The 144,179-nt window shown below is 39.5% G+C and overlaps 3 protein-coding genes and 1 pseudogene across 3 annotated transcripts in view; all 4 read right to left on the bottom strand.

Moving 5' to 3' along the window:
• The window catches only part of OPN5 (opsin 5), a 27,012-nt gene extending 15,941 nt beyond the window's left edge, over positions 1 to 11,071 (bottom strand). The window contains exons 1-3 of the mRNA XM_019734618.2: positions 10,942 to 11,071; positions 6,904 to 7,023; positions 3,044 to 3,214 (exon numbers count right to left, since the gene is read on the bottom strand). Coding sequence (XP_019590177.1) covers positions 3,044 to 3,214; positions 6,904 to 7,023; positions 10,942 to 11,071 — 421 coding nt within the window. The remainder of the gene's footprint in view (positions 1 to 3,043; positions 3,215 to 6,903; positions 7,024 to 10,941) is intronic.
• Positions 11,072 to 26,197: 15,126 nt separating this feature from the next.
• LOC109448886 (malate dehydrogenase, cytoplasmic) lies at positions 26,198 to 27,251 on the bottom strand (annotated as a pseudogene).
• Positions 27,252 to 66,007: 38,756 nt separating this feature from the next.
• On the bottom strand, positions 66,008 to 90,360 carry LOC109448902 (adhesion G protein-coupled receptor F4). The gene is made up of 11 exons (XM_019734619.2): positions 90,176 to 90,360; positions 89,205 to 89,244; positions 81,984 to 82,092; positions 79,930 to 79,984; positions 77,335 to 77,486; positions 75,873 to 76,124; positions 73,401 to 74,780; positions 71,105 to 71,146; positions 70,663 to 70,722; positions 69,574 to 69,633; positions 66,008 to 66,707 (listed from the first exon to the last, which is right to left on the bottom strand). Exons 3-10 carry the CDS (start codon positions 82,068 to 82,070, stop codon positions 69,586 to 69,588), a joined length of 2,076 nt encoding a protein of 691 aa, XP_019590178.2. The 5' UTR covers positions 82,071 to 82,092; positions 89,205 to 89,244; positions 90,176 to 90,360; the 3' UTR covers positions 66,008 to 66,707; positions 69,574 to 69,585.
• Positions 90,361 to 91,203: 843 nt separating this feature from the next.
• Positions 91,204 to 143,834, bottom strand: LOC109448892 (adhesion G-protein coupled receptor F2). The gene is made up of 11 exons (XM_074333938.1): positions 143,731 to 143,834; positions 141,710 to 141,801; positions 139,336 to 139,592; positions 116,903 to 117,080; positions 110,927 to 111,078; positions 108,818 to 109,051; positions 106,495 to 107,856; positions 101,410 to 101,451; positions 98,143 to 98,202; positions 95,135 to 95,214; positions 91,204 to 93,896 (listed from the first exon to the last, which is right to left on the bottom strand). The coding sequence occupies exons 1-10, from the start codon at positions 143,832 to 143,834 to the stop codon at positions 95,164 to 95,166; spliced, it is 2,532 nt and encodes an 843-aa protein (XP_074190039.1). The 3' UTR covers positions 91,204 to 93,896; positions 95,135 to 95,163.
• Positions 143,835 to 144,179: the final 345 nt, after the last annotated feature.

Genomic DNA, 144,179 nt, shown 5'->3' with positions numbered 1-144,179 from the left:
ATGACCTCTGAAATCCAATCCAACAAAAGAGGCCAACTGTAGAATATTAAGACTGAGCCCCCAAAACCATGTATTAGTGGGTCAAAATCTTTGAGAGAAGTGGGAAATGATAAGATATTGCTTGTGTCTTTAGAATACCCTTCTCCCTAAAGCTTCTGTGTCTCTCATCTCATTTGTTTTCCTAAGCACTCGTCCAGTGGGGGTTGATGGGGCATGACCATGACCGTGCAGTGTGACATTTAAGTGGCTGACACTGCTTGGTGAGAGCAGATTTTGAATCTTCAAACGTTATTAACACAACAGTCACGCTCCCACGGCCACAGCAAGAGAGGTAGAGCATCGAGGTAGATTGTACCGTGTTATGCAAAAGTAATTCTGTGAAAATACTTTCAGGAAAACAAAACACGAGCGCTGTTCCTTAGCACTAGCTTCCATTAGCCAATGCAGAATTCCGCAAGGAAGAAATAGTGCAGTCATCTAAGGAAAGCTGTAAAGGATAGTGATCATTTTCCAAAGTTCACGCCCACCTGGTGCCACAGCCCGCACGGGAAATTATTTCCACACCCCACTATTGCCTCGAACCAAAAGGGCAGGAGAAGTGACTCCTCACTGCCTTGGTTTTGTAGTAGCAGAGAAGAAATATCAAGACATATTCAACAAAAGCCAAATGATTTCTTCAGCACAGATTCAAGGCCTATCTCTGCTTTGTGCCATGGGAAGTCTGGGGAGTCAGCAGGGCCTCCATCTCAGTTCTAGGGTTTGACCTTCATGTGACCTTTCTAGATGTCAGTGTTCTTAGCAGTTACATGGAGCAAGGAAGAATATATTGCTGACAGGTTTTCGTCAGGGTTACATGAAATAATGCAAGGCCTGTTCTGCAAGTTACAAAGAACTACATGAGCATAAATTTTGACTCCTGTGTTTGTCGCCTTTACTGCTAACAAGAAATATAACAGATGTGTATATACTCTATTGTCTCTATTTTTCAAATACCTGGCATTTTGTATTATAAAATGCAAATTTCTCGAGCCTAACCACATAAGGATAACAATTTTGTAAGCACAATACTCGTTTATGTCAGCTCTTGGTTATCCATTATAATGGATAAGACATTAATGCGAATAATTACATATATTTATGGGAATGTGCATAGGCAACCGTATAAGCATTTATGGTTAGGGTTACTTAGTGAGGTGTTTTATACTTACATTCGAGTATGGTGAAAAGCTGTCAAGTACAGGAGGGAGTAGATTAGTAGGTTGGTTCTGTGTTGCTCCAGAAGTCAGAACTAGGACCAATGGGTGGAGGTTACTGGGAGGCAGTTTTGTCTTAATATAAGGAATAACATTGTAACAATGAGAGCAGACCAATCAGAGAATGGGCTGCCTTGTGCAATAGTAAGCTCCCCATCACTGGTCACTGGAATTATTCAAGAAGAGGCCAAGTGGCTGACTGTCAGGGTACCTTACAAGCGTTTGTCACATTACATGGAAGAAAGGTCTCCATGTCCCCAAGTGATTTTCTCATTCCAATATTGTAAGACACTGTGTGGAGGGTTTAATAGCGCTTCAACTCAAATGATGAAATCATACTATTTAATCTTAGAAGAAGCTAGAAAATATGTACCGTCCCCACATGGAGTTATGCCCTGCAACGATTCTGGGGGTGGGCAACATCATCTCTTTAATTGACACAAAGCTTAAATTCAAGAAAATATTGAAAAAGCAGAGACATTAAGGTTTAGTATTCCTCAAATATTCCCAGGAAGTTGAACTTTTTACCTTCTCGACTAAAATCTATAGGTATATTTAAATTCTATTTGATGCGACCAAAAATAAGTTTATAAAAAGAATTTGACTCTGAAGTCATCCAGAATATGTATAATTATGTAGTTTTATCTTATGGGAAATTTTGATTCAAGCTATTTCTATTGGAAGTTTTGAACTGTTTAGAAAGGGAGATGCAAAATAATAATTGGGGGGAAAAAAATGAGTGCTGGATTGTGAAAATGGTGGATCATGACCCTCCTCTCCCATGTGTATGGTTTCCTTGGAGTTTGGGACAGTAAACATTTAGAATGTAAAGGAGAATTCCACCACAGTGACAATGTCCAGTCAACTTGATCTTTCCTATCTCAGGCTCCAAGCCATTCTCTGTCCCCATGGTCACCATCACTCTGATGGACAGATTGACAGACAAAGCAGGTTTATCCAGAGAGAGCCAATATTATTTGCTGGTTGCACCTTGTTCTCAATATTAAATATAAGAGCCCAATGCTTCTCTTTGGGGTTCAGTAAATACCCAGAACTCCAAGAAGCAAAAGTAATCAAAATTTATTTTAATATGTAGAACAGTCTAATAAAAAAAAAAACTCTAGCCCCTGACAACGTGTTTATTGCTGGTCATCCGTCATCAATTCTCTTAGTCTCTCATCTTTCTACATCCTACCAACACCACGGAAAGAATGTTGAGTGCTATTTCTGTATGCGTGTCCTTTCCTGCAGGCACAGCTGCACAGCTCCCTACCTTAGAAACAGACCGTGGGATTCCTCATCTCTGAAATCATAGCGAACCTGAGTGCTAAGGAAGAGTCAGGCACATCTTTTCATATAATTACACTTACTATGCAGGGAACCAGGTAAAGATCACGGACCTAACATCCTTCCAAAGCATTGTATTTCTTTTGTTTGCATAGAAAAACACGATAAATGCTTACGCATTTTATACAAGGAAATGAAACTTTTTGAAAAGCATTGTAGACAAACCCCAGACGTTCCTATAAAAGTAGTACCCAAAGAAACCTAGTTACAGAAACTAATAGAGCATTCTCTGAATTAAGAAAAAAAAAAACACCTACATTGACACAAGTTCAAATCTTTAAACATATGTTAGAGCCTAATAGATTACGAAAAGAAATACTCTTGTCGCCAAGAGTATTAACATAGTCATTAATAATCTTGGAGTATGACTGATAGGTAAAGGTGTACAGCTCTGACAAGCTACCTAGTTTCACCATCAGGAGATGCGAAACCTCCCTACTTACCATAAGATAAGTAGCAGATTTTCAGGTACCGGTCCAGGCTGACAGCAGTCATGGTGATAAGACTTCCACAGCCAAAGAAAAATCCAGCCCATCCGTACCAGCGGCAGCCAATCCAGCCAAACACCCAGCGGTGACAGAAGCAAGAGATGATCGTGAACGGTTTGCCTACAACTAGAGCACCAAGCAATCTGTCAAGGGATGCTCCCTCCGGTTAACATTGACCCACCTACCTCAACTCACTGTTAAGTTACATCCTACTCAAACAAGAGAAAAAGCTATTTCAGTAAATGTTAGGTCCTGTTTGTTTACAATCAGACCCAGATTTCTGGGATTTAAACTATTTATACTTTTGGCCTCCATTAGTTTGCTGTTGTTTTTACTTTCTAGAAAGCACTCTTCTACATTCTCATATGGTCCCTGACGTACAATGGTTCGACTTCTGATCTTTTGACTTTATGATGGTGTGAGAGTGGCATGCTTACCACGCATAAATTACATGAGATATTCAACACTTTTATTACAAAATAGACGTTGTGTTAGATGATGTTGCCCAACTGTAAGCTAATGTAAATGTTCTGAACATGTTTAAGGTAGGCTAGGCTAGTGATATTCGGTACGTTTGTGTATTAAGCACATTTTTGTCAGATAGTGTCAACTTGGGATGGGTTTATTGGGAGGTAACCCCTTGTACGTTGAAAAGCGTCTGTAATTTAATTCATACCCTGCACCTTCCCTATTCACCCCTTGTATTCAATCTTCACCCTCCCTGAAGGGAACGTGCTGAGGGAGGTCTTCAAAGCCTCCCTGATGTATCTATCAAAAGATGTATCTATCTGATGTATCTAGCTAAAGAAGTTTCCCTAACCTTCTTGCACTAGGAAAACCAAATATCCGAAATCACAGTCTGCAGGTGCCAGCCTGCCCCAGCCCTCCCAGGTGTGACCCTTCTTCGGTATACAAAGGTATATAGAAGTTCCTGTTAGTTCAGCCAGTTAACATATGTCTTGAGTGCCTTCTGTAAGCTAGACACACATCTCTAGTTGTCTAGGCAGCTAGACAACTCTCCATCTTGCCAGACTCTGCATCTTCATATTAGAGTTTCCTAATCCTCAGGAGCTCTAACCCCTTTGTCAGTGAAGAAACTGAGTGTAAACAATAATTGTTTTTATGCAACAAATAATTATTCAGTACCTCTTTAGTAACAGTCACAGAGCAAGGTGCTAGAGCACAAAGTGGAGACCAAGATTCACAAATTTGTGTTTTAATAGAGAAAGCAGACAAAAGAAACTGATAATTTGTAGCATAAGATGCAATATGATGGAATGATAAGTAGTGATTAGTGCTGTGAAGAAAAACAAAGCAGAGGAAAGACACAGACAGAAATTGTTTTATATAAGGTGACCTGGGAAGACCTCTCTGAGACTGTGACATTGAGACAGATGCCTAAATCACCTAAATTAGTGGGAGAGAACTAAAGCAAGTATCTAGAGGGAAAATATTCTAGGCAGAGGAGACAGCAAACTCAAAGCTTGAGTTAAGTGTCTGCTCCAAATGCTAAAGGCAGCAAAAGACAAGTGAAAGTGACTCAGATGGAGTGAAATTGGTGTCTGTTGTGCCTGGGACCCATTAGCAAAAGCTATTTTAAGCTTCCTTCTGGAGCAGAGCTTTTGATGAACCTTTGGAATGTCATCTACAATGCCTCCCCCTTCTCTGCTTAGTGGAATGGTTCTGAATCTGGCTGCACATTAGAATCACCAGAGGAGTTGTTTTGTTTTGCTTTGCTTTGTTTTGCTTTATTTTAAATATCAATGTCCAGGACTCCAACCCCCAGATAGTCTGATTTCATTTATCTGGAGTAAGCCCAGGCATGGATATATATACTTTTTTTTTTAGCTCCTCATATAATTTATATGTATATGTATAATTACAAGCCAATATATTTTTTAGCTCCTCATATATAATTTATATGTATATGTATAACTACAAGCCAATATTAGTTGTATAGATGTATAGATACCTGGTCTCTAGAATGTGCTTGTTCAAGGTGCTTATAATGGAATACAGTTGACCAAGAGAAAAAAAAAACCAGACACAAAATTTTTAAAGTTTTATTGGAAGTGAAATGTGTATTGGAGAGAATACTCAGAAGTTGAAAAACTGATTTGAGTTCCTCAGAGAAAGCTATCACATGGAAGAAAAGGCTTTCTGGTGAACTACTTGAAAGATATGCAGAGTAATGAGGTGGTTTGTGCAATTCTAGAGCCGACTTGCGTGGTTGAACGCATTTTCAAGGTATCCAATCAATTAAGAATATTGTTATTCGTGTCTAGTCTAATTTAGTCTTAAGCATGAGTCTCCTATGATTCAATGGTGAAGGATGTGGCTGGAAGGGCAGGTTTCATTCAAGCATTTTCCTTTCAGTACCAGACAGGGAACCAGCAGGGGTCAGCAGGATGAGCTGACCCAGGAAAGCGATCATACATGTTCCGACAGCGCCATCGCGTGGCAACATCTAAAACGGCAGCCATTTGGCCGCCTCAATAATTCCTTGGGGTTCATCTTAACTAATGTCACAGAAAGGGGCCTGACATGTCATACTCCTCTTAATGTGCATGTTGATTCCCCATAAGAGCTCATGATATTTAAGTCTGTCCACACTGAGTAAAACCTTTCTAACTAACCTAGCTATCCAAATTCTCAGTAAGAGGGCAACCCATCTACTGCTGTGTGACAAATAGTAACTCAATAGGTAGAAGCTTATTATTGAGCCTTGTTTTTAGAAATTGGCAGTGGCAGAAACATCCCCTTGTGAAGAGAGAAACAAATATCAGAAGATACTTTTAAAAGGGGAAGATTTAAGTGGGAAACTGTTAAAATGCTCCCAGCGTAAAGAGGAATTGATGTATGCTGTTCAACTCCATTTCCCCAACTCTCATAACTTAAGACTATATGCTAACTAGCACGAGGTTGTATCTAGGCAACCCTGGAATTTTACAGGTGAAAGCAAAGGGAAGTGACTTACCCCAAATCAATCATATTTGTAAAAATGAATTACAGTTAAAGAGAAATGTTATTCCATCTTCTACTTCATGGGTTATCAGAAGCCAAAGACATGGTTTTCCATTTTAGCTTCACATTAAACTTCTAATTTTAAATATCCTGATGTACAAGTAACATTCTCAACCAATTAAATAAAAAAAACCCAGCCATGAATATATATATATATATATATATATATATATATATATATATACACATATGTGTCTGTGTGTGTATATATATATATATATATTTAGTTTCCTATGTGACTTTTTTATGCAGCCAACTTTGAGAACCCATGAACTGGAAGCTTCCTACACTTGCAGTCAGTCCTTAAGTCACACTTAAGTGGGTCATTAGCAAGGCAGCTCTTCTCTCTTCCTATATTCACCTCTTAGACTGTCTTCACTTATCATTTACCCTTCAGAATTTACCCCCTTGATGTTCATTTTATCAGATTTCCATAAGGGTGGAAGGGGTGTAATGAAGCTCACAACACTGATCTACAGCCTACCTGTAAGTTTCTATTTTCTGCATCAGTTAGTGTCTACATTTTGAGGTGTCTAAGGTATCCTGTATTATTCCAAATAGTATCCTTAGCATCTAACATGCCTGGCACATGGAAAGAACTCAATAAATGTTAAATGAATGATCTCTTTAGCCAGACAACACTTGGTTGACTTGCTACAAACTCTGTAAAGATGACCTGTGGAGGGAGAAACAACAGGGGATGGCAGTAGGGGGTGATCTCTGAGCCAATGTGGACTTTCGAATGGGGCATAATTCAAACCCCCAAAGAAGAAACAGCATGGTTGTGTTACCTGAAATCCCCAGATCACAGATTGCTAAATTGATAGTCATTATTTCCGCAGGTCTCAGCTTCTTCCTTCGTCTAGAAGACATATAAAGGACATACCCGTTTCCAACTGTGGACAGAATCCCTACAAAGAAAAATATAAATTCCCATTGTTAAAACTAGGATTTAAAGTTCACTTGAATATGAAACACTTCTCAATTTCAAAAATGGACACCATAGGTTTAGAGGGTTGTGAGAGGACTCTAAATAAAAATCTAAATTGAAAAAGATGAAATAAAAAAAAGCGTGAGTTGTAAGTGACAGGCAAGGGATAGGTGGCCTCCAAAGGGATAGGAGTCAGGGATTATAAGACTGAACTTACCCAGAAAAGGGAACCACTAACTTCCCAGTGAAGCTAGGAGGGTGTGGGCATCCCGATTTTCAGTTCTTGTACTGGCCCCTGGGGTGGAGTCTTTCCTCAGCCATTTTTATGGAGTATTGGCTTTATAGAATGCCCTCCCTCTGATAAGGAGGGTCAACCCCTTGGCTCTTGCTAAATTCTGAAGATAAAGTGACCCAAACCAAATGAGTTGCTTTCACTATCACTGTGGACTCCTGAGGGATCCAGGAGAGGCAGAGGCCAGGGAAGGCTGGCATGACCCCCTGGAAGAAAAGGGTCATCTCCTGGAGACATATCCCAGGACTTTTGCCTCCTGGGGTCATGTGGACACTGGGTGTCTGCAGCTGCTACTGGATTAGGAATCAAGGGGAAGTGGGTGACAACTGATAACATGGGCTCTCCCCCTCCCACCAAAGGGAGAGAAAGTGACCCTCAACCCACCAACCTACAAACAACAGTATAAGTGTGTTCCCACTTTTTTATATTCTTTCATTAATAACTAATTAGCTTTGGAATTACAATGAAACTGTTTTTTAAAAAGTTCTTACAAACCCAGTTTAAATCCAAAAAGACCCAATCCCTACTGACTTTATTTAAGAAAAGAATACACCTACTTCCATAGCTTAACATGTAGAGTAGATTTCCTCAGGAATTCTTGCTTCATAGTGTAGCTGTGTATAAATGAGAATCTGGTACAGCTGCCTTTAGTAGTAAGGAATAAGGAGAGTATTAACAGGAGAAACCCAGATTTTTCTATTTTACTTTCTACTTCTCCACCACAATTCATTTGGGGGGCAAGGAAAGAAATGTGTGTTTCAGCTGATGGTATGAAACCACCAGGAACTAACTGCATTGTGCTCTTAGGAAGTTCTGAATCCCTGGAGTAGTGTTACCTAATGGTCCTTAAAATCCCTTTAGCTTTCTTAAGACAGAAGAGGAAAAAAATAGAAGAGCTGATGGAGTTCTAGAGCAAACCAACTAATGTGAAACCTGCATCTCATTAAAGGAGACCAGCTAGCAAGGCACACTGGGAAATTAAAATGCAAATACGTGGCTTGAAAAATTATAAACAGATGCCATTTGCTTTGTATGCAAGAAGACTAAAAACGATAAGTATGCATATGCATTTGGTACACAAAGCTCATTTAAACACCCTTTGTCTTTCTACATCTCTTTTGAGAACATTGATTTTTCCTTTCTTACATTTTCTTTACTAACGCTGCTTCATAAGGCTTTACCCAGTGTCCAAAGCATTGTCTATAAATAGTCAACTCTCTATGAGCTGCATATGGATTTATTCCCACAGGCAGTCTTACCCGTAGGAGGTATCCAGAGGATGCAAACTTATTTTTAAGAATAGTTAAAGGAAAATAAGATTTCTAAGAAGGTAAAGACTAAAGGGGGTACTTTTTAGGTTATCAAAATCCTGAATCTTTCTATTGATACAAAAATTTTAAATCTCATATGTAGACTTATTAAACTAAGTATTTATAGTAAAAGAGTAGAGGGTAGAATTGGTCTCTAATTTATTTCTCCTCCATTTCAAACTTGATTTATCTTTTCATCTTCCAGTTTTCCCTAAGACTTCTAGTATTTAACAAAGCTCACTGAGAATGTCATTCCACTCTGGTTCCTTAAAAGGAATCTGGGTACATCCCCCAAACCTATCCTAGGAGGGGGTGAAAAACAGACACAGGACCAAACCTAAGAGCTGGGTCTCAGATGAGTCCAAGCCCCTCCAGCTGACCCTGACATGTTCTGGAACATGTCATAAGCTCCACCCCCAGCTCCCTGAGTCACCTGATGTTCCTTTTGTTTTGGGGACTCTTTTTGGATCTCCTTTTCTAGCTCCATCTCAGCACACTCATTTGAAAATGACTGGATTTTCTGTCCAACCTCAGGTGCATCAAGTGAGAAATTCTCTGGGTCCCCCCTACCCCGTCTTGCCTCTCTTCCTGCCATCTCTCACGCCAGGGTGGAGAATGGACTGCTCTCCCTCCCTGTTTTGTGTCATCTGGGGAAATCCCTCAGGTTACAGATCTTACTTTTTTATTCATTCCTCTCAATTGATGGAGACAAATTCAATTTATGAGATGTCTATTTTTCTGTCATTTCTCGTCATTGAAAATACTTATGTTTAATAAAAATGCAATGTGGCTTTTACTGCCAGATAGTTCCCATGGGGACAGAGAATTTGCCCATTTTGTTCACTGTTGTTTTCCCAGTAACTTAAACAGTAGCAAAGAATGGGTTCTCAATATCTACTTGTGTTTGAAAGGACATGGAGGTCCATTTATAAAGATTTGAATTTAAATCAGTTTGATAATAACTAATAACAAAGCCAAGGACCCAGGGAATCCCTTTGCAGCAGGATTTCTGATTTCAATTTTATTCCTTTTGCCTCAAGCAATGACTACAAAGGGGTCTCCAGACTTTTCTAGTGAGTTTTGCTAATTTCAGGAGTTTAAGTAAAATTCTTAGCCAGGAGAAAATAGATTAGAGAGAGAGAGAGAGAAAGGGAGGGAGAGAGAGAGAGAGAGAGAGAGAGAGAGAGAGAGAGAGAGAGAGCTTGACCCAACATCTGAAAAGATTAAAGGCAGAAGACACACCTAAAGATGTAACCCACCTGGCAGGCTGGTTGCTCAAGTTTAAAACAACAATTTTAAATTTAAGGAAAGTATGGTGGTTGCATTCTAATTGCCTAGACTAGTGCTGTCCAATAGAAATAAAATGTAAACCAGAAATGTGAGCCACATTCATTATTTTATTTTTTTCTGGTAGCCACACTAAACAAAGTAAAAATATTATTACATTAAAATTAATAATATATTAATTTCACCTAATATGTCCAAAATGGTATGTGTGGGACATGTCGTCATTTTGTCTTTAATTATCAATGAGCTGTTTTACATTACTTTTTCTAAGTCTTCAGTACCTGGTATGTATTTATACTACAGCATGTCTCAATTTGGGAAAGTCACAGTTCAAGGAGTCACATGTGGCCATTGCATTGGATAGCATAGTCTGGAAGCACATATACCATGTCATGGATTATACACAAAATACCTTTGACCCTGGACTGACTTCCATTTATTACCTTTACATCTTTTCAGCTCTTCCCAAAATCACTTAATGATGCTCTCATGATGTAACTGTACTTTACGTGAAATAAACTCAGTGAATCCATCATCACTACAGCACTGGGCCAGAGTTTCATCAGCCATGAAAAGAGGATGCTGAACTAGATGACTGCTAAGGTCTATTCTAAGCATAGAATGTTTGGATTATATCACAGTATTGTTTCACAAGTGAAAGCACTCTATTTAAAGAAGAGCTCATTATCATTGATTTTGTTATTCAGAAGACAAACCAACTACGAAGGCAACAAAAATGAAAGGCAGTCTCAAGATAAATTATTTTGCTGTAAAACTTCTTTGGATTATCAAGGGAATATTTTTCCCTACAAATAAAGATAATAGACAGAGTCATTTCTATGAAATGTTTGTTGAACTCCAGAATGCCACCCCATCTTCTGTTTTCCTCCCACTTTTCACCGCCACACAAAATATCCACATGAGTGTTGGAATCTTTGAACAAAATCAATATGTCACCCCACAAATTTTCTACATGCAGCTTTTCCACAGAAAAATTAAGGAAGCTTACCAATTATTGTTAAGTAAAAGCCAGCCACCAAATCCGCTTCCCAGGAAAGTTTGGAAGCAAAGGGATCCCCATTCCGAAGGTAGTGTGGCCGGCCCTCGTCCTGGGGCAGGACCGTATGGTTGAGTGCCATGTGTCCTCAAGCGACCACGAGTCTGAAAAGCAAATTGGTGAGATCTCAACAAAGCTGAATAGGCCAGTGTGAACCATCTCACCACAGTGTTCCCTGTGGTAAAATGAAAATCAAGTTCCCAGAGTCATGCTTGATGCTCTAATTAATAACTGGTGAACATGTTAACATTTTTCTTCAATGGTCCAAAGATGTCAGTATTCAGTTATTCATTGTACAGAATATCCAAGCCAGCATTATCCTGTTTCTTCATCACGCTACCCTCCCTTGGGTGACTATGAAGGTAAAGGCCAAATCCCACCCATTTTATTGATTGTTACCAGTTTTTGTAAAGGTCTGAACTAAGAGAAGATATTGTATGAAATGTATGACAAATAGATGGATAGATGGATAGATAGATAGATGATACATCACTCCATCAATATTTTAAATATATTGTACATATATAAAATATCTTTAAATTTGCCAGTGCATAGTTGTTGTTTTTAATTATTCAAATTGCCCAGGAAAAAAATCTCTATCAATTATATGTTCAGTAAGGTTTAGAGATTTTCTAAGAGCAAAAATAGGGCTGGTTACTAGAGCTTTAAATACAAAGGAACATAGAAATGTCACTAAATGAAGTTAAGAGCTAGATTTTCAAGATACCTTTCAGGGGTCCATTTAGAAAAGTGTTTAATCTTGTTTGTAACTCATGAGGTTCATCCACAAGAAGATTTGGCTTCCAAGTTTCCTGAGCAGAAAGCAACTTCATTATTTCCCACCCCCATCCCTTAAAATCCATTCTCTAAATTTGTTCTTTCCTGCTCCAGGATGAAATCTTGATCCATGAGGAACTCCCAAGACATGTGGGGCCTTTCTAGCGTTTCTAATAAATTCTGATTTTCTAATGTTTACAGAAAGTCTTTGATGGACCCTGTGCAAACATGTCACACAATACTCAGATTCTGACAGTTGGAGTAGTGTGTTGTTCCTGAGGTCCAGCCACCTGCTGCTCTCATGACTTCTTTGGAATGATAGTTATTATTTGTTTGGAAAGGGGGAGAAATACTAATGTGGATGCCCCAACTGCTTTTGAACTTGCTTATTTCTAATGGAACCAATAGATGTCACTGCTCAGCCCTCTAGGAAGTGACTTGGGGCAGAGCTGGTCAGCCTGCAGGTAGAACTTCCAGCTGTGTGCCCCACAGTGGCTGACAGACTAACTGATCAGCAGATGTGACGTCTAAGGATGGCAATCAACATCTCCAAAAGACACATATTTAACCCCTTGCTAACTGCCAACTTACAGCTGAAATAGGACTTCTCAACCCACCCGTGACCCTCTTGGTGCCCAGTTGGCTGTAGCTACTGTCCACTTCCACACACAGCTGGAGGACAGTCACGTGGTTAGCATTCATTCAAAATCCTCCTTCCCAGGAGCTGAAGGAAGTGAAGCTTCTAGAAGGAGGAACCTCTGGCTGCCAACCCTGCCCCATCTAAGCCCTGACTCAAGTCCAAGTGTATCTTCTGAACTCCTAATTCCCATTGGATTGTCTCTTCTTCTGGTAGATTCTCTCCTCCCCACAGATTACCCCCGCCCACTGGCTGCCCAGTCCTCTTCTCCACTATAGATTCAGAATCATAAGATGAGGGTTTGAATCCAGCTCTGATACTCGCTGTCTGATCTGGAGCAGATTATTTCAACTCTCTGGACCACTCTCACTTCATCTATAAAATGGGGAATTATAGTTTTTACCTACTGCTTATGCTTGCTTTGGAAACAATAGGATATTGGATTTGAAAGCACATTGCCCATGAGAAGCCCTTTCTAATTATTATGTGCTGAGACACTTACTTTTTCCAAATTTTCTCATCCATGAAGACATAACTATTTATGACAGATTTTCTCAGGGTTTTGTGCTAAATAAATGTATGCTTGTGTAACAATTGGAGTGTTTATTCAACATCTACTATTAACCCAGTGCTGTGAGGTAAGATATAAGCTGTATATCATGTTACCTAAACTCAAGGATTATAACTATCATTTTGGATAGAAACAAAATGCAGCCATCAGAAAACAGTAATACAAGATCAGAAAACAGTAATACAAGAATGTAAAACAATAAAATGCTGCCTTATTTGGCATTAAACAAAAACTTTTTTAAAGCAAGGAAATAATTATGTTGTATACATAACAAATACTTATGATCTGAGACGTCCACTATATTGCATGTGTGTATATGTGTGTCTTAATATCAAAAATTGTTCTTTCTATTTCTGGAGGTCACCGAGGCCTTACCCAGTGTAAAACTCCATATGTTGGTATTGATAACTATGCTGCAAAACTCCAGCTGAGTTTTGAGGGGCTTTAATAGGCAGTGAGCCTTGTGGAGGGTATTTTCAGTGGGGGAAGGACATCAGCAAATATTTGGAGGCAAAAATGAAGATAAAGCCTGTAAAGGGTAGGAGACTGGCTTCACTGGCACGGAGTCTATGATGGCGAGAAGTGGCCTGGTGAAACGGGACTTGCTCTGTAGGGCCTAGCGTGCCTGGCAGGAGAGTTGCTCTTCACATCATCTATGGGCTTTCTTGTTTTTTGTTTTTTTCTGGATCCACTTATCAAACGTTACGCTACTATTCAATTTTGGCAATAAAATATTTGCGGGCAGGGGCTTCCAAATCTTTTCAAACACATGACTTAGCAATTTCCTGAGGCAATATTAGAGAAGGAAGTAGAGAACCCTGAATATATTGGCCATCTGGGGACTCTTTTTTCATACACTACAGGCTCATTTTCAACTCCACACTTTGCACGTGTTGTTCCCCCTACATATATATAGTGTTTGTTCCCTTTCTTTCTAGTCTATTCAGATTCCACTGGACCTTCAGGACCCTGTCCAAAGTCCACATCCTTCAGAAGATAGAAATGGCTCCTTCAATAGCGACTTGAGAAAGGAGCCCCTTTTCTTTCCACTCCCTAAGACACTGGGAGGGGTCTTTAATCATGCTTCATTCACTTAATCCTTCCTTTTATTTACCTTCGTATGCACGGAATAACTGTTAGTCTTAAAGGAAGAGGGGAAGGTACCGTGTTTCCCGAAAATAAGACCTAGCCAGACCATCAGCTCTAATGCATCTTTCGGAGCAAAAATTTCAATATATTTTAATATAATATAAGACTGGGTAATATAATATAATACCGGGTCTCATATCAATTTTTGCTCCAAAAGACACATTAGAGCACATGGTCTGGCTCGGTCTTATGTTCGGGGAAACACGGTACTAAGGCATAGAGAAAGAGCATAGGTGATGGGTCATTATCATTATCCTTCATCATCAGACAAGGATAAAAGCAGGAAGGAGCAATGTGACCAGAACAACGTTAACTGGTCTACGTACAATAATGAATGCAACAGGTAGTAGTCATGATTCTATTTGCTCAGAGATCAGTTTTAGAGCATTCCTTTTCCTGAATTGAATGGGCCTGAGTAACCTGTGTAAATAAAATCAGGTTGCTTGGTTATTTTCTTCCCTCCTGTGTTTGTCCCTCCTATGGCACATAGTGTCCCATTCTCTCTCCCCAGGCGCTCCCGAGGCTCATTACCACATCGCCCAGCAACCTGGGATAGCATCCTAAACCAAAACCAATTGTTCTCAGCCAGCGCCTCTGAATCACCTGGTCACTTAGTTTTGCCCTTTTGTATGTTGGTTATTGATTGTGTCCTAGTTGTTATTTAGATGCCATGGTTTGGGGGCAACTTCCAGAGACTGTGATAGCTGCAAAATGATCATTTCCGAGAGGGTCAGTGGGGAAATGCTGCTAGAGTAAAACTGCATTAAGGAATCAAGAATTGACATAACGCATTTGGAAATGGGAATTCTAAAAGTATATTGCACCTGAGGAACTTAACTTTAAATTGAAAATAAAGAATTTTGGGGTTGCTGGGGAAACACTGCATATAACTGGAAGTACTTCTTTGAAGAATCTAGTATTTCAGAGAAGGTTCAAGGGGGTTGCAAGAGAAGCATCCTGTCTAAAAGTGAAGAACAAAATTAATGACTTCTCAAGATCCCTCCTGAATTTATGAGTCTATGCAAAGACATAAAGTGAACCTCTTAGAGTAAATTATACATAATTATTCACAGTAGCATAATCCTTTAAGGAAGAAAATATACTCTACTGCCCTCACATGTGCTAATTAATGGTCCTTTTGACCATAAATAATACTTCTTAAGACTATTCTCATAACAGCTTATTACAGAAAAATCTGAAAACATCCCCACTCCTCCTCACATATAAAAGTTATAAATATTTTTGAGTTACTAGGATTAACCTGAAAAAAATTCTCTATGATTCCACAATAAAAATTGAGGGGTAACGAGGCATAACCAGACCTAAATCCTCACATGTTTAAACCTAGTGGACTTAGAAAATAGCTATTTAGCAGCTATGGAAAAGGGTCACATCCTAATAGGAAATAAGTATCATAAATTAGTATCAGGGATGACAGTCTAATGCTGTTCGACTTTATCCAGTCTTAGAATTAGCTGCCAAAAATGTGAGGCAACAAGTTTTCCCTTTGACCTGTTACACTTTCATTGGTTTAAGATCGGAGTCTCAAAAGCATGGGCACTTGAAATAGCTACTTATACAAAGTGTCTGAAAATGTTCTGCCCAAAATGAGCTTCCAGACTGGCCTGCTCTGGCCTCTGAAACTGTTACCATTTTTTCACCTTAAGGCATTGCCGCCTTAAAATTTATTTCTAGGTATATATCATCTGAGAACATAAGATGTGAATCTATCGACACCCATGAAAACTTTAACATAAAGGAGTTCATGAAATTAGTTACTTGGTACCAGGAAGCAGCCAGTGGAGTTGAAAATAGGTGTGATACAGTTTATGACTCAGAGGAGGGAGCTGGAAACAATGTAACACATGGGTAACCTTGAAAGAAAATGGAAGATCATGAAATGTCCAGAACATTCACCAAGAAGCATCTAAGAGCTAGGGAGAGGATGTGGAAGAAAGATGAGCAGCAAGAATTGGAATATTCAACTTTGGGGGTAAAATTTCTTAGTGTGAAGCCTGATAAAATGTAAGCAAGACAGTTTTTTTTTTTTAAATGTGTGAGTCCTAGGAATGGTTTATATAGGTCTTTGTCAAGGGGGTGTTTGCCCATTTTTACTACAGTCTTCAAGGATTACTCACAATAAGACTGCAGGAGAAACCGTCTGTGGTTAAGTTCATTTTGACATCAACTTCAGAAATTTGGGCCACTGGCTAAAGCTAGTGTTTTATGGTGAGGGGCCAAAAACTCAGGACAAAACTTCCTTGCACCTCAACCTTGCAGATGAGCAGGCTTGGGTCCACTTATTGTGTCCAGAATGGACTTTGTTAAACACCAGGAAGGGAGTTTTCTTTAGTTCCTTTGTTCTAGTCTCTCTCTCCTCTTTAGCTTCCTGCTCTGCCTTCCCCGTTTGAGCACCACAGTGTCTCGTCTCGTGCTATCCCTTCATTCCTTTCCTATCAATGTTTAGAGAACATTTTATCATGTTCTCTAAAAAAATGGAGTGGATACATTTTGTTGTCATAGTAGAATAGTCACAATATATCTGGTGAAGGAAAAAGGTTAATTATCAGACTTATGAAACATTTTTTAAGAGGAACAAAAGTATAGGGAACGATATATGTTGAAGGGTTAACATTTTTTAATTATGAATAGTGATAGCATAGATATGTATAGTGATGTTAGAAGTAATTATTTTTCTTTACTCTTTATGGAGAGGGCACTTGATATTTCCATTTTCTAATTGTGGAACATTGGTATGTTACTTTTATACTCTTTATTGTCTATATTTTTTAATAAAAGACTTGTTACAGATTATTTATAATATTAGTGAAATTTTTCACGCATTCATTCATGTAAATATTTTGTGACCACAGATGATGTGGCAGGGCCCTACTAACTCCCTGAATTTCTTCCCTTGGGGCTTTGCCATTAATGGGGTGCCTTGCAGAAGCTGAGACAGAAGATTTTTCTGCAAAGGACTCATGCCCCTGAACATCTCACCACACAGGTAGAAAGAAGCTCATTCCTGGGACTCAGATGTGTGTCAGCCACAGGTTGAAGGCCCAAGTGACCCTGGGTATTTTTTCCCCAGTAATTGAGTCTCTTCCTGCTCACTGAGTGTTCTGTAACTTCAAAAAGCATAAGCCTGCTCTTCGTAATGATTTTTTTCTTTCTGTGTCAACAATTACAGGCGCTTAATGCGAATCAGGCAGTAATAATCCCCATACTAATAGGTTGTAGGTCAAATCTGTATTCTAGTGAAAAGATTTGGATTATTTTGGAGTATATAAAGCTATAATACTAATATTTTTATATATACATTCAAAGGGAACCTGTAAGCACTTCAACAAAGTAGCGATCAAAAAATAAAACAAATCATTTGGGAGCTGAAACAGCCCCAATGCAAGTCGCCAGAGAACTGAGCTTTATCTATTAGTGCTAATGAGAGTCTTGCCTTCTCTACAGGGGGAATTTCACAGCCACAAAGAAAACTAGTAGTCAGCTGAGGTTGGCGGTCAAACAGAAATGCACATACACTCTTCATATTTTTCTGCCATAGTTCAATGTGATGCTAGAAAAGAAAATAATCATAGTCTCTTCAACCCACTAGAAATATGGCAGGAAGCATAGGAAGGAAGGGAGGGAGGAAAGGGAAGAAGACCATTTTTCTCTACAGAGCGAAGCCAGCAAAAGAGCAATCAATTCAACTCAATATCTTCTAAGCCATGTAAAAAAAGTGTCAGCGTTGTCTGTTGAGAATAATCACCTCTTTGTCAATTTATTCCCAAGCCGTTCAGCTTGAAGCAAATTGACCTATCTAAGGTAATGGGAGACTTGTGAGCAACAGAGGTCTGCTTTAATATTGTCTTAGATTGTTAACATTAATGTTTAAAAAGTGTCAACTGTCACATAAGTCCTACTTTAACCATCACTCCTCCTTTGAACTTCTGAATAATAGCTTTCGAATTAATTTATCCCACATTCTCTCCAACTCAGTTCCCCCAGGCAAAGGGTACAAATTCCATATGATAATTACAACTTTAATTGCCAGCCCTCAACGCAAGGCGTCTCTAACTCAACTACTAGACTATGTTGCCCAGCTCTGGCCTGGGGTTCATTCTTCTCTTCCCCTCCCAGGGGACCTCCCAGACACCCCAGAGCCCTTCCTAAGGAAGCACTCAAATAGCCCAAACCTCTGCGGGTAGTCAAGGTAGCACCTGGCCTAGAGATTGTCTCAAGAACATCCGGGAAACTGTAAACTCCAGAGATGAAACTGGAACCTCAGGATTTCCATCGACATCATTACAGAGCACCGGATCTGCAAACCCTTCACAAGTCAGAAACAGCTTTGATCGGGACCCTTCCTGTGGACGTTTTATTTCCTCCTCCAATCCTCAAATTCTACTGTACGAAGAAACTTAAGAAAACAAAATAACTGAAAAAGTGGTCAGAAATCCCCTATTTACTTCTCAAATTCAAAATACTCCAACTCTGAGCTCATACATCTCTACACATCATGCTAGCTGTGATTTATAGTCATGGAGCTGTCCTCAGTAATAATAATGGTCAACAGGAAAAATATGCAGGATTTTCAGCAATTGAGCCTATTCATTCTTTCTCCAAAAAGAAATGAACCATACCACACAAGGATTTTAAAAAAAATGGGAGGAACAACTAGACTAGAAACACAGTTACTTTGGCAAGAAACTCAGAGTACTTCAGGCAGATCAGAAACTGCAATTTTACAGACTCATTATTCTATTCCTGGGCTCCTTCCTTGCCTTACTCCTGACCTAAAATTCTGTTTCTGAGATGCCTTTCAAGCATAAGTTGATAAGCATTAGTTGATAGGTTTTGGCCTAAACTCAACAGGAGAAATAAATCCAATTCACATCATCAATTACACAGTGGTATTCAGAATGAAGATTCTAACAGACCAGCTCTAACTTACTTCTAGTTCTTACGACCACAAAAAAGAGGGAGAACCCCCTGAAAGTGAATTAAGAATCATTGTCTCTGCCCCATGCCTTGGCTATTGTCATAATTCCTTTTGACCATGCAATTCAAAGTCCTATTTTCCAGAAAGTAAATCTTAGAATTTGTTGTTTTTTATTTTTATCCCCTTGTTAAAACTCACCAATTTAAGGACGTGCCAAAAAGAAGTTTCTTTCCCAGGGCTTCTCAGGCTGGATTTGCTGAGATCTTGCAAAGCCTTCCTGTTGGTCCTTTCCAAAGCAACACTCTAGTTACTCTGTACTTCAGCTGATTTTAAACATTATCAAGTGAAAGGTATTCATTTTCTAGACTGTCCTGTTCTCTCCGCCCCTCTGTAGAAAGGACCAATCATATCGTTGGAAAAAATAATCTCATCTTATTGAATTATGAGGAGAGATGCAATTTTGGGAAGCTTAATTTATTGGTGATTAAAAACCCAGCAGCAGTTACTTGGCTCTTATAATTGATCAGGAACGAGAATAGTACTGTTTGCTGACTACACTTTACGACGCCATATACTTGCTTTTGACTTTTCAGATTCAAAGTCTCAGATTAATCTGTAAATAATCAAGAATTAAATCCTAAAGCTTTTACTAATTGTTTGCGCTCTTTTTTGCTTGGCTATTTTTTTTTTAAATCAAAACATGCTCTCTTCAATTACCCAGTATACATGTTTGAGAAAGACTACTAAAAGAGAAAAAGAAAAGCTTACAAATAATTTTTAAAACATAAAAATTAACACATCGCCTTGACCTGGTTTACAGCCCTAAAGATTTATCAAGGTTGAAAATGAGGTTTTTGTTCTTTGGCATGAAGCACCCACAGGATATAATATCCAGCATTGAACAGGTCCGCTTCCCGTAACTGGTGCTGTGCTAATTAGTGTCTTACGTGCATTGTTCCATTCCAACTCCACAACAGGCATTCTATGAGGTCCATTATTGTTATTATCATGGTGGTGTTGATAAGAATACTGAGATTCAGAGAAATTGAGTAGTTCGCACACGGTTATACTACTTAGCTCCTCAGAGAATCTTATTAAACGCTTATTGACTAATTCAATGAACAAACCCTTAATCCACAACTAACACTGCTTCAAATAAGTTTTCATGGGGAAAAGTGGAAAATTATATTTATTTTAGAGAAAAGAAATGTAGTGCATCAATAAACACAATCCTTTTAGGCAAGCCTCCTAATAGATAACAAGATTATTTCAGACCAGCTCCCACAAAAGAAATACTCTGAAGTTTTCTAATATAATTTCAGTTTTAAATATCTTTATAAAGCAGAATAATTGTGCTTTTCCAATCATATGATCCCATTTTTAAAATTTCAGCTTTATTGAAATATAACTGATATATGAAATTGTAAGACATTGAAAGTAAACATCGTGGTGATTTGATATACATATACATTGTGAAAGGATTCCCTTCCATTGGGTAATTAACACATCCATCACCTCCCATATTTATTTTGTGTGTGTGAGAACATTTAAGTTCTACTCTCTTGGCAAAATTCCATTAAACAGTACAGTGTTACCAACCATAATCACCATGTTATGCATTAGATCCTCAGAGCTTATTCATCTTGTAGCTGAAAACCTGTACCCTTTTACCAACCTCTCCCTATTTCTCCTAACCCCAAGCCCTGGCAACCGCTTTTGGACTCTCTGTTTCTATGATTTTGATATATATATATATATATATATATATATATATATATATATGTGTGTGTGTGTATATATATATATGTATATATATATGATATATGTTTATATATGTATATATATATGTATACATGATATATGTGTATATTTAAATTGCTATATTCCATATATAAGTGATAACATGAAGTATTTGTCTTTGTCTGGCTTATTTTACTTAGCATACTGCCCTCAAGGTCCACCTATGTTGTCACAAACAAAGGATGTTCTTCGTTCTCATGGCTGAACAATAATATATATATATATACATATATATAGTACTTCACATCTTCTTTATCCATTCATTCCCTGATGGGCACTTAGATTGTTTCCATAGCTTGCCTATCAATATGATCCCGTCTTTGAAAAGATCAATTATGCCTCAATTCATCTCTTATTCACCTATCTAACTTCTAGCTGAAGGAAAAATACCTTATTTTCAAAAGCTTGCATTTGGAGAACAAATTTGTCTTCCTTGGAGGTGTGTGATTTATTTTTTAAAACCTAGAAATCATTATATCTCTTCAAAGAAAGTGCTGGAATGAGAAAAGTAATGAAAAGATGATTGAATGGGGGAGGGAGGAAACAGTACCAAGAACACTGACTTCCTCAATTTGTATGGGATCTTCTACTCATGCCAAACCATCCTTGTGTATATATACTCGTGCTTGTCATAAAATGAAATCTCTGACCGTGGATTCAGAAGACCCAAGTTCCTGGATTAGTTGCACTTAGAATCTACATGAAAAGATAACGAAAGGCCACAGAAAGTAAGAGTTAATTGTCCAACAAGAGGCTCAAATGTTGGAATTCCAAGGGGAAAGACACCCGTAGTTTGAAAGATGTTGACATCTTCTATGCAATATAATAGTGCCCATTAAACAATAGGGGTAATATTAGCAATTTAAAAGAAAACAGTAAGTGTCAGTTTGTCCACTATGAGCTAGGAAACCCAGTATGAATTGGGAATACAGCAGGAAAAAGGCAAAGTTTATTCATGCTTTCATAGTTCCCATTTTAACAGAGAGGCACGGTCACTGCAAAAACTTCATTTAATTACAATTGGGATAAGTACCTATCCAATAACCATTAATAGGATTTAAATGTTTCCCAAATCTGTGTCAGTAAATCCCTGTTTTACAGATGGGCAAACAACTCAAACTCAAAAGCCAAGGGAAGTGAGAAGATGTGCGCGATAAGAATACTCAGGTTGGTAAAAGAACCAAGCCCAGGACAAGGGTCCTTTTACCAGATCCAGCACCTAATCTCCACTGTGTCCCCTGGTATCCAACCCAAGACGAGAACCTGTATACTGCTCCTCTCACACATCTTAGGGTCTCAGCCAAAAGGATCTCAATGATGCCACCACCAGGACAATAGTAGTTCCCAGCACCTGGTCCACTGAACTGTGTTCCCTTGTTACATAGTCCCAAACCACCTTGAACTTCTCCTTTGTAAAACTGGCAACTACCTTTTTACTTTGTGTCCTTCTGCCTGAGAGAAAAATTTATGAGAACAAAACCTATGTCTCTTGGTCACCAATGATGTATCCAGGACCAAGCAGAGTATCAGAAGTGTACTCAGCAGGCACTCAGTAAATATTTGTTAAATGAATTGATTAATGAGAAGGGGGAAGAAGCACAGTTCCATATTAGCATTAGAACCCGGAGGCAAGGAATCCGAATGAGGTTGCAGAGATCCTGTGCAGCGAGACTTGACAGAGTTGACTCGTTCCCTCATGAAAAAAAGAAAGAGTAAGAATTTGAATTTATTTTTACCTCACCGCTCTTGCCTCTAAATTCTTCAGATTATTAGTCACGGTGCTATTTTTCTGATCCTTCAATACAACTTTAACTTCTAAGCTATTTGTTAAGCCTTGGGCTCCAGATTTTGATGAATGAAGATTTCCTTCTCCATTTATTTTTCCTTAATCTCCTTTGTCATTTTGGCCTTCCACCAATAATACTCATGCAGATGGCTGGGAGTTAATGCTGCTCCCTGGGATTTCACATATAAACGTGGACATCAAGGAAGATGCAGAATTGTTTCTCCTTTTACAAAAGGAAAGCAATCATTGTAAAAATCTATCTCAATGAATGTTCCTTACATAAAGGAAGGAAAAAAAAACTATGCATCAACTAAACTGAAATCATCTAACTTGTCACTTAAGCTACAATGACTAATATATCTAATAGCATTTTTTCCAGAATATTAGCCAGTATTCAGCTCCATGGATCTGTGCTTTCAAAGGATTGCTTCCATCTTAGTTGGGAACAAAACTGAATTTATCTTAATCATTTTAAGGGATGTACAAAAATTATTTCGAATATCCCTACCCCGTAACAAATTATTTGATAAATAAATGAGTGCAACATTTAAGTTTTGTTATAGCTAATGATTTTTTAATTTTTCTTATTTCCTCTTTGGGGCCTTGCTCCTTTCTCTGGCTGGAAAGTTCATATTTCAGATATCTTCAAGGATTTCCCTCTCACATCCCTCATACTCTGCTCCAAAGATACCTTTACAGTGTGTCCCCTGTCCACCCTGTGCATAATTGCCCAGCTTTCTGCCTTGAGAGAGTTTCCAGGTGTGACTCAGATTCCCTGAGTTGAAGAGATGGAGTTGGGCCATAAAAAGGCAGGAAAATTCAACCTCTAATGATGAAATAAATCAACGATTCAAAACTGATCCAGAGCTTACACAGATATTAGAATCCACAGACTAGGACATAAAAACAATGATTATGACTGTATTGCATATATATGTTCAAAAGTTAACTAGAGACATGGAAAATATAAAATATAAAAGTGTCCCTAATCAAGCCTATAAAAATGAAAACTACAATGTCTGAGATAAAAAAAAATACTCTGGATGGAAGTAATAGCAGATTAGACAAACTAGATCAGAAAACTCATGAATTTGAAGGAAACAGCAATAGAAACTCAAAAAATACAACACAGAGAGAAAACAGAAATTTTAAAAATTAGAAGCGAATCTGGGTTATAGGATAACTTCAAATGCCCTAATATGTGTGTAATGGAGTTGCTTTAGCAGAAAAATATTCAAAGAAATAATAACTGAACTTTTTCCAAATTTGACTAAAACTTTAAATGCACGATCCAAAAAGTTGAACAAATTCCAAGTATAAGACACATGAAAAAAAACTATATCAAGGCACATCATGATTGATTTGCTTAAAACCAGAGATTAAGAGAAAAATTTTAAAGCAGCCAGAAAAAAAAGATACATCACACACAAAGGAACAAAGATAGGATGATAAGACATCTCTTACTAGAAACAATGCAAGAGAAAAAGTAGTGGAACAGAGTGTTCAAAGTAGTAAATGGGGCCAGGGGGTGTGGATATTTACCTAGAATTCTATAGCCAGAGAGTATGTATTTTAAAAGCAAAGACAAATACAGACATTTTAAAACATACAAAAGCTGAAAGAATTCACCATCAGCACACCCACATTGTAAGAAACGTTCAAGTAATTCTTTAAGGCAGAAGGAAAATGATGCCAGATTGAAATATGGATATACACAAAGAAATGAAAAGCAATAGAAATATAATTATGTGGGTAAATATGTAAGCTTTTCATCTCATTACTTAAATCTCTTGCAAATGTAATTGTTTACGCAAAAATAATAAAACTGTCTTATGAGATGTATAGCATATGTAAAAGAGAAGCAAATGAAAATACCACAAAAAACAGGAGTGAAAAAATAGAAGTATAATAGTGTAAAGTTTTTATGCTACATGTAAAGTACCACTTGAAGATAGACTGCAATCAGTTAAAGATACATATAGTAATTCCTAAAAGCAAGCACTAAAATAACCAAACAAAGCAGTGTAGCTAATAAGCCAATTAAGGAAATAAGATGGTATCATAAAAGTAAAAGAGAAAGGAGAAACAAAGATTAGATAGTGTATTAGTTAGTGTATTAGTCAGTTTTCCAGAGAAACAGAATCAAAACGGTGTGAGTGTGTGTGTGTGTGTGTCTGTGTGTGTGTGTGTGTGTGTGTGTGGAGAGAGAGAGAGATTTATTATAAGAAGTTGACTCACGTGATTGTGGATGCTAAGCAGTCCCAAGATCTGCAATAAGGCAAACTAGAGAAGCGGAGGAGTAGATGGTATAGTTCCAGTGTGAATCTGAAGGCCTAAGAATCAGGAGAACCAATGGTAAAAGTTTCAGTCCAAGTCCAAAGGCAGGAGAAGACTGAGTCCCAGCTTGAAGACAGGCAATCTTCCTCTACTGGAAGCCTGTCCACGTTAGGAGGAGTAATTGGCTTTACTCCGTCTACAGATTCAAATGTTAATCTCTTCCACAAACACCCTCAGACACACACCCAGAATAATGTTTAACAAAACACCTGGCACTCCATGGCCCAGTCAAGTTGACACATAAAGTTCACCATCACAGATGGGACAGGTAGAAAACAAATAGCAGGATTAAACTTAACCATATCAATAACCACATTAAATGTAAATGGTCTAAACATCAAAATTATAAGTCAGATATTGTCTCATTGGAGAATAAAGTAAGAGCTACCTATATGCTGCCTAGAAGAAATGTTCTTTTTTTTTTTCAGTTGAATATACGATGTACGCGAGGTTGGACAATTAAGTTTGCCAACTTGTTGCAACAATGTTGCTAACCTTTTCGATATCAGAGGGATTATTTATTATGAATTTGTACCAAATGGACAAACAGTTAGCCAAGTTTACTATTTGGAAGTGCTGAAAAGGCTGCATGATAAAGTTAGACAAAAACGACCTGAACTTTTTGCCAACAATTCCTGGCTCTTGCATCACGACAATGCACCAGCTCACATGGCACTGTCTGTGAGGGAGTTTTTAGCCAGTAAACAAATAACTGTATTGGAACACCCTCCCTACTCAGCTGATCTGGTCCCCAATGACTTCTTTCTTTACCCAAAGATAAAGGAAATATTGGAAGGAAGACATTTTGATGACATTCAGGGCATCAAGGGTAATACGATGACAGCTCTGATGGCCATTCCAGAAAAAGAGTTCCAAAATTGCTGTGAAGGGTGGACTAGGCACTGGCGTCGGTGCACAGCTTCCCAAGGGGAGTACTTCAAAGGTGACCATAGTGATATTCAGCAATGAGGTATGCAGCACTTTTTCTAGGATGAGTTCGCGAACTTAATTGTCCAAATTCACATTTTATTTAAAATGCAACACTAACAGCATGATGATAAACTGTCACAAATTTGTACCAAGGAGCGCACAATCTTTAAAATGTGCTGTTTTTCACAAGTGATTTAAGTATAGCATTGTTCTTATTTGGTACTAGAGTCAAAGAGGATATTTAGATTCTTCAGCTTTCAGGCATTTAGTAACAGTGTCTAGTCAGGCAGAGGAAAGAAATTCAAAAGCAGTTTCTTTCTCTTCTGTTAGGTCCTTTGCAGTAAGAACCACATTCTCCCGAGAGAAATCATTCATAGGGAGACCTTCAACAACCTGCCATGTCTTACGTTTGATGAGAACAGGGAAAGAGTAGAGCAGGTCATCGGGAATACCATAGGAATGGCCACCAGACGTAGTGTCCTCTGATGCTTGTCACCAGATATTAAGAGAAAACTTTTAAAGCAGCCAGAAAGAAAAGACACATCACACACAAAGGATATGTGTGGATACAAGCTCTCGCTCTTGGATTCCAAACCAGAGGTCTCTGACGTGGTCCCAGATGGCTTTCGCAGCAGATATGGCACTGGATAGTTTTCAAGCCTTGATGACAGCAGTGCCATGCTGCTGATGCTCCCGTGAGCCAGGTGTCATCTTTCAGGGCTTCGGAAACACCAACTTCCTTTCCTTGCTGTTTCCCCCTGCAATGGTTGCTACCTGGATACTGAGATGAGGAATAGTTTCCCCAGTAGTGGCATCCTTCACATCATCAGAAGTCACACCAAGCATAAGAGCAATCTGAGCTTTAGCTCGGTTGTGATCCAAATATGTCAAGCAACTGAAGTTCTCCTTGGGAACAGACAGTGCCGACTTGGAGGCAGCCAGGCCATCGGTGTTGGCTGGGTTTCCCTCCATGATAGCTTTAACTGATTTCTTGGCATATTTCACATTTGAAGATTTTCACATTTGCTCTGAGCAAATCTTTCCTCTCTGTGCCATCCCTTCTTGGCATGGAGCCCACAAGAATGGCCACCTGCAGGTCCTTGAAGGCAATCTCTTCTTTATTTGTTGTGATGACATCTTTCAGGAGGGACAGGATATAGTCTTGCAGTGCCATTAGGACACCAGCTGGGACACCCATCATGGAAGTGATATCCAACAGCACAAGAATGACAAGTTGGTCTTTACCAAAGACAGATCCATTTCCAATACTGTATAGCAGTGAATATGCAATTTGACCAGCTGCTTCAGTCACAAGGACTCTGATTGGTTCAGACATGATCCGAAACCGTACGGACAATTTTAACATCTGCAAAATGAGCCTCGGGCGAGTCAGGTCACTTCTACCATATAAGCAACTCTAAGAAATGCATGTTAAATATGGTGACATAAATAGGTTAAAAAATAAAAGGTGAAAAAGAGATATACCATGCTAACACTAATCAAAAGGAAACTGTTGTGGTTATATTAATATCCAAAAAACTAAATTTCAGAGCAAAGAAAATTATAAGGAATAATGTAGGTCATTTTATAATGATATAGGGATGAATTCATCAAAAGGACATAAACACATAATTTAAGAAGGTTTTCAAATCAATGACACAAGATTCCATCTTAAGAAACTAAAATATAAAAGAGCAAATGTAAACAGAAGAAAGTAAATAATAACAATAAAAATGAAAATCAATAAAACAAAAACAAAACAACACTCAATAGACCCATCAATGGCCATTAAAATATTTCCCAAAAGAAAGATCAGACCATGGAACTGTATATTCAATGGAATTTGCCTCAGTGGCTGATTGAACAGTGGGAGTATGTATATTTTTAATTCTGCTGCTTTAGATCAGTGATTTAAAATTTTAACTGGACCTTAGAATCACTTACCACGCTTGTGTTTGGCCCCCTCTGGGGATTCTAATTCTGGTCTTGTTATGATGTTTAAAACCCCTCTGGTAACTCTGATGAACACACAACCATGATTAAGAAACGACTGACTTCCGTAATATGAAACGATATTTGTCCTTGACTTATTTTCCATATTGATGTGAAGAGATAATGAAACAGAGTTCTCCCAAAGCAAAGAATTCCTCAGGAGTAAGTGTGTGTGAGCAATGACAAAACATCAGGAAAGCGAAAAATAGGAAGAGCATTAGACCCTTGCTTTCCACATCACAACGTGCCCCAACCATAATGTAAGATGCTGTCCATGACGACCCAACACGACAGCCTATGTCTTCCAGGTAAATGTGCCAAACACGGTAGAATATGAAACCAGCTAAACATGAAATTAGCTGCACACTTTATAAAATATAGTAAGGATCTACAGGCTCTAAAATAATGAGAACAAGACAAAATTCTCATCAAGAGGAACAAAGATTAAATAGTACCTCACAGAGAAATTTATCACTACTATCAAAAAGAAATTATTTTCACCCAATGACTAAGATAATAGTTAAAATATAATGCTAATGATGATAATAATAATTCCTGTTTATTGAGTGGTTACTATATGCCAAATCTGTGTGTATGTGTGTGTGTGTGTGTGTGTGTGTGTGTGTGTGTGTGTGTGTGTAGGAGAGAGGCTGTATTTGCCTAATAGTCCTGTCTATCTTGTAAGTATGAATAAGGAAACAGTTCTAAAAGATAAGTTCAAAAAATTTTTGATCCTTGATCAACAATTAAGCATGCTCACAGGTTAGGTTATTAAAAGCAGTTATTCCTTGCTTGAAGCCCATACAACTCTGTCAAGTACCCTGGCTTATCATTCAGAGACCCAATGCTTCCTTCCAAAATGACGCAGTAAGGAAGACGGAGAGTCAAAACCAGCTGCGGTATTACTGGGCGCATTTACGTATTCTAGTCTAGTTCCCCGCAAAGTGTGTAAACCCTGAATGTTGTGATTAAATGAAACATAAAGTATGTCAGATACAGAAACTTGCAAAAAAGCTGTGTCAGTGTGTATTTTGAAGGGAATTTATTTAAGTTCTCTTTAAACTGGCTCTCTGGAGATTTACAGGGAGCAAAGTGCAGAAATACTTCCCTTCACAGAGATTTTCAAAGAGGGGAAAAAAAGTGAGTGAGTGAAGTAAATGATATTTTAAGACACAGTTATTTTCGTACCAACTGAAATGTTCATTCAGACATAATTTGAGAGCCCCTAGATGACACTTTTATGCAATGAAAAAAATACTATAATAACACATGACAGAATTTTTAAAATCTATCAACCCTCAAAACTTATTTTAACAGCAAACTAAACTTTTGCAGGGACCTCTACATAATAATATCTGAACAACAGATTGCATTTACAAATTTTATATAAATTGTTACTGCTGTTCACTACATATTTTTAACTCTGTGCAGTTCATGCAAACATTTTTTTTGCTTATTCTTGTTTCCTAGTTATATTCTTTATACTGACTGTAATAATGTAACAATGTGTACTATAAATAATAAAAATAAAAGATAAGAATAATCAAGAAAAGTGTCTAAGTACATACACATAGATGTGGGTGTATGCCTCACACAATCTATTTGATCAGATCCATTCATCTATTTACTCTTATTTTATACACAATTCTAACAAGCTTACTTATCCCCCTTCCCTGACTGCAGGGTATTGGAAAAAAAGAGATAAAAAGAACAGATGTAGCATAATGTCCTCAAAGTTCATCCATGTTGTAGCATATGACAGAATTTTCTTCTATTTTTACGGTTGAATAATATTCCATTGTATATATGTACCACATTCTCTGTATCCATTCATTCATTGATGAACATTTAGATTGTTCCCAGCTCTTGGCTATTGAGAAAAATGCTACAATGAATACTGGAGTGCAAATATCTCTTTGAGATCCTGTTTTCAATTCTTTTGGATAAGTACTCAGAAGAGCAATTGCTGGATCATATGGTAGTTGAGGACAAAATACTGTGTGGTCACTTATATGAAGATTGTAAGTAATTCAAACTCATAAAAACAGAAAGTATAACTGTGGTTGCCAAAGGCTGGCAGGAGAGGAAAATGAGGAGTTGCTGTTCACTCGGTATAGATTTTCAGTCAAGTGGACAAAGTTCTAGAGATTTGCTCTACAACAATGAGCATATAGCTAAGGATACTGCACTGTACACTTAAAATTTTTTCAAGAGGTTACTCATGTTATGTGTTTTTTATCACAATAAAAATAAAAATAAAAAGTAGAGGAAAGCTAGAGGTGCCAGAGAAAGAAGAAAGAAGTGATTACAATAGACACTTTGGAAGACAGTTTGGCACATTCTTACCATATAATCTAGCAATCATGCTTCTTAGTATTTGCCCAAATGAGTTAACAGTTATGCCCACGCAAAAAAAAAAAAAAATTGCACACAGATATTTATAGCAGCTTTACTCATAATTGCCAAAACTTGGAAGCAGCCAAAATATCCCTCAGTAGATGAATAGATAAGTAAACTGTGATGCATCCAGACAGTAGAATATTATACAGTGCTAAAAATTAATGAGCTATCAAACCGTGAAAAGACATGGAGGAAATTCAAGTGCATATTACAAAGTGAAATAAGCCAATCCAAAACAATATATACGTACTGTACGATTCCAACTATATGTCATTCTGGAAAAGGCAAAACTATGGAGACAGTAAAAATATTAGTGGTCACCAGGGGTTAGGGGGCAGGAGGGGTGAATAGGCAGAGCACTGAGAATTTTTAGGGCAATGAAACTATTCTGTACAATATTAAAATGGTGTATACGTGTCATTATATATTTGTCAAAACCCATAGCATGTACAACACCATGAGTGAACCCTAATGTAAACCACAGACTTTAGATGATAATAATGTGTCAAGGCAGGTTCATCAATCATAACAAATGTACCCCCAGGTGAGGGATGTTGATAATAGGGAGGTTGTGCACATGTGGAGACAGGAGGTATATGAATGGAGGCTTCATCACATAGGCATGATTGATTGAAGCATCAGCCATTGGTGACAGATTTAACCTCCAGCCTCTATCTCCTCCCTGGAGGTTGGAGCGTGGGACTAAAAGTCCCAGCCTCTAATCAAGTATTAATAATTAGCTCCACTGGCAACCAGCTCACATCTTTAGGTTACTTCCAGCTTTCAAAAAGTCACTTCATTCACATAACAAAAGACACTTTTATTGCTCTCATCTCTTAGGAAACCCCAAGGGTTTTAGGAGTTCTGTGCCAGAAAGATAAGGAAAACCAAATACATATTTCTTATTTTAAATCACAATATCACAAGTCACAATTATCATCTCACGAAGAGGCCAATTAAATTAAGTATCTAGGTCCTTTTCATGTCAGCTCTCCTGGTATCTTACTGGTACTTTAAAAAAATAATAATAATAATTATATATATATATATAAATTAAGTAATTAAAAAGACTACACATGTATCTCTATTAAATTTTCTTTGTTGCTAGTTATTATACTAAATTGTAAAGATCTTTTAAGTCATTGTTTTGCAAGCTCACTACCCTCCCCAAAAGGAGGACAACAAGAGGAGAATAATTAACTAAACTACGGTACATCAATGTCGTGGAATACTGGAGGCCGTTAACCAGTATGTATAAAAATGATATAATAGCATGAAGAAATGCTTATAGTACAATATTACACATATAAATTAAACTTTTAAAGCTTCATGAAAGTTAATAAGTCACAAGTATTAAAATAAATATTTGCAAGAAAAAATAGAGCAAACTGTTTGTTCCAGGTAGTAAAATTATAAGTGATATTTTTCTATGCTTGTTCTCTTTTCCCAAATGTTCCATTATAATACAAGTTTCTGCAGCTCTGCTCATGTCTGCACCTGTAGGACATCTTAATTTTACATTTTAAACGTTTTCCTTATGAATTTTTTAAGTTAAAATATAATTTAATTACATTATAATCAAATCAATATTTAATTATAATGTAATTTACAAACTCTTTAATCCTTGCTGTCTGCATAAAATATTCAAACAAACACATAAAGTGTTACATTGGTATGCAGAAAAAAATTCTTCCAACTTAAGCAATCTTTTGACACCAGCTAGATTGGTGAGCTTTAGGTTTAATCGTAGAACTGGGGGCAGCCAGTTGGCTCAGTTGGTTAGAGTGTAATGCTCATAACACTCAGGTCGCCGGTTCGATTCCCACACGGTCCAGTGAGCTGCGCCCTCCACAACTAGATTGGAAACAATGACTTGACTTGGAGCTGATGGGTCCTGGAAAAACACAGTTCCCCAATACTCTGCAATAAAAAGTAAAAATAAATAAAATAAAATATAAGCTTTTTCTTAAAAAAAAAAAATAGCAGAACTGGTGCAAGCACTTGACACATTTACCACATACAGCAAAAATATCTGCTCAATGCAATAGCAAAAGTGAAATGCAACCCTACCAAAACAATAAAATTGTGTTTACCAAAAACTATTTCATATTTCTTCAGTTTTAAAGTTGAATTGAATTAACTAAAATGATACATAAAGTTAAAAATTCAAGGATTCGGTTGCCCTCGCCACATTTGAAGTATTTAATAGCCATGTGTCCCTTGTGGCTATTAAATTGCAAAGCACAGATCTATATTCTTATTTAATTTTTTTGTATTTGTTCTATAGAGTATGTTAAGATCTCCCACTGTTATTGGGAAACTGTTTATTTCTCTTTTTACTTCTGTCCGCTTTATATGTTTCAAGCGATGTTAGTGTCCAATTTACTCTTTCACTTATCATCAATTGCATTTCTGATTTCAGCTGGGTTTTTCCGTTCTAGGATTTCCATTTTATACTTCTTATTGATTCTAGTTCTCTGGTAATTTTTTTTTCTCTTGTTTTTAAATTTTGAACATGTGAATGTTTTTAATGACTGTTTATTAATTCCAATATCTGTGTTCCTGTATTTTTATCATTTGTTCCATGTCTTTTCTTTTCTTTTGATATGTATGCCCGGTAATTTTTGATTAAGTATCAACCATTGTGTATGAAATACTGTAGAGTTTTTAGATGATTATCTTCCTCTCTAGAGGAGCAGATCATTTTAACGCAGTTTCAAGATCTATCCATGTTGTCGCAAATGGCAGTATTTCATCTTGTCTTATAGATGAGTAATACTCCATTGTATATATATACCACACCTTCTTTATCCAACCATCTATCAAAGCACATCTCGGTTGTTTACATGCCTTGGCAACCATGAAAAATTCTGCAATGAACATAGGGGTACATATATCTTTACAGATAAGTGTTTTCAGATTTTTGGGATAGGTACCCAGAAGAGAGATGGCTGGGTCCTATGGTAACTCTATTAATTTTTTGAGGGACCTCCATACTGTTTTCCATAGTGACTGTACCAATTTACATTCCTACCAGCAGTGTCTCAGGGTTCCTTTTTCTCTACAGCCTCAACAACACTTGTTATTACCTTATTTTGCCATGTATAATGTGTTCCCATGTATAATGTGCACCATGTTTTTGGCCCAAACTTTTAGGGCAAAAATTTTTTGTTTTAATTTTTTAATTCAAATTTGCATTTGTTTACATTCAGGTACGTTTTTTGTATTATAAAGAAATTTTAGCATTTATTTTTTTTAACATATTATGGTATAAGAAATTTTATGTAACAAATAATTACAAAACACAAGAGCAGATACAAGGTACAAGACATTTTATGTACCAGTAACGAATTTATGATGTTTACACAGCATAGAAGGCCAAGAATTCTTCATCGTTGCAAGTTCATCGTAAGTTCAACAAAACCAATTATCATATTCCAGGGTATTAATCTGCATATAGATATCATTATTGATTTCTAGAGTTACATTATTAACTCATAAGCATAAATAAAAGAATTAAAAACATTTATATAGATAAAGAATTAATACTACCCATGTATAATGCGCATCCTTATTTTTCCCTCACAAATCTGGGCAAAAGAGTGCACATTATACACAGCAAAATACAGTACTTGTTTTGTTGATAATGGCCATTCTAATAGGTATTAGGTGGTATCTCATTGTGGTTTTGATTTGCATTTCCCTGATAGCTAGTGAAGTTGAGCATCTTTTTATATATCTGTTGGCAGCTTGTTTGCCTTCTTGGGAGAAGTGTCTGTTCAGGTTCTCTGCCAATTTTTTAATTGAATTTTTTGTTGTTGTTGAATTGTGTGAGTTTTTTTATACATTTTGGATATTAGCCCCTTATTGGAGACATTGTTTGCAAATATCTTCTCCCATTCAGTTGGTTGCCCCTTTGTTTTGTTGATGGTTTCTTTTGCTGGGCAGAAGCTTTTTAGTTTGATATAATCCCATTCACTTATTTTTGCTTTTACTTCCCTGGCTTTAGGTCAAATTTACAAAATCCTCTCTGAACCCAAGGTTCATAAGTTTAATACCTATGCTTTCTTCTATGCAGTATATTGTTGCAGGTCTTACATTTAGGTCTTTGATGCATTTTGATTTAATTTTCATACATGGTGACAGCAGTCTAGTTTCATTCTTTTGCACATGGCTTTCCAATTTTCCCAGCACCATGTATTGAAAAGACTTTCTTTTCTCCATTGTATGCGTTTGGCTCCTTTGTCAAAAATTATTTGCCCATATACATGTGGGTTGATTCTGGGTTCTCCATTCTGTTCTATTGGTCTGCGTGTCTGTCTGTCTCCCAATACCATGCTGTTTTGATGATTGTTGCTTTGTAGCACTATAATTTAAACTTTCCAATTTGATTTTTTTTAATGGCTCAACTTAATTTCTAATGCATACTGGTGGGAAATCTGAAATGATAATTCAGTATTTACTGACAAAAAATAGAACTTTCTACCACTGGAATATAATAATGGGATTTGCTTAATAAGATATCATTAACAAAGTAATTATTAGGACTCATAAGTAGATAAAATATATTTTCTTTAATTTCTGGGCCAGTTGGTGGATAGTCGTAAAGGATTTTCTTGTTTTCTTTTTCTTTTTTGTTTCTTTTTTCCATTTTAGAAAATAAAATAGAAGCTACTGTCAGAAGCAAATGAACCATTCAGGTTCATCTGGGTTCAACACATGCAGAAATAGGATAGAAAACAAGCCATTATAGAAACTGACACTTTTCTTTATATTTGCACGTTCAGTACTTGTTTTGCAAAGACCAAGAAAGTGTGAATATTGTCCACCAGTTGGCTGATTTAGAACTGTGCTCTACAAAGTCCCTAGTAGTCTAAACTTTTAATTGGATGCTAAAAAAAAATCATTTGCAGTAATCAGAAAGTTCAATATTATAAGCAAAAAGATAATAAGCAAGGAGCCATCAAAAAGCTGTATTTATTTAAAGAGAAAAGATTACATTGGCGTACTAGGGAGAGGAATGTGAATTGCAGTAAACTTCCCCAGAACACCAGGCTCCCATTAATGCACTGGAAAAGTCTTTGTAGCAAGAACCAAAGAACACTTTTCTTCTCTCCCTGTAACTTCAGGATGATGAACAGCACAGAAACTATTTTCTAAATTTCCCTTCATCTGGCCTTGCTATTTTGTCAATATTTTTTCTAGCCTCATTTTTCATTTATATTTTTATTTTATTGTCTTCTTCCTTTGAGCTACCTCAAATTCTTTGTGGAATAGCACAGTCATTCATGAAGAAAAACTTCCCAGTAAAGAGGTTAAATAAATATTAAATTTGCCTACTTGATCTATTGTCAAGATCCTGTAACATAACCTATTAGCTCTGCTTCTCTCTAAACCATTCTTCATTTTTTTCTCTTCTTATCTTAATTTGTAACTTATAAGTTAAAGAATATGGTGATTTACAACATAATGGCTGCTGCCTCCTCTTAGATTCATTCATTCACTTTATAGTCACAAACATAGGAGATCTAATTGAAAGCCATGGAGAGTGCTCTCCTGACCACTGGCCTCCTGTCCTGGGAGGGCACCAGAACGATGACCTACTGGCCTTATGCATCCCTTAGTCACTCTTCACTGCTCTTGGGGTCCAGACATTAGGTGAGGAGATGAGGGTCAGGCTCTAGCTCACTGAATAGGCAGCCATCACAGGGAGACTGATAGAAATGGAAATCTTATGTAGAAAAGTAAGCAAAGAGGAGAATGAAGGTATGCTTACCAGTGCATCACATGGTAAACTTTTTGTGATTTCCATAAAACTGGCTATGAATGTGAACAAGTCAATGTGGACAGCTACCTGACAAAAGCCAAGCAGATAAAAGCGTTGATAACTGTATCAAGTAAAATGACAAGATGTTCCAACCTGTGCTCACGCACTGAAAGGCAACATCCTTATCTTAAATCTTTGTTTATCATCTTGATAGTAACCTGGCTAAAAATTGTCATGCTTGGGAGGAGAACAGAAGTTGCTTTTTGGTGCTCCAAACATATATACTGAACGCTAGCTGCATTTTTTCCCCCAACGTGTCATATAAATCCCTTTATCATTTGTAAGAGCAAGAGTAACATGTGCAGTATGAATAGTATGAATTAATATTAGCAAGAACAACTTAATGCAAAGAGACATACTTATACCAAATCATAGACCCCCAAAATTAGATATAAAACCTAGTTATTTCATCTGGTCCAAAACACTAATGATAATTGTGTGTGTATTTTCCTGAAACACACTTGCTAAAGTCATAGGCAACTATTAATTTTTGTCTTTAATACTTTGAAGGAAGAGGAGTGTGTTGATTGTCCTTATAAGACCTCTGTAAAGTTGTCCAAAAGGATGTGCCCTAGTTTGCGGATTTACACGGACTTACACCTGCCCTGAAGTACCTAATGAAACCACTCATGCTCCTGACACATAAAGCACACTAAAATCTGCTTTCCTCTAACTAACATGTATTTCTCCTAGAAATTTAAATGCATACACATCTTTCACGTTGTACTCCTAAACTTATGCAATGTTATATATATCACTTGATCTTAGTAAAAGTGAAAAGAAGTGACATTCATACCAAAAGGCATAATAAGTTTTTTACTTTAAAGAGTTAGTTGCTAATTCTAAATATCATGGCTGTTATAAAAGTAACCTATGTTATGTCAGTAATATTCGCATGGTATAGGAATGATTGGGGGAAGGTGTCCAGGCATGCTGCTGCTTTGCAGCAGGGTTTCAGTGGCACCATAAGTGGCTGCCAGACCCAATATATATATATATATATATATATATATATATATATATATATTTTGGCCCATTTATCTTTAGAAATCAAATACAAATTGTGTTTACAATTACAAAAAAATGGAAATAGGATAAATTTCTGATGATAGGGGTGTGGCTACATAAATTATGTAGCATTTAAATTATGTATGTATGAAACATACAGCAATTTAAAATATATTCAAAGAAATGTTAATGACATAGGAAAATAACTATGGGATAAGAAAACTAATAACAATACACAATGGGTATGTGCAGTACATCCTCACTACATTTTTTTAAACATGTCTGGATAGGAATAAAATGACAATAGAAAATACAGTAAAATGTAGAGAATGGTTATCTTCTAGATGAGTAATTTTTATTTTTCAAACAAATATATTTCCCAATTTTTTTATAATGAACATGTACTACCTTTACAGCTAGTATAAAGAAATGTGACTCTATGTCATTAACCCATACCACAGTTAATATGGAAACAAGTTACTAATGAGAAAGGGACCCCCTGACATATACCAGAAAACCGCTAATCTAAAAGGCATCAGAGATTCACTCCAACAATGAAATCAGGTCACCAATATCTTTCTGGTGTGAAGTTGTACACAAGCCTGACACCCCAGCTTCTTCAGCTGCTACCTTAAGAATGGGCCTCTGCATTGCCTGACTGCAACTTCCAACAGGGTTGCATTCACGAGTCCCACAGGACCACAGTGAACAAATAAGCAGTTCTTAAGACATACGCATGCAAACACTTGCAGAGGCTATGCCTCTGGGGGCTGAGCACAGACAGAGCAGGCAAAGGCTCCGATCTCCCAGTCTTTCCCTGAAAAGGGTTTGATTACACACTTTACAAGCTGTTGCCTGAGAGTTCAACTTTTAATTACCGTGTTTCCCCAAAACTAAGACCTAGCCGGACCATCAGCTCTCATGCATCTTTTGGAGCAAAAATTAATATAAGACCCGGTCTTATATTAATTTTTGCTCCAAAAGATGCATGAGAGCTAGCTGATGGTCCGGCTAGGTCTTAGTTTCGGGGAAACACGGAAGCACACATCTAGGGGCTGGCTGTGATCCTCCCCAGAGCCCAGGGGAGCCAGTGGGCACTTCCACACCTTCTCCCCACTGCTCACTCCAACAGTAAAACCAAGTTGCTGGGATCTCTTGGGAAGGAGCTTGTCCACACATCTGGCACCCCAACTTTTTACAACTGCTGCCTAAAGAACAGACTCCTAAATCATCTAACTCCAACAGCCAACAGTGCTTCCATCATGCGTCCCAGAGAACTATAGCAAACAATAGTAAACAGCAATCTAGATGCAGCAAAAGCAGTTCTCAGAGGGAAATTTATATGTTAAAAAAAAAGAAAAGTCTCAAATAAAAGACCTAACTTTACAAATAAAATTAAGTAAAAGGAATCAAGGAATAATAATCTATACATTAGAAATTACAACCTAATTTTAAAATACAATTAGCCAGGGGAAATGTGTGTTTCACATATGTAACTTTTATGGATAATTAAAGCAATTCACTTTTCATTCTCACTATTTCAGAGATTTTAATACTTTTATGGTCAAAAATTTTGGATTGTGTATTATATATGTATACCTATCATTAGATTAGGAGTCAACGTACGTGATTTGTAGAATTATTTGATATTGGGCACATCACTTGAGCTTTCATTATTTCCGATTTCTTACCTACAAAGTGGAAATAAAAATTTATACTCTAGTTAACACACAAGGTGTTTGTGAGGGCCAAATGAGGTAATATATATTAAAGGAGGTCCAAAACTGGAAAGTACTATACAAAAATAAGAAATGTTAGCTATTGCATTCTAGGTGATCCAAGGCTATTGTAAACATCACTGTTGGATACTGGCATAAAGGATGTCTTGTGAGTTGTCTAACTACTCAGTGCTGCTTGTTCCTCACTTCATAGACCAATACGTCATGCTTTTGTGAGTTCTGGAATCTTCTTTGTAGAATCTAGGCTGTGCTTATTAAATAAATCAAAAAAGAGTAAAATGAGTCTCAGCATTGGGCACTGGGGAATGGCTCAGGCCCAGAGGACAGAAGATGGGCAGCAGGTAAGAGCTGAACGTAGAGAACTAAAGTGAGTGTGTGTGTGTGTGTGTATGTGTGTGTGTGTAGGCACACCTCGTTTTATTGCACTTTGCTTTGTTGTGCTTCAGTTTCTACAAATTAAAGGTGTCTGGAAACCCTGCATTGAGCAAGTCTATCACCACCAAAGAGATTATGAATTGCCGAAGGCTTAATTGACGGTCAGTACTTGTTTTTAGCAATAAAGTATTTCTTAATTAAGGTATGTACACTGTTTTTTTAGACATCATGCTATTGCACATTTAATAGACTACAGCATAATGTAAACATAACTTTTATATGTACTGGGAAAACAAAAAAATCCATGTGACTCACTTTACTATGATATTTGCTTTATTGTCGTGGTCTCGAACCGAACCCGCAGTTATTTCAGAGGTACGCCTGTACACACATATATAACCTCTATTTCTGTTTCTTATCAATGTTTTATTTTAACTTTTTTTCGTTAAGTGTGTTTTTCCAGGATCTGTCAGCCCCAAGTCAAGTAGTTGCTTCAATCTAGTCATGGAAGGCACAGCTCACAGTGGCCCATGTGGGTATCGAAGCAGCAACCTTGTTGTTAAGAGCACCGCACTCTAACCAACTGAGCTAACTTGCCGCCCCTATTATCAATGTGTTTTAATTACATTAAAAGGGCATCAATTCTCTCTTCTTTTAAAATATCAATACTCTATTTTTGTGTATAATTAAAACTCTGATGATAAATTTTAAAGTAACCTCCCCTGTAGTCTCATGTGAGAAAAATGTAGGATGTGATTTCTTGTCCTGTGGGACTTTCTTCTTTCCCTTGCCACCCAAATTCAGTTCTTGAGTATTTGTGTTTCTTCTATACACACGGAGTCAGTTCTGAGAAGAGAAGCTATGTGAAAAATGAAATAATCAGTGACTTCTCGTGAATATTGCATTTGCCCTTTCTGAGTCATTTTGATTCACAGAGGTAAGAATCAGGGTTTAAATTAGGCAATTTCTGGTGGGGCAAGTTATACTGTTCCTAAAATGGAACACGGAGAACGGAGGTGTACCCATAGTGTAAAATGACTCACCATCAAGCACAATTAGACCTTCTCAATTGCCTGCCAAGTGCTCGACAGGCCAGGGCTCAGAGCTGCCTGTTAAAGGTGCCCCTGACTTCTGGTAATCTTGCTCAGTTACTGAAAACTATTGATCCGGTTTCCACACATCTCAATGTTAATCGGCTTGTCCTTAAGCGTTCCCATGGACACCACAGACCAACTCGACCTGCTAAATAAGCAGTTGATTCCTATTAATATTTTCCCTCTTCTGAGTTAAAGAGTTAGACATCACCAATTGAAGCAACTTTTAATTTGTTCTTAAAATAGGACAAACATTTCTAGATGGCCCACTCATATGAGTCCCTATATTTGACTGTGATTCAGCAATATAATTGCGATCACAAGAGATGGTATCAGAGCAAGACCAAGACGGGAGGAAAAAAAGATCACAGGAGAGACACAGTAGGCAATACAAACTTTGAAATCAATTAATTTAAGCCCCTGATTTATAATTTCTTAGCTATTTGTGATTATCTATCAAAATGGACATATAAAATACAGATACTCAGCTCTCAATACATTGATCTTAATAATGCAGGAAAAAACACTTCTATTATGGCATATTGCCATTTCTGGCTGCAATGTATATGTAATCTGCGTAATAATAATCAATTGAAAACTCCAAAATGCCTGCAGGAAAACAACACAAAGAAACAGAAATCAATCTCTGTCTTTTTTTATTTCGGTTTGGGGTTTTTTTTTTTTTGAACCTTTTATTTATTTTAAGTGTGTTTTTCCAGGACCCATCAGCACCAAGTCAAGTAGTTGTTTCAATCTTGTTGTGGAAGGCGCAGCTCTCACTGGCCCATGTGGGGATCAAACCAGCAACCCTATTGTTAACAGTACTGTGCTCTAACCAACTGAGCTAACCGGCCACCCCTCGGTTTTGGTTTTTGATTTGCTGATACTTAACGAAAGTTATACTCTAGACAAATAATGATGATAAATGTCAACATTCTCCACTGTAGCCTGTGTCCCTCAGAACAGCCCTGGCTTTATCTGTGCTTTCCATTGTTTTCTAATTGAGTCTCCTTCAAGGACAGACTGTGTTTACTCCTTTGTTCTATGTCCTGCAGCACCGTGCACAGTGCTAGGCACGTAACAGACGCTACCAACTGATGAGAAAGAACTCAGGATTCTATTGCTCTCAGAGCCCTGAATGTCTTTTGTGACAGAAAGTTAAACTTTAGTCAATTATACAGATACCGTCAGTTAGGTTGGCCCTCTCTTTAAGGGAACTTAACTCTGTTTCCTGGCCTGTTGCTATTTGAACTTCATACTTTGTTGTTGTGGAAACAGGACACCGTTTACCCTTATCTTATGTACCCATAAGAGAAGCACAATTGGCATTACAGCTGCATCTCCACAAATCTTCTGAGACATCTGTAAGGGGGCCAGAGAGTAAAATACTCTTGGAGTAGTGCCCAACCCCCAGTGGAGAAAAAGAGCTGACATACTTTGTCGAAGAATGTGTCTTCTCTGGCCTTTTCTACTTCCTACCCCCACCACTAGGGATAAAGAGGGGGCTCCAGAAACTCACCCTGCGCAATAATCTAGTCAAAGCCTTACCACCATTCCTTCCCTTGAATCCACACTACTCACTTTATCCCTGTTTATGAGAAAAACCTCAAAATCCCAAATCCCAAGGTCACCCCTCATCTTTTACATGGTAGTTCCATAAGGCTCTGCGTATCCCCGGTTCTGTCCCTGCTTTCCACCTCTCCCCAGATCCTGAGGTGTTTCCGCTCTACTGTCTAGATTCCCAGCAACTCACAGAAGACAAATCCCCTTTGTTGTCATCCTCTTCTCTAAATGTTTCCTCACCTTTTTGTTCCAACAGAAACCTGGTCCTCAGGGAGACACTGTATCCTGCAGCCAACTCTAGTAGTGACCATTTTCCTCTAGACCTAGAAGGGAGTAAGTGTCCTCCTTGCCCACCCGCTAAGCTTCATGTGGCTTTCAGGCCATTCTCCTCCCTTTAATTTTGAACTCATTGCAACTGTCATCTATTGACTGCAAGTTATTCCTCCTCATTTTCCAAGGAGACCCTTGGTTAATCACTCACTCTGATGCTACTTTGGTCCTAATCCTTAATAATTTCAATATGCTTGTAGTTGAGACTTGCTCACCTGAGCTACTGCCATGGTCGGGGCCTAAGACCTCACTATTACCGTCGTTTACAGAGCTGTAGTGCCTCCATAACCTCAGGTATGTACGTCCCAATCTCCGTCCTGTAATACCTCGTGCTAACTATCCTTCCACCCCACTGACACCTACTTACATCTCTTTACTGTTCCTCACCTTCTTGATGGTTTCACTGCCCTCTGAAATTCCATAGTCAATCCTTAACATACACCCTTTACTCCCTCATTCCTCTCTCACTTGCTCCCACACGCTTGGCAAACAACTACTAGGTTAAGCCAACTGTGGAGACAGCAAGGAGTGCAGTTTCCAGGCTCTCGGCCTCACGTGGGAAGGTGTTCGCTCAGGTAGTAAATGGCCATCAACTGTGATTGGATGGCCATCAGCTATGGCTAGTTGGCCGTCAGCTGTAACCAGTGAGCCATTGGCCACTAATATAACTGCTGTGCCTACGCTAGCAGCAAATGGGGGCTAACAAGAAAAATGGGGGCTAGCAAGAAGATGGTGGCTGAGCCTGCAAGTGGCACAGTGAGGGTTGCGAACAGTGTGGCTCCTGCTTCCTGTGTCTCCAACCCAGCCACCAGCAAGAATATAGTGGTATGACTCCCCTATCTGTGGTTCCGTGGGTGTTCCTTTTTGGCCTCACCATATCCTGCATTCTTATGTGGGGACTGAGACTAGAGACCCCGCCTGACACCCTGCATGACACCAACCCATAGTCTTCTCTGCCTATACCCTCTTTGACTTTATGACCATAAAAATCAAGTGGGTCCCTTTATGTTGCCCGGCAGTCAAAGGATACCCCTCCCTCCAAAATGACTATGCCACACATTCTCTCCCCCCAAGTTCCCATGCATTCTCCTGTATCCTCACTCTCATACAATGACTTTCTTCCTATTTTACTGAGAAAATTGAAGCAAGTAGTTAAAGAACTTCCATAGACTCTCACCACTGCTGCTGCCCACCCATTAGGAGCTGTATTCATTGACTCTTGCTTTCTACCTGCTACCAGAACTATCTAAGTCAGCCCCAACCCCTGGGTACTAGATCACAGCTATGAGAAGTTTTACATGTGCAAATCATATTAATATTTCTCAACTATAAAAAGCTCTAAAGGAACATGAAAAGCACATTTCATAACAATTTGGCAGTTGAGGAGATTTTATTATTATTCTTAACGTAGGCAACAGATTAAAGAGAGAAAAGATGTGTGTGAGCATTAAAACTGACCATGAGCAGCAGTGAAGTAATGGGAAGATCATTAATTTGGGGTATAAATACTAGTTTAATTGAATAACCTTGAGAAATATGCCAGTCATAATAACTTGAATTTGAGGAGGTAATTCAGCTATTAACTAGCTTTATAAATTGGGGGAATTATTAAATAGCAAAGCTCTTCAGTTTCTTGTATGTTATAGCACTGCCACATATATTTCATTGAAAACTAGATACCCTGAATATGTAAAATGTTCCTAGTATACATTCTTTTCATGTTTGTTTTTTTTGGATTTTTTTTAAATATGTAAAACACTTACATATTTAAAAAGTTAAAACATTATAATTTCCATACTGTGGAAAAGTGCTCAGCTGAAGCTAGATGCTGCTTTTTTGGTTTTTGTGAAACTTTGAGAGAGTTTAGGAAAGTCTGCAGCCTGCGTTTATATGGAAAAGCCACGGGAAATGGATTGGGCATGCCTGAAAGTTGGGTGGGGCAGGATCTCAGGGAATTACTAGGGCTGGGCAGATGAAAGGTGATAGTCAGTTTGATGGAGACTCAGATATGACGACTGCCTGCCTCTGCATGCAGAGAGGGGGAGGGCTCAACAAGGAAGCAATGACTCCACCAGGTACTCCATTCTGGAGAAAACTGCCCCTCCAGCCTTCACCCTAAGCTAGACAATGCAGTTCCTCCCCGTATGTCCCTGGCACCTGTCAAGCTGCTGCCTCAGTGCTGGAGCTCAGAGTGAGTGAGTCCATCAGTGACTAAGTCTGTGTATGGTCCCTTTAAGAGGAGCGCCTGGGAGTGCAGTCCCCCCACCCCAGTCTGACTCAGCCACAATCTCCACTGGCTTTCACAGCCACAAATTATGGCGATTTCTCTTCCCAGCACTGAAACCCTGGGCTAGGGAGGGGCTGGGACCCTTCACTCCCCAGGTTCCCCCCTCCACAGCTGAGATATCCCTCCTGATTCTTAATGGTTATACAGAAGTGTTGGACCAGCGCTTTCTGTGTCTCTGCCCCTCCTACCAGTCTGGAAGTGGCTTCTTCTGTACATCCATAGTTGTAGAGCCTCAGTTCAGCTACTTCAGGCAATTCTCAACAATGGTTGTTCTGTGATTTAGTTGTAATTAATGTGGTCCTGAGAGGAGGTAAGCACAGCATTTACCTACTCCGCCATCTTGACCAAAAATTGTTGCCTTGTTTTTTTAATTATTGTTTCTTTTCACCCCTGCACAGTACTCCATGGTGAAGCTGTACCATACTACACTCAACCAGTCCTTAGCTGATTAACTTTTGGGTTGATTCCAGCCTTTTGCAATACAAATAGAGCATCAATGAATAACTTTATGAATATGTTGTCTAATATTTGGGGAGGTGTTTTATCATACTAAATTCTTATAAATGGTACTAGAGGAAAAGGGTAAGGCATGTGTACTTTTATTAAATATTGCCAAATTCGTAGAGGTCATACTACTTTTTACTCCAACCAGCAATATATGAGAATACCTATTTCTTCGTAGCTTGTGTTGTCAAATATTTGTACTACCAAAAGCTGATACTTGGCAAATGGTATCTTATTGTAGTTTTAATTTGCATTTCCCTTATTATGAGTATGGATAAGCCTATTTTTCATATGTCTAAGGGCCCTAAAGCTCTTTATCTGTGAACTATCTTTTTATATCTTTCCCATGTCTTTATACTTTTTTTTCTTCTCAATTTTTAAAAATTCTTTACATATAATGGAAGTTACATGTAACTGAATGGGCTATCATCTGTTGCTTCAGTGAAGTGCAATTTCTTTAATAAACCATACCCTCTTTAGCTATCTGCTTCTGATTCTTTAATAATCCCTTGTCTCAGAAGGGACTTTTGTGCTATTGATTCATTTTTTCCCTTCACTTCCAGGCCTCCAAGAGATACTTCTCCCTTCTATATGTTTTTTTGTCTCCCCCAGAACTAGTGCCTTCCTAAGATGGCCACCTTGGGTCCTGCTTACCTCCCAGGCTCTTCCCTTTGACTGACTGGCCAGTAACCAGTTCTTTGTCTCACTGAGCTTTGGGCTAGGTCTCCCTCCTTTGGAGGTTAAATCCTAGTTGACGTGCTCTGTGCTGTTCTGCCACTGAGACCCCACTGCCTTCTCCTCTCTTCTGCTCAAATCTCCCTTGAACATTCAGTCTAATGCAGGCTCTGGAGGCAGCTTTGCTAGTCTTAAATGAATATTTCCCTACTGGCATGTAAACTGAAGTTTGCAGTGCTATCTTTATGTTATAAATGTGCACTGTGGGTGATTTTATTTGATTTCCTTGTTGATCTGTATGATTTGTGGGAGAATTATTAAAATATTCCTAGTTACACTAGCACTTATGAGATCCTGGTATATATTAAGCTCTAAATAAATGTTAGCACTTACCATTAATTATATTAAATAGAGAGTATGTGGAAATCTGAAGAATAAGTATTGGGAAAATTGGGCTGCTATGGGTAAAAATAAATAAAACTGTATTCCTACCTAATATCAGAATGCCCAAGAATGGACTATAGATCAGGGCATCTCAACCTTGGCACTATGGACATTTGGAACCAGATAACTCTTTGTTCTTGGGGCTGTCCTGTACTCTAGCCATTAAATGCCAGTGGAACCCTATTCCCACAAGTTGTGACAAAATGTCTATTGCCAAATATCCCTCAGGAGGCAAAATCAATCCCAGTTGAGAACCCATTTCCATAGATGGAATGTAGGGGAATATCTTTGTGACCTAGGGGTACAAAAGAATTTCTTTAAACAAAATTTCAAAAACACAAGCAAGGCATAACATTGACCAATTTCATGACATCACTCAGGTTACTTTGCTGATAATTAGACTGTGAGAGTACAAGAACCAAAACAGAATGACCAAGTAGCCAGTTCTTAAGCTACGTAAGGTATCCAAGGTCACACAGCAGGCAAATGGTGGAGCTAGTATGTTGTCTTACATGCTCTTTACCTCCACTTGCTATGTTTCTGGAGAGTTAACATAGGGAGTACTGTAGGCTGGTGAAAAGCCTAAGAGAATTAAATCATCTCAAGTCCTGGTAAGTTCCCTTAAAATAGGTTTTGAGAGTAAGTTCAGCATCTAGAATCGGAAGTATTATAAAGTTATAAATAATATGAAAAATTGTGATGGGGAGATCTGATCATAACGTGACCACATCTTCGTACCAGCAGAAAGTAACCCATGGCTGATGGGAGAACTGGACTTTTTCAATGACTAGCAGAACATTAGGGTAGAGGATGTGCGAGTTAAAGCTATGCTTTATAGTTGAGTCATATAAAAATGGCAAGAGGGAGGCAGCCCTTGGGACCATCTGAATAGGGCCCACTCTGAGATGTAGGTCCTGCTCAAAAGCCATAGTCACCAGCCTGCCTTCCCGTGTACAGGAACCTTCATGGAGCCTCAGCCAGAGACCTATATGACCTGTGGGAGGTGGATTTGCCATCCTTGATCCTGCACTCTGCATGCTCCACTACCTGCAGTATTTTTGTTGTAGTGAAAAACACACATCATAAAATTTATCATCTCAATCATTTTTAAGTGTACTTTAGTAGGGTTAAGTATATTTACATTGTTGTGAAACATATCCAGAATTTTTTCATCTTGCAAAACTCTATACCCATTAAATAACTCCCCTCCCACCCTCACCCCCAGTAACCACCTTTCTACTTTCTGTTTGTACGAGTTTGACTACTTTAAATACCTCATAGAAGTAGAATCTTACAGTACTTGTATTTGATTTTTGTGACTGGCTTATTTCATTTAGCATGAAGTCCTCAAGGCTCTTCTGTGCTTTAGCGTGTGACAGGATTTCCTTCCATTTTGAGACTGCATCATATTCCAATGCATGTATATGTCACATTTTGCTTAGCCATTTATCCATCAATGGACATTTGGGTTCCTCCCACCTCTTAACTGTTATGATTACTGCTGTTATAAACATGGATATATGAATATCTCTTTGAGACCCTGCTTTCAATTCTTTAAGACATATGCCCAGAAGTGGGATTGCTGGGTCATATGATAGTGCTATTTTTAATTTTTTGAGAAACATCCATGCTATTTTCTGTCACAATTGCATCATTTTACAATCCTACCAACAGTGCACAGGGCTCTAACTTCTCCACATCCCAAAACTTGTTACTTTATGGGTGTTTTCACAGTAGCTGTGCTAATGAGTGAGAGGTGCCTAGCACTTTTGACTAGGTCATGTATGCCCAGACAGATCCAGATTTTCTCTATAGGAAAGGTTTAGGGGTACTTCTGGTTAAAACAATGCTACGTTTGCACTATATATTATATGAGGTTGAGAAAATATCAATTGTCCGTAACTACCAGGAGAGTAGAAGTCTGGTAGACATTAGGAAGTAAGGTTTTTGTGGAGTGAAAATTTCCCCAAGCCAACCATCACTGGCTAATGAGTCCTAGGCAGGACTTGTTGGCTGTCTATTTTCTGTCACCTGTCCTTGCAATAAAATGCTATATTCCTGAATGTTTACAAGTTGAGTCTTTTTTTCCACTGTATAATTTAGTAACCTGAATGAATAATTTCAATATGTTTTAAAAATCATTTGATCACAAACAATAAGCATAGAGTCATGCTTAGAGAATAGTACTTCTATTTTTTTTAAGGGAATATCTATAAATTGATGTCATTTCAAGTCAATCACTAAGATATCAGCTGTCAGGTGGCACCTAAGTGTTTAATTTATTAAAATCAATTGTCTGCACTGTTGGTTTGCCAAGTTTTTAATTAATTTGCCAGTAAATAATTTGTGTGACTATGTAGTTAACAGCTAATATATTAGTTTCTTATCACTGTTGTAACAAATTACTAATCTTTGTTGGCTTAAAACAGTGCAATGTATTATCTTACAGTTCTGCAGGTCAGAACTGCATTAAAATCAGGTTAACAGCATGGCTACATTCCTTCTGGAGGCTCTAAGGGAGAATCTATTTTCTTGCCTTTTCCAGGTTTTGGAGGTTGCCTGTATTACTTGGCTTGCAGCCCCTTCCTCTGTCTATAAACCCAGCAGTGTATCATCTTCAAATCTCTGATTCTGACCTTTCCCTTCCACTTATAGGAATGCTTGTGATTACATTGGCCCACTTGGATAATCCAAGATAATTTTCCTTTCACAGCTCAGCTGATTAGCAAATTTAAATCCATCTGCAACCTTGATTCCCCCTTGCCAGGTAACCTAACATAATCTCAGATTTCAGGGAATAGGACACATTTGTCTTCAGGGCCATTGTTCTGCCTACCACAGCTCCCATATGTTCTGAAATGTCTTGATTTTTCATATTTTTCCTTGTCATGGCCAAGTCAAATGGCACCCTCAACATTTTTTTCTGGAGTATTGAGAGGATCAATGGATGGATGGATGGACTTGTGAGTCATTAATCAATGTTTTTCACACATACAAATCCCTTTTAACTTCATGACATTTGTTTCGCATCCCGCTTGGCTTATAGACATGAAGTGCACAGAAGTTCAAGCTAGAATCACTACCAGTAAATCAAACATCAAGTGCATAGCATTTTAGTTTTGAAAAACCTAGTCTGTGGATTAGACAGAAAGACTTAAAAATATTACTTGAAGAATTTTTTTTTTTCCAATTTCAAAATGGGGGTTTCCATCTACAGAATAGATCAGGATTCTCCTGACTGTGGGAGAGAGAAGAGATGGAGAAGCAGGAAGATCATTTACTAGAGTGTCTGAGACAGATACTATGCTCTGAGGTTAGACCCCAGAGTGGCAGAGAGTGGCGAGAGAAAACAGATGATCAATTTGGGGCTCCAAGGAAAGAGAGACCTTGTCTGAACTCCTATTTGGAATTTCTGAAGGTGGAAGACTTACAAACATTCTCCATGCTATAATGGCAAGGAGTGTAGAGTGGAAATGGCTCTGAGGTTGTCAGAAGATAAGGATAAGGTAGCTTCACTGTGTTTTGCATGACTTCAGAGAGTCGTGGGATGACAGCTGAATCCTCTCCATGCACCTGTGAAAAAGGCATGGAAGTTAGGAGAAAGAGTAGAGGAGAAAGAAGTGGGACAAACCATAGACCAAGGACAAAATGTATTCACAGAAATCTCAGCACATGTCAGCATGGAATGATAAAAGCCCAAGGGCCAGAAGGTATACAGTAGGTGCCACTATATGAGAGACAATGCCTGAGGATCTGAGGTCTCCTTTTCATTGATGCACAAAGCTTATGGAAGGTCCTAGAATTTAAATGCATTCTCCAGAAGATAGGAGTGTGTCTGGGATAAGGAAGATATATTCTGAACTGATTGAAATTGACCTAGAGGGAAAAAGTTTACTTTGAATGGACTTGAGATATATATATATATTATGTATAACAAATTATGTATAATATATACAAAATTTTTGCTTAAACAAAGCAAGACTCAAAATGATCAAATTGCATTATTTTTAGAAAATATTTCTCATACACTTGAGTACATGGCTTAAAACTATATGTCTATTAGATGTAAATATATAATAGACAGACATAGATAAATAGAAAGAACTATCCAACCATAGAAAGAACTATCCAGCCATACACTATCTCAATTTTTTGTTCAAAATTATGCAGTAATATTGGCATGCTAGGTGAAAAAATGACACACTGGTGAAAGCTTTGTACTAGTTAGAAAACCTAATTAGAATTTTGATCCTCAGTCACTAACTAGCCCCATTTTTCTTTCTATAGACTTTATCCTCTTCTTTATGGAAAGAAATACTGATGTTCATGTGCATTTTTCCATATTTCTACTGGCCAATAAATATTAGCCATGAAGTCAAGAAATTTATTTGAGAAGTACCTGTCTAATGCCCATAAACTTAAAAATCTGAAGCATACAGCCTTATGCTGTATAAGAGTCTGAATCCTATACATTCCACGATTGCCCCACTAAGTAAGAAGTAAAAACTGAAATGTCAAGATCTGAATTGTCATTTGGGATGAGGTATCAGCATTTGACGCCCAGTCAAAGACAAGCTCAAGAGAAGTACAGTAGTGCCTCCTTATCCATGGGGAATACTTCCAAGATGCCAGTAGATGCCTGAGACCACAGACAGTACCAAACCCTATACACACACACACACACACACACACACACACAGTATATATATACTGTGTGTGTTTTTTCCTTTCCATACATACCTCTTCACTTCAAGGAAGCACTTCGCAGCTGCTTTTTGGCATATCCAAATGGCCAGCATCTCTACTCTTGTACTTTGGGGCTATTATTAAGTAAAATAAAGGTTACTTGACCGTGCGCTCTGTGATGACATGACAGTCTATCTGATTACAGAGAGGACCACTAAGTGACTAAGGGGTAGGAGCATGTACAGCATGGTTACCCTGGGCAAAGGAATGATTCACGATCCGGGCAAAATAGCAAGAGATTTGATCACACTACTCAAAACGGCAGCAATTTAAAAATGTATGAATTATTTATTTCTGGAACTTTCCATTTTATATTTTCAGACCATGGTTGACCATAGGTAACGGAAACCACAGAAAGCAAAACCACAGATAAAGGGGACTACTGCATTTTGTAAGGTTAATGACAGTGTGGCTTTGTGAACTGGGGGCTGCATGCTACTTTGTGAGCCCCCGTAACACTAATCTTTCCAGTATAGGAGTAAAGTAAGCCTTAGATTTACCCAAAGTTAACCATGACTTGATTCTCCAGCCACTATGAGGACTTTACCGGCCTCATAGTAGTATCAGATGACACTATAGAGGTTCTGGAGGTACTATAGCTGAAAAACAGGACAAACCTCAGGAAAGCTTTTTAGCAAATGCAATCTCTCTCTCTCTCTCTCTCTCTCTCTCTCTCTCGATTCTGAGATATTGTCTGTACATAAATACATACATACATACATACAAAACAATGCTAACAAGTCTTCTGTGAGCTATGATGAATAGAACGAAACCCTTACTAATAAATGAGTCATAGAGAGAAGCTCTCATACAGCTACACAGATCCAACTCTTAGCAACTCATGGTGCCACCCACTCCTAACTCTGGCTGACATCAGAAAGTAGGCTACGTAAGGGCCACTGCTGAACAACCCAGTACGGTAAAGACAACAGAAACTTGTGAAATCAATCAGAGAAAAGTGTATCCTATGACACCCTAATTATCCTTCATTTATTCAAATAATGAAATGATATAAGAACAGTAAGGCAAGGGGAAAAAAAAGATGTTAAGTATTAGAAAAGAAGGGACCTTCTTTATTTGTATATAACTTGACTGTATAGATAGGAAAAAAATCCTACAGGTAAGCAATTAGAATATATAAATAAATTTAGCAAAGTTGCTAGATGTAGGTGCAACATACAAAGATCATATTTTGTTTCTATTAATAGGAATAAGCAATTAGAAATTAATACTTTTAAAATAATACCAAAAATATGTTTTTAATTAAAGTTTATTGGGGAGACAATTGTTAGTAAAGTCACATAGATTTCAGGTGTACAATTCTGTGACACATCATCTATATATCACATTGTGTGTTCACCACCCAGAGTCAGTTCTCCTTCCATCATCATATATTTGATCCCCTTTACCCTCATCTACCACCCCCTCCCCCCTTACCCTCTGGTAATCACTAAACTATTGTCTGTGTCTATGAGATTTTGCTTCTTCATTTGTTTGTCTTGTTCTTTTGTTGTTTTCAGTTTTATATACCACATATCAGTGAAATCATGTGGTTCTCGACTTTTTTCTCTCTGACTTACTTCACTTAGCATTATAATCTCAAGATCCATCCATGTTGTCACAAATGTTCCTATATCATCTTTTCTTACTGCCGAATAGTATTCCATTGTGTATATATACCACAACTTCTTTATCCATTCATCTATCGAAGGACATTTTGGTTGTTTCCGTGTCTTGGTCACCGTAAATAAAGCTGCAATGAACATTGGAGCACACTTGTCTTTATGTATAAATGTTTTCAGATTTTTTGGGTAGATACCCAGGAGAGGGATTGCTGGGTCATATGGCAATTCTATTCGTAATTTTTTGAGGAACCTCCACACTGCCTTCCATAGCGGCTGCACCAGTCTGCATTCCCACCAACAGTGTATGAGGGTTCCTTTTTCTCCACAGCCTCTCCAACACTTGTTACTATTTGTCTTGTTGATGATAGCCATTCTGACTGGGGTGAGGTGATATCTCATTGTGGTTTTTATTTGCATTTCTCTGATGATTAGTGATGTTGAGCATTTTTTCATATGTCTATTTGCCATTTGTATGTCCTCTTTGGAGAAATGTCTCTTCAGTTCCTCTGCCCATTTTTTAATTGGATTGTTTGTTTTTTTTGTTGTTGAGTTGTATGAGTTCCTTATATATTTTGGATATTAGCCCCTTATTGGAGGCGTTGTTTGAAAAAATCTTCTCCCATTCAGTCGGTTGACTCTTTATTTTGTCGATGGTTTCTTTTGCTGTGCAGAAGCTTTTTAGTTTGTTATAGGAGCATTGATTTATTTTAGCTTTTACTTCCCTTGGAGTCAAATTCATAAAATGCTCTTTGAACCCAATGTCTATAAGTTTAATACATATGTTTTCTTCTATGCAGTTTATTGTGTCAGGTCTTATGCTTAGATCTTTGATCCATTTTGAATTAATTTTGGTACATGATGATAGATAGCAGTCCAGTTTCATTCTTTTGCACGTAGCTTTGCAATTCTCCCTGCACCATTTATTGAAAAGCCTGTTTTTTCTCCATTGTATGTTTTTAGCTTCTTTGTCAAAAATTCTGTCCATATTTATGTGGGTTTATTTCTGGGTTCTCAATTCTATTCCATTGGTCTGTGGTCTGTTTTTCTGCCAATACCATGCTGTTTTGATTATTGCTTCCCTGTAGTACAAGCCTAAGTGAGGAAGTGTGATACCTCAAGCATTGTTCTTTTTTCTTAGAATTGCTTTGGCTACTCCAGGTCTTTTGTGGTTACATACAAATCTGATGATTTTTTTTTCTATTTCTTTAAAAAATGCCATTGGGATTTTGATGGAGATTGCATTAAATCTGTATATTGCTTTGGGTAATACGGCCATTTTAACAATGTTAATTTTTCCAATCCATGAACATGGAGTGTCTTTCCATTTCTTTGTGTCTTCTTCAATTTCTTTTAAAAATGTCTTATAGTTTTCAGTACATAGGCCTTTTACATCCTTGCTTAAGTTTATTCCTAGGGATTTTATTCTTTCTGTTGCAATGGCAAAAGGAATTGTTTTATTTTTAATTTATTTTTCAAAGATTTCATTGTTAGTATAAAGGAATGCAATGGACTTTTGTAAGTTGACTTTGTAGCCGGCAACTTTACTGTATTTGTTTATTGTTTCTAATAGTTTTTGGTGGAGCCTTTAAGGTTTTCTATACATAGCATCATGTCATCTGCAAAAAGTGACAATTTAACTTCTTCATTCCCAATTTGGATGCCTTTTATTTCTTTCTCTTGCCTGATTGCTCTGGCGAGGACTTCCAATACTATGTTGAAAAGCAGAGGTCATAGGGGACAGCCCTGTCGTGTTCCTGAACGTAGAGCAAAGGGCTTCAGTTTTTCACCATTAATTATGAGTTTAGCTGAGAGTTTGTCATATATGGCCTTTATTATGTTAAGGTATTTTCCTTCTATACCTATTTTATTAAGTGTTTTAATCAGAAATGGATGTTGTATCTTGTCAAACACTTTTTCTGCATCAATTGATATAATCATATGATTTTTGTTCTTTATTTTGTTTATGTGATGTATCACATTGATTGATTTGTGTATGTTGAACCATCCTTGTGCCACTGGGATGAACCCCACTTGGTCATGATGTATAATCTTTTTAATGCATTGTTGCATTCGATTAGCTAGAATTTTATTTAGGATTTTTGCATCTGTATTCATCAGAGATATTGGTCTGTAGTTTTCTTTTTTTGTGTTGTCCTTACCAGGTTTTGGTATCAGGGTAATGTTGGCCTCATAAAATGAGTTAGGGAGTACTGTCTCTTCTTCAATTTTTTGGAAGAGTTTGAGCACGATTGGTATTAGATCCTCTTTGAAGGTTTGGTAGAATTCACTAGTGAAGCCATCTGGTCCCGGACTTTTGCTTTTGGGAAGGTTTTGGATGACTGATTCAATTTCGTTACTGGTGATCGGTCTATTTAGATTTTCCAATTCTTCCTGATTCAGCCTAGGAAGGCTATATGTTTCTAAGAACTTGTCCATTTCTTCCAGGTTATTGAATTTGGTGGCATATAGTCCTTCATAGTATTCTTGGATGATCCTTTGTATTTCTGTGGCATCCGTGATAACTTCCCCTCTTTGATTTCTGATTTTGTTTATTTGTGTCTTTTCTCTTTTTATTTTAGTGAGTCTAGCCAAGGGTTTGTCAATTTTATTAATCTTTTGAAAGAACCAGTTCTTTGTCACGTTAATTTTTTTCTATTGTCTTTTTGTTCTCTATTTCATTTAGTTCTGCTCTGATTTTTGTCATTTCCTTCCTTCTACTGACTTTGGGTTTCATTTGTTCTTCTTTTTCTAGTTCTTTAAGGTGTAACATGAGGTTACTTATCTGGGATTTTCTTGTTTCTTGAGATAGGCTTGTAATGATATAAAGTTCCCTCTTAAAACTGCTTTCAGGGCTGGCGTGGTGGCTCAGGCGGTTAGAGCTCCATGCTCCTAACTCCGAAGGCTGCCGGTTCGATTCCCACATGGGCCAGTGGGCTCTCAACCACAAGGTTGCCAGTTCAATTCCTTGAGTCCCGCAAGTGATGGTGGGCTCCGCCCCCTGCAACTAAGATTGAACATGGCACCTTGAGCTGAGCTGCCGCTGAGCTCCCAAATGGCTCAGTTGGTTGGAGTGCATCCTCTCAACCACAAGGTTGCCGGTTCGACTCCTGCAAGGGATGGTGGGCTGCGCCCCCTGCAACTAGCAACAACAACTGGACCTGGAGCTGAGCTGCGTCCTCCACAACTAAGACTGAAAGGACAACAACTTGAAGCTGAATGGCACCCTCCACAACTAAGATTGAAAGGACAACTTGACTTGGAAAATAAAAATCCTGGAAGTACACACTGTTCCCCAATAAAGTCCTGTTCCCCTTCCCCAATAAAATCTTTAAAAAAAAAAAAAGACTGCTTTCGCTGTATCCCCCAAATTTTGGTAGGATGTATTTTCATTCTCATTCGTTTCTATGTGTCTTTTGATCTCTCCTCTTATTTCTTCTTTGACACAGTTGTTCTTTGAAAGTATGTTGTTTAATTTCCACATAGTTGTGGTTTTTCCTGCTTTCTTTTTGCAGTTGATATCCAATTTCAAATACTATATTTGAGAATATTTTCATATTCTTGTGATCAGAGAATATGCTTGATATGATTTCAATCTTCTTAAATTTTCTGAGGCTCTTTTATGTCCCAGTATATGGTCTATCCATGTACAGTAGAAAAGAATGTATAGTCTGATGTTCTAGGATGAAGTGCTCTATAAATGTCAATTATGTCCATTTCATCTAATGTGTCATTTAGGTCTGCTATTTTTTTAATTATTTTCTGTTTGGATGATCTATCCATAGCTGTCAATGATGTGTTTAGGTCCCCTAGAATAATTGTGTTTTGGTCAATTCTACCTTTAGCTCAGTTAGTAGTTGCTTGGTATATTTCAGTGCTCCCTGATTAGGGGCATAAATATTGATGATTGTTATGTCTCCTTGTTATATAGTCCCCTTTATCATTATGAAATGTCCATCTTTGTCTCTTGTTACTTTTTTTATCCTGAAGTCTGTTTCACCTGATATCAGTATGGCTACACCTGTTTTCTCTGGATACTATTTGCTTGGAGTGTCAATTTCTACCCTTTCACTTTGAGTCTGTATTTGTCCTTGTAGCTGAGATGTGCCTCTTGGAGGCAGCATATGGTTGGGTTTAGTTGTTTGATCCAATCTGCTATTCTATGCCTTTTTATTGGTGAGTACAGTCCATTTACATTTAGGGTGATTATTGATATGTGAGAATTTCCTATCATTCTATCTTTGGTTTTCTGGTAGGACTGTGTCTCCATTGTTTCTTTGCCTTTTTGTTGCTGCCTATTATTTCAGTGTGGTGGTATTCTATGATTTTTCCCTCTGTTTCTTCTTTTATTAGGTTATATATTTCAGTTCTGGAATTTTTTTGAGAGGTTACTGTTAAGTTGATGTAAAAGAAAGTTTCATATTTAAAGTATTCCATGTTCATCAGCATGCTTACTTTCTTCATTCCCTTATGCCAGTTCAGATCTGTACTCCCCCCGCCCCTTTTTATGTTTTTGTTGTCAGAAATTATCCCTATTTATGCTGGTCAAATAGCCTCCTTCAGTATTTCTTGTAGTGCAGGTCATATGTTAGAAAATTCCCTCAGCTTCTTTATGTCTGGAAAGGTCTTTATTCCTCCTTCATTTCTAAAGGATATCTTTGCTGGATATATTATTCTTGGCTCATAATTTCTCTCTTTCAATAGTTTGAATATTTGAGTCCACTCCCTCCTGGCTTATAGAGTTTCTGCTGAAAAATTGGATGACAACCTAATGGGCTTTCCTTTGTAGGTTACCATCTTCTTTTCCCTGGCTGCCTTGAGGATTCTTTCTTTGTTGTTAATTCTTGACAGCTTCAATACAACGTGCCTTGAAGAAGACCTGTTGGGATTGAGGTATTTAGGTGTTCTATTTACTTCTTGGATTTGAGGATCCAGTTCTTTCCACAAGTTTGGGAAGTTCTCATTGACTATTTGTTTGAATATATTCTCTGTTCCCTTCTCCCTTTCTTCTCCTTCTGGTATACCCATTATTCTTATATTGCTCTTTCTGATGGAGTCAGAAAGTTCTTGTAGAGTTCTTCCATTTCTTTTAACTCTCAAGTCTTTCTCTTCTTCCATCTGTGTCATTTCCAGATTTCTATCTTCGATGTCACTGATTGTTTTCTCCATCTGGTCAGCTCTATTACCTAAGCTGGCTATTTCATTCTTCATTCTTTTATTGAGTTCTTAATATCTAGAAATTCTACTTGGTTCTTTTTAAAATTTCAAACTCTTTGGTAAAATGTTTATTTTGTCTTTGGTTATGTTTCTGAGTTCATTAAACTGCCTGTCTGTGTTTTCTTGACTCTCGTTGAGTTTTTTCAGAATTGCAATATTGAATTCTCTGTCATTTAAGTAATATATTTCCATGTCTTTAAGTTTATTTTCTGGAGACTTTTCATTTTCTTTCTGAGCTGACTTGTCACCTTGGTTACAAGGTGGAAATTAGTGAATTATTATTTCTCTTCCTAGGCATCTACAGGAGTGAGTTCTGCAACAGGTTGGTAGGAAGTGGTGTTTCTTTTGCTTCCCAGTAAGTGTTGGTGGAATGCTTTATTTTCTTTCCAACTGTAGCCTTTAATTCTCTCTCACGCTGTAGTGTTATATTTTCTCTGCACTGTTCTGGCTTCTCACACAATGGGGAGAGGGAGATTCCCTGGAAGGTGGGCTTCTCCTCTGTGAACATGTTGCCTGGGTCTCAGGGCACTGCCTCCGTTGGGGGATATGGAAAGCTTCTGAAGTTCCGAAGCTCTTCCTGCACCAGATTCAGGGCCTGTGTGTTTCAGTGGCTCTGTTTACCCTTGTGTGGATCTGCCCAGATAGGTGGGGATGGGGACGGAGTGGGCTGTGAGAGATGGCTGTGAGCAATGATGGCAACCACAAGTACAGCCCCCCAGGACTCCCTCCCCTTTGCCAGAACTAGGGCTGCAAGTCCATGGCTGCAGGCCACAGTTCTCAGAACTGCAAATATTCTGTTCTTTTGAACTGACACTGCTACCATTCCACTTCTAGCACTTGGAGGGTTGGGTGGGGTGAGCTCTGGGAGGATAGGAGGGGGCGGCTAGGCTCAGTGCCTAAGCCTTCCATCCTCTGTTTGGCAGTGAGGGGTTAAACTGCTGTTTTTACCCTTCTTCCCTCAGTCTTTGCTCCGAGGGTCTCTGCCATGAGCATTGGGTTCAGCCGTGTTACATGCTGATCCCTTAGGCGGGGCTGTGGGCCATAAGGAGAGCACTAGCTGTCTGAATTCTTCCCTCTCCCACGGCTATGGTAGCTCCAAAATGCAGGGAGCTCGGAGCTCCGTCTGCCCTCCTGCGCTTGTGTGGCTCACTTCTCTGCACTTCCCACTTCCCTCCTCCCCTGCTCACCCAATTTGCCCAACTTTAGATGATTTCAGTTGTGCATCTCTTAGTCCTGCCTGTCTGCTGTGCAGGCAGTTCTTTGTGGAATTACAGCTCTTCAATTTGTTGTAAATTCCAGAGGAGATTTCAAGAGGCTCACCTCATGCCGCCATTTCTATGACATCATCTGCTCTTTCTCCCAAAAATATTTTTTAAAGAGCTAATACCTAAGAATAAATCTAATGAAAAATATTCAAGACACTTATACAGAAAACCACAAAACATGTAGAGAATATAAAGAATCATGGATAAAAAGACTGATATGGAAGGATAAATTATGTTAATGAATTAAAAGACACAATCTTGCAAAGCTATTACTTCTCTGTAAAGTCAATGCAATTCCAACAAAAGTTCAGCAGGTTTTTCTGTGTGTGTCAATGACCAAGCTGTACTTTGGCCTATCTTTGCACAAGGTGGGGATTAGCAGTACAACAAAGTCTGGCTGACCTGGGTTCTAAACCTAATTCTTCCCTTCCTGTCTCTGTGATCTGGGACAAGCTATTTAACCTATCTGAACCTCACTTCCCATGTCTATAAAATAGAGATAATAATATCTTCCTCATAGGGTTCCTGTGAGGATAAAATAGGCTTATTTAAATAATATTGTTCTCAGAGTTATCTGCTACTAGTATTTCCTGTTCAATCATCTCTCTCCTTCAGTAAATTGTAAGCTCCTTGAAGACAGGGATTGGGTTTTGTTCACAATTATAAGCTCAGTGTAGATGCTCAACAAATGGTAAATCAATAAATGTATTTGGAAATAAAAAATAAATGGTAGTTTAAGCAAATATTGGGCAAGAAGGAGTTACAATAGAAGGTAAGAGGGGTTGCTAAGTGGTGAGAATGTGGTAAAGGAAATCTGGGAGCAGACATTGGCTAAGATCTGGGAGGAAACGGAAGTCAGTCCCACAGGAAAGGAGAAGGATGGAGCAAGGTGGAAACCCAGGCTTACGTGGCCCTAAAATCAGAGAAGTCTATCAGCCCAAGGACAGGCTTATTGTTAGGGCTGGGACAATATAGAAAGTAGGAGGTTCCAGGAGGAAGGTGGAAGCCCAGCTGCTACAGAGCACATGGTCAAAAAAAAAAAGTTTAATTAGCTATTGAATCATCTAGCTCATACCAATTAGCTATTGAATCGTCTAGCTCATAAAAGGTTTTTTATATTTCATCTTAAATTCAAAGTCAGTCCTAAAGCCTAAGGCAGATCCTGAAGTTTAAGATCAAGTGACCTCAGCTGACGAAAAATACTGACGTCCAAGTAGGTCCATGACATATTGGAGATCCTTGTTACATACTGATAAAAACATAAAATAATAGTTTTTTTTCCTGTTTAACAAAACCCTATTGGGGAGAACTTGTTATTTTTAAGAACTTCTCTCCTGAGCTCCCTTCAGGAGTTGGGCTAGATAACAACAGTAGGATATGGGATGGTAAAATGAGGGTTCAAAGGAAGAAGAAGCTCTTCTGTGAAGTATTCTGAGACCTCAGCAGAGGAAGCTAACAGAGAAGGAGAGGAAGAAAGGCTGGGTTGACTCCACAGGGAGTGAATACCCACCCAATTCCCAGAGTCCAGAGCAGCTGGGTAATTGGCACTTAACCTGCGCCACGAGCACTGTCTAAAGGGTTTAGAATAGTACACAGGGTGCAGCAGCCAAAACATGCATAAGTAGTGACAATCCATCCCAAAGGGATGACCAATGGAACAGGGCTGCAGCCAGGACATGGCCCGCCTTCAAAGATGAAGCTGTCCAGAGGTGGCGTCAGGGCTCTGGTGTTGTAAGATAGACATCAGAATAGGGCACTTGTCACAACATGACAGATGTTCAGTAAACTGACCTTTTCAGTATAGAAGATAAAGGAAACAGCAACAGGCTGAAGACACCCAGGACTCAGGACTCATCCTCGGCATCCCTGAACCAGACTGATGGCCCCAAATCCTGTGCCCTAATCCTAGGTGCATGTGAAGTTCTGAGCATGCTCTCCGGAATGAGTGGAATTAGCTCAGAAGTGGGAAGAGCTGAGCTGATGAGTAAAAGGCTTCAGTATCATAGCAACAGAGGATAGGAAACAAGGGCTAAAACACAGATCCTCTGCAGGCAGCACAGGTGAGAGGTGTCTCCACTGACCACAGCAATAGCTTCAGTAGGAAACATGGAGCCTGGAGCTTAGGTCACTGCTCCAGGATCTAAAGAGAAATATTTGCTTATATTTGAAGTACTTGTCTTTGATTTCATTTGGGACCTTGAGAGTCAGGACTAGAGAGGAAGGAAGCCAAGCAGGACATGTAGCCTTAGACTAGCAGGAGAACGGGTGTTTGTCCTTGCAGATCCCAGGTAGATGGTCTGGCCCAGTTCATCAACTCTGGCTCCCACATGGGAAGCGGTTGCACATAAAAAGGCTCATGAGAAAGAGAAAAGGACGAAACATCCTTCTGCGGTTCTTCTTTGTGAGCCTCTGACAATAGTAGGTCAAGGAATTAGAGATCCAGGATTGCAGCCAACCTTCTTTCCTCTCTGTCCACAGTGACAGGTGAGGAAACAGATGGACAGAACGGTTATGACTTCCCTTAAGTCACATGACTAGTAACACTCATGTGCCCTCAGAGTTCATAGCAGTTTCTAGAACCTGAGCTTTTCCTTGTTTTTCTCTAAATATCAAGAAGAGCACTGGATTGCTTTCATGGTGGTCTCAGGGCTTCTTCAGAAACTGGTTACCCACTCCTCAGATAGGCAATCACCTCTCAAAATGTAATCATCTTGTGTGGCATTGCTCAAGGTCAGGGGCTGCACTTTCTCTTTATGCGGTCCTAGCAGCCTGCAAGATCGTTAATTGGCAGGTCTCTGATAATGGTTGAGTAACTTGAAATATTTGGATTCCAGATTACCTTGGCTGCTGTCTGGCTTATCCAAAAAAAAAAAAAAAAAAAGTGAGACCTACTTCCATAGGATACAACCTGTCACCAAATGTTAGAAAATTTTCACCAACATTCCCTCAGTCTATCATGCAGAACATTCAGGCTGTCAATTACAATTTATTCTGAGCAAAGAAAAGCCTTAGCATATTAATAAAAGTAGTAGACAATGAATGGTGTCATTGGTCACTTGCCCTGAAAAACAGACTCTGAGAGGCAGATTTGCTAGCATGAAGTTTATTTGGGAATATTCCTGGGGATACCCGTGAGGGACCGAGAGAAACAAGAGAGGGAAGAGGGAGGGTTGAACTGTGATGCAGTCACGACAAAGGCCTCAGCTGATCCCACAGGAAGCTCTGGAGCTGAGGTAGTCTTTCAGAAATGTTCCACGTTTAGGCCAGGGAGCTGAGCCTTTACATGCATCATCAGTCAGTCCTTGGATGCTAGCTCTCTCTGGCATGACTTGGGGAGAGGCAACTTCCTTCAGTCCTAGGAGAATAATTCTTGGAGATGAACTCAACTGTGAGCTATCAGCCAGCAACACTCCTGGCAGCTGGCGGGGTGCGTGACTCAGTTCTGAAGGGAGAATCTCAGCAGTGTATCACAGCATCCACTACAAATGGCTTTTTCAAGATGGCTGCGTTCAGAATATAGATGTGTGACTCATTTTCACAGCCAACTCTTTGTGGTATGGCATAGCATCTTATTTGCCTATTTTCACTCTACAGCTATTCTGAAGCTCTTTGCAGAGTCAGCTTCAAGAACTATTTGGATTAGATTTGATTGAAATTAAATCTGTCCTTTTATTAGAATATTGTTATATTATTATTTCATCCTCAGTATGATGCTGTAATAATGATACATGTCATTATAGATTTGTCAAAACACATGGAATGTACAACACCAAAAGTGAACCCTAATGTAAACCACAAATTTTGGATGATAATGATATGTCAACATAGGTTCATTAGTCGTAACAAATGTCCCACTCTTGTGGGAGTGCTGATAGTTGGGGGGGGGGCTATGTGTGGAGGAGAGACAGGGCATATACTGTGAGAAAACTCTGTACCATCCTCTCAGTTTTGCTGTGAATTAAAAACTGCTCTCAACAAATTCTTTTCTTTTTCTTTTTTAACTCTCTGGGCATGTGTATTAGTTTGTGATGGCTGCCATAACAAAATATCACAGATTTTGTGGCTTAAACAACACAACTTTATTATCTCACTACTCTGAAGGCTGGAAGTCTGAGACGAAGGTGTCGCAGGATTGGTTTCTTCTAAGGCCTCCCTCCTTGGCTTACAGACAGCCATCTTTTCCCTGTGTCTTCACATGATCTTTCCTCTGTACTTGTCTGTGGCCTAATATCCTCATATGAAGACACCAGTCATATTGAATTAGGGCCCACTCTTAGTACCTCATTTTAACTTAATTACCTCTAAAAAGGTCCTATCTCCAAATACAGCCACAGACTGAGGTACTGGGGTTTAGGACTTGAATATATATATATTTTAGGGGTCACAACTCAGCCCATAACAGCATGCAAAAAGGGCTCATGCTTTTATTACCATTTTATAGATAAACTGAGATAAAGATGTTGAATGGCTCATATTACCTGTCTTAATGGTTTATCTTCTTAACTATAATGTGAATGTGAGGACATCTCTCCCCATAGAACCCTTTGTACACTCTTACTCATTTTAGCATACAGATAACCCTTATCACTAACCTTCCACAAAGCTTGCTTTGGATTGTGAAATTAACTAACTAAAGTCAATCAAGAATAGAATTTATCTTCTCCACAGTTTGTTACTCTGAAAATTATTATCCCATATAGAGTTCTTTGCTCTCCGGCACCAAGTTCCAGAGCCACTTTTAGTTTTTTTCCTGAAGCAGCTGTCTTGCTCTGAAACCCTGTCCCCTGTCCTATCCTATGACCAGGCTAACCCACTAGAAGGACATTTGAAGGTCTCCTCTAGCTCTTTCTCTTGAGCCTAATTAAAGTCCTAATATGTAAGTCTTTGACTCCACTTCTCTAGTCAACACAATCAGAGTCAAAAGCACCTTTAAAGAAAAAGCGATGTACTCACACCCCCATCTCCAGGACATAGGGGATAGGGAGAGGAAGCTAACATTTCTCAAGAATCTCCCATGTGTTAGACACAGGGGCAGGTGTTTTCATAGGCACCATCCTGTTTACTCTGTTCAATACCATACTTATATTTATATTACCAGATTATGGATGAGCAAAGTGGGAGACTCCTAGAGACTAAGTAACTTGCCCAAGTTACCCATCAGAACGTGGAAAGGATAGAATTAAAACACACATCTGGCTGTCTCCAAAACCTATCTTCTTTCCACGGGCCCACACTGCTTGTGTTTGAAGGACATTACACAGCAACGCCTCAATCCACAACTACCCTGTCCCAAAATCCCCAGCCCCAGAGGCTGAGATGTTCACTCTTCACTCCCTGACTTTCATAGCCCACTTGCAGGTATTAACAAAGTGGGCTTATTTCTTAAAATGTGTTCTGTAACTTGATTGTTTCCTATTTAATGAGTTTCAACGTTCTTCGTTTTACCAACTAAAATCTTTCCTTTGCTGGCTTATCCTACCCTGCACTGAAGGCTCTTACGTCTTAGCAGGCCCCCTCCTAGAGGAAGTTGTGGGAAAGGGTTAAAATACGAGTTGCATTTTCTGGTTGCCTCTTTTAGTGGTGCCACTCCCCAACTGTTTCCCAAAGATCCTGTATCTTTTGGAAACCAATTCTCCACTCCCTGAGCAGATTATTACCTCTTGAAGAACTGAGTTGGGAAATCAAGCACCAAGTAAAAGCCACCCCCTTCTGTTTGTAATGCAAACTTTCAGCCACACCTCTTAATGGAATGAATGGGATGTGGAAGGGTGGAAAGAGATGATAAAATATCACCTGGCCACATGAAGCATGGGGAATGGATTTCATAGTGGGGGAATACAACCACTGAGTCACTGAGTTGTGTCCAAGATGAGAATTATCGGGAGGGAAAAAATTCCTAGGAGAAAATTTATCTTCAAGCTACACTGCTTGGGGCCAAGATATTTCTGCCTAAGGTTCATACCTAGGTGTTGGCATATTATATCCGTAGTCCCATTTATTCCATAAATTCTGTGGTTTTTATTGCCAATTTATCCTCCCATGGTGATCTTTAGAAACAAATATGTCTTTTTATTGCAGAACTGACTAAACTCAGCAGCATATTCCCCTTAATATGTACTAAAACTATGGGGAGCTTAGAGAAATATAGAAAAGAAAGGAGACTAACTGCTATTAACATAAGGACATTATTAATTTCACCTTGTTCTTGTACCAAATAAATCTACCAAACTAAAGGCAATAATTTGGCTTGGATGCTATGGAATTTCTAGATCTTGGCTTGAGAGAAATAAAAGTCATTTTTATAGTAGCAAGAGTCAGGAAGGAAAGGTGAGTCAATAAATTAACGCTCAGGCAATTTTATAAATCTTGAGGTTAGATTCATGTCTCTCACTATGGACAATTTATTTCAATTTTATGAGAGGAGCATAATTTCCAGCTGACTGGAAAATTTTATCACTTGAATAATTACTATTTGGTTTGAAACTAATCCTGATCTTTCTTCTAAACTACCAGTACTGAAAGTTATAGAAGCAGCCCTGCAAAGAGGTACATACCCGTTTGTTTGTGTTTTGTGAAAAGGGGTGAATGGCTTTTTGTGACTTCTGGTTTGATCAAATTGCTCTACCCACACCCACACAGCCATCTTCAGCCCTACTGACTGGCTTGCTATTTAAAGCTAAACTGGGGATAGAAATTTCACTAAGCATCTCTGAAAGACAGCAGTGTTGTTTGCTGAATATTTCCAGGTTCTGACCTTGGAACTACATGGTAAGATTGCATTCCTGGGCCTCCTGTGGATCTGGTCAATGAATTGAGACAGATTGATAACAGGGTTAACACCCTGGAAGGTTGTGGTACCAATGGGCACACCAATCTTGAGTGGACCCACAGATGAGCAAGTCGTGAAAGGTAAATATTTTCATTTTTATTTCTAAAATAGCAACCAGAATCTTTTATACATATAGTGGATTACACACACACACACACACACACACACACACACACTAATATCTACAAGAATATTTTTCCTGTTTCACAAGTGAGGAAACTAATGTCCTAGGAGCTAAATTAATTTTACTCAAGATCTACATACAATAAACTAAAATAATAAACACATTTAAAAAGTCCTTGTATTTTTCTTCTGTTCCCTATCTTTAGGAAACCTACCGTGACTTAACTGTCTCCAAAGTAGATTCAGAGTTTCGGACGCCATCCCACCTCCCACACCCACTTCCAACCCCACCCCTGAAACTGGATCTAACCCCTGTCCATCAAAATGCCCAGGATCCATGCAGAGCGATGGATGCCTGAACCCATGGTGCCCAGAGCAGGCCTCAGGAGGAACAGCAGACCACGTCCAGCGGGGCCTCAGCAGCCCCAGGCTTGCCAAGAGGTCATAAAATGGCTTGCAGGTTGAGTCTTAATCTTGCCCAGGTTGACCAAGAAGCTGGTTCTTGCAGGTCAAGGGTAGGTCAAAGGGTCAGTAGATCCACTTCCTTAAAGCCTAGTCACCAAATGTTATCCTCCACTTTTCCTCAGCCATCATTTCCACACTGAGAGCTGAGGTATTACTCCTGGCAGGAAGGGAAAGTCTCCCACGGAAGCATACCTGTCCCTTCTCATTCCAGCCTGCTTTCCCACCTCCTTCTCCTGGGGCTCAACTCTCGGTCCAGGACATAGAACATCCATGAGCAATGGGGAAGCCTAGGCAAAATGGTTCAAGCACTGGTTAACAGAAAACAATGGTTGGCATTTATTGATAACGTAATTGGAACCAGGCACTATTCTAAGAGTATCAACCCATTGAAACCTGAAACCATCCTGGGAGGTACGTGTATGTATTATTATTAGCCCTATTTTACAGATAAGGGAATGGAGGCACAGAGGCATGAAGCAATTTCCTCAAGGTCACACAGTAAGATGGCTATGCTCCCGGCTTTACTGATCTGTGCCCTGTGTCTTCTCCATGCTGTGCCCTCAACCGTAAACTCAGTGGTCAGTGCCTGCTTTCCCTCCTCCACAATCTAGACTTGGTCTCTAGAATGATTCTACAGCTCTGAATTTACACAGAAAACAGTGTTGCTTCTCTGGAGGTATTTATTCAATCTGCCTCGTTTTTCACGATGGAACGAAGAATTCTGTATCCTTTTAGGTGTATTTCAGGCATAAACAAATACATGGAAAAGATTTTAGGGGAACAGAACAGGTGACCCTGAAATCCCACTGGGTGCAACAGCTCTGTTTGGGTCATATTAAAGGCCCAAATACAAACAACAGAGGGCGCTGTGCAGCTGTGGCCTCATTAGAAGAATGCCATCCCCCTCCTTCCTCTGCGTCCCTGGATGGGGTCCCTCAATTAAAATCTATGCCTGAAGCAAACTGCCCATTTTTCACACCTCTGCAGTCTTTTCTTGACCCCAGGACCTCCTGACAAGTCTATTCCAATTTATTTCTAAGATCAGTCTGGCCTGAGGTCACTGGGATAGCAGGAGCTTTCTCCCACCCTCAGGGATCTCAGTTCTTTGGAAGTCCAGTTCTGAGACCTCTCTCCCCCTTTCTCAGCACTGGAATTCTGCCTACCTTCTGAGACCCCATCAGTCTTCGATTTTGTATTCTGACTTAAGGTCTGAAGTACTGCCTCTTCCCTGTGGCTTGCCCTACCCTGGGCTGAGACCTTGCCTTGCTCTTACCATATACGCCATGTCACTGAGCTGTAATTGTGCCCTAAACCCCATGGATGAGCCCCGATCTCAGTTAATAGACCTTCCTCAGGCTTCTAGCTCTCCGTTCTGAACTTGGGAGGGTGACTTAGTGTGAATTTCCTGTCCCTGTCCTTCAATGCTTGTTGGGCCCCCAATACGGTCTGTCACAGTGCCAGCTATTGTTCCTGAGCCCTCTGATACCACATGCATTCAGATGTGAAAAGCACAGCCCCAATTACTGAGAAAATTCAGTAGGTCCAGGACAACTGGAGAAGGCTGTGCTAAAAGAATGCAATCCTCAGTTCATCTCCCACCTCATAGGTTCAAAAAGAGAAGTTGGAAATTGAAGAATTATGTGGATTTCTTTGGGGAAAGTTGTTAGTGCATCCCCACCTCCTTCTTACATTTCCTCCTAATATGGGTCTAAGCCTTGTCACCTCCCCGGTTCTAGTAAGTAGTGTAGAGCCTGATCTTGGCTTCTACTGGTTTTCTCCAGCTTTTACTACAACCAACCAGGTTTGCCCACTAACTGGTTATAAGACCTCAACTGTGCTTCTCTAGAATGGCTGGATATACGATCTGTGGAAGGAAGGGCCTTCTCCAGCTGAGACAGTCTAATAAACTTCCTCACAGCTCAAATTGGGACCTTAATGGAAAGGTTAACTTTAACAGATCATCTAAACTACCTCTCAATTGGAAACTAATCAAGAAATATTATAATGATATTCCACCATAGAGGAACACTATGGGCTATGAAATGGGCAGAGGTTGAGAGGATTCACCTTTGTAAAGGTCTACTATATTCCATCTCCCCCTTTTTAAAGTTCTAATATAAAAATGTAAACCTGAGGATGATTAATTAAGGATAATATGGCGGTGTCGCCTCTGGTTTCCCAGCCCCCTACATGTGCCAGTCAATGTATATGACAGAACCCTTCTACTCTCTCTCCCTCTCTCTGGGATCATGTGCAATTGCCCACACCAGCACAACATCAGGTTTGTAGGATTTGTACCACAGGAGATCCCTTTAGGGTTCTTCCAACTCACAGTGTCTTTGGTTCCATGAGATTGTTTCAACCTTTCTCTTTGCCCCATCATTCAATATATGGGCCTTGACTCAGAAAGGAAAGAAATGTAAAAGAGAATGTACCTGCTCCCAGATAGTGTTTAAAAAATCTGAGACTCACCAATATCCATGCAGAGAGGCCATGAAACCTCTCCAAGACAAAATCCTACCAAGATGGATCATCCCAGCCAACATTCTCTTATTACCTCCTGGGTTTCTTGCTGCCATTTTGCGACTTGTTCTCCCCTTCAATGGCTGCCTAATATTTGTTTTCCCCTGATTTCACTTGTGTAGAAATGTCTCAGAGGTTGGCAGTGAGTAGACAACTAATTTGCCACAACTCCACCCACAGCCCCTTAGGAATGATTCTGGGCCCCAACTTCATTAGGTAGAGACAGGTGTTTGCTTTGTGGTTTCAATTAATTATGTCTTCCTTCTCAAGACTCAGGCTACTATACGCATCACCACTCACTGACAAGATGGAGTTAAGTATGAGTGTGGGTGTATCCTGTATCAGTGCAGGTGTGATGACAGCATCCTCTCACTGAGAGAACAGGAAAAAAAAAAGTGTGCTTAAGATTTGGTCATGTAATCTGAAATGACATAGGTTTTAAAGAAGATGTGCATATTTTCATTTATCTGTTGGGCTAAAAGATGTTCCCATTCTCTGAAAGATTTGTCTACCTATTCCTTTCCCACCTTACTCTATCATCACAGAGTAGGTAATGTCATGTTCACAAGGGACATGAGTAGTTTGTCACAACTTGCGGTTGAAAGTTCTCCTTGAGTTTTTAATACTCACGTCTTCTCATCCTCAACGATTCATTAATTTAGATCCATTGGTTGGGCTTAATGATGCATTCTAAATGCAAAAGAAAAGTAACAGTGATGTCAATAAGTAGTGGCATTGACAAATATGCACATGTATTTATATTTATATATATGCCTGCCTAGAGATAAACATGTAAAAATGAAGATACGAAGAGAAGTACCTAAACTGACAAAGCTACACAGAATTAAATTCTCATATGTCACTGAATCTACCACTGTAAGCTACATCATTGCTTTTATATTCCACTAAGAAGAAAAAAAAAATTTGCCAATTAAACCACGACATGCAATTGATTGTAAAATACATTCCAATTTCAGAAATGTTAAAAGGTGAATAAAATGCCTATTGTAGAATTGGGGAACTATGTTAAAGGTCACACTCAATACTAGCTAACATTAATGCTAACTCCTGATGTGTCCAGAAATGTTTTTGTTTGTTTTCGAGGAAATAGAAATTATTGAAAAACTGTTGGTTGAGTAAATGATTTCTTTCTAATTAATATAGCAATGATAACAATTTGAGTTGGTATCTTAAAAGACAGACAGCTCAGACAAAAGTTACCTTAGAGATCTATAAGTACAAAGATACCTCAATCCAAAGGAGTGTGGTTTACTGAAAGAGTCCTGAACGAGGAGAATGCTAATTCTCATGACTGGCTGGGTGGCTTTGGGCAAATTTCAAGTACTCTGGGCCTTGGTTTCCTTACTTGTGAAATGTATAGGGTAGACTAGAACCTCATTTCTAACTCATCTCTTATTTATGTGCACTAACATATTAAGAATTTATGAACATGGGTCTGTGCTGTCCCATCTCAATGGTCCAAATGTCAAGTTAAAATATGCTCAATGTAGAAAATCCTTTTGAGGGGTATATTACGCTCACCTTAAGCTTTAGCAGGCTACTCTAAGGTTTGTTGAATGAGAAAAGAATGAATGAAGATATGCCCTACTGATTCTCTTTGCTAACAAATCCTGAATACTAAGCTATAATATTTATCTCTGACTGATTCTGCTGAGGACACTGACCCCTCAGTATTGAGACAGAAAGGGAGAGGCTTACCTCTGCTGCCCTTGATGGCCCCTTCAGTGAACACATCTTCATCCTTAAAGCATCTCTTATCTAAAGAAGCAATGACGGTGAAGAAATGACAACATTCCCAATGCCCAGACCCATGTCCTGAAACTTTGTCATGGCAGAAGCAGCATCAGATGGCTTAGCACAGTGCGTGTGGCAAATAATAAGACTTAGATAAAAGTTGAGGTGTAGTTATAAACAAGATTTATGGTTAAGATTAAAATTGTGATTATGGTTTTAATTTTTTCACCACCTATATTCACATACAGCCTCCTGTCGACTTAATGAAGTGCAGGAAATGAGAGTGTAGTTCTTTCCTTTCCCCAATAGCTGATGCCCTGTGCCACCCCCACAAACCCAACTCCCCTGAACTATGCTTTCAGCCACATGGAAATCATCTAAAATGAGTGAAACAAATTCAAATTACCTTGTGATCCATAATGGTTCCAAACAGCAAGATGAAGAACCCCTGTGGCAAAATTCAACAGAAGCATGAGGACAGTTTTGCAGACACTATCCCAGCTATTATATTAATACCACTCTTCTATATACTTTTTAGGACTGTTATCAAACATTAGAAACGTCAGTTTCTACTGATTCAGATAAAAACACATTAAATACTTTCTTTGAGTATACCTCAAAGAAAGTATCACCATGTCTGTTCATGACAGTTATTGATATTTATTGAATGGCTACAGATGTAGGACAGAGTTTTCGACCTTATTAAATCCATTTACTTTTTTCCCAAGTATTAAGGTAGTTGTTCTTCCTTATGATGACAGTAATACATGACATGGAATCTTGTAACTCAAAGTCACAATCATGGAGGATACCTGAGAAAAATGAAAGGTATTCTAGTCTACTTTAAGTTGGAGATAAAAGTTAAGAAATAGGCAGCCAGATTCTCTGAGCTGGTAGAAAAAGATTCTGCATAAAAAAGAGTGAAAACTACAGAGAACTGTAGTCTGTTCCCATTTAAATTATTTGGTCACCTATAAAGTCACAATAATTGGAAGTCAATCTTTTTAAGTGGTGGGAGTTGAGGTGTACGAAAAATCTAGATCCTGCCATGAGAGTGGAGGGAAGCCTGGGTTTCTACAGACAGTTTCATAGTGAAGAAACAGTGAGAAGAAGACTGAAATTTTTAAATGTGAGTCACAAATGTGGTAGTATTTTTATTTCTATCAAGAAAAAAATAAGAAATGATCTGGAAAAAAAATAGAAGAAAACTTTCTGAGGTTGAATTAAGTTGTAAAGTAAAAGTAGGATGAGGTCATTAGTCACCAGAGTAACTGATGGAAATCTCCTCAGGAATTGGGGAGAAATATGAGTCCAGGAGCTTTTGATTTTAGAAAGAAAGAAAGGAAGGAAGGGAGGGAGGGAGGGAGGGAGGGAGGGAGGGAGGGAGGGAGGGAGGGAGGGAAGAAGAAGGAAGGAAGAAACTTAAGTCAAAGATTTCTCTTTAAAGCAATGAAAGAAAGTGAAATAAATGTTCTCCATAGTTAATAAAGAATTATCAATAGGATATATAGTTGATCTGAGTTGATATTTCTTTAAAGTCTGCTTTATATTTTGTATCAAATTTTTAAATAGAGTAGTAGTGACTCTAAAAGAATAGAAAAATAGTGACTAAAAGAAGTAGTGACTCTATTTAAAACTCTGTTAATAAGAATACTTTGCTGCTATATTATGCAGTTATATTTATTTCATTTCAATACTAGTTTAATTATTTTTATTTTTTTCTACAAAGAAGCAGATTATATATTTCAGTCTTTGCAGGCTACACAGTCCCTATTACAACCAACTCACCTTTCCCGTTGTAGCTCAAAAACAGCGATAGGCAAAATGTAAAAGAACGGGTATGGCTGTATTCCAATAAAACTATTTATAAAAACAGGCAGCAGACCATAGTTTGCCAACCGCTGATTAAAACCATAATTAAGAATTTCAACTTGCCAAATTTTCTATTACACATAGGTATGCAAAGCAGTCAGGCTAATGACAGTTTCCCAAATGTGCAAGATGGAACAAACCAGCTCTTAGAGAGATAATCATGCAAACCAATATGTTGAGGAAGAAAAGAAAATAGATATCATTTCAGATCCATCTCTTTATCTTACAGATGAGACGGTTGAGGACCAGAGAAAAGTGACTTTCCCCGGATCAGGTAACATGTGGCAAGATCTATTTCTATGAATAATGACCTACAGTTATATCATAAGGAATAGCAGGGAAGAGACATAAGAACTCCTGAGAGGTTAACACCCAAAGAGAATGGCAAGGGCATCTCTTCACACCATGGAAAATGACTCATTTCACTGAGTTCTCAAACTACATAAAAAAGAATAAACATTGTGCTTATTTTGAGCCATGACACATGAGTGTAGCCTCACAGCTCCCTGACCAAAGAATAGTCCTCTATAAATGAAGGTCAACTTCTTCTGACATTGAAACTTTAGGAGGGATACAGGTGGATCAGTGAGGAGGAAAGAAAGGAAATTCCTACCCAACTAAACACAACTAGATAATCAATAGGGTGAGAGACACCACCTCTAAATGCCTCTAAGATATGCAGGGAAATGGAAGGAACATTTTATGCTCTATGTTTTAAAATCATAGCCATCTTTGATTGTAGAACCAGAATCACAAATTACAAAATAATTATATTTTATAAATAAGTATTAATATTAATTAATCAAATAAGTCTCCCTCTTGGAACTTACCTGGAAAGCATTGAGCAGGGCAAAGATTATGTGGAATATCAGGGAAGTACCATCTATGAGGATGGCTATTCCAAAACCCCAGGTCAGTCCCAGCAGTGGGGTAAGGATGGCAACATTTTTGCTGATTCTCATAATTATGGCCACATCTTGAGACTTGGAACTGCCAATAGAGGGCCTCTGAGTGTTGACAGCAACAACCAAAACCACAAGAAGATTCACAGCCACAATGATCAAGGCCGGGATGGCAAATGCTAAAAGGGCTTTGGTATTGTCCCAGTTAAGCCAACAGGCATCGCGTCTCATGTAGCCTTTCTCTGGCACTGTGACAGCAACTGTGGTGACAGCTATGATCAGCGGGCACCCATAGCCAATGACAAAACCAATGGCCATCATGCGGGACTTCAGCATCCTACGAAAAACGACCAGTATCCCATAAATGATGAGCAGTGCTTTGAAGAGCATCCAGAAAAACAGAGAGAGGTAGAAAAAGTGGCTAAAAAATGTCATGGCAACACACCAGTTGTGGTCCAGGACCTTTCTGTTAAAGTTAGAGGCTACAATGAACCACACATTAGCGGCCAGAAGGGACACGGCTATGTTCACGATGCACACGTGACGCATGTAGGATATCTCAGTCACCACGACCTGGGACCACACCGTGGCTTCAATGAGCAGGCAAAGAATCAAGCTGAGGATGGAGACGCTGAGCCCAATGCAGGTGATGTAGCCCAGGATTTTGTCATCTATAGATTTGGGGGACATTAGAATGGAAAAAGACATCACCACATTGGTGTGGTTGCACCGGCATTTCACTTTGTTCGCAGTATCCAACGTTGTTTTGCACGCATTCTCATCCCACCTCCTTTTCCGGGAGTGCCAGCCAACACACTGGGCCCGGGCATTCCGGGATTTATTGATCTTCTCAAACGTGAGTAGGATTTGCTGTAATCTTTCTGGTAAAATCACCGAAAGGACCAGACCATTTACCGGCCTGAGAAGACTCTCATTTTGCAAGTGGGCTTCTCTCAGAACAGCCCCCAAGGTGGGAAAAGCTATGCTGATGGCTTGAGATGTATTTGGTGGCAGTTTCCACAGCTCATGCCTGGGAATTTCTATCATTCCTATGATATCCTCCGTTGTATTGTTCATGTTCCTGGAGAATCTGAAACTCTTCTCTGAGGTATTGTGGTGAATGGGAAATGCTTTTGTCTGAATAAACAGTTCATGCACAATGTTCTCAGATTCATTGCCAATGTGGAGTTGCCTAGCGAACAAATTCACTGACTGCAGCAAATCCGAGCTGGCATTCACGTCAGGAATAAAAGCCCAATTGGAAATGGTTGCTGTGTCCAAGATGTGGTTGGCCACTTCGCCATAGCTCTACAATGGAGAAAAGTGGATATTATATGAAGGAGCTACACAGTATTGCACAAAGTCAATTTCTACAGTCTGAAATTTCTGAATCCAATGGTCTGATCTTATTTGACATATTTCCCTTTATATGGACTGTTTCTTGGAATTTCATACTAGGAAGCCTGAAGCACAGGAAGAAAAGCAAAAGAATGTTAAAAATAAAATAAATTGAAAATAAAATGAATCACAAATAAAGTGTATCTGCTTTATTATGTGTCCTGCATTTCCAAACTGCAGTCTGTATAACCCAAGTTTCCATGAGATATAAATGATTGTTTAATATAGAGCATTGGGGGCAGATTCTATGGGAACCTAAGTTTGAGAAATACTGCATACCATATCCCTATATCCCCCACACTTACAAAGAGTGCCGAAGTTCATGAACACATTAAAAGCTCTAAAAAGTGCTGCCATAAGGAAACCTGCTTAATGTTAACTCAGAGTCCCTACATCTGCTGTGCTATGATCTCCTGATTAAAAATGGAAACTCTATTAACATTTCTCAGAACAATTATGTTCCACAGAATGAAAATTTGGAAACACTAGAGTACACATAATCTTGCTCACTGCCATCACTCTGTGATATGTTCTTGAATATACCCGGAGTGCCAAAAAAATGTATACAAGTGGATACTTTGGTCAATGTTGCTCAAGCAGTAGTTTGCCATAATCAGAAGTGTCTGGACGCTGATGGGAACCACTTTGAGCACCTCTTGTAATTTGCAGAAGTCAAAGGTGACTTGTATTCATCTTCTGTTATTGGTATATATTAAGTATTACGATTTTAATACAGTTTTCCTTTCTTAAAATGTGTATACATTTTTTTGGAAACCTCCGTATTAAGTATGCACAAAAATATGTATAAAAACATTCTAAGTTCTTGACAACTTCCATAAACTAGAATGAATCAATATGCAAAATAGAAATGAAATGCCTATTATTTTGCTATGATCACTGTGGTGGTTGCAATTCTTTCAAAGTACCTTTGAAACTGTTGAAGTGCAGGATTTTGGAAAAAAAATTGTCAGCTTTTTAATGGCACTAACAAAGAATACCTACCTTCATTTTCTCTCGGGTAACATTATCAGACAAGTCTTTAGAAATATTTTTTAATAACTCCACTATAAATGCAATATTTCCAGATGTGGCTTCTGAGGATTTCACAGCGTCAACGATACAAGCATAGTCCAGGGGACAGTTCATGAGGATTCCTTGTGCTACACTCTGGACAGGCTCTGGAGCTCGAAAGTCAACAATGGGCAGAGGTATAGATGGTGCTGCGATGGAAAGGCGTGATACACTACTTAAGTCCTGTTTAAAAAAAAAAAAAATGTTGTTTTATTCCAAAGTGATTAAGCATCTAATGTGTCAGACTGAAGGCGCTAAAGGTACAAATAATCCACCTGGGGAAAACAGACAGAGAAGTAAATGGTCTTAAAAAGTTGTTTAGATGCTGAGAAGTACTGAGAGGGTAAGGTGGGTCACAAATAGGCAGGAGATTCTATCAAAATTCAAGAGGATATGACTTTTCCTATTGGAATTGGCTTTCAGGACCGTGATTTTTAACTCAAGGATTATAACAAGACAGTTTTCTCCAGAGACGTGGAGAAATTCTAGAAACAACATTTATTTAATTATTTTAAGGTTTTGGGTTTTTTTTAAGAGGAGCCACATGGAATCTCAGTGGGAGGATGAGGATTGGACGTTGGCAGGTCAAACCTGCCAGAAGACACAAAGGAACTGCAATTGCAAAACGTTAAGATTTCACTAATTAGAAGAAATGGTGTGCTCATTTCTTCACACTTTTACCTAGAGTCTCCCAGAATGTGACTTTGGATAAGTCAAAGCAATAATTTACTTCATTTATCTCACTTTTGAATACCTCTAGTGGGCAAGGACCTCTACCTATACTAAGTGACAAAGACTCCATGGCAATACCTTTAAAAACACACTGTTAAACTGTGAGGAAATGCAGAGATCCATGTGCTACAGGTTTGGAGAGAAGATAGATGGAAATGGTGGTTCAGTGAAAGGACATAATATAGGATATTTTACTTCTAACTGAGATTCGTTGTAGTCATTGAATTTCTATTCTCTCTGGGTCATACATTTCTCCTCACTTCTGGTCAAATGATTGAAAGTATTAGAAAAAGATATCAAAATGAATTTGATTCTAGGCACATTTAGTTGATTAACGGATTAGCACAAGAGGTACTCAAATCCATCTTTAGAGACAAAATTTTAACCTCCAAGCATTTACAATTGTGTAAATGAGTTTCAGATCGTTTTCTGAGAAAAGATTCTGAGAGGGACAAATAGAGAGAGGCAGAGAGGGGAGAGAGGAGAGTACCTTAGAGTTTAGGTAAGGGAGGAAGGAGAAGAGACAAATTGAACCAACTCTGTAGATTTTCCTAAATCCAGATCTGAGACTTATTGTCATGCTGAACAGGACACATCAAAAATGTCTGCATCATGTCCTGGGGGATTGACTCATTTAGCCAATAACATGCAAGTTAATCACCTTAAAGAGCATTCCCACAGAAAGACTAGTACATGTTTCGGTTGATTTTTGCCACTTGTTTTGATGACATGTAAATCCTATTTCTCCACGAAAGTGCTGAGCACAGGGCTGGCTGCAGTTGGAAGGAGTGATGCAGGGTCCATGGCATTTCTCTGAAAGGGAAAAGAGAAAGAGAAAGAAAGAAAGAATCCAAGTTAGCACTTCCACACTCTGGTTGGGGCATCAAATTCATTCTGGAGATTTGGGGTTGCTTCCACAGGAGGTAACATTGCCCTCAGCAACAAGTAAAACTGGCCAGGCAGACTGTAAAGCCGATGTCTAGGCAGAATGACCAGCATGTGGAAGGAGGGATCACACATCATTCATAAAGGCTAGTTCAGAGCATCTGAGGGGAGAGCGGCAAGGGATGAGGAGGAGGAAAGCAGCGGTTAGGTCATGCGTGCTAACATGGGGGTTACCAGAAAACACGATTGCATTTGTTTTTGAAAAATAATTAACAATAGCATAGAGCAGGAATCTGTAAACTTTTCTGTACAGGACCCAGTGGATATCAAAAAAAATACAGGAAGTTCAGTTAAATGTTCATTTTATTTTCTGGTACAGTCGATTCTCATTATTGGCAGTAGTTATTTTCTATGAAGTCGCCACCACAAACACTGAATGAGCAAATACTGAACCATCATTCCTAAGGGAAATACAAGGTTAGGTTCCTGGAAGCTTGCGCTCACAGCATTTTCATTAACAGGTCAACATCCATGTACATATTTGTTTTATGTGTGCTTCTACTCAAAGACACCTTATACGATATATATTGTTGATTTATTAATATTGAACAGGCAATGGTGCTATAACTCATGATAGCCTCTAAAGAAAGCTTATCTAACATATGTATTTTTCTCCATAAGGTACATCATAGCTTTGTTAGGAACACAAGACAGCACTTCAGCACTAGAGTTGAGGGCCATGTTAAACAGCAAAATCACCAACAAAAAGCACACAGAAACCAAAACACGTGGCACTGCAGAAAGAACGCGTGTGAACAGTAGGAGAGATGGAACAAGAAAGCAGAGCACCACCTACTTCAGCCTCAGTGGGAAACATACATGTGCCTTGACTGACTCCATTTTTTGCTATTCTGCATATGTCTGTGAATGATTGAGAAAGCGCTGTGAGTGTTGATGTGGAGATTACAGATACATTTCAATGAGTAGGAGAATTTGCAAATACAGAGTCCACAAACAATGAGGATTTACTGAAGATGTTCAGATCGACAACAAATAATGTTTTAGGGTATGTACGGTCCATGCATTATTATTCATTGTTTTACTGAAATTTAAATTTAACTAGGCATCCTATATGTTTATTTGCTAAATATTGCAACACTAGTCAAAGAGTAAATATTTTCAACACTGTGGGCCACACGGTCTCTGTCCCAGCTACTCAACTCTGCCTCTGTCGCATGAAAACAATCAAAGACAATATGTAAATCAATGGGCATGGCTCGATTCCAAAAAAACTTTATTTCCAAGAACTGGTGGCAAGCCTGATTTGACCCGTGGGTAGAGTGGATTAACTTGAGGCAGGGAACCCAGGAATGGAGCTGTTGAAGTATTCCTGAGAAGAATTGCCCTAGGGTACTGGCAAAGACTGGAAAGACGTAAATGGTGCTGAGAGCTATTAAGGGGTCAAAATCAACAAGACATGGTGACCAATTGGTTGTGAGTCAAGGAATGCACCCATATTTATGACATGGACAGCTCAGTGGATGAGTCCATTCACAGGGAAAGGAAACAAGTTGCTTTGCATCTTGTTTGCCATTTACCCAATGCATCAATTTAGCAAGTTGTTTAAGCGAGCGTGATTCTCAATTGCTTCATCCGTAAAATGTGTAGGTGATGCCATTGTGTTGTTACAAACATTGAATGAGACAGCATTTTGTGCAGCACTGAGATCATAAATGCTCAATAAAAGTTAGCTCTCTTTCTCTCCACTTTCCTTTCTCAATTCCACACCTGTGTAGAGATTTATGTGTCACCAAAAAATATACTTGACTGTGCAGAATCCAGTTATTCTTACTATTTGGGTGAGAACCACATGATTTCATTATCTTACTACTAATGATTACATTAGTAGTTTTCTCCTTCTCAAGAGTGACCAGTCTGGCCAACACAAATCCTTTCTGGCAGCAATTCAGTCAACTTCTCAGTACCAAAGAGTTATGTACATTTGGGTGTTTGTTACATCAAACACCCAAAATATGTTTGAATGAAGGAATGAATGAATCCTGTTCTCTTCCCCCTTCTGCCTCTTGTTCACTCATTAATTTGAAATTTCCTTTTTGGGTTTTAAAATGAACACTAATCTATTATTCTAGAACACATGTGAATATTTTCCAACTTGCTTCTCGACTCTGCCATAGATAATAGTATAAGTGTAAAAAAAAAAATCTATCAATACTGGTAAGCATTGAGAACTTATTAGAGATCATTATTCTATTTGAAACCTTGTGGTCTGGGGACATGCTTGCCATATCAATGCCCTTCCTTTATTCTACCCAGTCTTCAAATGGAAGAAGACTGTCCTATAACCACATACCTTGTATTCTTTCAGGCTTGGGTTTCCCTTGAGGTCGTTGAAGTTTAGCTCCATCCTGTAAAACATAAATTCCCAAAGGTACTCTTTACTGTGGGACTCTCCTCTCTCATCTCAACTTAGAGGCTCCATGTAGGCATGAAGAAAAAATGTGTTCAGGACCAGGAAGAAAATGCAGCAGGTCCATGGGCTGACATTGCAAGAACTTGCTGAAGGAAACGTGGATGGGGGCATGGATGGAGAGCACAGTGCCCTCCAATGAACCTTGACAGTGGTCACTAAGCTCTGAAGGTCAGCTTAGTGTATTGGGTGCATCTTTGGGGAAGTTTAAGTATCCAGGGCGAACACAGAGATGACAATTACAGAACTAAGCTGTTCTCTGCCTGTATTAACTGTACCTGTGAAATGGAGTTAATATGGTCTGCCAGATACCATATAACCTCATAAAGAAAGGAATGCGCAGATACTAGGAATAAGCATTAGGTTGCAATAATAGATTCACAAACTCCTTTATAACTATAAAGGACTGTAAAGATTATCTAAAAGAAAAAAAAACCCTTCATGTTATAGATAAGGAAATTAAGGCTCGGAGAAGTGAAGCAACTTGTGCAACTAATGAGAATCAAAGTTAAGGTCTGAACCTAAATTGCTTAACTGCCAAGCGAGTAGTCATAGGCCACTTAACAACATTTCAGTCAACAAGGACCACATACCAGGTGTGGTCAAACAATACAGTGAATGCTTAAATTTAAAAAAAAATTACAGTAAATGACACACTGCCATTTTATTCCCCCTTAAAATACTCCCCTCACTTCGAACACACTTATGCCATCGTTCTTGCCACTTTCTGAAGCAGTTCTGAAGTCCTCTTTCGTGAGTGTCTTTAGTTATGCTGTCGTGGCTGCCTCGATGTCCTGAATCATTTTGACTTTGGGGAAAAGCCAGAAGTCGCATGGTGCCAGATCCAATGAATAAGGTGGATGAGGACACACTGTAATGTTTTTATTTGACAGAAATTGCTGTACCAGAAGCCATGTGTGACACGGAGCATTGTCATGATGGAGGATGATTGACGGCACACTTTAAAACACACCTTCTCTCAACTGTAGCACACACCGGACTGACTGCACTGAACAAGCTGAAACTTGTCACACAGTTACTAAGGTTCAAGGCACCGCTTCCCATATTGAAGATCCCTGCCTTTCCGTTGGATGGCACCCCGTGCAGCATTCAGCGAATTTTGTGATCGCAACAAGCCTCTGTGTCACGCATCACTTCTGGTATGGCAATTCTGTCCAATGAAAACATTATGCTGTGTCCTCATCTACTTTACCACTGAATCTGATACCGTGACTTCTGGCTCTTCCCCAAAGTCTAAATGACCTTGAAAGATAAACGTTTTGAGTCAACTCATAACATCAAGGCAGCCATGACAGTGCAACTAAAGACACTCAGGAAAGAGGACTTCCAGAACTGCTTCAGAAAGTGGCCAGAATGTGGGATAAGTGTAATTGAAATGAGGAGGAGTATTTTGAGGGGGATTAATGGCAATGTGTCTTTTACTATAATATTTTTTTTTTATTTAAACATTCATCGTATTGTTTGATCACACCTCGTATACAATGATGGCACACCATATAGTCTAGGTGTGTGGTGGACTACACCATGTAGGTTGGTGTAAATGCTCTCTGTGATGTTTGCATAATGACAAAATCATCTAACGATGCATGTCTCCAAATGTATCCCCGTCATTAAGTGGCTCATGGCTCTACTTCCTCTTCTCAACAGCTGCCTCTCTACATTCTCTGTGGCTTACAAAGTGAGTTTTCTACCATGTGGTTATTGCACCATGTTACACCTTGCAACTATCCTGTTGCAAGTCTCAGCCACCTCTCAACTTTTCCTTGTTCCTGTCTTTAGAAAACTACTATCAACAAGAGTGAAACTGTAGTCATTTGAAAATTTCTTTAAAATGACATGTTATTTGTCATAAATCTAGCCAGCTAGGAGAACTGTTGGCTTTCTCATAAGGTCACATAAGAATGGATCAAACTTACTTTTGTGTGGATCTTAGATCTACCGTGAGAACAGTCTGTGGCCAGAAATAACATTAAACAGCAAATCGTGGTTGCCCGGGACTTCATTTTCGCACATTAGGATCTTCACCTGCAACAGAGAATGAAAGTGGATCCAACTGAAGGTGATACCTTGTTTCCCTGAAATTAAGACCAGGTCTTATATTAATTTTTGCTCCAAAAGACACATTAGGGTGTATTTTCAGGGGATGTCTTATTTTTTCATGTACAGCAATCTACATTTATTCAAATACAATCATCTTCTTCTGGAACATCATCATAACATACTAAATGCATCCATCTGACTGACAGTCTTCACTGGGGCTTATTTTCGGGGCAGGTCTTACTTTTGGGGAAACACGGTAAATAGTGCAGAACTAACACAATACTTAACAGACTAACAAACCACTTAATGACTCCACTGGGTACTGAGATAGTCATACCAAATAACCTACCCCAGGAAAGGACACCAACATCTATATTCAAGACAGCTAAAATGTAAAACAAGGAAAGACTATCTATCAACTGTTGCCCCTTCTACAAACAGTAGACAAGAATGATGGAAGCACCGGGAAAGATGTATGTTCACCAAAGCTTCATTTCTTATTTAATCCATTAGTTTTTTTAGTAGTAAGTAACATTTATCAAGTGCTTCTATTTGTTCTAAACCTTTTTTTTTTCTTTTGCTTTAGACTCATTTAATCATATGATACAAGATCCTATTTTATCAATGGAGAAACTGAGGTATAATGACCTGAGCAACTATGAGCCAAGGTCACTCAGGTGAAAAATGGTGGAGCCAAGAGTTCAACCCACGTGGTCCAAATAGAGAGGAATCCTTAATCTCTGTAGCAGAGTCTCTCTGTGATGACACTATTAACATTTGGGGCTGGATAATTCTTTGTTGTTGAGGGATGTGCTATGAATTGCATGTTATTTAGCAACATCCCTGGCCTCTGCCCACTGGTTGCCAGGAGCAGTGCCCTCTCCAGTTGTGACAGCTAAAAACATCTCCAGATAATGTCAGTTGCACCCTAGGGGAGAAAATTGCCCCCGTTGAGCACCAGTCCTATAGTGGAGTCAAGTAACTTAAAATGAAATGAATATACATTAGTGTCTGCTACTGGACAAGCACTAAGACTCCCTTTAATAGATGGATAAACTACTGCTACAGAAAAACTATAGGCGCTGGAAGTATCTCTCTTTTTTTTTCTTCTTTTTTTTTTTTTTTGCCACATTTCTGTTTCTTGATGGTTTCACCTTTCAAAGCTAAATATCAAAGAAAGTATCTTTACAACAGTTGAAATTCATCAACATCATCACTATCATTCATCATCATCACACATTTCTTATAGGATCGTGGTAATTAAGACCCCTTACTGGAAAGAAAGTTCTTTAGAATGATTTTCCAGGTAGTACAGATGCAACAAAATGAAAATATCATGAATTTTAGAATCAACAAGAGTTAAGACTCTTGTCTCTGTTATTGGTGAACTATTTGACCCTTACTGAGCCTATTTTCTCAACAATGTCATAAAATGTAGGACGATTGTTTATTTTCCCAACCAACATTTATCAAGTGCTTCCTGTTTGCCAGGAACTGTATCAGATGCTGGGGCTACAGAAGTAAAAGATACTGTCCTTTCCATAAAGGGTGTCCACTGCGGAACACAGACAAATTAAACCAATATTGAGAAGAGAGATTATCCACATGCTGTACCTACTGAATAAAACCAGGCAGACACCTAGACTTCAGCAAACATAAATTCCCTTATGATTGAATGGAGATGAACTAACTCTGATCTATCTAGGCTCAGAAGGCAATCTGTGGCCAGGGAGCAGACAAAACTCTTTGAACTGGGGTCCAACTTATTCTGGATCAAGTCAAAGCTAAGATGGACTTTTATGACTCCAGTGAGCCTTCAGCTGAGATGACGATGCACAGACACTTCCAGGAAGGTTTCCAAATTTTCTTTGAGTTTAAAATTGTGTTTGAGTTTCTAACCACTGAACAGGGGGAAAGTATTTTGATTTATACCACCATCTTGTAGAGCAAGTCTGAGCAGGGGAAAGTGAACATGGAAGAATGACAGGCAAAGTGTAGTAATAGATTTGCATAGGTGTTGTTGAGATATGCATGCAGAATTCATTATCCTACAGTGTGTGCAGAAAGAAGTTCTCATGTATTCAGCAAGTTGGTAGATGGGTACACTAAGCAATTTGCAATGTTAATATTGTTTAGATAAATTTTTAACTGATGATTACAAAAGGAAATACCAGAAGAACCAGTATAGGTTGTCTTAAATGTATCCATGTGTTTCACTTATATACCAGTGGCTTTCAAACATTTTTGACCACGACACAATAAGAAACAGATCTTACGTTGTGACTCAGTATGTATAGACAAATATATATATGTACATAGGTGGGTATCCCTATGTAAACTGAAAAAATATGTAAGTTATATATTTTTAAAATTTTTTGTAAAAAATACTTATCAAGACATTCAGATATGCCCATGATTTTTATCTTGTATTCCACTCTATTCTATCTGGCAGTGCCTCAAAAATTGGTTGCCACCCACTAAACTGAATTCACAAAACTAAATTGAATTCACAACTGTCAAATGGATTGTAACCTGCAATTTGGAAAACAGAATTGTAGACTATAAGATTCATTATCAAGTTGAAAATTGTTCACTTTTCCCACTGAAGTGGTCATTTTGATCTTTTCTTTTTATTACTCTTCTCAATTCTATTGAAATCTCTTTGCCCACCTACCTGTATCAGGGAGAAAAGATACGTACATTCAGGACCAAATAATAGGACTGATGCTGAGGATAAACGCAATTCTCCTCGACCTGGAGAACATGGTTTGAAATGCACAGTTAAATGGATGAAGGTGAGCCAAAGGCAGGCATTTATAAATAATAATGCCTGCTCTCTAAGGCATCAGAGTAGGACCACTTTTACTCTCTATGTTTTCAGTATAGCCCTCTCTAAGTCCACAGATCCTGAAAGTGTTCAAGGAGTAAAGGGTCAATAATAATGGCATTTTCTGTAGATCATTATGCTTTTTGTGGAACATTATAGAATAATGATATATTTCATGTGCTAATATAAACTTAAAAAAAATTTTACTAGCAGAAATATATATGCAATATAAAACCATAAACATAATCATAAAAAACACAAACTTTGAACTGCGTACAATTGGCTGTTTGGTAGGTTTCGGTTAATTTGCTACTTGATCATTCATGTTATTACAGTCTGCTGTATATAACCCGCATACCATTTGGTATGATAATTACATAGTAAATTTCCTTCAGTTACTATAAATGTGTGGATGTGGGGGTGTGGGGGGTGGTGAACAATGTTACCCAAGAGGAGTTACATTTTTATTTTTGCCCAGTTTGATTGGCAGGCAGGGGTCAGATGGATTATGTTTTCAAATTAACCCCAATTGGGTTATGTCTCTTCTTACAAGAGAGAGTTGAATGGAAGCCCTCCCGTCAGAATCAGACGTTGGCTGAGGCCAAAAGCCAGAATGCTCTGCAGAGCAGACAAGGAGCAGAGCTTAAGGGCTGTGAGAATGGAAAATTTTTAAAAAACAACAAAAAGAAGCATTGCCAGCCTAATTCCTAATCAGAGGTTGCTATTTTACAGAACACAATGGAGGAAGCCCACTTTCTTAGAGTTATCATTGATAAAGTCTTAATAATTAAAGTGAATTTTGAATTTTGTATAATTCCAAACTGAAAAATATCTGCAAATACAACGAAAGTACCAACACCTAGCACATGTCTGCAAGTAGTAAGTTATCTCTTGAAAGAATGAGGAAAAGAAAAGAACAAGTGCACGAAATCCAAAAATATTAAGTTAAATGTGACAAGAAGAGTGTGGATTGTCCAGAAGACTATCAGCAAAACATGGACAGATCCGTCAGAAGAAACTTTCCAGTGTGAACCTAACCAAGGCCAACTCTTCTGGCTATTTCCTAGTGAAGAGTGGCTGGAGTCAATTCCAGATCCTTTCCTACATGGAGAATCCAGAGTTATTCTATGTACATTATGCTTAAGTTATCTTTATACCATTTATAGACTTCTGGTTCTATAGTATGTTCAATTTATCAAAAAATTGTGTCTTCGTTAAATCTCTAGTTCCATAAATCCCTTGGGTTTGATGGCAGGCAAACACTGATGGGAAGAACTGTCACTGGCTAATTAAATCAAGATCCTAGGGTCTCACATTCTTATGGACCCCAAATGTACATCTATAAAATAAATGTTGAACATTAAAAATCAATCAGTCAAGATCCTAGTACACAGTGGGGGTGGGATCAAAACAGGAAGCAATAATCCTGACAGAATAGTGTTGTAACATGCATATTCATACCTGGGATTGACACATGCAGAGGGGACCAAAAAAATGTATACACATTTTAAGAAAGGAAAACTATATTAAAATTTAATACTCAATATATACCAAAAACAAAAGATGAATACAAGTCACGTTTGACTTCTGCAATTACAAGAGGTGCTCAAAGTGGTTCCCATCAGTGTCCAGACACTTCTGGTTATGGTAAACCACTGCTTGAGCAACGTTGACCAAAGTGTCCACCTGCATACATTTTTGGCACCCCCAGTATTATCCACCACTTGTTTACCAACAGTTTGTAGCAGGCACCAAAGTTAAAGAAATAAAAGATGAAAGAAAACCTTAACACGGAGAACATTGGTACACACCAACTTAAATGTTCCATGAATTCAGAAAGTCTGCCTGCTCTGCTTTTAGTAGGAAACCAATATAGAGTTCGGTGTCTATTGTACCTGGGCAAGGTATTGTGTCCTGAAGTGTGTGTCTGTGAAGCACTGATCTCACAAAAGACCAAGGGTTCCGTGGTCAGATCAGTTTGGGAAACAATGTGTACCAGCACCACCAGCACCACCACTCCCCCCACACACACACACACAGCAAAGGTTCTGAGAATTCTCCCAATAAAAAGACAGCGTCACCCAGGTTTTACCAAATGTACTTGATCCCCAAGAGTGCTATGGGGTTTGTCTTTCTCTATTTGACTTATTGCACTTAGCATAATGTCTAACTATTACATTGTTTTGTACATCTGAAACTAATAAAAGAAAATTTAAATTAAAAAAAGCTAAAAAGAGTGCTATGGGGGAATTTAAGGCTGCTGCTCGAGGACAAGATGTCACCTTGGAGTGTAACACATTAACCTATCCAGACTCAGACACCGGGTGCATTGATGGGGCACCGACCACATGCCAGTCCCTGTGCCAATCCCCTCATAGGAGCTCCTTTAAGTTACTCCCACTGTGACCCAAGTAGCCCATCAGAGAGGAATAGCCCTGGCTTTAGTGAATCCTGGAAGGAAGCAGCAATGGACAGGTAATCTTTATTCTGTGCAATGAGTCAGAAATCTTCTGCAACATAACGCTCAGGAACAGGTGGGATGGAGATCAGAAGTTTGGGACCATCACAAGGGAAGGAAAGACAGACTCACACATGGAGAATAAAAAAGACGAAGAGAAAACATGATTCCAAAGAACTCCTGCCTGAGATTATCCGTGGTTATTTGGTAAACAAAGAGTTATCTGACATTTACAAAGACACTCCCTCTGGTTTCTACATTGGTCACTCAATAAAGGAAACTCCATATCTTGTTCTCAAAGTGTTTGAAAGATGACATTTCAGAGATAAAAGCAACAAGCAACTTGGAACGGCAGCTTCTCAGGACGTATAAAAGCAGTACCCCAAATTCCTCCTCCCTCCTTCCGTAACCTGCCCTTCTCTGTGCGTCATTATATAAAAAACTGTGATTCCCCACTACCATCCATTTGTTTTCCACTTGGTAGTAAACAGCATTCTCTCTGAATGGAAGCCAGGCTCTCTGTTCTAACAGAGAGAAAACAGCATTGGCTGGCCTCAGAGGCTTCAAGGAAAATGTAACTAGACCTGAAAGAAGTGTATTTCAGGAGCTACATCTCAGAGAATTCTCAGCAGTGGGAGCCTCCCATAAGACTTGGCACTTTAGCCCCAGAGCCTGAGAGAAATTAGGCTGCACCTAGAATAGGAAAAAAAACCAGGTTACCATTAGTAAGGAGGTGAACACGGAGGGACGTTTTCCTGCCTCCAGCACCCAGTAGAGCATAAGACGCATAAGAGATACTTCATACACATTTGTGGATAAACAAATGAATGAGTGAATGACCCCTGCCAAGAATAATGCCAACTTCTAAAGTTTTTGTTTTAAAAACCACAAGACCCCTTTTCTATCTCAGAGGGGCAGGGGAGGTTATTTGCAACGCTAGATAATTTTGGAACATGGTAATTTGAGCAGCACTGCTCTCGGCATCCCATGGTTCTGATTTTTATTGTACTACCTAGAGCCTTATGTGAAAAAGGATCGTAAGGTCACCTCTAAGTTCAGCAAGAAAAAATGTGATGCCAAGATTAGTGATGTCTGCCACAGGCATGGCAGTGCCAGCATCTCTTATTTATCCCACCTTCCTTGTACTGAGAGCTGAGTTTCTGAATGAGTTGAAATTCAGAAGTACAATCAGTTGGTGTGGGTCCGGGAGCTTGTTTCTGATGGAGGTGTAGGCGATGACTCACACAGACTGAGGCACTCCCCACCTGTCTGAACATGCTGAGTGAGAGCTGGCATCAGGACTCACAAAGAAAATAAGAAAATGTACAGCCTGGGAACTGCCACTGCAGTCAGGGAGGAAGGAATATGTCGAAAGGTGTGATCTCTCAAAACCCTTCATGCAAAACACCCTAAGGTGACCTGGATGTGAATGTCTATACACTAAGTGGACACTTGCCCAAAGTGTTTCTCTCCATTGAACTTCACTCCAAGGTGAGAGGGAGAGGGTATTCTTACTTATTTGCTAACCTTCTAAGTCACAAATCACCTCATACTCCTTGGCCAATCCCACTGATGGGAAGGACCAGTTCTGAAAGGTTAACGGGAGGGTGAGGAACTTAGAGTTAGGTGACCCACATTTTGGGGGGAGGTGTATGTGTGTATATGTTTTGCTCCCCTCAGCCTAATTTCATCACTGTAGGCTCCATCTACTCCACTCATGTAATTAGAACCCTGATTATATAGTCAGACAGCTAAAGAAGTTGTTTGTGCGTTTCTTGGCCTCAATAACAGAATATATGCAGTCACTCTTACCAGTTCTCCCTTGCCATGGATGAGCTGTTTCGTTAAGAGCCTTGGGGGAAAGAAAGATATAAAAGATCTGTTAGAATCAGAAACATCTCATCCTCATATATTTTACGTGGCTTCCCGCCAATCTCTTTGTAGCTCGTAACTTTAGAGAATTGCAGGCTGGATTCAAACTCTGATAAGTTTGAAGAATCACATTTTAGAGTTGGAAGGCATTCAAGACCTCACCAACTATTTTGATATATATATGATTTTAAAGAAATTGATATACCAGGCAATTGCTCAGCTCCATGAACAAGCCTCACTGGAGTGCTAACGCTAAAAAAAAAAAAAAAAAAAAAAAAAAAAAAAAATCCCACCTCACAATGCAACATTTTTGCACTCCCACAGTTGTCCTCAGAGTATAGGAAATATAAACGATTAAATGCTATAGTTTGGGCCATGCAAAACAAGGGGACACGCCTTTGCAAAAAAGTTTTAGCAACTTCTAACTGGAGAAAATGTTTCCCTGTAAGTTGATATAAAGACAGCTTTGTCTGCCCCACTAAAAGAAGAAACTGTTAACAACTGCTTTATAAAACAAAAAACAAACAAACAAACAAAAATCATCTAGCTTTACATCCAGCCTAAAGGAAGGGAATTGAACGCTACTTTGCTCATCCAATTTATCAAGCAAGGGGACAATCAGAGAACAGAGAGTCTAATTGCCTGATAAGGTGCTTTGCATTTTCATTCCTAAGAGTGAGCAATTAGAGACTGACAAACGACTTTTTAAGGAAAAACAAATGTAAAGGAGACAGGAAATACTCCAACCTTCAGCTAGCCAATTTCTAAGTAAAGTTAAGAAAGCTGCCTACATAATCAAGCATTCCAGAAAATACCACCATCCATCACACATTTTCTCCATTCTGGAATACACGCAAAACAATCCTGTCTCCAGCAGGAAAAAAAGGTGTTGGTGTGGCATGTGTACTCACAGCATCCAGGAGCTCTCCAGCCTGGCAGGAAGGTTGGCGCTGAGCTTCCCACTGCTGTACCCCACATCACGTGTACTTGCCCTGGCACCTCCCACGGTCCCCCTTCAGAGGCTATGATCCTTCTCCATTTTTTGAAAGGGACAGCCAAGCGGCCCCGGTGCAAACCAGCCCTCTGCTGTGAGAGGCCAACCTGAGAACTATAAAACTGTCCAGCGTTTCAAGGCTTGTGTAAGTCTGTGATTCATTCGACAATGGGTCCGTCAAGCACACCTAAGAGAAATTACAGGTTTCTCTTGTCTGAAGCATCTCCAGTAAAATGAGTCATCTGTTTGTCCTTTAGTTTCTCATCTGTATCTCAGATGATCGCATGAGTTCTTGTGTTATGTCTCCTGCACTGGTGCGATTGGAACCCGGGGGATAAAAATGCAAACTTGTGCCAACTGTTGTCGATAATTTTAAAAGGCTCTCATGTTTTTGCCTGTACTGATGTTGAACCTGGGGGAAAAAAATGACTGGGAAATTGGTCAGTAAATCATGATCTAATCTCTATCTTAGCACCAAGGAGATTTTTGTTTTATTTTTTTAGTGACTGGACCAACGAATTCTTACCGAGCTCTGTCTCTGGCCATGGCCTTGGGGAATTCAGACACAGAAGACAGTCTCCCTTTGCAGGAACCATCACATGATCTGACTTTGGACAGGGTAGCCCGTTTGGATTGTCCTTTATACCACCAAATAGGCCCACTTCTAGTGTCTTCTATTTACATATCTTCCCAGCCCCCAAATGTCATGTGAACCTCCACTTAAATATTACTGGGGGAAGTGTTGACCATAAGAAGGAATAAGTGAAAGGCAGTTTGCAACATCTTTTACAGGAATGAAGACCAAGCAGTCAATGGTTGTAGAAATAGGTCACTTCCATCGAGATTGCTAATTAAGTACAGAGTCATTTGGGAATCAGAAAAGCCATTAATCATCAAACCGTTGTGTAATCAAAGGACTTTATTGAATATATTCTATGTGCAAGGCACCTTGGTCTGTGTTTTGAGCATACAAAAGCGAGTAACATAGTGAGTAACAAACAAGAGTAATCCTGCCCCCATAGGTTTACAGTCTTATCTGGGAAAGAAAATAGATGCACCCAAAAAGACTAAAATTAAACAAACAACATAACACAATAAATATTGTAGGTTATAAATATTATAGGAAATCAGGTGGGGAGAATCAGCACTTCTGGTTGGACTAATCAGGGAGGACTTCATGGAGTAGGCAAAAAAAAAAGGGGGAGCCAAGCTTGGATGCAGTGTGCCCCGAATTGAACCCTATGATGTACACTCTTTCCCAGGCAGGAATCTACATATTACAACCATGGTAACATCGAAAAAAAGATCATTCAATGGCAAGCTCAGCAGATTTTGCTGGCTGATACCCCTAAGTAACGCTTTTACTTAGAAGTCAATGAACTAACGCCCGTGAGAATATCTACATCCAAACTCATAGGCATGGCTGTGTGTTTGCTTGTGTGTGTGTGTGTGTGTGTGTGTGTGTGTGTGTGTGTGTGTGTTGTGTGTGTCTGTGTCTGTGCATGAATTCACAGGCACTCTAATAAAAACCGCCAACATTTTAATGGCCAATTATTGTTTGGCAAGTACTATTCTAAGTGTTTTACCTACACTGATTCATTTAGTACTTATAACAACCCTATGAGGTAGGCTCTATTTTCCTGAATTTATAGATGAGAAAATTAAGCCTAAATGCAGTCTAAGGAATTTAAATAACTTTGCCAAGGATCCTGATGCATTAAGCCTTCTAACCAAGCATCTGCCTTAGATCCTGTTAGTACCGGTTTCTCCTTGAGCCACCTGACCAAGTCACGTGTGTGTGAACAGACATTGAGTGGGTTTCCACCCAGAGTCTTCCACAGTCAACCTAATTCATGCAGTTCATTGATATCTTCTTGGATGGGTGGACTGGGGTATGGGCTGCAGAAGAGGGGGCATAGCTTGTTCAAGGGATTCTCAAATAATTCCGGAGTGTCTCTGTTAGCATCCATCGGCCTGTCTTAGTTAATAATAATCCCCAGGTAGAATGCTTTTCCCACCATGCTATTGTTGGGAGTGAGTACATCGGAGTAGAGTGTGCTTTCATACTAGACGTGACTGCTCAGTGCACAACACAGATGAACAGTCTCCTCTCTCTCTCTCTCTCTCTCTCTCTCTCTCTCTCTCTCTCTCTCTCTCTCTCTCTCTCTCTCGTGCTCACCTGTAAAATGATGCAATTGGACCCAGTCTTTTCTAAAGGCTTTCCAGATTCATAATTTTATAACTATGTGGGTTCATGAGATTTCCTCCTCAATATGACATTTCTCTGAGTGTCATTTCTTCGTACTGAAATCCCTGCATTGAGGAACCAAGGCTGTGCCTGTCCCACTCCCTTCCCTTGAAGAGACCCTATGGAAATACTGGGAAATGTTAAATTCAAACCATTTTCTGACTTCCTGTGAGACAGGGACAATTGTTGTCCCACATGAGCAATGCCACTTGGAAGATGACTAATTATCCAGGTCGGTACACCTTCTGACTGACCTCTTAATATATTTGGTTTTCTCAAACTTCCCTACTTAGAGGAAATTTTTGGTAAGACTGAAAGAGAGATGCCCCTCATTCACAAAGTAAGTCTCCTGGTCCCATTTGTAATGTAATATCAATACAGGCTTCTTGGTAGGATAATTAGGGGTTACCCATTGCCCCTCTTTTTTTTATCCATTAATTTTCTTCTGAAGCGCCAGCCTGTTTACTTGCTTTACAAAGCAGCTTTTTGTTAAGGGCTTCTATCTATAGTATTGCTCTCCTCTCAGGTGGCTCTTGGTTTGAATGTCAAATTTGTCTACATACAAGATTAAGAAAATGAGCAGCTCTCTACTTGAAATATGATATTTTCCCCTTCCCAGGTTTCAAAAAAAACACACACCATTGTTGGTGAGGGTTAATTTGACATCTTCAGAGAAGGCAGAGAGTCCCTCAGTGGCTCCATGGCTTTGGACAAAGTCCTGGACGGGTCGCCTGCACACTTGGGTTTCTGCCTCTGGCTCAAGCCTTGATTAGCTGTGACCCATCACTCCAGGCGTCCGTCTCCTTCACTTAAAATGATCATCTTTCTGATTCAAAAGCTCTATGTATTTGAAGCCAAAGAAGTTGCATCTAAGCCCAGGCCAGGTTGCCCATGCAATCAATTTAAACATGGAGGGGTGGACTATGCTCGCAGTAAGATTCCTTTTGTACCAAGAACCAGCAATGACCTACTTAGAATCAGTCCAACTCTTGGTTACTATTCATGAGGGCCCCTCCCTAAGCAACCCACAGAATCCAGCCAGGTGACATCCCAGGCCGCCTTTGCCAAGATGAGCCAGTGCGCTCTTCCTGAGGAGAAACGTGACCCACAGCCTGGAGCAGGAGGCCCCGACACGACGAAGGTCCTGCTGCGGCCCACTTTCTTTCCATTCCTTTGAGGATGCCCAGCATGTCACATACATATTAACAGCTGATGAGGGAGAAACGTCGAGCAGCACAGAGGTAGACAGAGGGGCCTTCCATCCTTTCTGCATGTCATGCCCTTCTCATCAGCATCACAGCCTGGGAGGTTCCTCCATACTCCCCAGAGGCAAGAAGACAGGAATAAGCACATTTCTCCTGGGGGCTCTGCCATTCCTGGAATGTATGACCTTGTCGAGAACAGAAAATCACAGCTTTAACGTACAAGCAGCACGACCCAGAAACCTCAGGACAACTGCTTTACAGGTTTACTCTTTCTGGAACAATAAGCCCCTTTGGGTAGAGCCCGCTTGGCAAATGGAGAGTCTCTTCCCTTTTAAGTACTCGGGAATCCAGGGAATAGGCGTGTTCGATTGTCTACAAGTGCTGAGTTACAAACCTTGTCTTTCTCTAAGCTGGACCACTTCTTTTCCTCTCGGCAAATGCTCCTTTCTCTGTACAGGCCCTGGCCTGCTGCGGAAGATCTCAGCCACAGGGGCTGCTGGAACCCCACGTACTGGGATGGGGTGGGAGGCTCTCTCTACATATCTGAGTGTCTCTCTCTGTTTCTGACTCTGTCACTCTTTATCTGTCTCTATGTGTATCTCAGTCTGTGTATGTGTGTCTCTGTTTCTTTCTGCATTGCTCTGGGTCTCTCTCTGCAATATTTGGCCTCTCTCTGCATCTCTCTGACTGTGAATGTGGGTGTCTTGGTATGTGTGTCTCCTTCTCTCTGTCTGGTCTTCTCTCTCTAAATCTAGAGGGACATGGAGACGGGGGTTGGAAGACCCATTTGTATATGTCTCTGCATCTCGATAGCTCTCTTCCAACAGTGAGTCACCATGCCCCTCGGTAAGTGTTTCTGTATTTCTGTTTCCCCTGTGACTCCCTTCTCTGTGTGTTTTTTTTTTATTGTTTTTTTTTTTTTATGTCTCTGTCTCTCAGACACTATCGCAAATGTAAATTTACTTCTATGTTATCCCTGAAGCCTCTCACTGATAGTGTTTATCATAATTCCTTGATCTTTTCTCATTTCCCACAGTGGGAAACCTGGGGATGTCGTTGATGGTATAGAACATGTCTTGGAGTTGGGGAACTGGAGAGAAGGAGGAGGAGAGGGAGCAGCCATGTGGAGCTGACACTTCTGCTCACTCTCTCTTAAATCCACCCAGGCTAATTTACAAGCATCCTCAGACAGGCCTGATTGTTTTCTAGGGACAACCAAAATTTCAGTAGTGCAAGCACTAGAAATGTGAATATATCTCTAACCTTAGCTCACTGTGAATAGACTGCATAATGAGAATCATTTCAATCAAGAAAAAAAAAAATCACTTCTACTTAGAATTAACCAAATTGTGATTAAAAAACAACAAAAAAGAAATGCCATGTGTATCGCATGTGTATGGGAACCTGCTCGCATTGCACTCACCTCCCAACTTAGGAGTAGAGCCTGGTTTCTTAACTTGGCCCTTTGGTGGGGTGACAAGAGTAGTCAAAAGACAGGTTCTGCTGAAGACAAAAGTATAATCGCGTTATCATTATTAGTCTGTTTTCAATTATCAGAATGATTCAAAGCACATGGAGAATTGTGACCTACAGCACTTTATTTTAGCCCTTCACTTCCTCCTTCTCCTTCTTTACATCAGAACCTAGAACGACGGACAACACAGAAACGGACTAGGATGAGACATCCGCCTCCTCCCTGGCCGGGCCTGGATCTCTATCCTGTAGGAGCCTCTCGTTCGGGAGGAAGACAGGAGAAGGTAGTTGAGTGGCATAGAGCTAGAGATAAACACTAAAATGCCTCTTATCCTTCCAATCGCTCCTTCTCAGCTAGCGTGCTAAAACCCTCAACACTGTCGTCATCCTCTTGCAATGTTCCTGAGTCTAAAATATCCTTGTGTTTTAAGTCTATGTAGCCGAAGATGGGTAATACATTAATTCACTGGTGTATTGCCACATGAGCACAGACAAGCGCAAGGAGGAAAAGTTACATCTGGACTGTAGAGGATGGCCGCCGAGGGACCAGAGGCCTACAACGCAGGGGAGGAAAGGACAAATGCTCAGCCTACCTCCTCTGAGTTGGGCCTATAAAACTGACTTGCAATGGCCAAAAGCTAGTACTCAGAGTGAAGGAAGGATTGCCAGAAGTTAGGGTAAATTTACTTAGTACCTAGACTAGTGGTTCTTAACCCTGGCAGAACACTAGAATCACTCGGGAGCTGTAATTTAAAAAAATAACCAAAAACAAAAACAATGACTAGGCCCTACCCCTAAGACTTCCTGGTTAAATTTCTCTTGGGTGGGGCCGGGACAGTGGTATTTTTAAAAAGCTCCCCAGGTGTTTCTAAGGTGAAGCCAGCATTGAAAAATCACTGACTCAGACAATCAACACACTGATAATAAAGGTCTGGGATCCTGACATATCTTTAAAAAAACAAAAAACAAACAAACAAAAAAACCAACCTAGAGAGAAAGTGGGAAAAATGACTATTTTTCCATAGCACTAAAGAGCAGAATTTCCCTGTGGTGGATGAATGGATCAGTACTGACAACATATAAGGGAAGGAACAATACTGAATTGGAAGGGATTGGAAGAGTTAGGCCTCCCTGCTGAGAGCACGGTAGCAAAGCAAAGAGAGGTAGTAGGGATTCCTTACATCAACAGGGCTGGTTTGAAGAAAATATTTACAATGCTAGGATACTCAGGAAAGCTTAGTTGAGTGGATTTCCAAATGACAACATTAGAATCACCCCAAACCCAAGCCACAATCCAATTAGAACCTCCAGGGGTGGGACTTGGGCAACGTTTTTGAAGCTTCCTGATTAGTTCTGACATGTGGCCAAGGTTGGTACTCAACCACTGCTTTAGAACTACTGCTTTATTCTCAGCAAAATATGGTGGGGATTTTTTTTTTTTTGGGGGGGAGGTATTGTCTTTCAGAAGGACAGGATGTAGAATGGTCAGCAGTCTCCCAGGTATGAAGACCAAGGACTAGGAACAAGATCAAAGCTTTTGTAAGAGCAAGGCAAAAGGGGATAGGAAAATGAAGGGAAGAAAAAGAAAAGAGAAGAGAAGGGCTACAGAAAAAAGCTAGGGAGGGGAAATGGAAAAGAAAGGCATCTAGGGTCCAGGCAATGCTGTTACCCAGGGCCACAGGGTGCCCAGCCTCTTGAATGAGCTGCCATCCCTCTCCATGCAAATCTCCTGCAACACCAGCCCATGCTAACCCATGCAGATGCTGTCAGCTGTTGGCATAGGAAAGTCTAGATGGCATCTGCTCTTGTTGCTGAGTTGACCCTGAATCTCCTTTGGCAATCATTGAAAAATTTTCCAGTTTTTGCTTCACTCAAAACAGCTGATGGGTTGCACCTTTGCATAACAACACTACATGGTTTCTAAATTACAGGAGATGACTGAGGATAAACGAAAGAGGATGCAAACTATCCAACAACTGAACAGGCCCCTAACCTTCTACTACAACTCTGTGATAGGCTGCCCCTCTTGAAAATCTATTAGAAAGTGCTTTGTGTTGGGTCCGAATTTGTTTCCCTGGAATTTTCACACTTTGGATGTGGTTCAACAAACTGGAGTCGTAAAGAACAAGTGGGCTGTCACAGGGCCCTGAGACTTTTCATTGTCATTGCTGTTGCATCACCAGCTCTCCTGCCACATGCTTTGAGGTTCACTCCTCAAGGACCTGCCCTTGTGTCATTCTCCTCTAAACGCATTTAAGTCTACTTTCATCTCTTTGGATGGGATCCCAGGACTCCAGAAAGAATCTGAACAGTTCAAAGAAGCACTCGCTCGGCAATTCTGAAAACTCCATACCATAAGCGTTAAAGTGATAGTTTTAGCGACACTTCATATGCCAGAAACTCCAGCACTGTTGTTATCTTGTCCAACTTTTAAATGAAAAAATGAGGGCCGGCCCGGTGGCTCAGGTGGTTAGAGCTCCATGCTCCTAACTCCGAAGGCTGCCAGTTTGATTCCCACATGGGCCAGTGGGCTCTCAACCACAAGGTTGCCGGTTCAACTCCTCGACTCCCACAAGGGATGGTGGGCAGCACCCCCTGCAACTAAAATTGAACACGGCACCTTGAGCTGAGCTGCCGCTGAGCTCCCAAATGGCTCAGTTGGTTGGAGCGTGTCCTCTCAACCACAAGGTTGCCGGTTCGACTCCCGCAGGGGATGGTGGGCTGCACCCCCTGCAACTAGCAACGGCAACTAGACCTGGAGCTGAGCTGCGCCCTCCACTACTAAGACTGAAAGGACAACAACTTGAAGCTGAACAGCATCCTCCACAACTAAGATTGAAAAGACAACAACTTAACTTGGAAAAAAAAAAGAAGTCCTGGAAGTACACACTGTTCCCCAATAAAGTCCTGTTCCCCTCCCCCCGCCAAAAAAGAAATAAATAAATATAAAGCCTTTACCTCTGATATTCTGGAGATCCATTTTGCAGAGTTTACTCGATTTTTTAAGGCTTCTCTTATCTGGATAGTTAATGAAAGGAATTAAGAATTAAAAGATTATAAGAAATTGACACATGTACTTGGGCCTGGCAAATATTGCGGCGAGGGAGAGTGTTTTACCAACCATGTCCTGTTGGTGGGATATGGAGGGATCAGGGAAAAGATGAGGAAATGCGGAGAGATAAGAAAAGTGGAACTGGCATAGGAGACTTAAAATCAGGGCCTTGAATATGAACCCACTATCTACAAAATACACTTAGCCACAAGGTTGAGGATTCCTTGACATACCATAGCTTTGGGAGTATTTGGGGGGAGTGCTTGAAGAGTTTGTCAACTATTCAAACATCCCATTCTAGAGGGCCTAACCATGGTAAAAAAAAAAAAAAAAAAAAAAAGAATCCTATACAACGTAGCAAAGGCCTTTGGAACCGAGAAAATAAAAATAATAAATAACAATCATATTCTGTTTTATAACTTTAAAATGCTTTTCACACCTGTCATCTCATTTTATTCAAAAAATAACCCTGTGATAGGTACTATTAACCCCAGGTTACAACTGAGGAAATAAAAACTCTGAGATTAAGTAGCTTGCAAAGGCAATGAACCACTAAGAGAAAGAAACAGGAGTTGAGTTCATGACCCCTGACTCCAGATCATCCTGTCATTTTCCCTAAATCTCTCCTGCGGTATTCAGGCACGTTCTTCTTATTTCTACTCCCTTATCCCTTTTGCTGTACAAAATGGTCATCACCTTCCAAGGCCTTGTAGCAGTTCTGTCTTCACAGTTAATGTATGCTAAGTTCCTCTCACTCAGAGTGACTTCCTCCTTCCCTGAAAATGCAGTGTGCTTTGTCACACACAGGCTCCAAAGAGGGAAGGAACTCCCCGGGGTCTAGATCTGTGCACTCAAGACTCCATTGAAACATGTGAAGACACACTGGAGCCTCTGTTTAAATTTCTTTCCTCTCATCCTTCTTTAATTCCGTGTTTCATAATGTGCATAATACATATTTTGTAAATTAATAATAAACCCATCTGGAGATATATGCTCGCGGGTTTTTACCGATCCTAAAAGTTTGAAGATTACTGGTGTATATAGGAGTTCCTCCTTCTCCATCGTTTTGATTTTCATTACCCACAGTCAGCTGTGGTATAAAAATATTAAATGGAAAATTCCAGAAAGAAACAATTTATAAGTTTTCAATTGTGTGCCGTTCAGAGTAATGTGATGAAATCTCACACCGTCCTGCTCCCTCTGCCAGGGACGTGAATCATCGCTTTGTCCAGTGTTTCTGCACTGTATGTACTACATGCCCCTTAGTCACTTAGTAGCCTCGGTTATCAGATTGATTGTCACAAGGTATCGCAGTGCTTGTGTGCAACAAGTTCTTATTTTACTTAACAATGGCCTCAAGGTGCATGAGTCGTGATGCTGGCAATTCAAATATGCCAAAGAGAAGCTGTAAATGCTTCCTTTAAGTGAAAAGGTAAGTACAGTGTAAAGATATTTTGAGTGAGAGAAACCACATTCACGTAACTTTTATTATAGTATATTGTTATAATTGTTCTATTTTTTTAGTAGTTATTGTTGTTAACTTACTGTGCCTGATTTATAAATTAAACTTTATCATAAAAATGTACGTGTAAGAAAAAACATAGTATACATCAGGTTTGGTACTATCTGTGCTTTCAGGCATCCATTGGGGGTCTTGGAACACATCTCCTGGGGATAGAGGGGATTATTGTACAACTTTTAGTCTCTGAAGAATGACACCTTTGAGCATTTACCTTTTACATTATAATTTTCAATGTAAGAGGTTTTGATCTTGGTGGAAGCTTCCATGTCTTAGTGTTCCTTGTACATCTCACAACACCTAACACTGGTACACTAATAAGTAATAATGCTGCTGCTGGTGCTTTGGCTACAAATACTAGTTGTGGTATTAGATTAATAAAAAACATACTAACATGTTATACAACAACCTAATACCTTAAATGCTTCCTGTGTGTTTGCACTTGGAAAATCGCTTTTGTTCTTTACCATAATCTAGTAGAAAAGGCAGGGAAAGCATATCATTGAGGAAAGTGAGGTTCATCAGAGTTAAGGAACTCTTCGATGGCACACACAGCTAGCACACAGAAATATCAAGACTAAAAGAATAATACTCTTTCACCTCTGAATAATTTTATTAGGTTATGGCATCCTCTTAAGAAAATGAAAGGACAATTGTGAAATGCCTCTTTCACAAACCTTTCACGTTAACTTAATAGTAGAATGGCACTGATAATAAGGTTAATTAATTAGTTAATTAATTAAAAAATAAACCCTGCAGTAAAGGTATTTACATCTACCTCTGAGAGAGTTATTTGCTTGTCTCATTTCAAGAGGTAGTACAGTACAACGGTAAGAGGGTGATCTTAGAAGCTTGACTAAACGTTTGATGTTTTGTTTATTTGTTCAGTTTTTACTTGTTGTTGTCACCACCCACTACCTATACACACTCTCTGTATTTGGAGAATTCCCTTCTTTGAGTCTATTACTCTTCAAGGTAGAAGCCAGGAACTCACTTTCCCAGCCTCCCTTGTAGCTAAGATTCAGCCATGTGGCCTGGGCTCAGTCAATCAGACGTGACAATTCAAGAAACAGGTGTCAGGGGTCCCCAACAGGAAGGATGGAGGTGATCTCTAATTCAACAGTAGCAGCATCTCTAGCTTAGCATCCACTGTTGGCATTGGCTTGGTGAGCTATGCTTCTTTGTTCAGCAAAGTAGAGAGGGTGTCTCATTTGGAGCAGTTCTGTGCTATAAATTGGAATTATTCCTAGTGTGTAGCCTCAATGCTTTCAAGCCAAAGAGTGACTTTCCCAAAGATGATATCGTGAGATTGAATAAATTTCTTTTCTGCTTCAGCTAGTTAGAGTGGGTTCTTTAGCAATCAGATGCAAGCTACTTAATGACTCTGAATCTGTTTCCTCATCCGTAAAACTGAAAATAGGAATACCCAAGATTGTTTTAAGGATTAGCACTAATATACATAAAATGTTTAGACCCATAAGAGCTTCAAAGATGGCCGGCAATACCTGCATCATAAATAAGAGTGATGTCCTGTTCAAGTGTCTGCACAAATGCTTGGGATGAAAGACCCTCAGTAAGCGGGCTTTGCAAGTAACCATTTCAGGGCCAAGTACTGATAATGCAGAAAAAAAACAACAAGAATAATTTACAGTACCTTTGGATCCAGGATTGTTCCAAACACCAAGATAAAGAAGCCCTGAGAAAGACAGAAGAGGGAAAAAGAGCCATTTATAAAATAATAAGAAAAATAACCAGAAATACCAGCGCTAATTATCAGTTGCTATTTTGCATCTGACAAAAATAATAAAATGAAAACAAAATGTTATTTAATCTTCGACTTTCTTATTTTAAGGTCACAACACATACATTCATGCATTCAACAAATATTGATTGAGCACCTTCCCTGCGCCAACCAGTTTTAGACACTTGGGATTCCTGAGGAAACAAAACAGACCACGGTCCCTGATTCATACAAAAATATTATAGGAATTTCTTTTTAATTTGAGCAAAATAAAAGTATTTTGCTCAGGAACTGTGTATCTCACCAGAATGCAATGGTCCAAGCAAGAGTCAGAGGAGATATTAGGCAATAGATGGCAGCCTTGCAGACGCTGAAGGATCAGTAGTGAAAGAAACTTCCACAGAAAAAAAGCAAAAGCAATTATGCTCAGCTTTGATTAGCACCCTCAGTCTCCTTCTCCCATCCACAACCAAAAACTTGCAAAGAAAAATCAAATTCATGGATCCTCAGAAAAGCGAGGACCCCAAACGGATTGAGTGTCTAAGCACATAATGGGGACTGAAAAATAAGTACTCTGAATGTGATGCTATAGAGGGAATGAATTAGCGTTCATATCTCTTGTCATCCATAGAGATGGACACCATTAAAGTCAAAAGAAGGTTATTCCTCTACCCTTATAGTCCATTTGAGTTTTCAGTTTGTTTGTTTTTTTCCTATGTAGTGGCACAAACCACGCTGGAATAAAGAGGCTAAGTGGTCATCCCATGTTGCAAATAAGGACAAGGAAGCTCAGAGACTCTACTCTCAAAATGTGATTGATAACAACGTTCATCAGACAAAATTTCCCCTGAAGGCGTGGTCACTCAGGCACTGGCTCACCTGCGAAGAGAGGTGAGATAATGCCCTTTGATTAGGCATCCGTGTCAAGCTGCTCTGATCTCATAATCAAATGGGAACGCTTACCCAGGCAGAGGTCTGTCAAAGCACGTGGGTTTAACACAAAATAATAAAGATGTTACAACCAGGCGGTCTTCAGCAGAAACAACACCAAGCCCACTGCTGCCATGATTTGTAGAAGCTCAGCTGAGAGGTGCAGGACTTCACAGTCACCTGCATGACCATTTCTCATCCATTTCCCCAAACGCACGAAAACACATCTCTCCATTCAGCCAGTCCAGTAGGACCTCAAAGCTTAGAGTGCTTCTCTCTGATTGCATTTTTGTGTGACACTCTTAGCCTATAAGATAACTATTGAAACCTGTCATTGGTCTACTAGCAAAATGTTATTGATGGTGTGATCCATCATGTTACAAAGTATCATTTGTACAAAAATGCTTGGGACAAATACATGCCAGTCTGGTTTGGGGCACTAGGAATACACATTAAATCAGAATCTCCATGAATATTTCCCAGGAAATAAATTTTGTAAAGATCTGGGCACCATAATTCTAGTCTATTTCCTCCACCACCACAGAACTGTATCTTCCTTTAGCTCAAGGACTAAGAAGAATTTCTTTCCTTGTAAGATTTTCAATTTTTTGAGGTTGGAATAATTAAATTTATATCTGCAACATTTGGCATAATGCTTGGTACAACATAAATAATAAATATGATGTCTCTGTATTTGTGTGTGTGCGTGTGTTTAATTTCTTTATTGTACAATCTGCATCTGTGTAACTGTAAATATGTAACAGGGAAATATTCCACCAGGATCGCTTTACACTCATCTGTGGCCCCTTGGGAAAAGTTACACAGAAAATTTGGAGAAAATAGCAATCATAAAGCTCAGTTTCTGATTGAGAGGAATTCAGTGGTAGCAGTTTCTCTGCATCTCTTTTCATACATAAAGCGCAACGTGAACAGATAAATCTCAGGGTGTTCTCCCAGGTTTTAAAATGAGTGCTTTATTGCTATAGACTGGGTGTTTGTGTCCCTCCCCTCAAATTTATAGGTTAAATCCTAACGCCCAGTGTGAAGGTATATGGCGGCATGCCTTTGGGAGGTGATTATGTCATGAGGGCAGAATCCTCATGAAAGAGATTATTGTCCTGATAAAAGAGGCCCCAGACAGCTCTCTTGTCCCCTCCACCATGTGAGGTGATAGCAAGAAGCAAGCTCTCACCAGACACCGAATCCTGCACATGCCTTGAGCTTGGATTTCCCAAGTCACAGAACTTCGAGAAATAAATTTATGTTGTTTATAAACCACCTAGTTATGATATGCGTCCCCACACCTTACCCAGCCCACAAGTACCCTCAGTAAATATAAGAGAGGATACCAACCAGAAGTTATGGATTGACAAAGTAGCATTCAAGGCAGGAACTGACTGTCTGACAATCCTCCCCTAGTAATGGGGATAGTTGAGCTTCAAAACCGGTGGAGGTGCTTCCATGGGTCGAGGACCAGGAACCTTTAAAAGGGCCTTTCCCCTACATCTTCTGGACCTCTCAGTGAGTTCAGGAGTCTGACTTCTCCGTCTGTTCCATCGGCCTCAGTTGCCCCTCGACTCAGTTCCTTCTAAGACTCTGCTCACCCTGCTTCTTCCTCCGCAGTTGTTCCTGCCTCCCACCTCACTAGATCTATGGCTGTCCTTTCCCTCCTCCCAAGAATGCCCTGACCACTGACATGCTGGGACATAGCAATAATCAATTCTCCTAAATTGTACCAGTAGGGCTCATTTTCAAGGGATGTCTTATTAAAAATCATGCTAGGGCTTATTTTCCAGTTAGGTCTTATTTCGGGGCAAACACGGTGGCATTCACCAGTCTCCATGGTTAAATATTCCCACCAGGGTTGATTTAAATCTAGCAATATGACATCACTGACCATGGAGTTAGGAAGAGATGAGCACATCATTATATAGTATTTTCATTCTACAGATACAATAGATATAAATAACCTCAAGAGCACAGAAAATGTAGAAAACAATTAGGAAGTGATGTGTTTTGAGGATGTATGACCTTTGTTTTTAATCTAAGTGATTTAATTTCAAGTGTATGTAATTTAATTGTTAATGATGTCTGTGTTTACAACCAGCTCACAAAATTCCTGAGAATATCACAGTCAGCTCTCCTGAGCCGGCACAAGCCAGCTCCAGCACACCACTGCCTAATGCCTGTCCATGTGTCTGCCCTTCACCCAAACCCTGCTCTTAGCTTCTCACTGTCCCATTGGTACTGGTACTTAAAGGGGCCCCACCCTCCTCCTTGCCAGAAGTCGAGGCAGAAATTGAGTTGAAATTATAAGCTGATCCTGTTATGACAGGTAAAGGAGCTAATGGTACCAAAATACAAGTGCTCACAGCCTAGTCCAAAACAATAATCACAGGTAAGATGGCCCCAAGGGACATGAGGAAAAGAAAATGCTGAGAAGTAAGACATGGACTCATTAAGTTCATGACAAATAACCATGGGATATGCTGAAGAGAAATTTCAGAATGCTAGGTTTTTGTCCCAGTTCTACCAGGGACTAGCTGCATAAACATGGGCAAGGCAATTGATAATTCCTAAGCACTATGCAAAACCTATAGGGTACCATTAATCTATCCTATAGAAATGCAAGAAACAAAACAGATTTCAAAGATAAGGTACCTCTACTATGATTAATATTATGATTGTTCTCTTTGATGAACTTTTCTTTGATGTTCAAGGCATTGAAATGCTCATTACAAAATGAAATCATTTATACTTAAATTTTGAAAGAGAAAAACAATAAAATATTTGAGTTAAAATCTCTATTATCCATTAGGTAAAATGTTAATTTGAAAATAAGCCTATTTTCAATACGAATATTTTAGAGGTCTTTAAAAAAAATCAAAACTTTCTTTTCAATTAGTTGCTATCTGCAGATTTAACATTCACTATAATAAACTTTAACGCATTGGTACACTGTGACAGAAAAGAAATGAAGAAAAAAATTTCAATCAAGAAAAGAATTATTGAATATGGAATACCATACCATGAAGCCATTAAAGATTTTATACACACACACACACACACACACACACACACACACACACACAGAGGGTGCCAAAAAAATGTATACACATTTTAAGAAAGGAAAAAACTGTATCCAAATTGTAACACTTTAATATATACTGATAACAAAAGATGACTACAAGTCATGTGTATATAATTTTGTGGTACCCTCTCTCTCTCTTTATATATATATATATATATATATATATATAGAGAGAGAGAGAGAGAGAGAGAGAAAGAGAGAGATATAGATATAGATATATATATACACATATATATATATATGTAATATATGAACATAGTAACCCGTTAAGATGCCAGGATGTACTTTTAACTGAAAAAGTAAGTTGCATAATACTATACAGTATTTTTTAACCCTTATATTATGTGAAAATATAAGAATAGAAAATTCAACAAGGACACACGAAACTGTGAACATGGTTTAACTCACAGAGGTGAGATAAGAGAGGAGAGTAGAGGGCAAACTGTCTTTAATACTACTCTATATGGTTTGCTTCATTAAAATAAGGTGGTTTCCAATGGTAACGAAAAATTTTAAATAGAATATATGTAAATGTGGACGTGTAAATACCTCCAGTTACACACCTAGATTTTGGGGGAAGTGGTATTGTTTAACTTCTAAACAGTAACATCTCAGCCTACTGTTAGTCTATTTATGAACTTTAGGTCATTTTAGTACTTGGTGCTTTCCCATTCACTATTTTATTTCATTTTTCCAAACACTCCTATAAAGTGGGCGGATTATACCCATTTTATAAGTGAGGAAATTATGGCTTGGAAAAGTTAAGCAAATATCCCAGGAGAATGCTGCACATTAGCAAATGAAAGAGTCGAGATTTGAACCCAGGCCTTTCTGGAGTAAAAGCTTATTTCCTCACCCAATATGCTGTTCTAAATTTCTTGTGTTTTATAAAGTGATATGATGCCACAACCTCCAGATCGCAAAACATATTCCTGAATTTTCTCACTTTGGACTGGATCAGAGACATCTGGACTTACCTGGAACGCATTGAGCAAGGAGAAGAGAATGTGGAAGGCCAGGGATCTGTCGTTGATGACTATAGCTATTCCGAATCCCCAGGTCAGTCCCAGCAGTGGTGTAAGGATGGCGATATTCTTACTGATTCTCACAATGGCTCTCACCTCCTGGAACATGGAACTGCCGATGGTAGCTCGCTGGGTCTTGACAATCACCACTGTGACTGTGATCAGATTTACAACCACAATGGTCAGAGCTGGGACCACGAAGGCCAGAAGGGCCTTGGTTGTGTCCCAATTGAGCCAGCAGGCCTCGGGCCGTAGGTAGCCTTTGCCAGGCTCAGTGGCAGCAACCGTGATAACAGCAATGACCAAAGGGCACCCATAGCCCACTGAAAAGAGAGATGCCACCAGGATGGACTTGGGCAGTGTATGGAAAACAATCAGGATTCCATAGAGGATGAGGAGTGCTTTGGCAAGCATCCAGAAAAACACAGAGAGGTAAAAGAAATGAACGAAAAATGTCGCTGCCACGCATCCATCGTGGTGTGTCGTGGGACCACTAAGAAAGGAAGCCACGATGAACCACACATCAGCCATCAGCAAGGTGGCCGCCACATTAGCGATGCACAAGTGACGTAAATACGAGATCTCGGTCTTTGTCACTCGGTCCCAAACCAAGGCCTCGATGGACAAGCAAAGGATCAAGCTGCAAATAGAAACGCCCAGTCCTATGTACGTGATGTAAATCAGGATGGGACTCTTCAAGCTGTGGGGGGACATAAGAATGGAGAACGAGGTAAACAACTTGCTTGGCCTACATTTGCAGACAGCTTGTTGGAAGTTTTCTTGGATCATTTGACAGGCCTGCTGGTCCCATCTGCTCTCCAAGGAGTGCCAGCCAACACACTGCGTCCTGCTCTCCTCTAACTTGCTGATCTTTTCAAAAGTCAGTAAGATTCGTTTCAGTTCCTTGGGCAAAATGACAGACAGGACCAGCCCGTTCACAGTGACCTTTCCCAAAAGGCTGGCTTCTAAGATGGCTCCAAGAGTTGGAAATGCAATGCTGACCACCTGAGAAGCGGAAGGCAACTTTCGAAGTTCATCTCTACTGATCAGCACCCTCCCAGCGACCTCATTGCTGGTGTCATTAACTCTCATTGAAAAGGTTAAATTCTTTCCACTGTTCTCTCCAGATACGGTGGTGCCTATAGTATGAATGAAGACATCCGATATGTCAATGGAATGTTTGTGAACAAGTAGCTTTCTTGCAAAGGAATTGACTGAGTGTAGCAGGACACAGCTGCTGTTTTTCTCAGGGATGAAGGTCCAGTTTGAGATGCTTTTGCTGTTAAGAATGTGGTTGGCCATGGTGCTGTAACTCTGTCAATGAAGAACCGGCATTAGTACGGAGCCCCTCTCTGAATCTGCCAGGACATTCAAGCTTCACTTTTATAAAAGGTGGTCCTCCAACCAGCAACATAAGCATCCCCTGGGAACCTCTTAAAGAGTCAGAATATCAGGCCCCACCCCAGACCTAATGAATCAGAATCAGCATCTTAATGAGAACTCCCATGCCGCTGGAGTTTGAGTTGGACAATAGACCTACAAGGGAGCTGCCCTCCTCCCATCTATGCAATGCCTCCCCAGTCATGCAGTGAGACAGGCAAGAAGGCAGCCTTCACCATGCTCACTCCCGTCATCAGTTCCGCTTCACACCTGGGCGACACTAGCAATTCACTTACCCTGGTCAGAGTACCCGCTACATAACTAACATCTATTAAATCCCAACTGTGTGCAGGACCCTGTACAGGAATGTATCAAACTGGAGATTGACCCAGAGGCTCAACCTCCCTTTTACTATCCTCTACTTCAAACATCAAAAACAAAAGGAATGGGTCCAGCTCCATTTCACATTTCTGCAGCAGAGATGTATGGCTGCTTTCTTTGCAGTCAGTTATTTTCCATTTTAGCAACCTGTTCTGACTCACAGAGAAAAGTCTCTCTCTGCAGGACCTAGAATGATCCTCAGGGGGTTTCTTTCAGTAGCCAAAATATACACTGGAAAAGCTTACTCCAGTGTCCAATCCTGCACGCAGTAAGTGCTCTCTCTAAATGTTTGTTGATTGAATGTATTCACTTTTTCCATTATTTATTCATTCTTTCCCCAGTGAAGATTTAGTGAACACTTACCATGCTAGGTAGGTGTTGGAGGTACTGAGGTGAAAACCATGATCTCCTCAGACCCTAAAAAACTCACATAGACGCTAACCTGTTTTCCTTTGCCACCAAAAAAACCTAAAACAAAACACAAAGTTCTCCCCAGATACTCAAGGCCAGTCACCTGCATCTTTGCCTCGTCGACGTCTGTTACCACTGCTGTGGAGATGTTGTATAGGAGCTGCACGATGACAGCGATGTTTCCCGGGATGCGGGGAGAATGCTGAATGTTCGCAAGGATACAGGACAAATCCTTCGGACACTTTTGCATCAACAGATCCGTAATGGTCTCCGACTTTTGGGAATAAATATTTATACGTGTAGTTTCTGCAAATGGTGGAGCCGAGCCTAACTTCTCCTAAGAAATGACAAACAGAAGGAAGTCTTTATTATGTGACTTTTGCTTTAAGTGTAAAAGCACCTTCACTGAAATGTAGGGCAACCTTATTACACAATTGGACGTTGCATAATGTTTTTCTATTTGACATTTTCAGAGTCACATCTGCTGTGGAATAATTTGCCCAACACCAAGGTGTTTGAGCAGAAAATGGAAGTCCCAACTTGCCAGCTGCCTACTCCTGAAGCCCCTGTTCCCAAATAGCAACTGTTATCTTTAGCATACCACTTCAGACCCCTTCTGTGGATATGTACTGTGGGTATATCCTGTGCATATAAGTAAGTTTCTAGTGCCGTTTAAGCTTGTTTTTTATTCCTCCCAAGGGGTAAAGCATGAGACATAAGCATAATTTAAAAATAGAAATTCTGAACTAGATTGGAATGAGTCAACTGGAACACCAAGATAAAAGAATGACTGAAAATAGTGATAGAGGGTATCTCCCACAGATTCAGGCTCTGGGTCCCACACTTTAAAGCAGAGGTAGCAAACGATGGCCCCAGGCTGGCTGCCTACTTTGTGTAAATGAAGTTTTATTGGGAATCAGCCGTGCTCATTCATTATAACTATTGTCTATGCCACTCTGTGCTACAATTGCAGAGTTGTGCAGATGCAACAGAGCCATATGACCCAAAGAATATTTACTATTTAGCCTTTACAGAAGAAAAATTGCCAAACCTCACTTTGGTGTACCCCTTTCTGGTGTTTCTCCAGCCTGCCCTTTCACATGGGACACACCCACGGTCCAGAGGATATACCTACGCAGAACCCAAGGCCCTGCGTCTAGACACCTGAATTTTCTACTTAACAACTCCAAGCTCATTTCCAGGACCTTCCCTAAATCTGTGCTGCCAGCAGTGTGCTCACCCATAGGCCTGAGAGGTGTCAAAGGGACACCTGTGTTCAGGGTGATGGACGTGTGGCCGTGGCATTCTACCATCCTCATGGGACAGGATGGAATCTGGGATGGGAGGCTGGCAGAACATAATTTTGTTTAGCAGCTCATCAGCTTGATTAAAAGCATTTAACTATGAAGGCATATGGTATGCGGGTCTCTGTGTGTACCTTTGCCCAGGTCCCTCAAATTATGGGTGGGCAGCCTTTTGAAGTCCCGTTGGGGAACTTCAGGTATGGCCACGCCTCCCAACGGGATGGGAATGTTGTTAGGACGCAAGAAACGCTAAAGCATTGACTTCTCTGAAGGAATCAGGAGCTCAACTTTAGAAAGGTAACACCTCTACTAGAAGAGAAGAAAAAGACACAAAATGAGAAGAAATAATATTTCTGACCTGATTTCATTTATTAGAATTTGATTTTTTTTAATGTGTAATTACGTAAGTGTACGTGGAAATGTGTTCATTTGTTTGACAATGAAGTCTTTCCCTTTAGGTCAACTCTCTTCTCTTACTAGCACAGAAGTCACCTGGGGATCTTGATAAAATGCAGATTTGGATTCAGCAGGTCTGGGTTGGGCCCGAATTCCAAATGTCTAAAAAGCTCTCAGAAATGCCCGGTGCAGCTGGTCACTGAAGGGCATATTGAGTAGAAAAGCTTTGGGGTATTAAAGAGCTAAGAGTGAAAATGGAAAAGGACGTGGTGATAAGTGATAATGGTAGACAGCTCTTCTAGCTCTGACCTAAATGACCAGGTTGCTTTGTGTCAGGAAAGGTGTGGGAGGCTGGAGCACACACTACATGCCCCAAGTTAAGAAGGCCATTCTGTGTAAAGAGAGGGGATTAGTGCAAACCAGCCACCTGGAGCTCTAGCTCTCTCTCTTATCCAGTGCAATACGCATTGCTAATTTGGGCTCCACTTTGCATGTGAGAGAAAGGATCTTACCTCAAAGATGCTGAGGGGGGTAAGAGTCCGGCAGGTATCAGTGATCTTGTGCCATTTCTTCTGCCTACATAAAAAGCCCATATTTCCCAGAGTGTTTGGAGGGCAAGGTTGACTGCAGTGGGAATTGTCCACACAGACGCCATCACATACATCTGGGAAGATAAAAGGTATTAGCATCAGATGGAGAGGTCTGGGCTCTGGGCTGCAGGCGCCAGTCACAAAGGTGGCATCACATGAAGGCATATAAATCCTGTGGACATCAGGTGTCTTTTCTTTGTAAAGGGGAGGAACATTAAAATAGATCAGTGATGGTCATATATTTCTGTGACACACTACTGTTGTTTCCAACAAAATCTTACCTGGAGCTCAAATGTGTAAACTAGATAAAAGTGGAGCCAGACCAATCAAAGCGAGAGGGAGGAACCCACAGTTCTGTCCCCTAGGTCACTCTCACACCCCACAGGAATGCTCTGAGCACCTCCTCAGTTCTCCAGAGCTCCCCAGAATACTGGCCCTGAGGGTCTCTAAGAAACCGCCCAGCTACAGAACTTTATAATGAGTTACGTCATCAACGAGTGCTCACAGATCTGTTCTAGTTACTGCCCCAGTCTGAGGTGGCTCAATCCAAAGGATTTATAGCAAAGAATTCCACACCAAGATAGAGCAGAGGGTCCTGGGAGGAGAGGAAAGCAGGGGTCAACAGGACAATTTAATATGAGAAAAATAAAAAGAAAGTCCAAATGCAAGGCGTCAAGGAGTGCCATCTGCCACACCATAGTACAGGGCTGAGAATGGCCCTTTATTACAATACATGAACAGAACTTCCATTTGATTGGTAACTGCTGCCAACATACCATGTGGTTTGGCAGACACCTTCGCCTTGTTTTTGCTGGCAGCCTAGAAAGGGAAAAATCAAAATTCACGTCAAAATCAATTGTTGATATATCAGCCCAAAGATTCACTTTAGTCAGGGATAAACAAACACATCTGAATCAGCTTGGATGCCAGGAAGCCATCAAAAGCTAAGACCATGAAACATGTCCCATGACCCGTTTCCCATCAGCCTGGACAGCCCCTCCTCCCCCTGCTGTTCACTAGGAACCCTCCTTCCACTCCAGTAAGGATGGACTGCATTCTATCCTGGAAATACTTCATGAGCAGAGGTAGATTTACTGGGAAGGTAGTGAAGGTTAAGCTTCAGAATCCTTTGCTTGTAGGGGCCCTTTCAAAGCACTAAGAGAAGATCTCGCAATGTGTTCAAATGATCGTATGGTTTATTAAATTTTCAAAAGCAAAATAGTTTAACCACCATCTGTTCAAACCATTATTTTTTGCCACTCTAACTCCCCCGCCTTCACACTCTCCCTCATTTTGGATGGAACTAGAGAAGGTGTCGCTATTTATAGAATCTGGACAAGTAGAAGCTGAGTTGGGTATATGTTTAGGTTGGATTTAATAGGACTTATATAGTTGGTGGTCATTTCCACATTACCAGGAGGACATCAATTCATAAGTGTCATTAATTCTAGGAGTAGTTACAATTAGTCTCAGAACAAAAAAGTTCTAAGAAAGTGCCATGATACCTTGTAGATCATATATGAAAGAAATTTGCTACAGGTTTTCCCAAATTTGGCAACAGTTCTACATATTTATATGGTATTTTACTGAATTTTTTACTGAATAATGCTGAGTAATTATTGAATGTAATAGTCTTCAGCATCTTCTAAATTTAATATTTATTGTGATTATTTCTGTCATTCTAAGTAAATATTCACTTTTCCTTTAATTTTGTATTTGTAATTTTGTATTTGCTTTCTTTAAGAGGGGTCCCCCCCACAAAACCTGGCTCCCCCTTATCATGAGTATTCCCACCTCTCCTGACTAGAAGCCCCTCTTTTCCCCACCCATCCATACGATACTGGACCCTTCACTGAGAAGCCAAGGAGTGTGGTCTGGGAGCAGCCTGTCTGGGTTCAAATCCCAGCACTGCCACTCGAGACCCTGGAAAAGATCACCGTCTGAGCCTCAGTTTCCCTATCCATAAGAAAGAGTAGGAAGTATAGTACGATAATTGTACGACACTTGCCTCAGATCATTTTTAAGAGGAATAAATGAGATCATCTACGGAAAGCACTTAGAACTGGGTCTGGAATATTATAAGTGGTATATAAGATTTTCACTATCATTATTTTTCTCTGAAAATAGGCTTACTGAACATCTATCACATACAAAGTTCATTTGCCTCCTACAAGAAGCTTTTCCTGATCCAATTTTAAATGATGCATCTTTTCCTCTCTGGCTCCTGTAAGATTTATTACCCATACCACTCATTCAATGCATGACATATAAACACCTGACCTGCTATCTTACTATCTAATCTTTTTTATATGTGCACATTATCTTCTCAATTAAATTGTAAGTTCCTTAAGAACATGGACAATATATTGTGCTTCTTTGTAGCCCCCTAAGTAGCTAGATCAGTATCTTGTACATATATGTGCATATGCATATATACGTATTGGTATGTATGTGTACACTGGCATATATGAGGTCAGACAATTAAGCTTGCGAACTCATTGCACCGTTATTGCTAACCTTTGCTTTTTTCTTTTTCTTTTTCTTTTTTAAGATTTTATTGGGGAAGGGGAACAGGACTTTATTGGGGAACAGTGTGCACTTCCAGGACTTTTCTCCAAGTCAAGTTGTTGTCCTTTCAATCTTAGGGTTCTGTTCAGCTTCAAGTTGTTGTTTTTTCAGTCTTAGTTGTGGAGGGCGCAGCTCAGCTCCAGGTTCAGTTGCCGTTGCTAGTTGCAGGGGGCACAGCCCACCATCCCTTGCGGGAGTCGAACCAGACCAGCAACCTTGTGGTTGAGAGGACACGCTCCAACCAACTGAGCCATCTGGGAGCTCAGTGGCAACTCAGCTCAAGATGCCATGTTCAATTTTAGTTGCAGGGGGCGCTGCCCACCATCCCTTGCGGGACTCGAGGAATTGAACTGGCAACCTGGCAGTTGAGAGCCCACTGGCCCATGTGGGAATCGAACCGGCAGCCTTCGGAGTCAGGAGCACAGAGCTCTAACCGCGTGAGCCACCGGGGTTGCTAACCTTTTTTGATATCAGAGGGATTATTCATTATGAATTTGTACCAACTAGACAAACAGCTCACATGGCACTGTCTGTAAGGGAGTGTTTAGTCAGTAAACAAATAACTGTATTGGGACACCATTGGGGACTCACCTAATCTGGTCCCCAATGACTTCTTTCTTTTCCCAAAGATAAAGGAAATATAGAAAGGAAGACAGTTTGGTGACATTCAGGACGTCAAGGGTAATATGATGACAGCTCAGATAGCACTTCCAGAAAAAGAGTTCCAAAATTGCTTTGAAGGGTCCAGTAAGCACTGGCATCGGTGCATAGCTTCCCAAGGGGAGTACTTCGAAGGTGACCGTAGTGATATTCAGCAATGAGGTAAGTAGCACTTGTTCTAGGATGAGTTCGCAAACTTAATTGTCAGACCTCATATGTACATACACGGATGTGTATGTGGCTGTGTGGAGAGTAAGTCTGAACCTCCCTGTTTGTGCCCCAGAAGTTTTCCCTCTAGTGGCTAGAAAGAGCCTTGGTGCAATTACTCCAACTTACATTCCCAGATCTCAACCATTGGGGAAGAAACTAGAAATTCAGTGACTCAGCTGAGTGACTAACACTTGAAGTTCATGCCCCTTTCTTCTTCACAACCTTGCTTCTCTCTATCAAGAAACAAAGCTGACTTTTCCATTTTCTCTACCAAATGAGAATTTATGGAGAACCTGAAGTGAGCATTTGGGGTCTGCCCAAGGTGAAGAAGGTATCACTGAGGATTCACAGAATACGACATCCTTCAAAGTATTGATGTAAGATGACTTCTCACCTCACAATCAAGAGAATCAAGCCTTATTACATACGTGGAGGAGTTAATTTCCTTCCACTGAACAAGAATACTAACATAATATTTTCAGATTTCTGAAAGACCTTATAGGTCAGCCAGTCCAACCCCCTCATTTTACAGATAAGGAAAAAGAAAGTCCAAGTTCAAGGCACCAAGGAGTAGATAGATGAGGTGACTTGCACAGGCCACGCAGGGAGTTCCTCTTAGAGCTGGGACTAGAACTCAGCTCTCCTAACTCCCCCAATGCTGCTCTTTCCACCAAATCAACCCACATCTAAGTGGAGAAGTCAGAGGAGGCTGTGTAGAAGTACAAGCATCTCAAGATGCCCTAAGCCCATCCAGAGAGGACTGTTGTCTCCAATACGCCATAATAAAGCACATAGAGTGAACATCTCTGGATAATACTTGGCCCATTCAACAGAATCCAGTGAAATCACATTATATTAATCATATGTGTGGGCAGAAGGCCATGGTGTGCTGTTTACGAGGAATCCTGGAAACTGTCTTCTTACGTGAAGGACCTGACACACGTCTTCCCAGTTAATTTGTCAAAGCACATCCATGTACAACTCTTGGTCATTTCATTTCTAGGGCAGCATCCAATGTGAGTCACTTTAGCTTCAGCTATCAATAATTCTCAAATAAATACTGTGAAGGGAAAAAAAAAAAAACACTTGAAAACCTGTCACCTGCTAAACCTGCAGAGCCGCCTCAGTGAGTAGGCAGGTCAGGAGATGGGTAGCACCCAGAAGCTCAGCATCCAGCAACTTGCTTACTCAGAAGAAAAGGATGGAATGGCAAGGTGATCCCCAATCATCAAGAAAACAAAGCTAACCTCAGATGCTCTGCCTACTCTCCAAGTTCTGTCCTGTGGGAAAATGTAGATGAGAAAATGAAGGAAGAAAATAGTTCATGCTGCTGGGTTGGGATGCCACCTGCAAAAGTTCTGTCTGAAGGGGTCTCTCAATTCTCCCAGAAACTAGGCACTAGCTCAGTGTTGAGGGGAAGAGGAGTCATGGAGAAATCCACCCAAGGGCAAAATACTTGGAGACTAAAGTATATATTACTTGGAAACTCTTAGAAAGAATTTTCAAAGTCATTCTCTCCTAAGGAGGCTCTTCTTAAGAAGGCACATATTAAAATGGAAAGAACAGGAAACTGAGAATCTGAAGACAGAGGTCCTGACCTTGGCCCTTTAGTGAAGTACGTATGTGACTTCAAGAAAGTCACATTCCACACCATGGGCCTCAGTTTCCCAAATAAGGGAGTAAGGCTTCACCAGTTGACCTCAAAACTCCCTTCTTGATCTTGTGGTCCAATTATAATACTCTTTTCCCAAGAAACTCCAAAGAACTTTATGCCCTCTCTCTCTCAATGATTCTCCATACCTTATTTTTAATAAGTAACTAATATGAAAATTAAAATGACTTATTGCATGAGGAAAAATATTCCAGAGAGAGCCATAGGGCTCACTGCCCCACAAAATTTACAAACAGCTAATTGCTACAAACCCCATCCCAGTTAGACTTTGATTGACCATTAAATATCTGAGTTGTACGTTGTTCCTTCCAGCCTATCCATGGTGTTCAGGATCAGGTTTCTCAAAGGAGATGTCATTGTGGGTGGGACAATACTTCATTATGCCAGACCATTCCTGGGTCCTGCCCACTAAATGCCATTGAATATCTCTCAGGCGTGGTGACACCGTCACCGCCCCCCCACATTTTCAAGTGCCTCTGGCACGGTCCTGATGATAAGCAACTGAAAACTTCACCATCAAAGGATGACAGAAGAATTTATCACCCTTAAATCATTTGAGCCTCATTTCATTTCAGGAACTCACACAAAACGTTGGTGGGAAAATCATTTGCAGCTTTGGGCTAAAATAGGTTTTGGTTACCTGTAGTTGCAATTTCTTCTGGCTGAACCCTTCTACCACCATCTTTTCCCTACGCTTCAGCTAGGATCATTGAGGTCTGGCTAACTGATGAGTTTTATTTTCCATTTGCTCTCCCCACCATGTCATCCTCCCTCCCCCCTTCTCTTACCTGACATACTGTCCTGCAGGACTCTGTGGGCCAAAGGAACACTAAGCAGCACAGCAAAAGCGTATGATTCATCGTCTTTCACAGAGCGGCCGTTCTTGCTGCTCTGAAAAGAAATGACAAGGCAAAACGTCTCCAATCTGAAGCTTTCAAAGTTCCATGCCACGACCCACCCAGTCATCTAAGGAGATTGGGTTCTGGCCTTAGTGCTGTCTACTTAGAAGTCGCTGTCCCAGAGGTGGACTCCCTGTGGTTCCCCATTCCCTTCACCAAGAGGCTGCCTGGGAGAGCAGCCGCTGGCACAGGGAGGCACAAGCCGTTGATGGATAACCTCCCGCCTCTGTGGTCAGCTTGCCTGTGATGCCTCATGTGGGAAACCCTCCAAAGGAAGCTGTCTGCCCGGGTGTAAGAAATAACAGCCCGTGTTCAGGGAGCGGGAATGATGGCTCACTCTTGGGTTAGGCAGGGCTGAGAAACAGGTGGGTGGCTATGGTGGAACGTGACTTGGGATTCCTATGTGTAAACTCAGCCTAGAAACATATTTTGAAGGAGAGTCAGCACCAGGTTTGGCCTATTGTCCCTCTTTCCCACCTAATTCTGGAGCTGTATTTTCATAAGTAAATAGCAACTTATTTCTGCCAAAACTGATGTCAAAACTGAATTGATTCCTTGGCACCTCAGTCAGTGCCTTGGCACAATGGTGGGCACACGATATACTAAATGAAGGAAGAGGAAAGAAAGGGAGGGAAAGTGGTCGGAAAGAGCTGACAACTTGCCTCAGGCTCTGTGCTGTAAAGAGAACTCATATAAGTTGAAGATTTTCATATTAACTGTTAACTATGCTAATATTTTTCATCCTGAGTGAGATCCTCTTTGAAAGGCATTTGCTGTTTCTTCGCTTTCAGATGGAAGGAGTCAGAAGACTTGGCTGTCATCCACAAAGGCCAGGGACTTTTGCAATGGATGACCATTTTTAGCCAAAAAAAAAATAGTCTTTATCCAAACCATGAATAAATCTGTAGCAAACAATCCCATTATTTTAAAGATTAAGCAGAATGTATATTTAAATCCTGCTTACTGCATTGAAATACTTGCCTAGCTGAATTTCCCCTGAAATACAATGATTATTTAAAATATTTTGCATTATCTGTTTCAGCCTATTTTCAACAGTTTTTTGAAGGTCTGTAGTTCTTTAAGCAAAAGGATAACTTTGTTGCTCATCATTTTTAATGTACTTAGTAGCAACCCAGATGGAGATACATTTTTAAGTCAATTGCAGTCATGTTTGCATCCTTTATTCCAACCTAACTCATTCAAATGGATGAAAATTCCAGGAGGCAAATCATCAACCTGACATATGAGAATCATCACCAGTGCAGTTAGTGCTTTGGGTAAAATCATCAAAAATGGAAAAAATAAAACCACTGATAAATTTGTTGACATGAATTCTCATAAAATCTGAACATGAGTCCATGTTTTTCTGAAATGTATTACTTTAGATTAGAATTCTCATCATATAGAATGTTCTTCCTCTTACTCAAAACTAATTTTTACAAAGTGATTTAAGGCAACAAATAAACAAGACATGATTAAAGCAACAAACAAATAAGACAAATAAACAAACAAAAAAATCATAGACACAGATAACAGTTTAGTGGTTACCAGAAGATAAGGGGGGAGGGGAGCGGCAAAAGAGGGTAAAGGGGATCAAATATATGGTGACGGAAAGGGAACTGACTCTGGTTGGTGAACACACAATGCAATATATAGGTGATATATTATAGAATTGCATACTTGAAACTAATGTAATTTTACTAACCAATGTCACCCCAAGAAATTTAATTTAAAATTTTTAAAATAATAAATAAACAAATACTGATTTAGGGAATGACAATAAGACAAGCAAGACAACAGACTTTCATAGAGTTAACACTACTCAACCCATATACTCAATAGATTTAAAAAAATAAAAGGAGGAGGAGTTGAATAAATGTTAAGGTCCACAAATCAAAATGAAGACCATTCAATTTGCTTAAAATTTTTAAGATGTTGTATTGAAAAATTCTTTATGATATTGTCATTTTGTTTTAAATTTTAAGTATAGTGAATTTATAATTGTTATTAAAATGCTTTTTGATTACTAAAATTATGTTTCTATATATGACAAATGAGCACTTTTTATTATGTAGTAATGACCTTCACAAGACATTGCAGAATTTTTTTTTTTTTTTTGGTAGTAATACTGCTACCTACAGCCCAGAATTTTCTAACATCTTTTTTACAATCCATGTCTACCTTATCGTAAAAGAACTAGGACCACGTCTATAGAATGCTATCTTTCCCCGTGTCAGCAACTGTGTGACTCTAATTTTACTGCAATTTTAGCTATTTTTTTCTATTCTTTTAATTAGAAAGATCATTTTCTGAAATTGACTCCTTTTGTATTTTGCTTATAAAACTGATTGCTCTTTAAATAAAGTGGCATGTTTTAATCTGGACTTAATTGGAATCATTTTTCTTCCAGATTTGTTCACATTAAGCCTTTTCATATTAGCTCTTTTTCCAGTTCCATGAAAGCAAAAGTTTAGGTGAAGCAAAAGGGTATAGTGGCAAAATAGTAGCATGAGTCCAATCTTTTGACCACTCACTCCCCCTACAAATTCCCACCCCCCACCAGAGCCTCTCACCCCATTTTCTCTTGAAAAGCCACAGGTCTGTACTGGTTCAGACCTCCTTCCCGAGGCCATTCCTCACCTCCCTGATATGCAGGGGTAGCTGGAGTATAACTCTTCCCTCTCAAACAAATGTTTGAAAATGTTGGTTTCCCCATAGCCCAAGCCAAAACATTCATTATAGAATGCATTTCAGGAAAGGCTTATCTCTCAGAAACATACAACCTGAAGATACAGTCACCTATGTGATTCACACCAAAAAAGCAGGAAGCAATTATATCAGCACTGAAATTTCACAAAGTAAAATGTGCCAAATGCAAAGTGTTGGAATTTTTTTTTTAGTTAAGGAACTGCTCCCCTCCCCTTTTATACATACAAGAAAAGAGGAACAGCAAAGTGTACAATGACCAGATTGCAAAGAGATAACATTTCAAACCATCCAAGCTAGAATATGTTTTCCCATTCTCTGCTGCCTGCTTTCCAAATCTGAGAAAAAATGTGACTCAGATGTTCACTTATGTGTTTATTCAACAAAGAGAAAAGAAGTTCCTCATTTCCAAGCAATGTCCTAACAGCTAGAAATTTAACAAGGCTGATTTCTTCCCTGTCTCATTACCACCTTGGCAAGTCCCCGTGTAATGGGATTTCTGAAGCACTGCCAAAGGGGTTGGGGACTTCAACAGGGCTTGTCCCTAGGGACAAAGTCAAAGCTAGTGGACTAGACATGACAACAAGTATTCCAAAGTTCCAGATTCCACAAAATGATTCTCATCTTTGTTAGCAATTTAATTTTGAAATATCTCTCCCTATCTCTATGTCAAATTCCTCCACTCCAAAGACATTGGTTGACTGGCAACTGACACAGCTCACTCATGAAAGACAAAACCAGCAGAAAGAAAACATGTGAGCTGCACGCTGAGACATGTTTTGTGGATGGCCCCATCAGAACAAACATTTGCTTAATATGAACACACATTCACCCACACAAGCGATAGAGACCAGAGCAATTTAATAGGGTGATTTGGAGGGGGGGCGGGGGGGAACAAAATTCTTCAACTTGAACTCTTAAATCTTGATTAGGAAGAAAAGAAATTATTGAATAGCAATCACAACCAAAGGTAAACAAAACTCCAGACAGAACTTTAGCAGCCACCCAGGAGTATTTCAATCACCAGCATTGTCAGCTGACAGTCTGAGGCTCTATTTACATAATTAGATTTTGTAATGAATTGCTGAGGCTTCAAGTGAGATCCACAAAATGCTATCCAAGTTCCCCAACAGACTGTGGGAATACGCGACAGATGATCTCAGAGGTGTAGTATCTATCATTTAGCCATCCCACTGTTTCACCTCTAGTCAACGACCAATCCCATCCCTCCTGCCTGAACACAGACACTATGGAAGGGAAGAGGAGAGTAAGACAAATAGCTGTTTTCTGTTTACTGTGAGTCTGGCACTATGCATACGTTAGCTCTTTTAATGCCACTGAGTAATTCTGCACAACTGAGGTCACTTTCACAATTTTCTAAAACAAGGGGCTAGATGCTGACCTTACCCAACTTCACAAGTACTAAGTGGCATATTTGTGATTTGAACCCAGGTTTGTGATTTTTTTTTTCATTATGTCAGGTGGCTTTTCTAAAATAAGAAAGAGCTGATTTTTTGCATGGGATTAATTTTTTCAGAACATTTTCACGTATAACTTTTACCTTGACATCACAAAATGTTATGAGGTAGGCAGAGAAGTTATTATTTTCCTTTTTTTATCAAAGAGGAAATTGTCCAGAGAATAAGTGGCCTTCCCAAGATCACACCCCAAGTTATTAAAAGAGCCAGACTCTCTTTTGACTCCTGATTCAGGGCTCTTTTATCTACATCATTCTGTCCCTGTCTTCCTTTCTGTCCTCACTGGACATGTAAGAGAGCAGATCTCAATCTCTCTCTCTCTCTCTCTCTCTCTCTCTCTCTCTCTCTCTCTCTTTCTCTCTCTCAGATTCAGAGAGGGAAGGAGATCTAGGTTTAAATGACCTTAAAGAAATTTACAAACTAAATATTGCTTTCAGAATTCCTTCTATCTTTATCCCGAGTCATGTCCCATGCTGTGCCCGGATGCTCAGGGTATCACTTTTAGTTCCAATCTCGAATCTTCCTCCTTAGACATTCCTCCTTTGAAGCAACCTTTCACATATCAAGGACCTTCTTTCTTGGGTCTTTCAGAATTCTTCTGACTGCCAAGAAGGAACAGTTAACTAATCAAATAAGCTATCAGTCATGTGAAAATGAATATATATATATATATATATATATATATATATATATATATATATTTAATTTTAGTCATCCCAGGTAAGTGTACATTTTTCACAGGTATTTTCTAGCGGTAATCTCTCCAACAGGAGGAAGTTAGGCACTAACCGAGGTCAGTAGGCCAAATACCTGGGAATAAGGATGATCCTCTGCGCCCTAAACCACACCCACAGAGCTACCTATCCATATGTTTAAGTAAACACTCCCTTTTCTCCAGTTTTTTAATCTTTAAATCATTCTCATTGGTTCCCCTGAACCTTAGCCAGTTTCACTAATCCTCTTTTGAGTTGGATACTTTCCGTTTTTGTAGTAGGGTTCAAGCAATGCTGAGTCACGGTGTTTCCTCACCTCTGGAAGGTAACTAGTAAACGGGAATGAGCATGTGCAGATGGCATCTACGTCAGGCCCTTGGTAAAGGTGTGCCCAAGAATCACCTACCTTGTGAGTCACCACAAAACCAAGAAAGAATCTACTCTGACAGTCAACAGCTGCCCAAGATATATTTAAAAGACTGTAATAGTTCACAGTATTGGGAAATGAATATTAGTTAACCAAGTAAACCCAAACTATTGTAGTATTGCAGCACTTTAGGGACCCTGTCATATAGAAAGAGCTTGAAGTATAGAAAAAAGCATGACGTACAAGCTTGCTGATGACAGTTGTATGTACAGTAGCAAAAATGTGTATATGGAAATAAAATAGATGCCAAATAATAAAATAGATAGTAAAGTAAAATAAATCTATGTAAAAACATTGCACAAACATTAAAACAACATTTATGAAGAGCTTTGATAACATAGTAGTATGAGGTAGTAGTATATTATAATTTTATACTGTGAATGGGAAGAATAGTCATTAAGAGGCTGTCTTTAAAATATACACATCTATAGAAAAACAAGATGGAAATTAATAATAGAATATTTCCCCCAACACTAAAAAATATTGAAAACCAGCAGAAACGCCACTAATTACGACAAAATGAGAAAAGGGGCAGGACTTAAGGGAATAGCTTCAAAAACTGTTAAAGAAGGAAACTGAAAAATTTTAAGTTTGTAGCAGAAGACACCTCCTAAACTTTATCCTCCTGTTCTCTTCCCCTCTCAGCCAAATGATAGAGTAGAAAAAAATCTTCAGAAATCTCATTAATACCCAGAAACATAGAAAAAAATCAAAATGCAAGAATCTGTTGGTTTTCTTTTCCTCTTCTAAGTGGAGAATTTTAAATTGGATGTTAGGCCTACATTGTAAATGGGGAAGGGAACAGAGACTGACTCTTTCTGGTGAAATAAAGACTCCCAAGTCATCCTGAGTCAGAAAAATAATCTGGAGCGCAGTGACATCTGCTGTTGGTATAAACCGCCCAGGAAAATGTGGTAAATTCTGGTACAGGGCATTTAAGAAAATCTCAGTAACAGAGAGCTGAGCCCACCTCTGCAACTGGCCTATGAAGACTATCTTGCCTCTGGCTTCCAGTTACGTTCTTCCATTGGAAGTGATCACCCAAAGATCAGAGGGGGAGAGAATAGAGATGTGGGGATATGTATCCCCTCTTTCCTCTCCATCGGCAGTCACCATGCTAGAAGTGACTGCTCTCCTCTGGCTAGCATGCCCACTGGACACTGTCTCTTGCAGGCTGCAATGCACAGCAGGATCCAGTGATTCCCTCCTCTTGCCTCTTGAGGTCTAGGAGTAGACTTCTCCTAATCCCCTGGTTCCCCATTATCTCCTCTTGGCTCCCTTAGCCTTGCCGGCACCTCTGTAAAAAATCCTCTTCATTAAATTCTCTTCAGTTTATTCTTTTCAGCTTAATCCTTTTCAGGTAAATCCTTTTGTGAGTGCTGGCTGATTCTATCTGGGAGCTCACCTGATATACCAGGAATAGGGCTGCCGCTGAGCTCTTCCCCCTACAATTCCCCTGGGCTGCAGAAAGTGAATAAAGCACAAAATGCCCAGACCGCAAACCATATCGTGGCCAAAAACAAAGCAGTGTCACATATAGAGAGAGGAGGCCAAGAAGTCACCCACTGTATATCAGAACAATTTAAGCATGAGCAGGATAAAAGGAAATGCATCAAAACATTGCAAACATTATGAAGAAATGTTTGGAAGAAAAACACAAAGGAGCAGAGTTTATGAAAAATGGCCAAAAACTCCAACACACACACACACACACACACACACACACACACACACAATTAGTTCAAACCATAGAACAAGTTAATATGGAATGTTTTTGGGTTTTTTACACATGAGCTTTAGGAGGAAATGATAAAATAGCAGATGAAGATAAAACCTTAAAGATCAAAATAATAACATGAAATTCATAAACTAAGAACTTCAAGCAACAGAAAGGCAATAATAAAAAGTAAAGTATCAATATAAAAGAAAGACTTGAGCTAATAAGCAGAAACACTGATGAGAAAGAAAAAGTGAAATGCAAATAGAGAGGGTGATAGAAATGGAAGACAGACGAAGATAATCCAAAGCAAGGACGATTGCCATCACTGAAGAAGAGCACACAATAAGTGTAACCAAAAATACAGGATTGTATTCAGATATAATGCAAGAGCATTTCCCTGAAACTTAGAATGGAGAAAAGATCAATGTAAAAGTATAATGTAACTGTCTAAAATTAAGAAATGAAAGGAAAATAGGAAATATGATGGTGCTAAAACCTCATCGTTCTAGTAGGGAATAAATCTACACAGCCTAAAATTAACAGGGATTTTTTAAAATCATTACCTTCAATCTCAATATATTTCATAATCTTTCTTTTAGCAAACATCTTCTAGCAAATAATATATCTAGATATTATTGTAAAAGAGAAAAATATCTTAGAAGTTCAACTATCCCTTAGGTTTCACTTGTTTCTTTTTTTCCTATTTAATTTAAATAAAATTAAATGCATTAACTTTTACTTAAAATAACAAACATAGTATAATCTCCTTTTCATAATTGTATTGCTTTCTGCTTTTCTTTATATTTACTAATCAATCTATCATATCCTTGTATATAAACATACATACATAGAAAAATACCTGGAATACTATTTAATCATTAACAATGGTTATTTCTATGTAGCAAAATTGGGAATGATTTCTTTTACTTTCACCGTTTAAATTTTCTGCTCTCTTTGAATTCCTTTATAATAAGCATGTATTATTTCTACCAAATAAAAGAATGGTCTAAAAAGGAGGGATTGAGTAAGAAATAGACTGGAACCAAATATAGCAATATGTTAACAGCAGGTAATTCTGGAGGTGGAGATATAGATGATGTATTATTATCATATTTATCCTTGAGGTTTTTCTAATTTCTAAATATTATTTTTAAAAAGGAAACATTAATAAAAACACTGGAAAGACACCAAAACATTAGCAATTACAAAAAAAAAAAGGATAGAATATTTTTTCACATGTCCTCCCTCTCTATTCTATTTTTCTACAAATAATTAGATTTATAATTGGGAAAAAAATAAACTTTTTCACATTGGTGAAGAGCATGAAATAAGTTGAAAGTCAAAAGATCTGTGTTCTTCCCCCAATTCTGTCATGATCCATTTTATGAAATTCGACAAGATACTTAAATTCTGTGGGCCTCATTTCTTCATTCAAAAAACATGGACATACCTTGGACCTGTTTCATGCAATGAAAATTTAGCCTCCAGAGATGGTATTTGAGACAAATAAGACCTGGTCTGGCCCTTCAGGAATCTACAATCTAATTGAGGAAAACAGATAACATAAAAAGTATAAATTAATGTCATAAGTATCCTCCTTGAGGTATACAAAACATGCTTTAGAAACCTATGGCAAAAAAATGATAAACTTTCCCTAAGGGGATTTGGGGAAACATTACAAACAAGGTGGCATTTGATGTGGACCTTGCCAGGGGGCAAGGAAGAACAGTATTCCAGGCAGAGAAGCAGCATGTCCAAAGACAGGCCTATTCAGGGATGACTGAGACGGTCACAGAGTTGGAGCATTCATTAGGTGTGTGATGAGAAAGTAATACGTTCAGCTCATTGGCTAAAGGTACACTGATGCCAAAATGAGGCGAGTTCTATGCCGAGCAAAGCAATGGGATTTTCCATGGACAATGAACACCCACCGAGTCCTTTAATGACAGCATCAAATTTTATTTGAGAAATATTATTCTGCCAGCGAGGCAGAGGGTAGGTTAGAAGGCAGAGACAAGAGCCAGGGAGCCCATGTAGAGGCCATTCCTTAGTCCAGGCAAATACCGAGGACTAAAACCAGGGCAATGGCAGGGACATGGATTCAGAAGACCTCGTGACCAAATGAGCAAGAAAAAGGAGTGAAGAGCAGAAACCTATTAAAAATTAGGTTTAGACGAGTAAGCATACATTTAGGGAAAAGGTAGCAGAGGAAAATATGATGCTAATGTTTCTAGACTAAGCATCTGAGTGAATTTTTATAACATTAACAGAGAGAGGAAATACAGAAGGAGAAACAAATCTAGAAATGAAGAGAAATAAGTGAGATAGTTGAGCTGATATTTAGGTAGCATTTAGAAAAAAAAAAAAAAGAAAAAAATATATATATATATGTATCATTTCAAGATTTATTATGTATTTCTATTAATGCAAATTTTCTCCATTCTTCAATAGACTTCAGCATTTATTTTCCATAAGACCCATCTCATTATCATAACTGATAACTAGGGAACGCATCAAGCTACAATACTTAATAGTTCTACTAAAGCACATCAGAAATATATCATTCACATGAGTGAAGACTCAAAAGTAAAAGAGCCCGGCATAAAAATATATAATAGGTATAAGATAAAAATATGTGACAGTTCATTACATACGAATGATTTCTGACCTATGAATGTTCATAAAAGCATTAAATTTGAATATTTATATAGTATAAATCCTCATAATTATGCCCATTGTTGAGTAATAATTCTATTTCCTTTTCACAAAACGAGAATATTTAAGAGAGAAATTTTAAATGGCATCCCTCCTCTGATCAGCATGGCAGTGGAGGAATTAAAAATATGAACCTCTTTACTCGATGCCTTACTAATTACACTAAAATATGCATATTCATTCTCAGAGGTATTTTTAAATTAGGTCATAAGGTGGAATTTCAGATTACTTTTGAAATAATTTCATGGTATTTTTGTGAAATTTAGTTCCATCTCGTTTGACATTTGGTACTCTCTCTCACTTTCATGTATATGAAAATAATTATTCATAATTCATATAGATGAAAGAGCCATGAGTAAGTATTTTCTAACATAAATAGAAAGAGGAAAATGCCTCCCAAGCTGACCTCAAAAAATTAAAAAACAATAAGAAAGCAAGGAACCATCTAACTCCTAAACCGGAAAGGACATTGCCATCCAGTTCAGTTGAAAAAAGACACTTTTTCTCCTTTGGTTCCTTACATTTCACATCTTTCTTGTATTTTGTGCCTTTTCTCTGTATTTACTTTACTTCTTGCTGGAATGTATGCTTTCAAACTCCCTTTCAGGAAGCTCTCTGGATGGCAAACTTTCTTAATATTTGAATGCCGGAAAATATTGTTATTTTACTCGCTTCTGGATAATTAAATGAATAAATAAATGGCCAAGGCATCACTATTTCTATTCCAAAGGCAATTTGTCTACTATTTGGTCTTTGGGCAGGAAGAAACTTTTGCACCGAATAAGTTTTGAACTGGTTTGGATGAGATTCCAGAAGGAGGACAACAGCCAAGGAGATCCAAGACCTAGGGGTGAGAGAGATGTGCCTCTCCGACGTACCACCAGCATTCTGAATAAATCAACTGAGGAACAATTGGTACTTAAAATACTTAGGACAAGTACACAAAGACCATGACGACTGTGCTTAGCAGTCATGAAACAGATGTAACTGTTTTTTGTACTATAACCAAATTAAATTTGCACTGGAGCCTTTGTTGAAGCCAATGATGGAAATTTTCCCATGCAAGGTAAATTCATTGACTTGCAGTTTAAACTAGGTCTCTTTTGATCAATTCAGCATTTCCTTTCTTTTCCTCTTCCTTCCTCCCCAGGAATGATAGTCTGACATCAGCATCCGGAGAGAAGCATGCAAGGATAAGCCTCCCTCTCTGCTAGCTTCTGCTGAGATGTACAATCATTGCTGGCCTTTGGGCCTCAGTGCACAGCCCTGCTTCATCCACACTGAAACATGTGTGTCCCACTCTCCTTTCTGGCAGCCAGGTCCAAAGAAATCACACTGATTATTTTCTCAATGGCCAAAGACTTTCCAGGTCAGGTCCAATCTCTGCCAATTCTCAGGGGCCTGGGAAACTGCTCTTCCATTTTTCATGCATTCTTCTCCCTCTCTCTTCCTGCTCTGTTTCCTTCGGAAATCACAGAGCTTTTCTCTCCCCTAAAGTCCAGTTCTTGCTCCTGGAAGCCCAGTTCTCTTTTTAGAACCAGCTGGAGACACTCAACCGTCTTGCATCAGCATCATGCATCTCCTGCTTTCCCTCACAATACCATCCTCCCAAAGCAGAGATTCCCTGGTCATCAGCAATCAAATGCCCATATAGGTGACAGGACTTCCTGTGGGTGACTCGGGGTACAAGGAGGGCTGGAAATCTGAGGTCTGTGGCCTTAGGGACCATCACAGAAGGTCTCTATGCCCAAGGTTACAGAGAAGTGACAGTACCACTCTCTTCTGGCTACAAGACAATTGGAGACTGCTTAAGACTCTCAGAATTCTCGTGTGTTTTTTTCATTATAGTTGATGTTCAGTATTATTTTATGTTAGTTTCAGGAGTATAGCATAGTGGTTAGACAATTATATAATTTATGCAGTGATCCTCCCAGTTAGTCTAATGCCCACCTGGCACTACACACAGTTATTACCATATTATTGACTAAGATACTCAGAATTCTTGCCAGATCCTAGACAAGACACAGCCCCTTCAAAGACAAGACTGAGATAGAATTTCCTACAATACGATTTGGCGGGGGGTGCAGGGGAGAGGTGACTCACAGCCTACTAACAGATTAGAGAATTTCTTTATGGAAATTTGAAATTTTAAAGACCAGATGCATTATGGAGTACAACGCTACCTGCCGCAACTGGAACTTTAAGCCTAGAAGTGACCTTCATGAATAGTACTTATTAACATACATTAGTTATGCATAGCAACTTGTAAGGCCCACGGATACAGACAGAGTGTTTGTTTTTGTTGTTAAATATATTTAATTTGTATTTTGCTATACAACACTGTCAAACTGACAAAGAATAATTCTCTATCATTCCATTCTTTTAAAGCAAAGACATCATTTGAAACATAGCTATAATAAGAAATAATGGTTTTGGCTTATCAACAGCCAGATGGTGTCAGATTTAGCAGTTCAGGACCCAATTTGCATTTCTGTTGGAGGCATACACTGGAAATCTATTATTATTATTAATTATTATTATATTAATTATTTTGTCCCCTCACCCTACCCATGCTAGTCTGGAAACTGCTTGCTCTGCCATGATTACTGCACACACAGCCAGTTTGAAGATGGTCCTGGCCAGAGCTGACTGGGTCAGGGGATGGCAGCTGACTCAAGCTGGCCTGATGGTTCTTCATCTCAGGAAATTTCAAACTTTGACAGGAGGAAAGGAATGGGACTCATTCTCTTCTAGAGAAACTGAAAAAGACAGCAGCCCATCATAGCAATTTCCAACTTTGATTGCACACTAGGATTCCCAGGGGAGCTTTTTAAAAACTTACCAGTGTCTAGACCCTACTCCAGACCCACTGAATCAGAATTTCTGGCAGTAAGGCTCAGACACTAATATTTATTATTCAAATAAACTTTTTATTTGAATAATTTCATTTCTATTGAAAAGGTGAGAAAATACACCTCTTCACCTCTTCCTTGTTAACATCTAGGAATGAATAGTATTTTTAACTCTCCAATTTTATATAATTATTAGTATACAGAATTGAAAACTACCCAGGTGATAATAATATGTCATTGAGAACAGCCCAACTACAGAAAGAAGGACAGCATAAAATGAAGCAAATACACCAAGAAGGACAAAGATTTAAAGAGAGAGAGAGAGAGAGAAAAGAGAGAGAGAGAGAGAGAGAGAGAGAGAGAGAGAGAGTCCTGGTGACACTCAGTAGCTGTATTTTGCGCCCTGGGTGCTATGAGATACACTGATATCATTATAATAAAATCGCCTTTGGGGTTTAAAGTAGTGTGACTTAGGAGCTTGTTTATGGCAATCAAAAGATTCAGGAACAATATGCAGAGGCAATAAGAGTCTACAGCCTCAGCCCTAAATAAAAATGAAATCAGAGGATCTATTTACTTGAGAGATCGAGATTATGGTGAGACATATATTAGAAAACAAAAACAAAAAAACCCCATGAGTTCCCAGGATAATGGGATTAAAGATAATGAGATCATATGCTAAACCATGGTTTTGTGGAGGAAGCCACTGTGTTCTAAAGTAAATCATTTTTCCACTGGTGAAATTAAGTCAAATCTTGCACAATGCAGATGCAGTACCGAGGGTGGGGGGGATGGTGGTGGAAGTGGTCCGCCCCAGGGGCGACAAATATTTTATTGCTGACGTGGTTTAGAATCAGCAGAATACGTTATTAATAAAAGGCAGACATATTTAGTTGGTTCTATTGGGGGTGGGGGCATATTTGGAAATATCGTCTATAGACACTGCACCCGATTATCACCTGGGCCCAGGGCAAACAACTTCCACCCTCAACCCGTGCCCCTGCTCCCAGGTCCAGTTTTGGAAAGACCAAGCTGCCACCAGGCTTGGAACTGTTTGCTCATCTCATTGTCTTTGAAGAAGAGTCTTGGTTTCTGTTTACACATTTGCATTCATTTTGCAAAAAGACCATGATCCTGTAACTCTATATGATGTAAAAACTGTCAAAAAGGGATTTGGGACTGTATGATCTTAGGATATAATCCCTACAGGCATAAAATACAAGTTTTGCAGTCTTTTAAGACTCATCATTTGCCCAGAAATGTATTTGAAATCATTTCCCTGAGCTACAAATAAATTGATTTCCCAAAGCTATAACAACATGAAAAAACTTTGAAAAAGGAAATTTAATAATTAAACCCAAAATAATGTGAGATAAATTTAAGCTTCACTCTTACCAATAAGTTTACTTTAGGGAGAAAACACATTGTGTCAAAATTCAAAGGATCAAAGTTTTTAAGCAAAACTAAACTTTCAAAATTCACACTCAACAAACGTAAATCATCCTTCAGAAAAAAAGAAGGAATCGAGGTATCAATTACAACAATATTCAAAGGAATAATATGAAAAGCAATGGAAATGTAGACATTTGGGCATTCTTTCCCCCAGTGCAAAGAATGACACAATACAGACAAGCCTATGAGTCAAGAGAAATCTCCCTCCAGTTTATATTCCTTTTGAGAAAGTCTCACCTGAGGAAAACAGTGTCTAGGATCAAGAATTCTTAATGCCATAGGTTAGTCGTTGGAAGTGCAGGATTTTTTTTGTGAAGGTGTAAAAATATTCCTCTGTATTCAAGGAGACTTTAAAGCTGATGAGATCTTGATAAGAAGTCAAAATTGCAGGTAAAATATTATAAAATTAAACGAGAGGAAATAATGATTTAAAAAAAAACAGTTAATTCGCCTCTGCATTTATACTTCCTCACTTTTAGAGCATCAGAAAAAGAAAATAATTCCTTTAAAGATTCCAATTTCCTGGACTCGGATATTTGAATGGGATCAGAGAACCGGAGAGTAATAAATAAAAACAAAACTATGTTCATACCAAACGAATGCTCCTACTGAATTATGTAAAGCACCTCCAAATTACCAGAATCCTTTTTAATACTTACTCACTGCGTATGTTATTAATTAAACCCCAAATTACAAAGCCTCAAAACTGTAGAATCATAATTGGCTTATCTCTGAAATTCCTCCCCAAAGGAAGTTATTGGAAGAAAGGGGATGTGGGACTACTCACTGTGGCTAGCCAACAACAAAGTCACCAACAAATGTGCCCCGATCCCTGGCAGCTGGAGACACAGGCCGTTGTCAGTGGTTTTCCTTTGTCCTATCTTTCCACAAATCAGTAGGCTGGGCGCCTGTATCTCTGAGCAGTCAATTTAGCCCCGAATGGCAGATCCCCAGGCCGAGGCAGTCAGGCTGGGCTCTGCCCTGGCACAGCGAGCCAGCCCCATAGGCAGGGGCCCTGCAGCCTGACAGACCAGTCCTGCAGGGGAGAAGCTCCTGCGGTGGGAGGGGCACAGAGCCAGAGAATGGATGAGTCACACACTAGGTGACACATAGACTCTCACAGAAAGCGAAGGCTTCCCTTTTGGGCAAGGGATCCAGAACTATGGTGGTAGTACAGGATCTGTGGTACTTGGCCATAGCTATTAACACCCTCACCAATCTGCCTTAATAGGATATGGAAAACACAAGTGTCTATGCTTGCAGTTCTGTCTTTGTCTGGCTTTCCGGTCACTAGGATTATGGTAGTATGGTTCTCTAATTGTTTCTAGTGGTCTCTAGTTCCAGGTGCAAGATGGCATTGCAATTCCCAAGCTCCTTGTGATGAGATGGGGTCATTCAAGTTGTTCTGCCATGGCGACCAGCAATTCTCAATGGTAGCTACTCCATCAGCCTGGGTCCCTGAGTAGCTAATAAGCAGAGGGCCTTGTTGGCCTGCGATGGGCATGAGCAAAATATTACTGGTTACTGCTCTTTGTTACTGAAATTTGGGAACTCTTTGTTACCTCAGCATAACCTAGCCTCTACTGGCTGACACCAGGACCAGGGCTCCTGGAAGCCAATATAGACAGTGATGTAGCTTTCTAACTTCTAACTCTCAAAATTCTTTTCCAACTTTCTTTTTTTTTTTTTTTGGTATCCAAGCCCAAGTTTCAAAAACTATACTCATGTTTATCTAAGATGTGGCATTTTTCAAAACCCTCGCTAAGAAGTTATTTAACATAGTGAGAAGTTATTTAACACAGTGAGAAGTTCTTTAACATTTTTCATCCCTTGTTCTTAGTTCACTTCCTGGATTGCTCTGGATCGTCTAGGGAGTGACCAAAGATTTGAAAATCACCTTTGGGGCTGAAATCTAGTCATTTCCATCCATCGGATGGGAAAGTTCAATATGTTTATCATGCCTAATAATATACACCATAATATATAATACTATATGCCCAATGTGCCACATATTTGTGGGCATACTGATTTACACAAAATATGACCCCCAATCTCTCACAGCTTATAATCTAGTTAGAAAGAGAAGAAACATAAATGTGAAAAGTGTGCAAGGTCTTCTCTGCTAAGAGCTAAAGCAGTAAGTTTAAAGCAAGGAAAGGGTGATGGAGACCAGTGGTCCCAGGCCACTTCATGGAGTACGCAGGGCTGGGCCACCTAATTTCTGTTGATGAGCAAAATTTGGCAGCAGGAAAAACTGAGGCTTGTCCATAGTATATGCGTTCAATAAACTTGTATTGAACATCTACCAGAGACCAGGAATGTAAAAGATGGAAGTGTTCTTGAAGATCATCCAAGCCCAACCTCACACTGCTCCGATCGAAACACCAACTTAGCTATCATTATCTAGGACTCTCGACTTTTTAAAAGGAAAGTACTGGCCTCAACTAAATAAAGCAGAGCTCCCGAGCCTGGCTCTAGCCTTGTCACCAGTTTCTCCTTGACTCACACATTATGCACTGGTAATGCCTTACTGTTTTCATCATGCTGTTTCAAATCACCAGGCCTCTGGACAACCTAGGACAACCTTCCCAACTCTGTTTGCTAGTGAACTCCTTGCCCTCAATCATGATTCACCCAACTGTCTCTTTTTTTGAGAAAGTCTCCTCCAAAGCTTGACATGAAATTGAATACCCCTCCTTTTGCATTCATTTACCTAGTCACTAATTTTATAGTGTTGAAATCTGAATCTTCTCCTCTGAAGTCACCTTCACCAGAGTTGTGACATGTCTTGTTTTGTCCATCTTGCTCTAGCTTCATGTAAAATTAGTTCACATCTCTTTTCTTTTCCATTGGCCTCCACCTATCTCCACCCATAGCTTCACCTCACTGGCTAATTCTTGTCCTCAAGAGTCTCCTCCACTGTCGCACCTTCCCTCACCAACTACCCTGGCCCAGTGCCCCTCTTCGTACCACCTCAAGACTGGCACCACCTCATCATCTAGGTTTCAGTTCCAATGACCTCTTCTCAGAGACGCATTCTCTGGCTGGGCGGTCATCATTTACCTACCCAAGGTCATTCTGTCTTTTTTCCTGCCAAAACTCTAGACTTGATGACTCATAACTATTTTGAATCCATGTGGCAATATAAGTCCTCTTTTCTTGTCACTGAATTAGAGGTAGGCAGGTGACCATTTGTGTTTAGTGAGTTTTAGGGGGAAGTCTGCTGGGGAAGGAGGGAGCTTCTAGGTAGGATTATCTTCCTAATAAAATGAGGGAGCTACACAAGTGGAAAAAATTATCTTGTTCCTCTCCCCCCACTTTTTTCTCCTTTCTGGATTTGGAAACTCTCAGAGGATGTAACGTCTGCCGCTATGTCCGGCATCTTGCAACCATGACACAACAAGCCTGAGGAAAATGCCAATATGTTGAGGATAAGGGTGGAAAAAAGCTGGGTCCTTAATGATACCACTAAATTACTAAAAACAGACTGGGCTTTAAAGATAAATAATTAATGCTTCTAGGACTTATGCCGTTGTCAGGTCTTCCGTTACTTGTGCCAAAGTAACTTATTTGATACTCCAAGCACCCTATCTAAAGTAGCATTACAATGTTCCACTTATTTTCCTCATATATATCATTACTCAAAATTATCATATTTGGAAATTGGTAAATTGTCTCACCCAAGGAATATGGGGGCAGAAACTTTGTCAATTTTATCAGGGGTGTATTTCCAGGTCCTAGAACAGTCCCCGACGCTTTATAGGATCTCAATAAAGATATGTTACATAAGTGGTTAGATGAAAGAATACCTCTGGTGACAATTCTTTGTTTCTTTTCTATCTCATAACAGATGTGAGCTCCTTGAGCCCAGAGACCCCGCTTGTCTTTATTTTCATTTCCTCCAAAATTATCAAACTGCTTGGCATACAGTATGAAATTAATAAATATTTGATGAATGGAGATATAAGCACCCTGGACCCTTCCTTCAATAACCACCCCTCTATTTAAGGAACAACTCCAGAGCCTCCAATATTAGACACCCTGGCAAAGGAATTCTGAATCGTTGTTTCATGATAGTCGTACTTACAAGAGAATTTCATGATAGAGTCTTAAACTGGTAAAAGATCTTAGAGATTGGCCTTGTAGACCAAACTTCCAGATGAAATACTTTAATAATATAGAGCTGATCACCTCAGGATACATAACTGACAATCATGTTGCAATTATATTATATGTGCATGGGCTCAAATAGGCCTCTTTGTGATTGACAGCTATCTTCAAGCTGTTATCTATTCATATGGTCTTTAAAACCCAACCCTGAAAGAAACGCTTTCTCCACGTCTTCACACACACAACTGAACCTGGCAGGGATAAAATTACCATATTTCACTGCCTCTAAGATGCCGGTGATTGTATGATACCCATTGTTTTCTGAACCACCGAGAAAAAAAAAAAGATGCTGACAATTAAACGCTGAAACAATGCTAGAAAACTATGGAATACTACTAGGATGTATCCCAATTTCAGAGGTGTGTCTAAGATGTGACACAACATAAAATACTGTAGTTTCACTTTAAAATAAACTTATACAGAATTCCACAGCCCTCCATGCAGTTGGTCAATCCTGCCGTGAGTCACTGGCAGGCTTGTTTTTCCACGATCCTGGATGACTAATGACACACAGTCACTCTCTTCAAACCACTGATGAAACGTCTCCCCATCCCTCACCTTATCAACTTCACCTTACATTTTACAGAGAAAATAGAAGCCATCAGATGTGACCTCCATCCACGTCTCATCTCCAAACCTACAAACCCACTCGCATGCACTCCCACCTTCTCTTCCTTCCCCCTTGTCATGTTGGAGGAAGTGTCTTCCTGTTAAAACTTGTCCCTGTCCAGGTGCTCTGTCTCCTTCTCCTCAGACTCTCTTGAGGACAGCATTCCTTAAGATTTCCTATTCCCTCCCTCATCAATTTCTCTCTCTATAATGCATCATCCAACAACATTCTAATATGCTCAAATACCTTCCTCCCTAAAATGAAACAAAACAAGTCTCCCTTAGTTCCTCCTGACTCCGCCTCAAGTCTTCCTTCCTAACTAATCTTCTCCTGAGCACTGTACACATGAGCTGTCTCTACTTCCTACCTTACAATTCTCTCTCAGCTCAGTTGTCCCCACGCAATTGCATCTAGCTGTATAAAGGTCGCCAACTGTTCTCCATCTTAATAAATCTGCATGTTAACTCTCTGTTCTCTTCTTGCTTTCTCTCCATTGACCACTTCTCCCTTTTTTGAAAGGCCTTCTTTAAAAAAAAATTTTTTTTAATTGTGAAAAACATATAACATGAAATTTACCATCTCAACCATTTTTAACATTCACTAGTGTTAAGTACAGTCACAATTTTGTGGGCTAGATCTCTAGAATTTTTTCATCTTGCAAAACTGGAACTCTATACCCATTGAACAATAACACTTCATCAGCCCCTCCCCGCAGCCCCTGCTAACCACCATTCTACTAACTGTTTCTATGAGTTTGACTTCTTTAGATAACTCATGTAAGTGGAATCATACAGTGTTTGTCTTTTGTGACTGGCTTATTTCACTCAGCATAATTTCCTCATGGTTTATCCTTGTTGCAGCATGTAACAGAATTTCCTGCCTTTTCGAGGCCGGATAATATTCCATGTGTGTATATATCACACGTTGATCCATTCATCCGTCAGTGGACATTTGGGTTTCTGAAACACTTCCTTTCTAAATTCATGTGTTCCTCACATTCTGATGTCCTCTCTGGTCTCTTCTCTACTGGACTTTTGAGCGTGGATTTTCCCAAGACCTCTCCTTATCTCTCTGCTTTACTCTCCTCGCTTCCCTCGCTTCCTCTCTCTTTCCCTAGAGTAGCTCACCCATGTCCCACGGCTTAGATCTCCAGACCACATTTCTCTTCTAAGCTCCACATTCACATGTAAGAAAGTCCTATGATTTCTTCCTCAAAATATATCTCACATCCGCCCGTGTCTTTCTATCTCCATCCAGTCTAGGTCACACTGTTTTCTTGTCTGCATGAATACAAGCATTTTCTTATTGTCTCCCTGATTTTAAACTTGCCTCCTTCCAATCTGTTTTTTGTTTTGTTTTGTTTTGTTTTGTTTTTTTCAGAAATCTCAAACATATATTCAGTCATGTCATTTCCCAAAATAAAATCTATTTTCGTTGCACTTAGAAGAAGGTCTGTCTGCCTCATACTGGGGAGCTGCCTGCCTTTCCAGACTCACTTGGGGCCGCCCTTCCTCTGTCTACTCTGATGCAGATGTAATGGCCTCTTATCAGGTCCAGAAACTTACAAGCTCTGCGCCACCTCTGGGCCATTGTTCCTGTTTCTTCTGCCTGGGATCACTGTGCCATGCCTCTTCTCCCTTGCCCCACTGTTTTCTTCAACACACACACACACACACCCCAAATTCTTTGTGGGGCTGGCTATTTCTCCTCTCCAGCATGCCAAGTATATCAAGATGAAGAAATAGAGTCACCTAGGAGCAAACCTTCAGAGGGCCCTCACTGCACCTGCGTGTGACACTGAGAGTGAGCATCTCCTTAAATTTTGGGTCCTAGGCCCTCTCCTGCTTCTCCTTAGTCCAGCCTTGCTCCTCTCTTGGGTCTTAGCTCCAGTACACCTCACAGGAGGCCTCTTTGGCTGTTCTCCCTAAATAGGCTCCCCCCTCCTTCTACTCAAAACCCCATACTCCTAATAACTACACCATTTTTGTTTCTCTCAGTTCATTTATTCCAACTTCTAATTATCAACATATTAGTTATTTAGAGGTTGTCGGTTTATCCCCCATCCCTCAGGAAAACCAAAACTGTAGACACATAGTAAATATTTGGTTTTAAATGTATTTAATAGCCACAATTACTTCCACCATCCTTGAAAGAACATGGCTTCCAATTCTATCAGCCTCTGGTCACCTTCTTCTGCCTTCTGGGGGTGGGGGAAAGGGGAGAAAGGAGGAGGGCAAGAGATGCCACAAGACTGACGTGGGAGAGAAAGGGTCTGTGAGCCTTTTGAATTTCCAAGAGAAAAAACAAATTCAAGGATTACTAGACACAAGATTTTTAGAAGGACCCAAAGGTATCTTAACATTAACCCAAAATTCAAAATATAAAGGCAATGTCACACGATATAGTGACCTCATTTCTGACAAGATACAATAAAACTTTTGTTTCATAAATAAGGGCATCATTTCACTTATGACATGTCAACTGCCAGGAGACCACCAGAAAAATCCATCGATCGAGCAAAGTCAAATCTCTTAAGACTACACCTTGACGTCTTAAAAGGTTTCAGAAGAGGGAAATCGAAGGGAGGGGTGGATACTCAAAGGGTCTTCAGGCCATGAAACTTGGAGAACTGGTCAAGATTGGGCAGAGTTTATGGCATATTGGCTTGACTAGGTGAGTACAACACCGCAAATGTATTCAGTGAGTCTTTGATAAAGAAGCTGCTGCACTTGGTAATAAGCTGTTTTACACAGTTCAGAGTTTATCGTCCAGGATTGAATATTTCTTGGAGAGCAAGTACCCAAGCTACTTATGCTTATTTTTTTGTTATTTCACATCGGGACAGGAAGGAATGCTCAGTTCCAGTATTGTGTAACACAGGTTTGAATTCTCAGCCATCAGGAAAACTTATATGTAAAGTTCTAAAACTCACCCTCCCAATTTTAACTTACATTCCCTCTTCTCTGCCCACTCCTCACCTTCCCTCAACTTCATTGTTTAAGAAGTCAATAACCTCATTTCCCTTCTTCAGAACGAAATAGGCTTTTAGGATATTATTCTATTTCTCTCACATTGTTAGTATCAACCAGAAAATTAGCCAACTTGCTAAATTTCTGGACTTATCAAGGGGATCACTTCAGAGACGGTGTCGATGCCTGACCACTGCGCTGTACATCTCGGGCTGAAGTAGAATAATATTGAATGTCAGCTATAATTTTATACATATAGTCATGGGAGGTGGAGTATATCATAAGGAAGAAAGTCGAAGGTACTGTAACAGTTACATAAGATGTGAGAGGGGTAGTAGCTTGGGGCAGGGGTTATCACTTTGTGAGGGGTGTAAATGTCTAACTACTATGTTGCTTTGTACACCAGAAACTAATAAATAAAAAAAATGAGTCTGGTTGCTGAAAGGGACTGGGATGGTGAATTACTCCCAGGGGTAAAGCATTTCCTTTTCATTGTATTCATCAACTCACCTCCATCCTCCCCCTTGCTTTCTTTTTCAAAGGACTGGCCCTTCCAGCTGCTTTCCTGTGTTGTTTAATATTTACTGACTGTTCCAATTCTAGTTCACGTCCAGATGCACCGCCCCAGACCTTTACTGAGTGTGGACGCTGCTGTTCTGGCTTGGGGCCTGCAAGTTTCCGTCTCAGGCGAAGGCCTGTGGCAGCACCAGTTTTCCTGCCTTCACAGGAGTTGCTGGGCTCGTAAGTAGATGCTGTGGACTTGTTGACTACAAGAAGTATTCTCTAAGATCAAGCAATATTAACACTCTAAAGAGGAGATATAACCAACTACTCACATAGGGGGCACGGGGGGCAAGAAGGAGTAACAGTAAACACACTATTTTTTTAATGTATGTAGAATATTAGAGTTCGAACAGCTCTTAAAATTCAAGTTCTTAATTATTCATTTGAAGAAACAGATCCAAAGAGGTGATGAAATCTAGGTCCATGTCCCTGAGATGGGGAACACAAGGCCAAGTTAGAATCCGGATCTCAACCCTTATCTCCTAGCTCAAGAGTAGAAAAAACTACTCAGCAGGGAATAAAAACACTGAAATGCAACCTTTCCTTTGCCCCTTACATTGTTTGTAGATCCTATCTTGCAAAACTTTCTTTTGCAAGAGAACAGGTTTAGGTCTTATTAATTCAATTTAGTGCCATCAGAGCACCGAAGGGGTCCAAAAATGGTATCCATTAATAGGCTGTAGAGGTACATAAAATCTTTAAAACTGTATCAGAATTGTGTGTATATGTGCATGAGTGCATTTTCTGAGTCAAAAAACTGTTGCGGGGGAAGGGGGAGGTTCTCAAAGCATAAAGACTCACTGTGCGAGAGCTTGATTTCTGCCTACTCCATCACTTACCAGCTATACGAACTTGGCAAATTAGTTAACCTCTCCTTTTCCCAGTGTGCTCATCTGTCAGTGGGGATGTGGCTATTTGTCCACCTTGTGTTTATTCTCCCTTTTTCCTTATTAACAAGCCCTGGTATTTTTCAGAGTTGCTCTGTTAAAATATGTACCTTCCTACAGACCCTTGGAACTAGAGCTGGAGATATGACCAGGTTCTGGTCAATTAGATGGTAATTGAAGTCCCTGGGTGAGGTTTTTGAAAAAGTTACTGTTTTTCCCATGAAAAGAAAGTGAGGTGGGAAGGAATAGATTCAGTGCCTTTAGCTTGTGCCTTTAGCCTACTCACACTTTTCCTTTTTCTGCCTGGGATTCAGATGCAATACTGTCATGTGCCGCTTAATTACAGGGATATGTTCTGAGAAATGCATCATTCGGTGATTTCATCATTGGTCAAACATCATAGACTGTGCTTCACAAACCTAGGTGGTGTAGCCTCCCACTGTAATTGCATGTGCTATACTTTTATATGACTGGCAGTGAAGTAGGTTTGTTTACACCAGCATCACCACAAACACATGAGTAATGTTACGTAATGTTCAATATGACGACAGCTACAGCATCATTAGGAACCGCAGAGTAATTTTTTCAGCTCCATTATAAGCTCCTGGGACCACCATTGTGAATGCCGTCCATTGATGACTGAAATTATGCGGTGCATAACTACCGATTTTGTGAAAGTAGAATGAAAGCCACGTGCTAAGGATGGCAGACTAGGAACATAGGAGAAGATGTGGTTCTTTGTACTTTCCTTGAGCAGTTACACAAGTTCTGGGCTGACTACCTCCTGATTTATGACATTGTGAGAAAAAATAACACTGTACTGAAGTTTTTTTACATGCATCCAAATACAAGATTTGATAATATTACCTGACTCATAGGATTGTTTGAGTTAATCCATTAAAATCACTTAGAATAGTGCCTGGCACGTCATAAATATTTAATAACTGTTAGCTCTCTTTACTAACATGCCTACTACTTCAGTTACTACAATTACTACCATTGCTTATTCTACCACTAGTATTATTGCTAGAGCATAGTTCAGAGCATGTGTGCCTTGTAGGGGATGAGTATAACAGAAGAAAAAAGTAGAAAAATAGATACAGATTACACTGGGCTGTGCTTTAAACATCAGGCATCAAAGTGCTATGTACCAGCTTGTGAATCTATTCTGCCTTCAAAGAGGTCAAAAAAACCAATGAGGAAGGATTTCTAGCAGACTATTAGCTGTAGGAACCCAATGTCTCATGATCAAGAATGCATCCTAATGGGAGAAAAAGTCAAGATGAAATGGAAAGGCTTAATCCGAGACAATGTTCAGGGTCAGAAGGGATTTTGAGAGCAGGGAATTAGCCTGTTAAAGTGGCCTTTAATCTCACCTTCTTCTCCCTGTCTCACTATGGATTTAGATTATTGTTATCGATAGCTAGAGTTACCATTGAATTTATCATCCAGGGTAAACCAACTGTGCCGGGTAACCTGGGATAGAGGGTCAGGGTACGCATAGCCCATGCAGGCTGATATAAGCCTTGTTAAGAGAGATGTGGGGAGTAAATTGGTACAATAAATTGGTACAATTTCTTTAGAGGACTTTGGCCACATGTATCAAAAGCATTAAAAATGTTAATATCATTGGTACAATTTCTTTAGAGGACTTTGGCCACATGTATCAAAAGCATTAAAAATGTTAATATCATTCATTCAGGTGGTAATGTCATTTCTAGATCTTTACCTTAAGGATATAAGAGATGTGTCCAAATATTCGTGTAAAAAAATGTTTATTGCAGTTTTATTTATAATAGAAAAAAACTGAAATCCATGTAAATGTCCAACAACCTAACAATAGTGAAACTGGTTACATACAGTATAACCATGCAATGGAATGTTATACAGCACGTACATTCATGTTTCGAGGAACACATAATGATGTGAAAAAAATTAATAATGTTCAGTGATGAAATATCTAATATATATATACACACAACATGGAAATATTTTTTTTATTTGTGATGTTTGTAATTGTAATCTCTTCTCTGGTTACTGAGCTTATGGGAAATTTTTATACTCTGATATTTCCCAAGTTTTTACAATGAAAATATTTTTTTTAAAGAGCAAAACAAAACAAAAACTGTCATCAGTCAGAATTCAGTTCTAAAGGAGAAGCAGCACTTTGTATTCCAAGTATGAAGGGTTTTAATCTAGGGAATTATAGGCTTACACATCTGCTGGAAGGGTTGGTGAGCAATAGTAGGAAGCTGTCACCAAAAATCTCAGCCTGCAGCTCCAAAGCAGGTGGCTGCCAAGAGCTCACTAGAAATCACAGAGCCTACAGGAAGCCCTGCCACTCTCAATACACCACAGGAAGGAAAGAGGCAAGAAGGAAAAGACGTGCTTAGGAAGATACTGCTACACTTCAAGGAACCAAAAAACAACAGTAAAGCAAGTGAGTCTCAAGAAGGTGCCGCAGAGACGCAGCCCACCCCTCAGGTGTGGGTGAGTTCCCCGAGCTCCCCTGCCAGCCCTGCCACTTCTCAGTCTGCAGTCTGCCTACCATTTACCCACAACTGCAGCGGCAGTAATACCAGACAACACAAAGTTAAAAAAAAAAAAAAATTAAAAAGTAATAATACTATGAAAGTTTCTACTTATCTAGAACTTCCCATTTGGTGCATCACAGTCGTGGGGTTCTACTGGGAGACTGCTGGGGGTCTCTAGGTAGTGTCTAGCCAGTCTAGCTACCTACTGCATATGAAACAATATGTAAAGTGTTCTTTGTTTCGTTCTCTTCTCTTTTCCTTTTACCTCAGGGGAACTAGGAAGATTACAAAGGATTTGTCTAGCTCAGTACAGTCCCAACTCAGACATGAGAACTCCACCAGTAAATCATTTTCATACTGGGGATGATTTTTTAAATTACACCCCCTGAAAATATTTTCTCTCACTTGTGAGTTGAATTGTTTCCGTGAGGGCTTTCCACCACTACTCCAGAAAGAAGAAAAGGTGGGAGAGATCCAAGACGGTGGAGTAGATAAATACTGTGACGGCATCCTTCTGTGAACACATTAAAATTACAACTAAATTATAGAACCATCAACCTGGAGAACCATCTGAAGTCTAGCCAAACAGAAGTCCTATAACTAAAAGTATAAAAAAGCCATGTTGAGACTGGTCAGAGAGGTAAAGACATGGAATAGACCTCAAACCTCCCTGTGGTGGTTGAGAATCAGGAGGGATATCTCAGTTATGGAGGCTCCCCCCAGAGAAGCATAGGACCCCAGCTCTCCACATCAGGGTACCCAGCCCAGAATACCGGTGCCAGGAAGAGGAGCCCCCATAAAAATCTTGCTGTGAAAAACAGTGAGGATTCTAACCATCCAGCTGGGATGGAAAACTGCAGGAAATCCAGACTTCCTCTTAAACAGCTGAAGCACATATTCACTTGCTCGCCGGCACTCACCTTGGGCTCCAGCGGAGGGACAGTAACTCGGAGGGCCTTGGAGACATACAGGTGGCAGACTGCGGTGTGTGGCTCCAGGGGGGAGACTGGAGGACAGTCGGCATTTTCCCAGTGAGGGGTATTTCTCCTGTGCAGCCAGCAGGCGGGTGCCATCTTTCCTATCTTGATCCCGCCCCCACAGGCTAAATCTGAATCTGATTGGCCTGCTGAGCTCCACTACTTTGCCCTGCTAGCTCAGTTGGGATCCCACCCCACCAATTCAGGCACCACTATAGGCAATTTCTCCTCTAGCAGCCAGCCTCTCCCACATTGTACTGTTCCTTGGAAAACTACCAGAGTCAATGGGCTCCAGGTGGGGGGCAACTGGCCTCAGTGTGCTCTGAGACTTTTGCTGAGTTGCTCTAGGCTCAGCACTGGCACCAAACCAGAGTCTACATTAACCTGGTGAC

This window comes from Rhinolophus sinicus, linkage group LG05 (assembly GCF_036562045.2).
Source record: "Rhinolophus sinicus isolate RSC01 linkage group LG05, ASM3656204v1, whole genome shotgun sequence".
NCBI classification, from domain to species: Eukaryota; Metazoa; Chordata; class Mammalia; order Chiroptera; family Rhinolophidae; genus Rhinolophus; species Rhinolophus sinicus.
This window is presented reverse-complemented; position numbering and strand designations above follow the sequence as displayed.

Bases quoted from the DNA above. Each gene is read 5' to 3' on its own strand.
- LOC109448892 (XM_074333938.1), bottom strand. From the start codon at position 143,834: ATGCCGACTGTCCTCCAGTCTCCCCCCTGGAGCCACACACCGCAGTCT. The intron at 141,802-143,730 runs GTGAGTGCCGGC...TCTCTTAACAAG, and splicing joins TCCCTCCGCTGGAGCCCAAG to GCTTATATCAGCCTGCATGG. The intron at 107,857-108,817 runs GTGACTGGCCTT...CTTCATTGACAG, and splicing joins TCGACGAGGCAAAGATGCAG to AGTTACAGCACCATGGCCAA.
- LOC109448902 (XM_019734619.2), bottom strand. From the start codon at position 82,070: ATGAAGTCCCGGGCAACCACGATTTGCTGTTTAATGTTATTTCTGGCC. The intron at 77,487-79,929 runs GTATGTGGTTAT...TTTCCCTTTCAG, and splicing joins CAAGCCTGAAAGAATACAAG to AGAAATGCCATGGACCCTGC. The intron at 70,723-71,104 runs GTAATTTGAATT...TTGCTTCTTTAG, and splicing joins GAACCATTATGGATCACAAG to ATAAGAGATGCTTTAAGGAT.